Source organism: Erithacus rubecula (genome assembly GCF_903797595.1).
Source record: "Erithacus rubecula genome assembly, contig: SUPER_Z_unloc_1, whole genome shotgun sequence".
Classification (NCBI taxonomy): domain Eukaryota; kingdom Metazoa; phylum Chordata; class Aves; order Passeriformes; family Muscicapidae; genus Erithacus; species Erithacus rubecula.
In genome coordinates, this window is record NW_027635590.1 from 5,277,904 (window position 1) to 5,422,082 (window position 144,179).

Here is a 144,179-nt window from a genome sequence, read left to right on the forward strand (position 1 = left end):
TTCAAATGTTAAGGTTTTTCTTTCAAATGGAATACAATCTCCTTTCCCTTTTCTATTTTTTTTAATAATAAACAAACATCCATCACTCACCTAGTTGCACTAACACAACAGATACATGACGAGCACACAGCCAAAAATCAAATTCCCCAAAGCTGCCAGCAGAACAATGCCAGTGAACAGCAAAATTGCCAGGAACTTTGTCTGAGAAAAGTACCCACAACATACAAGCAGTCTGGGCAAGAAAAAACAGATTTTGCTGTGCAGTGAGATAAAGCAATAAAGTAAAAAAAACCCCAAAACTCCAGAGTGTACAAGTCCTGAATTGTTATCATGATTCTACTCTGCTCTGACATGACTAAGGACAAGTCAATATTCATGGTGCTGTCATGGTAATTCTCAATAGTTTTGTCAAAGAGTTGTCCAAAACTTAAGCCGAGAGTCTCAGCTGCCACACCAGGAAAATTTTATACCAGGAAGCAAATAATTGAATGAAATTGTTGAAAATTTCTAACTATGTATTGTGACCAAACACTGCTCCTAAAAATTTGAACTAAGTAATGTCCTGAATAAACAATAAATGTGATCAACTGTATTCTACACAAGAGCTATGAAAAAAATGCATTGCTATACTAAGCTTTTTTAAAATGTTATTTCATTTCATTTCATTTCGTCATAATAATTTAGTAGCTATTTCTTCAACAACTGTAATTATCACTCAGGCATATGTGATATGCTTGGGGACAAATAATTGATATTTACATATTTAATCCTATCATCAGAAACTTGCTGACATTGATTTCCATTAAAATAATAATAACAAAGCATTGGCCTTCAGCTCTAAAATTTAACACTTTAGAGACCACCTCCCTCATTTATAAAACTATGCTGCTAAATATTCCTTATCTGCTTTCAAAAGATTGTCCTATTTTCCCTACACCAAGTTCACAAAGCCTGTTTTTCCTACATGGGAAAAACTATACTGAAACAAGATTGGAGTACTTTTGCTTACATTTATTTAATCCATTCCACAGAAATACATAGCTACTTTAACAACTTATGTGACCGGGAGAGCAAAGTTTTAAGATTTGCTAAGCCAAAATCCTGAAGACCAACCATCATAGATATAAGTTCTTTTTTTAATTGGTAAATAATCACTTTTATGCTGAAAAGGTGATTTTTGAGGGCTGGATGATTTGACTCTCAGCTGCCATAAACCAGATAACCAACACAGGGGAAAACCAAGTTCTGATGCAGAGGGTGAGTGCAGGGAAGGGCTGGAGTTAAGGTGAGGTGAAAGCAATGGAGAACAGCAGCTATAACCATGCAAGGCAGCCACTGGCAACTCTGAACCTTTGAGTCAGCTCTCACATTTCCATTTGTTGGTGGTTTTAGAATGGGAACTTAGGAATGAGTGCCCCTGGAGTTTCCTGGTCACAGAGCTGTGATTTCTACAGTCTCAGCCTATTGATGTGAGCTGGTGGGTGTCCATGTACAGAGATGAAGTATCAATATATGAAAAAAGACATGATTCTTCTTTTTTTTCCCTCCCTCTGTATGGGAAAGCATGCACAATGGCAATAGTTTGAAATACTATACTTGGATAAAACTATTTTTAAAAATGCTTCTTTGTTTATCAAAAAAATTAGAACAGTGGATTGTATTGCAGCACTTGGGAAAAGCAATGGCAGTTCAATTCCACGACTTTTACATCCGTCACCTTGTTATCTCCCCTTAGTTCCAAATTTCATTCTTTTCCCCATATTGTTTTCATGTGACTACAGCTTTCAGTTTGATGCACTATATTTTGACTTCTAAAGGACTGCAAGCTTTTCAGAGCAGGCATATTGCGTGCATAATGTATCCAGCTGACCAGTGCTCCAGCTTAAATTAGAAATGTGAACACAGTGTAAGAGGTAGAGCAGGTTGTGTATTTAAGAGGGGTACACACAGCAGACCTGTGCCCCTCTTCATTGTACCACATTACCTCAGCAATTTTAATTTACATTCACTATTACTACAGTGGCAGAAACAAACTTTGGTTACTGAAGATTCAGCTTTGAAGTCTCTCTTTTAATGACTTTATCTAACATTAGCACATTAGATATCAGCTTGTCTGTAGTAGAGAGGATCACAAGTATTTCAAAATGTTAATTGTCTTTGTCAACACACAGATTTAGAATTAGTATAACAGCACCAGGAAAGGGGTCTGAAATGACCTACTATAAGCTAGCCACAAAGAAGCTGAGTGTTAAAATTTCTTTTTTTTGGTAGGGATGCAAAGGCATGGCAATTCTGCAAATTTCTGAGATGCAAATTTTATGGGTAAAGCATTTATATCAGGAATATGAATAAAAGGGCAGATCTGAAAAGTCATGTAAAATCAAATTTTTATATGCAGCCACTGCCTAAATGAGTTTAGAGTCTGGCTGTCAAAGGCCATATAGACCTAAAGAGTTTGGAGGTACTCAGTGCTTTGGAAAAATAAGGACCTATGACTTTCAAGCCAGGAAAAAACACAAGAGAAAGGACAAACAAAAAATGATAGATCAAATATGTGGGCATACTACGTATTTCACAGTTTTAAAGTGAACAAAATACTAGGTCTCTCTGATACACTGCAATGCTTGATTTCTGAAAAAGGGCATCTTTATGACCCTCTGTGAAAGAAGGAGGATGAATAAATAATGTTGGAGAAGTTTCCATAAAATTAGATTTTGGTCTTTCATAATACAATGATAACTAGAGGATATTTCCTAAGTCAGCAAAGGTTTTTTGGCATCTATTCAGCTCTGTTAAGGCAAATTGTGGGTTTGTTTTATTATTCATACTTAGCTCGTTGAGCTCTTCTTCTAAGGTGTAATGTCTGCCTTGCTATATGAGTTTGAAACAAGTGTATATTACCAGAATTGTTTTATTAGCATAATATATGGTGAGGATAGGCTTTTAATTTTAATCCCTGTTTTCCCCCAGGCCAATGATTTTATGTTAAACATATTAAAACTGTATTTTTTCAAAACTATTTTCTGTTGGTATACTTAATGTTTTATGAAGCTGTAACTAAGACAAGAGTCACACAATCATATGTAGAAAATAGTATAAAAATTCTTCTGTCTTTAATGGGTACACTTCTAAAATATAAGCATGGAAATCTGAATTGACAGACAGGTTGCTTGTCAACTCTAAATATGGCACAATGTAAATTCAGACACACTTAAATAAATACGCTTTTTAGTATCTGTTTCAGTTACCACAACCAGTTTGGATGTCAGCAACAATGTATGAGCCAAAATAAAAACAGTGGGCAGAAGAAAATTGGTGCAAACAGATTGGCATCTACCAACTTGCAGATGCTGTGGTTTGCTAACTATCTCACTATTTTGGCAGAACATGGCATGTATCCAATGAAAACTTATTTTCTTAAAAAACAAACAAGCAAACAAAATGCAGAGCATAATGAGACCAAGAAATATAAGTCCATATCTCTGCTACTGTTCAGAACTCTGTTTCTTCTATAGAGACATCAAGACATTTACATTATAGAGATATTAAAAATTCTCCTTTTTATTTGCAGAAGACCAGTAGCTTTAAAGATGCTGATGCTTGGATCATTACAGTTAATATTGAAACAATATTAAGACTGGAGAAACAGGAATTTATGAAGGCAGGATGCCTTTTGATTATTTGTAAACATAACCATAGCCTTTAATTAATCCATTTTGAGTTGTTTAGCTCAGTCCATTACAGGAAGAGCTCTGAATGGCTTTGGTAGATTAAGCAACTTCATTTAAGAGCAGTCATAAATCTACTAAAGTACACAACCAACACAGTGAATAAAGAGGGTATCCACCCTGCTCTTTAGTCCTTCTGTCCTTAACCTCACAACCTCTGGTGAATTATGATCAAATGCTCACAGAAGAATTTTCCTAGGAATTACTATCCCCAAACAAGCCAGGAAAAGCAGCAGCTGATTCATTCCTATCATTGTGTGCACCACCCATTCTGGAGCATTGAATGACAGAAGATAAGTGAACCACAGAACTGAAATCGCATCTCCACATTCGCAAGGTTGGCACATTCACAGGGATAAATCTAAATTTACACTGGGCCCTATGAATAAGGCTGAGTTAAGTTTCATTGCCCCAGGGGGAAAAGTACTAATATGCAAATTGAAACACAACAGTCGCCCACAGTGTACTTGCTCAAATATCAAGAAAAATACTGTAATTTCTTCAACTGACTAATATTATTTCATCTTCAGAATACGTAAGTGACATAAGTGATTTAAATGGGATTAATTCAAGCCAGCACAACTTTATTGGAAAGTAGATGGACTAGGATTATTGTGCTGCTTCAACCTCTATTTCAATGAAGGAAAAAGCATAAAACACATCAGATGGAACAACGGAGTGCTAAAGACAACAGAAGACAAATATTTCATGCTGTATCAATAAACAAACAAGCAAACAAAATGTTTGCTTCTTTCTCTTGATCAGCATGCTCTGACATTTCATCATCATTCTTAAAACACATGCACGTATTCCAAAGAAATAGTAAATTGGAAGGAAACTGAGTAGAATGCTGGAAGCCATCTTAAGTGTAATTATCAAGAAACCCTTCATAGTAACAAAGATCAGTCTTGAACAATGCACTCAAAACCATCACCTCAAACTCTGTGAGGATAGGTGTTCTCTTTAAATGTGTATCCTTTAAACATGAGCATGAACGGGGGCTCTGCTGAGGAACAGAGAAGGAAACTCTAAGGAAGTGACCCATTGCACAATTTGTCCTATGCCTGAGTATTCCACACTGAACAGAAACAGCAATTCTGCAATGTGCTCCTTACTCATACAGAACTCATGCATTTGGTCCTCTTCTGTTTCATAAAACTTCTAAAAGATGTGTAAATAGTGAAAAGTTTTGAATGACCTGGGGCCCCCACCACAGAGAAGCCAAGGGTGAATGACCATTGGGACATCACAGAATCCACAGGTGGGGAGTATCTTCTGCTTGATCTCTCCCTCCCTCTCTCTCCTCTGTCAATCTCCCACTCTCTCCCTCCCTCTCTCTCTCCTGTCCCCATCTCCCCCCACCCCCCCATTTCTTTCTGCCTCTATCTTACATTCCTAATTAAATAAAATCTGTATTATTGACTTTGCCATATGGTTTCAGTCATGCCTTGCTTTGGGCAGAGGCCTCTCTCACTAGTCAGATCTTATCAAGGGGGACAGCCAGCTTCACCCTGGCCTTCACCACGGGCTGCAGGGGAATCCCTGCCCCAGTGCCTGGAGCACCTCCTACCCCTCCTTCTTCACTTGTCCTTAGTGTCTGCACTCCTCCAGCTGCAATATTTTTCTGCTTCGTAAAATTATTTCTTTCTTCTCCCTACCAAAACATTGCCACACAAACCCAATGCAGGATTTTCCATACTGAAAAAGTGAAGAATGTATCATTTTCCTGTAAAAAATATATACCTTGCAGTAGTGAAATTAACTATTGTTTGATAGCTCCTGTTTTTACTTTTTTGCCTCTTCTTTCGTTTTACTTATCATTATTCCTGGAACAATATTAAAATCCTCGTATAAGGATCAATTTTTTTTCTATTTCAGCATTAGTTCTCTATTAGCTTCTTATTCAGCATTAGTTATAATTAGTCCAATTAGCATTGTCACTGCCCTGTTTGGTGTGGCATTTTGAGTAACCAGAACGTTCTAAACACACCACTCATCCTACACATTTGTATAGATGATGATATAGCAAGCACAAGGCAAACTTATTGGATACTACTATTGTAATAACTACTGTAACTGTACTACTACTTCCAGTAATAATAATTGTAATGACTGGAGAGAGAGAGGAATAAAAGCCAGGAAAGGCAACTGGTGAATACAATTGCTGATGACCAATGCCCAGCTCACTCCTGAGTAGTGAACAGCTGGTCCTAGTCAACTCCCCCATTTATATAGGTGACATGACCTTCTGGTGAGGAGCATCCCTTTGGCCAGGTCAGGTCTTTTCTCCCAGCCATGCTGCCACACAGATTCTTGTGCAGCTCCCCACTGGCAAAGCACGAGTCACTGAAGAGTTCTTGACTCAGGATAAGCAGAGCTCAGCAGCAGCCAAACCAGCAGTGTGCTGTCAACATCACTTTCACACTGAATCCAAACCACAGCACTGTCCCTGCTACTAAGTGGAAAACTTTATCAGCTGAAACCAGGACAGTGGACATACATTGGACACCTCTGAGGAAATGCTGTTTTCACTGAGACACCTGTGGACTTTACATGGACAAGGGCAGTTTGGGGAATGTGGTTATAAGAAACCTGTAGTAGCCTAAAAATCTAAATTAATTCAAATCTAAGGAGGATAGTAATGAAAACTACATTTTAATGCCTATTACAAAGCTTGGGGCTCATACTAAAATCTCACTAAAGGCCTGTGGCTTTTTAGTGAAAATCTTATTGTGCTTTGAATTCTGCAACCTTACTTATTCAGAGTGTTCATTAATTATTAAGAAACACCTGTTAGAAAAAAGAGAATTCTGGATAGAGAGAATGTCCTTATTTTAGGAATTCAAAACTATGTAGCTAGAGTGCTGAAGTATCTTTAGGTTGTTGATCTGAGGTGAAAAAAAAAAAAATTGGTCTGAAGGGAACACTTGAGTGTTTATATTAACACAAAACCACAAGTCAGAGAACGGGACTTTCCACGTGTGGCAAGCTCATTGTCCTCCAAACTAAGCCACTTTTCCAACATACTGTGAAGAGTGCTTTGTGAGTTTTGTTAAGCTTAGGAATTACATCTTAGGAAACAAATCTTGTAGTATGCAGAGAAAAAAAATTGATTTTCCCTCCTTTCTGCTTTACCTCTGAATATGATTTCTGAATTAAATATAATCACAGACTTTGGGTCTGAGGTGAGGATGGAAATGAATAGCTCCTCTTATTGATCTTTCACACTTTGTAACCACTTACTAGATGACATCGTCACTTGGCTATGAAGTCCTGTTGCATTCAGAATCTCACATTAAACCCAGCACCACCTGCAGCGTGCTGCCTTTCAGCAGCAACTCACTTTCACTCACAAACCAATCTTCTTGTGGCCTGAAATGCAAAGGGAAATCTTCGCCTTGTGACAGTCAGCCAGGATTTTGCCAACAGATTGTTAGGCTATGGGTTCATTGGCTCTTCCTGCCATCAACGCTCTTATATCAAGATGCAGTGAAACTAAAGCTGAAGGCATATTGAGCCAGATTTTCATGTGGCATATGACCAGATGCATATTTCATGCACTCTTTCTGACTACTCTAACTCCAAAACATCCTGCAAGGAAATTAACTGTGTGTGCTCATACAATCTGTTTATACACTTCACAGTTCCCTCCTCCTCAATAGCCTTGTCAATCAGTATAGAGTATGGTCAAAAGCCTGACTTCAGTGCCTTCAAAGTGCTTCTGTCAGAACAAATCACCAAATTAAGTTGCATCACTAATAAGTCATAGGACTTTTAAAATGTAATTTAAAAGTAGAGGGGTTTTTTCTGAAGAACATCAGGTGATTTTAATCCTAGTGGTAATCTTTTGTGATGCTATATCAAAGACTTCTACACAGAGCAGAACTTTATTACTAATACACATAGAAAACAAACACGTGAGATAGAAAGGTGTGCATGCATACACTTTTGCAGATATGGCCTGGCACTCACCTTTGGTAGTAACTTCTGTAACTCATTAATTAGATAAATTAACAAATGCATCAATAGTAGGCTTTGTGTATTATGTGGGGTTTTAAAAAAAATTTCCTTATTTTCTGTGCCTCTTCCTTAAACTTCTAAGTATGTCCAGCACCTATTTAAATTAGTGATGGGAGCTGGTATGGAGGCAAGAAAGAATTTATTTTTAAAATTAAGAAGATCTTCAAAGACCTGTGATTTTTTTTCCACATATTTCAAACACATATAAAATCACCAGGAGCTCTTTTTCAGATTTTCATGTTTCAATAGGAATTCTAATGATGATGGAAATAGATTTTCTTATTGATTTTTTCTTGGCTTACCCATTTACAAAATGCACGAAAAAAATGCCCTTATCTCACAAGACCAAGACAACATCAACGAAAATTAATTCTAAGATGTTTGAGTGAAAGGCACTTTGAAACTAAAAGATAGTTTTACATTAGAAACTAATTACTTGAACTGTGTAACCAAAATGAAACAAATATGCCAGTCTATTTACTTGTCTTTAAATCTTGCCTTGTCTAAAGGCAAGGTCTTGTCTTCCAAAAAGTTATCTTTCATCAAAATGCTTGTAAGTTTATCTTCTAAACGAAATAATGGAAGTCCACATTGCCCCTAAGTTTACAGGTTAATGTGAAAAATTCCTCCAGCACCAGAGTCTCATGTTGATGAGTGTACATGTAGTAATGCACATTTCTAACTGCAGTCCTCCTAATGAGCCTGCTTCCTCTCCTCTTCAGCAAACAGCCTCCAAAGTGGCTTAAGCAATTCCTGAAAGAGAAAAAGCTCTTTGCCATGCAAACAGATAGAAAGGAGTGAACCACATACAGGTATTTCTCATTATGATGAAAAGCATTCCCATAAGGTCTTTTCCTATCTAATGGATGCGGAATGGAAGGAGAGGAAAAATAAAGGCAAAGTTATTTCTCAAATACAGTAGTATTATTCATATGCTCCTTGGTAATCGTTACAGCAGATAAATAATGCAATCCTTCAAATTCATGGCAATTTGGATCAGCCACCAGCTACATGTTCTCTCATCTGTTTATTTATTTTCTGAGCGAAAATTTCTTTTGGATTTTATAGTCTTCTGACTTTTAAATTACATTTTGTGTTTTCACAATTAGTGAGGTTGTTTCCTTAATTCAAGGTGGATGGCCCTGGAGGACTGACATGGAACAGCAGCTGGAAGGACCAAACTGAAAGTTAGCACACTTCCTACTCAGGTGCTCCCAAGTTAACACAGGTACAACCTGCTGCAACAGAGTCACTGGCATTTCTTTCCCCCCTACATTTCCTTGAATGCGGACTTTGCAGGAGTGGACATTCACAACAGTAGCAGTTGCAACATCACAAAACACAGAGAAATCAAATACATCTGCTAGGAGGAGTGAGGGGAAAGATGGCTCCCCCTGACCCCCATAAGGACACGAAGCAGAGTGAATCTCACTGCATTTTAACAACTGCACTTGGTGCAAAAGGAGTGGAAACTACACATGTGGCATGTGTATCATTAGGCTGAGTAAGCATATCACAGATTCATCAGGTCATGCTGTTGCACCATCAGCTATTGTCACAAAGATACCACAATGCAATGGTTTTTTAGCTCTCTGGAGTACTGTTTGATGACACAATGTATTTTCTACTGCTAAAGGGTGAGTATCTCTGTGTTTAGAATAGGAATTTACTAATTTAAAAAAAAAATGACATCTTTTATTCTGACTCTGTTTTCCAGATGGTACCTAAGGATATCCAGGTGCCAAGGCAGAAGAGGAAATTTGAAACTGCTTACATAGGACCCCAAAATGAAAGACAGAAAGAAACCCCACAAACCCTAAAATTTAAATTAGGAAACACATATCCTTTTCTGCCACAGGTGTGCCTATAACTCAAGCAAGCAGTTCAACTGCACTGGGGATGGTAAATCAGCATCACAAATTACAAAGAGATATATAAAGCAAAAAACCTAAGTCATCTCATCCTGGCAGAAAGCCAAGACCAATTATTTATAATTTACTAATATTCACTTTCCAAACTTCAGAATGAAGACATATTTCTATCCAAATCCAGACTGAAAAATAATGCTCATCTTGATATTTATTTATTATAATTGTATTAATAAAATAAAGCACTTTATCTACGGACACAATAGATTCTTGGCAAGTTATATACATATGTAAGTTCATATAACAGTTCATATACATGAACTGATATTAAAATGTTGCCCATTTTCTTATAGAATATAATAAGAAAAACATAGCAAATGGCTTATATTCTGATGATATTTGCAGTGGCTGATTAAAATCTGAAGGCATGACATTTGCCTAGCAGCTAATGAGAAACTAATTTTTCTTTGTTTGTCATATGTTACATAAATAACATCGACCCAAAAACACAGATTGTGAGAGCACAAAATCTGTTGAAACAATGAAGACAGATATGCAAATGGGAGATGTATTTTTTTAGAAGAATTTTCACTTTGAAATATCTCATAACCAGACATTGTAATGACTCAAGCGATGAAACCTTATATCCATAGTTCTCTCAGGTTCAGCTACATGTAAACTGGTATAAAACCCAGAAAAGGAGGTGAATAAGAACAACCTCCAATAAGAAGAAAAAAAATCTCAGAAATTTAGGTAACCCATGGTAGCAAACAAGCTGCTATATTATTATTATTAATATTCTGAAAATAATTTATCCATACAACAGTAAGATAATTAAAGAGAAATCCTTACTATCTACTATACTGTTCTACATCAATTATATTTTTTTTCATTCTCCACATTTTTCAGGGATAGAAATCTTGTCAGTTTAAAGGTTTCTGTTTTTTAAAAGATGCAAACATCCTGATCTCCTCAAATTCCAGACAATATTGAGGAAATTCACTAGTTTTCCAACTGTGTTCAGTAACTTAAAAGTGGTCAAACATAGAAGCAGGACAGAAAGACACATAGGAATCTAAGAACAAACTAATGAAAACTGACTTTCAATTCAAACCCACCACAGGGTACAGTGAACTCTCCCTGGACTTCACTACCTAACAGGACATAGGAATAATGAAGTACAGTTCTTGTAAAAGCTGCAGAGAGATTTGGGATATTATGAAATACACAGAGAAGAACATGGCTTTCAAAAATTCTTGAAAAGTACTTGCTCTTGCTAGTACTGCAGGACTTTCAGATGGTCTTTTGGAGCAAACATGCCCACTATACACTTTCTAAGAAAAAAAATAAGAAGGATAGTATTGCTCAAAATAACTTTTTTTTTTATTATTTTTTTTAAACCACTTTAATAATTTCTTCCATTATGAACTGTTCTCTTCTTTACCACATTCCTGTACAAACACATAATGCTGAACACAGCTTTATGACCACCAAATGCTTAGGGACTTTGTTGAGGCCCTTGTTCCATCTAATATTTAATGGCAAGCTGACATCCCCTGTCATTTTGCCTCAAAAATGAGCCTTTGTGGAAGAACAGACCATCATTTCCACGTGCTATGGGTGGAATGAGCCTTCCTCCAAACAAACATTGACCACTCTGTCCATAGATATGGACTGCTGTAGGGACCAGCACAATGACTTACTTAGAAAACATTAGACTTGATTCTCACCTTTAAGGTTCTCTGGAAAAACTGGGGTCCAAAACCAGGAGTTCTCCACCATGGTTGCCATACAGCTTGTGCATTGGATATACCTTTATGCATGAGAATAATTATATTTTTAAAGTTTTCATTGTGTGTAAATAATTTTTAGAAAAAAGCTCTTTGGGGTTTTTTGGTATGCTGCTCTCCAGCTCAGACACAGAGAAATGCAAATAATAAAAGCAAACTGTAATTTCTTACTTTTTCATAGATTCCAGGATCTCAGCAAGGTCAATAATAGTGTACTTGTGTGCCTATCAGAGAGGGGAAAACAACAGATAGAAGACAAGCTAGTGTAAACAAAGAACTTTCAAGAATTTCAAGTCCATTTGATTTGATTTATCTAAACTCACACCATAAAGCAAAGGAGTGAAATGTGCCCTTGTGCTAGGACAGGGATTTATGACTACAGAGAAGCTCAGGTCTTCAGCTGGACAGCCCAGGAGCCTGAGGGGAAGCAGTTGACCAAAGGAGGAGGAGGAGGCAGCAGCATGAGTTCTTGATGTGATGAAGACAGAAGAGGAGACAGTATTTTCCAGCCAAAGGCCCCTACAGCCATGGGCTCCAGGGCCCCATGTAATCTGAGCTAACAGGCTGTACCAGAGGAGCTGTCAGTCTCTGGGAAGAAAAGAACAGCGTGTGGGAGTGGGGGAGTCAGAGAAGGGTGTTTTGCAGATATGGGAGTTTGTGTGCCGAGGTGCACGTTGACTCTTAATACTCCACAGCAGTGTTTGACAGTGAGAAACCTCTCTTGCCAAACGTGCACAAACAGCATCTTCCGGGAGAGATATCTTGGACCCCTCTCACAGAGCTGTTGCTGCTACACCTTCCCACCTCCAGCCACAGGAACTGGCGCGGGGGAGCAGGAGGGTGGCACAGGTTGCAGGGGCAGGGAATGCGATGCAGGAGGGTGGCACAGGTTCCAGGGGCAGGGGACGCGGTGCAGGAGGGTGGCACAGGTTCCAGGGGCAGGGGACGCGGTGCAGGACAAGGCACGTGTAGCGGTGGGACTCTGCGTGCGGGAATGAGCGTGTGCTAGGTGCGAGCTCCGGCAGCATCATCTGCGGGGCTGGCCCGCCGCCCCCACATCCCCTCCCCGCCCCTTACTCTGCATGCCAGCCGTCCTTTTCTTCCTTTTTTTTTTTTTTTTTTTTTTTTTTTGAGGCGGTTTTCCACAGCCCGATGGCAGCGCGGGTCCCTCCCCTCTCCACCCACCTCTCCCGCTGGCCCTGCGGGTCCGGAGGGGCGGCGGGGGCAGCGCTTGGTGCGGGCTGTGCTCGCCATCCTTCCGTGCGCTGATTTCCTGGTGAACTCCGCAGCGCAGGCAGCTCCCCCCATCCCCTTCCTGACCCTGGCACAAATGTTCTGAAAACGCAAAAAATACGAGCGCGCGTGTGTGTGTATCTGACTGTGGGGTTTATCTTAAGCCCGTGACAAAGCGCTGTGAGGTGAGAATGGTAAGTGTTTTGGTTCTCTGGTTTGTTTTTTGGTTTGTTTTTTTTTTTTTTTCTTGGTGCAATTTCTTCTGGAATCAGGGGTTATTTTTAAAAAATAATCCCTCCCCCAAACAAAACACCCCCCAAAAGAAAAACATTTAAAAAAAAACCAAAGCCAAGCGAGCGAGCGGTGTCCCCCCGCGGCTGGCCCGGCCCGGCCCGGCCCGGCCCGGTCCCGCCCGGCCGGAGCCGCCTGCCGCCGGCCTTGTGTGGGCGCTGCCCTTGGCGAGCGCTGCGGCGGGACGGGCGCGGCACAGAGCCCAGAGCCCCGCGCCCTGCCCCGCCAGGCGTCATTCTTACTCATTCATTCAATTATTTGATCTGCCAGATCGAGCTGGTTTTCTTAAGGGATGGATGCTTAGAGCTGCCTGAGCCATCTAAAGAAATAGCAAGTTTCCTCGCTTCATGATTGCCGTAGGTAACTTCGCTCACTGCAACATTAGCAGGGGGTGAGAATTGATGTCGCCTGGTAGGCAGTAATAGTTAACTTGTGCCGACCTCATTCTGTGGATATCAGAATAATAGAATATGGGAAGTAGCAGTAAGTATTACTTAACTTCACCATTACTTAAAGCAATACAGGTAATTTTCTGCAGTTTTAAATCTAGTCAGTATTCTGATGACACTTTTAGGCTATTGGCTGTTGTTGAACGGACCAGAATTTACATGTATCCTAAAGTGAAGAGCTCTAAAATTAGTCTAATAGAGCAGAAGAAAGGGAGAAAAAATGAAGTCTGCTCTGGCTGAGAAGACTTCAAACTATAAGCTTCCTAGCTGGAGCTATAGTTAGGGTTGATTTTTTCCTGTGATCATTTATATTTATAAACAAGGTTTGGTTTATTTTATTTTATAGTGTTGTCTATCCAAAGGCAACATTATGTTTGTATGTTTAGGTTGATATTTTCCACAAATACAGTTAGGCGAATGATGTATTGCAGAATTAGTTTGCAGTGTCTTCTGTTCAAAAATATTTTTCTTCCTCTGAAAAAGTCAATAATCTGTAAAATATATGAGTATATTCAGCTAATATTCATTAGAATTAGTAACTTCTGCACAGTTTTATCCTGCACAGGCTGCAGTTAGCTGAACCCTTCTGTGGTGATAAACCATAGCCAGAAATTTGTGTTTCTTTTCTTCCTGTCATAAAGGCTGTTTCTACTCCCACATGTATTAATATTTTCCTTTTATAGCAATGACACAGAATTTAAGTGCTGTAAGTATTTATAATTTTTATGCCTTCACTAATGCCTCACCTTTTATTTTTGTAATTTTAAGCACTAAGCAGGAGAAGAGTGGTGAGCATGGGCAGGAAAGGATGTCAAATTTGTCAGGAAACTCACCTAACTAGAAGGGAACTCACTTTTGTTGCATATATTCTCCACAAATTCCATTAAGTTCATGGGCAGGGAGTAGATAGGTTTAGGGGTGCCCTGGTTACTGTGTTTTTGTATCACATCTCACATAGATGCTCAGTGGCAGCAGCCACTGAAAATCAGAGCAGTGACTCTGAGCAAAATGTACATAGAGACTTCCTGTGTGAAATTACTAGGGGCGGGGTGGGAAGCCCATGTACACACCTTAGAGCAGACAAGTAGGAAATGAGTTTAAATTTTTCTGATATCACACTTCCTAACTTCAAAGTCCAGCCTTGGTGTGAAAAATGAGAGTTAAAATTGAAGGGCAAGAGCAAAAGTACCAGAACTACATCAAATAGGAAAGATTTTCTTGAAAATTTGTGGTAAAGGTGATTTTCTGGAGCTGCCTGGTCACCCTCTTTTCCTTCCTCAGGACTTTCAAAATAATTCTTTGGGATTATTTTCTTCCCAAACCACCTAAAATCTTTGAAAGCCCCTGTTGGTTACTAGATGCCAAGTACCAAAAATGCACAGAAGAAATTGGTATTTATTCTCTTAGGAAAATTATTCTCTTAGGATATTTATTCTCTTAGGATAATTAATCACAGCAATGGTTTCATATTTGAAACACTTAAAAAGGTAGCAAGAACCTCTTCTTTTAGTGTCTTAATATAATCAAAAAAGTAAAAGTAAGATTGGTTCTTTCTGTCAAAATATTTGTATAACTTCATGAAGTCTTGATCTGTAATATTTTGAATGTTTTTTATATAATATATATAATTTATATAATCAAAGCATGAGTTCATATTGAACTACTTGCTAGTTCAGTCACTAAATTTCACTAAGGAGTCTCCTCAGAAGAGGGTTTGAAATTTTGGGAGTCAAAGTTCTAAATGGCACTGCTTTGTCTATTTTTACAGAAGAGATAGAAAGTAATGGAAAAATAAGATTGCAGTTGTTGTGAGGTTGCACTTCAAACAGTGCGGATGTCTATTAGTCAGAGATATCAGAATAATTTAAAATTCATCTTGGCTTCAGTTGTGAAGGTACTGCAACTCCTTACATATTTTAAGCTTAGTGATTTGCGTGCTTAAGTCTACCACATTCTAAGATTTCACATACAGGAAAATAAAAAGTTAAAAAAACAAAACCAAATCACATTGCTTTGTTTAGGAAATATCTGGATCTTTTTAGACAAATATTATTAATTTTCCTTACCTAAATGTTTGGTGACTCATATAAGGAAAACTATTGACCCAAATCCTGAAAATAATTCTATATGCCTGTAAAGTAGAAAAAAAACCCAAAACAAACAAAAAAATCCAAACAACAACAACAACAACCAAACAAACAAAAAAAAAAAAAAACCCAAAAAAAAAAACAAAAAAAAAAAACAACAAAAAAAAAAAGCCCAACAAAACAAAAAACCCAACTTTAGACATGCTCTTAGAGAAATGCATATGTCTTTGATTTTCTTTAAAAGTACTGGAGGTATCACGAATATACTTCCTTCTCTATTTATAACAGGGTATTGGTGGATGCACTTGCACAGATACATGCCTCATACTTAATACAGAGAACTAAACATTTTTAATTTTGCCTAGTCCTTGAAATTAAAGCCTTTATCATCATGGAAGTGCAAAACACATTATAATATATACTTAAGAGCTTTAAGTCACCAAGTCTTTTAAAACTTCAGTGCTTGAAACTTTTGGTTTTCATCTATGAGTGGCAGGAGTGGGCATTGAGACCTGGGGAGTACAGGGTGTTATTTTTACCCAGTATTTACCAGTGAATCAAGGTTTTGGTTCTGAGCTGTATGAAGATTTTAATGCTTGTTAAGTTCACTTCATCTTTCTAGTTATGAAGTGTTCATTAAAGCTGGTTGGGATATTTAATCCAGATGATGTAATTTTTTAAAATATAACTGTCGAAATATAATATTAAAATATTTTAATATCTGAATAAATATATTAAAAAATTAAATGAAAAAAATTACAAGGCGAATATGGGAGGGGAGAGGGGGAGACAAACAAAATAAGTTCTCTGGCTAGTGTCCCACCATCAGTTATGATTTCTTTAAAAGTGAGTGACCACTGGATTTCACGTTTAACTGAATATGCTGTGATGGGATTTTACATCCCATGGCACACTATGTTGTTCAAAACATGCAGCATATGAAACAGATGGCTTGGGAAGACTGTCAAAAAAAAAACCTGCTGGGCCATCTTTGTTATTACGTTAAAGCAAAAGAGAGGATGAGTAAATGTGCTGTGATTTTTGGCTTTAACACAGCGTTCAGGAAGCTCACTTTGTGAAGGCATGGTTCCTCAATCACAGTAACACATAAACAAACAGATACCTATTTGAGGTTAATGGAACAATAAATTTTTTTGAAATTGTGGGGATGAAAGGAAGAATGGAAAATTTCAGTGGGAAAGTGGGCAGGCATTTTTTTTCAAGATGCTTATCACAGGACAGAGCAACATAGAAAAATTAATTTAATCAGGACTTTCACGTGACATTTTAAAATATGTTTGTGTACAATCTAGTCCTGCAGCCTCTAATTTAATTTTTTAAAATAATGATTTCAGAGGTCTCCTTGTGAAAGTAAGTTGTGCCTCCAAGACCTTCTTGGTTATGGTTTCAAAATCTCTAAGCATGTAGAATCTTCTAACCAAGGGTAAGCAATGTATTTTGTACTAGAGGCATGAAAATCACACCCTACTGTGTAAATCTGAGTCTGCAAGACAGTATCTTTTTAGGAGATAGTTAATGTACTGGTAGTATTATAAATAGTAAGTAATCCAAATTCCTCATATTTTTGTCCACAACAAATTTTTATAAGTAGCTGTTTTGTTTCCTTTTTTTTTTTTTAATCCCATTCCTGCAGCTGCATACTGTCTTATTTAACCTTGACTGAGAACAACTAGATCTAGTATTTCAAGTCAAAATTATTAAAGGTAATAAATATTCAGTAGTATTAAAAAAGCAATTCCATCTTGGAGTTCACAGTTTACTGAAATGAAGATTTATTTCCAGAAGCTAATTTTACTAGGTAACTGTTCAAAATGTGGACATTGCTGCAAAAGGAAAATAATTTTCTTACTCATTGCTGAATTACTGTTAACTATAAAAATGACTATCTGAAATGATCACTGAAAGCTTCACACTTAGTGTAATGTTTTGCAATGTATTTTCCTCATTTGTTGTTAGTTTCTTTTAAATATTATCACTGCTCAGTTGTCTGTAAAAGCTGAAATGTTTCACTGTCTGTCTCAGCTATATTTTTATTTCTCAGCTCTGGAAAATCATTACACATGACTTTGCAATACAGTTATATCAGAACTTTGGGAGATAAATACTGCTAAAATGGTGTTACAATGTTTAAGCTTATCTGTTGTTTTGAAAAGGCACCTTTAGCCTGTTTTTACTTACTCTCTTTCTTGGCAATGGGTTTTCATTTCCATGTTTTAGGAAAATCCTATAAATGTTTTTATGTTACTACTTCAAGAAGGGAAAGAAAGGAAAAAACATGTGAAATACTCTTGTACTCATTTTGTTTGTGATTTTGAATAGCTTTCAAATTAGAATGATTTTTCCAGATTTTTATAGGCTTGCCCAATCCAGCTGTATATTTTATATGCTAATTTAAGTTCTATTTTTGTTCCCCTTGGGATTTTGAGTGATTATAATTGTTGCTCTTCAAAAGCCAAACAGATGATGATTGCCGCTTCAGGAATATACCAAAAGAAACCAGCTTTCATTAAACCTGCTCATCCACTTCATAATTATCTCAATTTTTTTCTCACTAAGAAGCAGGAAAATGGCAACGGCAGTTCATTGAAACCAGTTCAGTTATTTAAACATCACTTTACTGAGATAACAGGTGTTAAAGCAGAAGGCTTTTCAAACACTAAGATGTAGCCAGCACTATTACAGGGCTGCCCAATGGGAAGACCAGACCCTTCATGTCAGCTTGAAATACAATGCTAGAGGCCAGAGACAGCAGAAGTTGCTGTGATCTCTGCTATGCCCGGGACAATTTCTGGAGGACAAAACAAAAGATTGACAGCAATTTTGTAAGGTATTTTCTGGTCTGTCTGCTCTGCAAGAAATGAGGAGTAAGCAGAAACATGGAAAAAGGAGGTTGGAGCAGGCACTGACACAGACAGTAAAGATAATAAAGCTTTGGTCCTAGGTTCACTCTTTGTACTGTCACCCCTAGTGACGTTTGGAACAAGCTGGGCTAGACCAGAAGGTTTCTCTAGAATTTGTTTCAGCACTAAAATTTAGTTTAATTCCTGTTTAAGAACATTCATGGAGAAGTTTTGCAATGAAGATCAATGCTGCAGAGAAATTATTCCCCATGAGCTGCAACAAGATGTATCTGTCTGTTCATGAGCACTGGCATAAATAGAGATGAAAAGATTCAGAGGTTTCTCAAGAAAAACGTAGATAGTTCTTTAGTTCACATAATTGGTTAGGAACCACACACATTTGTATTTTTGCAGGTATCTTCTGAGGTTTTCCTTCTCTTACAAATGCAGGTGGAGTTGCTGGCTTTTTTCCTACCCGGCCTCTGAAGTTTGATTCCTGCAGTTAACAGGAAGAAATCTGACCATATGTGTTGCCATTTGTCCTCTGCTGTTTTCTTTATGCAGGCAATCAGTGACAATGTCTCTGTATAAATCACAGTTTACCACTCAAGGGGGCTGATACAGGAACAGTTCCATCATCAGCTTCTTCTTCAAAGACAGACTGCAGCAGCTGTGTTAAAACAGGAGTCTTTCATCAAAGAAAGCAAGAATCTTTCACTGTTCTGGTCTCCCACAGGTCACATTTATGTAAAGGACACAACCAGAGAAAAAAGTAGAAATTCACAAAGGGATTAATTTGAATTTTTATTTCTTAAATTTAAAAACCTCTATCAGAGTGGAGGTTAAACCCAGCCAACTATCATAAAGTCGTTTTTATTGATTGTGGAAGAAAAACTTATGTCAACCCATGCCTTTCTAGTTTATGCAGAATGTTACTGAGTTTTGGCTAAAGCAGTGTAAGCTGAGAGGAAAATTGCATAGTCTACAGACTGGAAGGGGGAAAAAAAAAAAGCCTTTCAAATAGAACAGAGCTGAAACATCCACTGATTGCAGTTTTGTTGGTACAGCATGGGGAGGAGTCATGAAGCCTTGTAAACTCACAATGCTTTGTCAGCATCAGCAGCATAATCCACCTCTCCTTAGGACCAGAAGACAGAGCGTGTACTCCCGGAGCCCAGGCAGCAGGCTGCCATGAACATGGCTTTCCCTTTCAATCCCAACTTGTATTCAGTTCTGGAAGAATCATCCTGGCCCTGTTGCATGCAGACCTGGTCTGGGTTTTATAAACCTGCATATTCAAACACTGGCTGAGCAATAGCAGAGCTGTATTTCCTTTTGAAAAATGCTTTCAAATGAAAACATTATTTAGTGATCTTAAAAGCAGCTAATGTATGAGTTTATCAGAGCTATCACCTACTTCTTATTCATTATCAAGAAAGGATTCATCATGTCACCACTGCCTAAAAATCAGAGCTCAGTCCAGAACAACACACATCAGGAAATCCTGAGCTGTGAATCCTGTCTCCATGTGTTAACTTTTTTGCTTTTCTCTTTATCCTGTCTTGCTTGATATGCATTTATATTAAATCGAACTAGAAGTGTATTTAGGACTTAATCTTCTCATTGCTAGTAATTCAAATTTATATTTGCAAAATGTCTTGTACTTAATGAGGAAAGGAGCAGGAGGTTGCAGACTGTAGATTGTAGAGAATGTAGATTGTTTTTATAAAAGGTTTATTAAATAAAGCACTACATCTAGGTTCTAAATTTATTACCTTTCCTAAGGTAGCTTAATTGCATATCTACTTGCTAAACTGTTCAAGATGTGTGAGTTTGCAGTGTAACAATGTGCATTCTGCCATGTCACTCTTGGATCAAACACCAAATTCTTTGCAGACTGCATTTTCACAGTGGCAAATGGTGCTTTAGAGTCCTCTTTGCAAGCTGGCCACACTAAATACTTCTAGTAACAAAGTTCTCTTTGACTCTGCAGCTGAAGAAGTATTTAGACATCTCCTTTTAATACTTGCTTATGTTTCCTTCTTGTTACATTATCATTCAGAGAAAGGATCTTGAGCCAAATTAATGTGGAAGGTATTGAAAGTTTATGTAAAGTAAGCATTGAAAGAAAACTGTTCAAAAGCAGAATATTTAATAATTAATTGAAAACTACAATTTTGCATGTTTGGATTACCTCAATAGGATGGAAGAAACCACAATTTGTATTTGCTTTTTTTTTAAATTAGTTTTCAGGTTTTTGTTTTGTCAGTGGCAGATATTTGATCTCACCTTTACATTGTCTGCTTTTAGTGTGATTTCCTTGTTTAATTTAGAACCAAAATTTGCAGAACTACAAAACATTCTTACAGAAGCACTAAATACTAATAAATTAGCAGTGATGTTATAAAAAATTGTGAACATAATGCCTCAGTACTTAATGGCTATGAATATAAATTGACTGGGAGTGTTGAGAAGTAAGCTTTATTTTTAAAATATGGTATCTTTATTCTCAGGTCCTTTTAGCAGTGTTCTGTGGATTGAAAACAGAAAATGAAAGTCTACTCTAAATTATAACAATGAAACCGAAGAAAGAAATGAAGATGAAAAGGCAAAAGGCTTAACTAAAATATCTTGGCATAATAGGAATTAAACAATGTAAGACTAGAAGGAATTCTTTCCTGTGTAACCTAAAGGCTGCATAGTAAGAATAAGAGAGATGTTCCATGGAATATAATGTCAGAATAGTGAATGAAAACAACTGTTGCTACTTGAACAATTTTTAAACATCTCTATTACATTTTTCATTAGTGCAATTCACTTATGATTACAAAAGCACTTCCTAAAGCAACAATAATATTTTTTCTCTTATGAAACCGCAGAATTAAGAAGGTGGTACATTTGATGTACACTGCCAGTCCATTTGAGAACATCTCAAAAATTAACTCAGGCAAAATGATATTATGTATAAGATACATGTGTTAAGCAACAGAAGTTCTTTACAGTTAAATAGATGAGAATTGTTCTACATGTTTGACTTCACCTGGAATAAATATTTCCATTTATCTCAGTAAGATTACTGTAACAAGGAGAGCAAACTAAGCGTTGAAGATTCACAGTGTTACAGCTCTACGTCACTACTCCTAAGTCTTGTCCTAATGGAAATTAAAAAAGCCATTTTCCACAACAGTAGCAACACTTAAAGGCAAGGAAGAACACATTCTGTCCACTCATTTGTTGATACAAACATGTTCTGTAACTGTTTTTATGTTTTTAAAGACAAAAAAAAAAAAAATCTGTAATTAACTTTTCTTTCTGTCCAAAAGTGTTTTGACTAATCAAGACAATACTGGGTTATGGCTGAATCAGCACTTTACAATCAGAGGTGGAAGAAGCAACAATTACATAAAGACTAAGCCCAGTATTTTTTAATCTGTAATTTTTAATAACCTTGTTTCTCCTTATGTAAATCTTACCAAGAATGAGGAAAGACACAGAATTATGGAGTGAAGAGAGATGCTAGAGGTGATGTCTCCAAACAGCAGATCCTGTTCTATTATTCTTAATGTGCTGTGGAGATGCAAGAAGAGCATCCCTGTGAAAGCATTAAGTTCCCTGTGGAGTGAAAAGGATCTGTTCTGAATTAATTTGGTGTTTTTCCACCTTCTCTCCCAAGCTTAACTAGGGTTATGGTTCTTTTCTTTCAATTTGCTATGTGTCTCCTTACATGTCCAGAGTCTCTTTCTTCCTTTCTTGTGTATTAAAAAGGCAGTCTTTCCCAAGTCAAATAACTATACCCTAAAATACTTTCTTAACTAATTTTCCTAATTTTAATACCTCAGTAGAGATGAAATCGTGTGACCTCACTCTACTGTCACTTGTTTTCTGCTGACACCTTCCAGGTAGAATGCAGTGCTGCTACAACTTAGCACTCATTTATGGCAAACTAATGGTGTTGTAGAAAGGGCTCTAATGAGGAACTTTTTTATGTAGTGGAAATGGACTGTACTTTAGTAAACCATCTTCACTTGAAATATGCGATGAAATATTGATTTTCTTAAAATATGTACACACCATATGTCTTAACACATACTGTATAGAAGCTATGGTGTCTACACAGGTACAAGCAATAAATAGTTGATTCCTCTGTCTCAGTCTTCCATGAAAAATGCAGTTATTCCAAGCAGAAGAGACTGCAGAATAAGTGACTGTGTCAACATCACAATCTATCTGCGTGGCCCAAGATGCTCATTTGCATAGTTAGAGCATAATAGGCTTTTAGGACCTCAAACACCCAGTCAAAGTAGAAAAAAATACAAAAAATATATTAGCCTATTTGAGCATGCTAAAGAAATACAGGGCATCTGAATACATAAAACTAAGACTTGGAGAACTAATAAGATCCTATTTGAAGGCAAATAAATGCCACATATCTGACTGTTAGAAACGGAGAAGATGGCTGTAAGTTTCACAATTCAGTTACTTTATTCTGGCTCTGAATGCTTATTGATAGTTACAGTGATGTTTTGCAAGGATTAAGGAGGAACTATAGCTAAAAAATATTAAAATAATTGGAGTGTAACTTGATATTTAGCTTTTGTATTAGTGCAGCAGCTCGGAGCACTGATTATGTGGTAGGTAGAATAAATACATTTGGTATAAATCTTGTCAGTTTCAAGATTTGCCGTGCAGGGAAAAAGAGGAAAAAGGTTGTGGATGGAAAGGCTAAATAAGCCTTTTTACAACATTTTTAATATTTGTGGCTTAATTGCATTGGTTACATCCTCTTTCATGCACATTGGAAACGTTGATCTCATATCTTTGGGAAGAACAGTAGGTTTTCATAATCAAAAAGAAGTACCCAGTCATCCTATAAATACTAATTTTGTGTAACCACATAAAGAAAACCAACCAACCAACCACCAACCAACCAAAACAAAAAAACCACAAAAAACCCAGAAAAAAAATGGTTAAGTTTCACGTAGTTAAAGGTGAGTTGGAGGAGGCAGGCAAGTCTTAAGTCTGCAAAGCAAATTTTAGTAGCAAAAGAGAGACTTTACAGCTTCTTCACTCATGGCATAAATATTTTTAGTTTTGTGATAAATATCACATGATTTAAACCAGCTTTTAATCTCTCAATGTATCTCCCATTTCCTGTAAAGGATGAGGGAATAACATAAATATAATAAAAATGTCATGAAGATAATATTTCAAACCAGTTCCCATCGTTAGGAACTGTTTCTAGATCATGAAAATCGAATCCTGGTCCTTAATCACATATGTTTCAGTATTTTGCTATTTGAACATAAAAACCAGATTTTTCATTGTAGTTCCACATTCTGCAGTCTACAGGTGAATCTTTAGTATTTGTTGATCATGTCTGATGTCTAAAGCATAGAATTTTCTTCTTGTTCAGGACCAATTTGATGGGTGTATGTATTTATGTGCCTGATGCAGGCTTTTTGTTGCCCAAAGTTATCAGTAAGTTAATATTTCACCATTTTAAGTACTCAAGTGGGAATTATGAAAGGATGTGTGCCTTTCAGAATGCAGATTGTAGCTGGCTTGAGTCTGGATTCCCATGTCTCATGTGGACCAAATAAAAGCAAATTGAAAATCAACAGCCAGATGCTGAAAGGCATTTTAAAGTTACAAATCTGGAAGATCATAACCAAAACCAAACCAGCAATCACTCCTTTAAAAAAATGCTGGAATGCAAATAGCTTTGCTCATCAGACTTGTATTTCCTTGGTTTCAATGTTTACTGACAGGAGGAGAAGAATGTGCAGAGAGCTTGTCTAGTACTTCACAGCTTTTTTAGCCTATGACATTTATTTCTGTCTTGGCGTGGTTTTGAGTTTTTTTGGGGGTGTTTTTATGTGTTTATTTAATGTTTTGGGTATTTTATGCCAATTTGGTTAAAATCAGATATTCAACTAATTTTAAATGACAAAAAGGGGAAAACACTATCTAGAAATGTAGTAATTTTGGTGGTGGTGAATTATACAAAAATCTTATTCTCTGAGAGAAAATAAACTATATTTAACTTTGAACCTCAGCAACTTGTTTAAGTAATGTGATCCAGTAGTTTACTATTATTAAAGAATACTTTCCAGTTTCTAAACTAATTTCATGTGTTGTGAATTAATCCATGTTCTTTTTTTATAACTTACTCATTAATAATACTTTATAATAATCTGCCAATAGGTTATTTCTGAAAGCATATTTCTGTAGGAGAATAGTTTGTAAGGCTAATGCAGAAGGCAATGAACTATAGCTTTACTGATTGCTGAAGGATGAAAACAGCTGTGCCTGTCCAGTTAAAGGATGTTAAAAAAGTGTGGGTCACCTGGCCACCAGCTGGAGTGCCAGAGTCTGCTGCAGTTTGAGGTGGAAGTGACCTGTGGTTGTGCGAGGGGCAAGATAAGATTTTGTGTGAGGGACAGACAGGGCAAGGTGGGTGGGTAAGGGGTAGGTTTGGGTTTAGCTGATCATGAGGGAAATGCACAGAGAGGAGAGAAGGCATCAGAGCTGTGTGGAGCTGCCTGAGAGAAGGCACGAAAAGTTTTTCATACAGGACTGGTGATGGTGCCAGTCATGTCTGTCTTGACATAATTACTACATTTTCCTGTATTCATTGTCAAAGTCTCTGTTTCTAAACTAATTTTCTCTTAAATTTTATTCAAGTTTTCTAAAATCTTTGCTTTTAAATATTTTTTATAGGCTTTACCCAGTTTTTCTTAAAATGAGGAAAGACTGGATGCAGTGTTCTATTTTCAGCTCATCAATGTCAAATACGAAATATACTTATTTATTTCTTTTTAAATCATGCTCTTGTTTGTACATCTCAGAGTGAAATCTCTCTTCCTTGCAACAATATATTTCCATAACTCCTAGTAGTATCCTACAACCTTATGTTCAGGACTGCTGGTTTTTTATTTGCACATTTGATTATGATTTTGATTACTTTTCCAAGAATCACAGTCACTTGTCACTTACTGAGGTTTATCTTGCTGGTAAGTTTTCCTGTTCTAAAAAGATAATTTTGTGTTCTGCACTTGAACAAATGCTTATTACCATTCTGCTTGCAGAAGTCCGGAGTTTTAATTCAGTCTGTTGCATCTTCTAAAACATGGACAGAAGTACTATCTTGACCCTAAAAGTTATACTCCAGTAAGTCCTTATTTTATAGAGCCCTTCATTTGGTACTATCTCTAAGTACTGTCTTCTAAAACATGGACAGAAATACTATCTTGACCCTAAAAGTTATACTCCAGTAAGTCCTTACTTTATAGAGCCCTTCATTTGGTACTATCTCTAAGTACTGTCTAGATATAATTTTATATGCCCTTTTTACAGTAATTTAACTAACACTGTGCTTCTTTTTTATCCCATGAGAATGCAATGCAAGATGACAACAAACACTTTAAAATCAATCTATTCTACTACTCTGCCTTATGTGGCATGCTGATTGTAGAAGGAAATAGGATTTGCCCAAAATTTTGTTACTCAAAAATCTATATCTCTTAGTGCCTTAATTTGGGGTGCTTCTTTTGAACTAAGGAGCAGAAATACGACTCTCCTTTTCCTGAATCTCTGATAAAATAATAATAATTTAAAAAATTAGCATCTTTATACAAGTTCTGCAGGGCATATATTTATTACCTAAAAACCAAGTACACAGAAGAACTTTCAGGAGAGTAGATGTACCTGACATCTTCAGAATAATTTGCTGTAATTTTGTTATATATTTTGTTCCACTAAGTTGTAAGACAGTGCAGTACCTTCCTATTAGTTCAAATAACTTTTTAGGTATTTACAGCTACATGATCATTTATGATTTAGATTTGCTGATGACTTATCTTGAGCAGAATCAAAGTAATACAGAGCTATGCATAGTACTTCTTATGCAAAAACTCAGCTGCATAGACAGAAGAAACAAAACCTCCAGCATTTAAATACAAGAAAACTAGGCCAGCATCAGTGAAAGACCATTGTATCCATCACAAATGAGTCATTCTGACATAAAGAAGACTAAAAAGTTATTTAGATACTTTCAAGTTTCATAGTTAAAAGAAGGATCTTGATGATGCAAGTAAGGGAAGACCTTTTTGAAGGTGAGATTTGGTTTTCATATCTAGTAATTGCAAGAAATAACTGGCTAATTCTACATATTTTGACTATTAAGCCACTTTATAAAAACATTGTAACATGCAACATATAAATGTAAAGGAAAAGTATGAAGAACTGTGTAAAGTTATGTGGCAAGCATGGAGCGCACATAAAAAAGAAGTAACTGCCTATAGCATATTGCTATAAGAAAAAAATTTTTAATATCTCTTCTCAAGCGCGTGTAGACAGTTGTTCACTCACCGTGTTTGAGCAGTCATAGCAGGTGTGTGTTGTAAAAAGATGAACTTTATTTGTAGAAGGAAGGAGATGAACTAGTTTCATACACTTTCAGAAATCCTGTCCTCATATGTTAGTGCAGAACACAAAGTGTACTTTGCTGAATCATTATTGTCAGCTGGAGTAATTTTATCTTGAATGAAACAAAAAATTGAAGTCGATACTTAAAATTATTTGGAATATATTTAAATACTTTCTTTACAAGGTTGAAAAAATTCTGTCTTACTTATGTGGTCCGATTATCTGAAAATGATGTAATTGCACATTATACAAACACTTTGGAATTTACAAGGACTTTTTTAGTAAAATAATGGTAGCAACAGCTACTATATTGCTTCACTGTGCTGTCAGCAGGAAAAATGCTGGCATACTAAAAAAGCTATTTTGAGTAATACGTGCTTTCCACCTCAACAAATGAAAACAGACACAGGCTCTTGAAAAAAAAGTAAAATCCATCTTTTAAGTCAATATTCCTGTAGCTTTAATACCATGAGAGGATATGCTCATTACAATTACTTTATAACCATACATCTTTCTCTTGGAGAAACTTACTGTTATGGTTGAAGTTTAATCTAACTGAATTGACAGTATTTGGGATGATTCACTGGAGAACTTAAAAATAACTTGTTATTTTGGGATAAAAAGCAGCATTAAAAATATTGATTGCATTCTTGCTTTTCATTGTCTCTTTTACACAAGGTTATTTCTCCTCACATTTACACAGTGTTTTGCCGGCAAGGATATCAATCACTTCAGGTTCTGTTTGCGTATTCCCCACAAATTAGAAGGCACAAGGGCAAATTGCTACAGTTGAGTTCTCTGGCTTGTGAATTTTATCAAAACGACCTGCCTTCTTGTTAACTCTGAAATGCATCTCAGAAACCAAGTATTTTTCTGATTCAGGGTCAGCCTCTTGGCAGTAATTTGTGTGTGCTGAAACTGCAAGTGGATCTAAGTTGCTGAACAGGTTTGACATTATCCACATGTGCCTTATGCTTTCTCAGATCACACTCTGATTTTGCTCTCTGCCACATCATTAGAAAAGCCCCCAAATCTCAGGGACAAGCAAAAAAGTGTAACTAACATAAAGCGAGTGTGCCAAAGATGCTTCCCTTCTCCCCTGATTCTGCCTTTCCTCTTGGCTCTGAGAAAGCTTACTGTCTTAATATATTAAATAAATTACTCATCTTCTGGGTCCTTGTGGCTTCTTTATTGCTAGCTCCTGCTATCAGATATAGTGACAGTCTAAGGCCAAATATATGTGGTTAGATTATCAAAGGATATAAGTGGTCTCGCCTCTCTGCCCTCCATTTAACAAGTCTGAGTGGTAAATCTTCAGGTTTCTGTTCAGGTTTCTCTTGGCTTAAGTGCCTTGTCTTTCATTAAGAAATGGTTAATCTTGTCTTAATTTATTATTCAAATAAGATGGAAAGGTAGCCATAGTGGCCAAAATTAGGTAACTTAATTGCATACAAGCCTATAAAGTTACTCTGGCCCTTCAAGAACCAATCTCAAGGAATTAAGTGCATGTAGCAAACTCCTGTTTAGAAATAATGCTCTGTGATCTTAGGTTATATGCTCCGATTATATTCTTTTTAATTGTATTTTCTACAAAGCTTTTTAGAAAAATAGAGATCAAAGGTAATCCATACTCTGTCTGGAGTATTTCTGCTGGAAAAAGGTGCAGCTATAATATTTTAATCTGATGACGTTAATCAAACTAAAAACACAGCTGGAAACAGAATTTTTTTTCTCCTATAGAATATAGTAGTTTGTGTACCGTGGCTCATTTTTTTTCAAGTGAATAATTCCAAAGGTCATTACAGATTCTTTTTGCAGCAGTAATTAATTTTTGCTTAGCTTACAAACACATGCTTGTATTGTCTGCTACAGAACTGATCTTTTGTGCTTTCATGTGAGCTTGACTGTTGTGTATTAAAAATCACAGTGCAGTTCCTTCTCCTGCCGAGGAAATGGGGAATTGGAAATAAGCTGCTGCAGTTTCAAAGTGGAAGTGTTTTGTCCTTTGTAAAGAACTTGACAGCCAAATGAATGGTTTGTTCTAGGACTCAGAGATGTGTCACAACAGCAAAACAAACAAGGAATCCCCACCCCAGTTTGGTACTGTTGGGACAGCAGCTTGGGATCGACATTTTTTAAGGCATTTTTATTAAAGCAGCATGAAGTAAGAGTACTTCTCTTTGCCAAAAAGATCCTAACGACAGTTTACTTCACTGGATTATCAGCAACATGCTTGGCTGCTGTGCCACCTGAATTTCAATTTCTTAATTTACAGCACAGATAAAACAGAATAGAGCTCGATCTCTGCTGCTCTCTACACTGGGCAGGTCTTATCAAGCATGAAGTTTGGCGCATTGCAAAGCTATTCAAGTCATTATCTGTTGAGGACCTCTTGAGCCATCTCTATCTCTGCAGTGTGCTGATAAGGCAGCTGTTTCTGTAGCTGCAGTGTCTCTTTGGGCCTCGGTCTTCTTTCCATGCAAACTACAGCTTTGTCACTGTGCCCTGATGCTGTCACTTTCTCTGTTGTGCAGTAATTTGATCCAAGCACAAAAAAGGTTGATGGCAGCAACTGACTGGCAAGTGACACAATCTTATTTTACAATTAGATGTGCATTTCACACCACTGGAAATACAAATCCTCAATAAAAGAAACTACCTCAGCTGTGGTGCAGCAGCAATCTACCTTTTCCTGGTCACAGTAGGAAACAAGTAAATACATAACAGTTTAGGTAAAAAGACAACTTCTTTCAGGTATTTTTTCCAGATGAAGATTCCACAGTTGTCTGTAGAAAATCTGAGGAGTTGTGGTTACCTTTTGTAGAGATACCTTTTTAGTCTCAACTGGGGGGAAAAAAAGGTGAAACGCCCTCCTTTCCTTTCCCCGCTTAAATGTTAACCTCTCTTTGACAATAGTTTTTAGTAACATTCAAGTAATTTCTGTGTAATAGAATAGAAAATGATACAGTAGTCTCAGTTGCAAAAAAACTACTGTAGATTTTTACAATGTCTGTATCTTACGTTCGGAGAAGAAGTAGGTAAAACAATCCCGCACCCAGACTGAAGGCCATGCAAGTATGTGTTGTCTCAGGAAGCGTGTGTCTCAACACTAGGTGTGAAACCCTCATGCCTGTCACCGTTTGTTTGTGAAAATAATGGGAGCAAACCTGTTACCCCTAGGAAAAGAGCCTGAGAGTCCCGGGGTTCAGTAACACCCAAGCACAACGCACCCATGCATACGACAGCATCCCAACACCACGGGCCGTTTGTCGGCGGTGCTGGAGAGGCAGTGCCAAGCCCACTCGGTACCGGGTGGGGTGTGGAGGTGTTTCCCGGGGCTGGGAGGCGCCGCTCCGGTTCCGGAGCCGGCCCGGGCGCTGTCCGTGGTGCTGAGCCGCTCCGCGCCCGCCCCTCCCGTGGGCAGCAGGCGCGCCTCCTCCATTGCTCGTTTGCTTGTTTCTTCACTTTCACTAACAGAAGAGGAAAAAAACCAACAAAATAAATCCCCTCGGCGCTAGCTGGTAAACCTTTTTCTTCCAGCGCAATTTGCTGCTTTTACTGCCATTCCCTGACCACGCATTCCTGCCCAGAAGATCCAACAGGGTTCCGCACGCCTGAACAACAGCCAGTGCCTTTCCTCCCAGCCACAGTCTTCCACGTCCAAAGTCTGTTTAATAACCCGTACACGTTTTAGCTAAAGGCTGTGTCCAGACAGCCAGCTACCACTAATCATAAAGACTTCTTTTCTGACATACTACCTAAGCAAAGGGGAACTTCACAGGAAAGCATGTTATTCCTGCAGAACTGAAAATTTAGCTTTCTTTCTTCTGCCATAGCTGGAATCAAGGGCCTCTGAATACACATCAGAGATGAGAAAGGCCGATGACAGGGCAATTTGCTAAAACAGCTATTTTTCTGCCTAATTTCATTTTAGCACTGTGTATTGACAAACATGACAGATGTCAGTACATTATTGGTAGAGATATTAAGCCTCGAAAGAAAATTCATAAAGTTGGGATTTTTTTCTCTAAAAGCTGGTCACTAATTATAGCTGAAAGATTGTTCCTTTTGGGATGGGAGTGTTGTAGGGAGAAGACAGAATCAGGAGTCCTGAATATTAGACCTGACAGCGAAGCTGCTGAGAGCAGAGTCCTTTCATTTCCTGAAAGTTCAGAAAGACACTATTCTGATTCCCAACAGCAAAGATTTTGCATTTTGGAATCTACTTTAAACAGAGTTTCTTTAGTTCTAAAAACGGATGTGTATTCACACCATTTTAAAATTTGTTTTGCAGAGGGTGGGGGAAGGAGGGAAGTGCCTGACATGTTTGACATGAATGCATCAGACTGCTTAAGAAATCGTCTAAATATATTTTTATTGTCTACCTTTCTCTCTTTTATACATTGATGATGTTCTCCTTAGAAACACCTTTTTTTTTTTTTTTTTTTTTTTTTTTTTTGGCTTAAATACGTGAGGCAAGAAAGTAATAAGCAACTGAACCTAGCAATTCTGAAGACAAACATTGTGCACAGTTTTTATAGATGTTTTCTACTTGGTAGAACAAACAATACTTTTAATAATATTTCAAAGGTGTATAAATATATTACTTGTTGATAAATGCTCCTATAAAATATAAAACTTGAACAGATTAATTTTGGTATCATTAGGAGGCTTTCGGTAGTATTTTTGCTGTATCAAAAGATTAAATTTACTATAATTGAACAAGTTTGAGCCTCAGACATAAGCTGAAAAAGTGTAAACCTTTCTGAATACTTATGCTGCCTAAAGCACAATTTATACATACATCCACAAACTGTGTCTGAATAGACATCACTTCATGTAGGAATTCTGTATAAACAGCTTTGAGAAAGTAGCCACCCCCACCCCGTTCTTTATTCTGTCCTTGGAGCCAGTAGTTGGGTACTTGTTCCACCAGGGAGTTACCTTCTTTTACGGAATGCTGTTCATTTAAAACGCTGGTGATACATTGTTAACGATCAGATTGTGTGTTCTAGAAAAAGCATTGGATGCATTAAGCATAGAACTAATTGTGTAAAATGTAAAATCAGTGCCTGTATAACTCTCAGTTGTTGTCACAGTGGTAGGATAGGGAGATCATAAGAAACAAATGATACACAATTCATTGTATTAATAATTTATAAACAGGCAGGGACACTCTCATTGAAACGCTATGTCTCCATTTCTGCCTCTATGCTTTGCTATTGGAAATACATGACACACACTTGTGTTACAGAAGAAAAGCCACATCTAGGAAGCACTTCTGCTTCTGAAAAGAAATTATCAAGTGCAGTGAAGGTCAAAGTGTAGAAAGGCACGCTTCAGAATACCATGCATGATTGTTCCGATAACACCTTCTTCTTTGCAAACATTTGTTTGCTCTGCAAGATGGGAATTGATTACATCATGAATAAAAGCTTGCTTCTTCCTTTCCTTCCTCTCGGAATGTTTGTTAGCAGTATTTTAATATATCGTTATTTAACACACGTTCTTATATCCACTCCCAGAAGGGCAAATGGCAAGAGCAGTCCCTGGCGGATAATAACAAACTTGGCATACGTGCGGGAAAAACGGGCGGACGGGGGGCATTAAAAAAAGAAAGGAACAAAACCGAAAAAGCCGAAACAAAGCTAAATTAAAAAGGAAAAAAAAAAACAAAACAAAAAAAAACTGCTTGCGAAGGAGTGGTGGCCCCGCGAGCCGACCGCCCCGGGTGCGTGGTGCTGCACCGCCCCGCTGCCAGCGTGGCTGCGCGGCCGGCAGCGGCGCCCGTCCCGGCGGGGCGCGCTGGGAGCAGCCGCCGCTCCGCGCCGGGCCCGCCCGCCTGCGCGCGCCGAGGCGGCCCCGCGCGGCGCAGCGCACGCTGCAGCGCGGCGCCATGCGCCCTGTCGGAGTGGCGGCCCGCGCGGCCAATGGGCGGCCGCCGCCTCGCCGGGGGCGGGGCCAGTGGGCGGCGGCCGGGCCAATGTGGGCGCGCGGCGCCGCCAGCAGCCTGCGTTGCGCCGGGGTGCGGGGACGCTGCCGCGCGTGGCGCCGGGGTAGGCGTGGGGCGGCTGCCGCGCGGGGGGCGGGCGCGGACAGACGGACGCGGGACGGGACGCGACCGACTCTGGACGGACACACGCCCCCCGCCGCGCCCCCGCGGCCGCGCCGCCGGGCGCGGCACGCAGACGCGCGCGCCCCGGCGCGGCGGCGGGCAGGAGCCGGGCGGCGGGGCTGCTATAAATCTGCGGAGCGGTCCGCCTCCCTGCGAGGCACGGCGCGGCGCGGCACCGCACCGCACGGCGTCCCCCCCTACCCCCCCGCGACCCCCCGCGCACTCCGCGATGCTGCAGTTGGCTCGGGTGGCGAGCCGCTAGGAAGTGACCAGCAGGGAGGAAGGGGGGGAGAGAGAGAACGTCTTTAAAATCGCCCTTCCATCCTTCTTTTCTTTGTTCCTTCATTTCTCCCTCCCCTCTTTTTGTTCCATTGGGTTGCGAAAGGAGGGTCGTCCTGTCACTCTCTGCGTTTTGAGTTCTCCCGTTTTCATTTTTTAATTTCTTTTTTTATTTTTCCGCCCTAGTGTCGGACTGTTGGGGGTGGGGGAGGGAAAGGATTTTTTTGGTTTTGTTTTGTTTTTTGTTTGTTCCTTTTTATAACTGTCAGCAATTTAGCTCTTGTCAGTTATCTTGAGAGAATTATCCATCTGCCTCTTACTCCTTACCGGCAGAACTGCACCGTTACTTTTTTTTTTTTTTTTTTTTTTTTTTTTTTTTTTTTTTTTTTACATAAGCCGACGAGAGGAAGGTAAGTTATAGCTTGATTCTTTCCATTATTGTACGTGTGCGATCGGGTCCACGCGATCCATTCCAGAGGTGCATGCCTTGCGGAATTGTGCTGATCACCTGCGTTTGCTCCGTGTCGGCGCGGTTCGTGCCGGCGGCGCTGAGTGAGGCAGTTCGGGGCCGTGGCAGCGTGCCCGCCCAGCTGAGTTGCTGCAAGTGTTCGCAGCGTGGGGAGGGCAGCCGCTGAGACCCGGGGCCCGCACCGCGCCCACTCAGGACGGCGTGCGCATCCCTACCTGGGCTGGCCCAGCCGCAAAGTTCCCGGCGTGATCGCGCCCGTTCAGCTCCGGATACGTCTCCTTGCGGGGAGTATCCGAGGGGACGGACCCGCACTGCGCGGGTGGAGGGAGACGGTATCACTTTGAGGAGATAAAGTCGCGTTTCCAGATTAGCCGGGATAAGGCTCTCCGTGCCTAATTGCATTAGCCGCACGGCGTTCCGTGGCTCCCTGCGGGGCTGGGAGGCGACTGCGTGCCACGGTGCACAAAGACGCGGTCGGCCGTATTGTCAGCGGGTGGGGAGGGCCGACGGCGGGGTCAGGAGAGCCCCTGAGCTTTCCCGGACAGAAATCTATCACCATCGGGCGGGGTGGAGCCGTGTCTTTTCGTGGGGATGAGTAACCCGCCGCGGGAGGGGACCCGTCCCTTTGTTCGGGGTGTCGGGGCACTGCGCGGCGGTGCACGGGCAGCGTGGGCGGGGCGGCCCCGATCTCTGTCCGTGGTCCTACCGGGGCGGCGGCGGATGCGGACAGCGGTCACCGGTGTGCGCGGGGAAAGTTTGCGTCCGGCAGCCGCGGCAGACAATCTGGCGGGGCTCCGGGCAAAGGGACGGACGAGGCGTCCCATCCTCGGGCGCATCTCCCGTCTTCTCGCCCTCCGTCCCTGCGGCGGTGGGAGGGTCTGGGCAGGAGGAGGGGGCGGCGATGGTAAATGCTGGCGCTGCAGCCTGCGCTACCGCCAAATACCGACCCCGAGCACTGCCATTGTTGTTTAATTTATGCTGCCGCCAGCACGTCACACAGTACCCATCTATTTCACGTACGAAAATAATTGATGTGATATCTACATGAGCGAGGCAAATGGATAGTTCAACCTCAACTCGTTTCCGAGGACCGGCTGTGAGTCGGTGTGTTTTGATTAGTCGTTGGAGCGCTGGGAGGGCGGGGGACACACCAAACCATGCACTCCCGCGAGGACGGGACCCCGCCGCCCCTCTACCCACGACACCTCTGTGGGCGCTCGCTGGAGCGCTACCTGCGGAACGAGCCGCCCGCAAGAGCGTAGTCTCGGTGCTTGCGGGGGGCGAGGAGGGGTCCCCTCACCGTCGGACGCCTCCAGGAAACGGGACGGCGCTGTCGGAGCGGCTACTGCCCATCGCGGGGGGGGGGGGGGGGGCACGAAGCGCTCGCTATCGCTGCGCCCCTTCGGGCGGGAGGCTTGGGGGCTCGTCCGCCCCGCAGAGCCGTTTCCGGATAGTAGGCAGCGTGCAGCCTCCGGGGCTCGACACTTTGCAGGGAAAGATGGCCAGTCGGAGAGCCTTAGGGAGATGAGCAAGCACTGTGGTGCACTACCTCTGACCCCACTGGGGACAGGGAAGGCAAACTCCCGCCCCATGCTGATCAGCAGACTCCGTTGCCGCGCTCTCCCGGGCGCTCGAAGGTGCTCGGCGGCGGTCGCGCAGTAGGGCCCGCCCGGCCTTGGCTCCGCCAAGTGCCCGCATTCCCGGGGGCGCGGCCCCGCGGGCACGGGGCTTCTTGAGTGGCCGCCGGCAGCGTCACTCAGGCGGTGCCCACGGGGGCGGGCTGTGGGGGCCTTTATCTGTCCGTCACCGGACGGCTCCGGTCTATTGACGCCGGGGCCAGTGCGGGACGGTGGGGTGGCGGGAGCGGCAAGGCCATCAGGTGAGGCGGCTGCGGGGTGCTGCGCCGCTCCCTCGGGTAGCGGACACCTTTTCCCCCACCCTGCTCCTAGCCTCAGACGGCAGCAGCAGTAAGCACGCTCTGCCAATCTCGCCGCTCCTACAGGACAGCGAGCAAACGAACTGCCGGTCCCGGGCTGCTGAAAAAAAGGCGGGTCGAGGGTCTGGGAGCGGAGACGGGGCTTTCGGGGAACCATGCGGTCTTGGCAGAGGCGCGCCGGGACGGCGGGTTCGCCCCGGAGCAGGAGTGGAGGAGAGCTGGAGCCGGAGCGGGGCTGTAGCCCGCGCGGGGAGCACGGCGGGAAGGCGGGGCGGCCTGGGCGAGGGGCCGCCGGCGCATGGCCCGGGTACCCCCCACCGCAGGGTAAAGGTAAATCGAGGCGTGCGCGGAGACCTTCACCGGCCTCTACTGCTGTAAGTGACCGGTGGCTTTCCGCCGCTACCTGCTTGTTGCGGTCTTGGGTCAAAACTCTAACACAGTGGTGGTATTCGATCAAGAGGTGCTTCTTTTTTTTTTTTTTTTTTTCTGCGATCGGTTACTTCAGTCCCTTCCCACTGTCTCGTAGTAGATGAGTTTAATCACTTCTTGCTTTAATCTCTGGGTTTTTCTGACTGTTTCCTTTGCCCCGCTTCCCCCCCGCCCTTTAATTAGGCTGTTAAACACTTGTCCTCCGGACAAAGCACTGTTCAGTAAAACTCCTTGTCTAATCAGCACCGTCCCTCTGAATGACTTTCACCCCACCTATCTCCCTAGTCTGGCCCTTCCGCTCGAGCGTCGCTCCCGTTGTCCCCGCAAGCGGCGGCAGCTTTCCTTTCTTGTTGGCGTCTGACTTTGCTCTAAGCGGAGCGCTCTTGCCCAGCGCAGTGCGCCCGCCGCCCCCCGAGCGCGCCGTCCGGCCCGGCGGAGCCGCGGGGAGCGGAGGGCCGCTGCTGGAAGGCGCGGGGCGGTGGCTGCCCGCCGCACCTGCGGGGCACGCAGGGAGCCGAGCCGCGCCCGCGGGCGGGGCTGCGTGGCCGGCAGCAGCGCTCCCTCCTATGGAAAAGGTGCGGCGGCCCTGGCGGAGCACGCGGTCCTGCCTGGTGCCGGCCTTCTCCCCCCGCGCCCCGCGGCAGGCGGTGCGGAGGTCCCGCCCTGCGAGTGGGCCCTGCTGGGCTGGGGGGTTCCCGCGCTGGAAAGGACAGCCGGGGCTGGGGAGCTGGCGACGAGACGGTGCTCGGCTCAAGTGCTTAGTTTTATTTCGGGGGTTCCTTCGTGCTGGGTAGCCGAGTGTTGCGCCGACGTGGCGCGTCCGCGCTTGGTGAGGCTGAGGGGACGCCACCCCGTCATCCCTGCCTCTTTCACGGAGCGTCGCCGAGGTTCGGTGCATTACCTGCCTTTTCAGGCTGCCCTGCCGCGGAAAAGAAAAATTCCCATTCTTGCCTTGAGTGCGTGGAGGGAGTTGATTTTGCCGCAGCTGCGTAATGCTGATAGTGAGGAATCTTGGAGCAGGTAGGCAGGTCGGTACCCCTTTCACCTCGTTAGGCTCTCGGTAGCGTCTGTTGAAGTTCAGCTGTTACTTGTTAGAACTGGAAAATTGGTAGTTACTGAGAAAATCCAGAAACCACGCAAAACGCGCTAGAAAACTTGTGTATATAAAATAGTCTTTGAAGTTTGTTTAATTGAAGTCTCTGAGATTAGAAATTGTTGCCATAATTTTAAGTTTTGAAGACAGCCTCGGTTGATAAAGTTCAGTAGCCCTGTAGGACTTACGTGTCTTGTGTTCTTACAAGCGATATTGGAAAAAATTGTAACACCTAATGACTTGAGTATTTCAGGATGTGTGTATTTTCATAAAAAGTAATAGGTTTCCAATTTTTTATGCTGAAAAACTCTATGCCATTTGACTTTGATGGCAGTTTTGTTAAATAAAACTGAGGGAGCCTGGAAGGTGTTCCACTATGTGGGGTTGAGGAAGCACAATGGTATTACATCTTCCGTTTTGCTTTTTGACTTCCATGAATTCTGAGCCCTGAAGTTATACTCAGTTTTTTTTCATCTCTTTTTCTCTGATCTTTCAGAAATATTATATTAGGGATGATAGCTCTAGCAGTGGACTTTGTGCTTCATTTATAGTGATTATACAGAAATAATTTTGTTAGTGAATATAAAATTGGCAATTCTGTATACACCCTGTACAACAGAATATTGCTTAATTGGAGAGAAACGTAGATTTTAGAAGGTTTTGCCATGATATATTATTGAACATTTTTAACTACAGATACATAACAGTGACCTTGAAACTGCTAAGGAATTTTATCAGATGTCTTCAAATCTCACTAAGCACATCTTTAATGGCCCTTTCAGATGTCTTTTGGATGTACCCACTCTGATATTTCTGCGTCAGCACTAGATATATTTATTTTGTGTCTTTATTCTGGTGGAGCGGTTGATCTTTTCCATATGCAGTGAAGATTTTTTAATTGCTTTAGCCCTTGCGGGGGATGTGTCTTAAATATGTTCATATTTATATAAATATCTTCCTAATATTAGGGTAATCATGCTAGTGTAATGTTTCTGCAAGTAAATTTATTGTGACTTTACCATATTAATGTGACATTGATTTTTATTCTTTTTCCTGCATTCCTTTTAAATGATTTTTTTTTTTTATGGAAGGGAAAGATTTACTTGCATTTTCAGCAGTTGTGAACTAGCACATTTAAGGCTGAGCTACGTGATCTATGTAAAAAAAAAAACCAAAAAAACAAAAAGCAGAGAACAAAACCAAGACAAAAAAGCTTGCAGAGTATGTCCCAGGTTTCTAGATGACAATATTCAAACTACAGTGAAGGCCCAAGCTGAATTCTATTAAAGTTCTTGTAATACTGAGATAGAATTTTTGAGAGACAAACCTGAACTTGATTTAGATGGGGACTAGGTAAGAAATAGGTGACATGATTTACTGTTCTAAAAGCCCAAGGAGTAATTCAGCTTTCTCATGCATCTTTAAATAAGTCAGTGCCCCTGCAGATGTAGACTTTGCAGTTAAAAATAGTGCAAGGATGCAAGCACAAGCTTTTGTCTAGTAACAGTGATGCAGAAATGCTGCTTTATAGGTAGAACTTTGTCTTACAACGTAATGACTTTTGATTATATTTGTGGCCAATGATGTTCTTCTTAGCAATAAAACAGATTGTGAGCTAATGGATAAACAATTTGTGATGAATATACATTTCAGTATTGGTTTAATGCCATCTTCACTTCTGCTGAAATGTTTTTCTAATAGATGCTGGTGTCTGTAGAGGACAGTGAGTGTTACCAGCTGTTGCTAACATTTGAAAAGTGTAAGAGAATGTTGCTTTAGGGCACAGAGATTTTTTTCTGACAGCCTCCAAATCAATTGAAAAATCATGACACTGTCCAGCAGGATTAGCTGATGGTGTTTTGAGTTTTGACACATGTAGTTCCATTTCTGAAAGAAGCCGCTGCGTGTTTTTTTGATCTTGCCTGTGTAAAATCTGTCTACTTTTATGCACTCAGAAGGATTAGTTCTGGAGAAGCTAGCATAAGACAATTTGTAAGTTTTAGCTACTACAGCTGGTGGGCCAGATCAAGATGTTTTGTTGCCTAATCCATGCTGAAATTCGGAAAGTCATGCTGAGTCTCTGGTGGCTAAATAACATGAGTAGCTTCTTGATTCCCAATGAAACTCTGATAAACTGCCAGTACTGAGCTAGCTGCTTTTGCTCAGTAAGAATTGTTTTTTATTTGTAGGGTCTCCTTGCATCTGATGCTTACAGAACCATTAAATGCAGAGCTAAATCTGACAGAATCTGTGGTAAGAGATCTAATTGCTAGTTGTTGGTCGTCATTGTATTTGGAAGAGCATGTATTGCACGTGGACTTGCTGACATAGAGCTCCGCAGCAGGTACATATTGGAAAGATGACCTCAGTGAAACACTTGGCTTTAGTACTCAGTGTTTTTATATGGACTGCAGATTTTCAGCTTTAAAACCAAGCAAAAGAGAAACACCTCATGGCAGAAATCTTAAGTATCCTTTTTCAGAAACTTACTTAAAAATTCTAATGCCATGTTAAGTTTTTGAAGTAGCTCACAGTCTAAATTAGACTTGGCTGGTGAAATATGTGGAATTTTAAGAGCACTAATTACATAATGTGGGAAATTGTAATGGGAAGGTCTTTCATATGTTTGAAAATTGTGAATTGGAAACAAGCTGAAGTTTTCCAGATGGAGATTAAACTTCTGTCACCCTGTTTTCTGTTCTGTGTGAGCCTTGTGGTACTCCTTACTTAAGCAACAGGGGTTTTAATTTGTTTTGGTAGTCCTAGTAAGCCCCAGTATAACAAGGGTTTGAAAAAAGCTTTGGTTTCTTGATGAAAGTTGGGGTGAGAGTTAGGTGTTTAAATGTGCTGGTAGTGAGCATGCCAGCTGAAGATCAGAATGAGAAGAATTTTAAGCAGTCTTGAACTTCACGTAAAATATTGGTGATTCCTATTCTTCATTCCCTCATGCAGTCTTGATATTGCTTAAATAGTCCAGCTGCTGATCAGAAACGGCAGAGATTCTTAGACTAGATGAAGCTGTAAAGCGTTGTAAGCATGAGTAGCTTGGTTTTCTGCAGTTAGCATAAAACCTGATATATTCCTATAAACTCACAGTAGCTGCCCAAATGATGCAGAAGCTAGAAAATACTGAGGTGATGGAAACTTAAAATCGTGTTAGGGACATAAGATACTTTACTTCTTCAGGTGAGTGTGGAGTATAGGTAGAAAGAAAGCACTATACAGTGGAGAGTAACTGAATCACCATAACATGCTGTAAAATGTGTGCATGTGCAGACTTGTGAATACTTACTACCCAAGTACTGGCAAAAGAGGGAACACTTTAACATTTAAGTACCGTGCAAGACAGTCTACACAGAGGTAGAAAAGAGTACTCAGGGTGTCCTGGAATATTCACTTAATGTGTTGAGCAGCCTCTCTGTAGGTTTGTGCTAGCTGCATTTGCTCTCAGACTGCTCCATATGAGTTTGTTTAGCTAAGTCCTTGCTCAAATTTAGCTGGATAAGCTTTATGTATTTGTATGGAATGAAACTGCCATTGAATGATCACTTGAGTACTGATGTTCTTCTGTATCTTAAATCTAGACGTCAGAAAGAAGTTGGTAGGATTTGTTTTCCAGTTTTACAGGATGAACAGAATTTTTCTTGGAAATTCAAATAAGTATATATAGGAAAATGCCTTAGTCATTTTCTCTTACAAGGGTTGAGAGGAGGAGATTCAGCCATGGTAGGGGAAAGGTAATGTATATTAAACTTCTCTACCAGTAGTGTTCCTGCTGATTGTATTTTACAATACTGTTATTACATGCTTTTTAAGTAGTAGGATTATGTATTAGAATGGATGGTTGGAGTCATCTTTCCACTCTGTGGTTTTTTTAATTGTTGTTTATTATTTCTTTTGATAAAAATTTGTGTAATATTACCTGGAGGAGGGTAGAGGAGGACTCAGGTCAGAAGGCAGTTTGGATACTCTATGCCATTTTCAGCTAGGTGCATTGGCATGATAAGGTAGGGATTTCAGTTGTGTTTGTAGGTATTTAGGCTGCACCTATGTGTCATGGGCCATACACGTTTGAAATGGGCTTTTTGGGCTGGCTTTGTCTCTAATTTCTAAACGAATAGTAATTATGCATTTATGGTACCTGAGTTTTTTAGGCAAAAATGTGCTTTTTAGAGTCCTGAGCTTAGACCTGTCTCTCTATATACTAGGATTTGGACAGTCAGCCTTGGTGTCCAAGAGGCTGTTCCTGTGTTATGATATGAAAAGCTTTCTGTTAGCATACCTTAATGTAAAGAAAATTGGCTAAAGATATCGTGGTAGTGTGTGTTGTTATTAATGTAACTGTAAAGTGCCTTCAAGATAATGGTTTCCTGATTTAGACTTGATGTGGTGGATATCAAAATATGTGAGTTAATATCTGAACACTAGAAAAAGGTCAAGAGTTTGTCAGCCTACTGTTCAATCTTGGCCTTGTAAGCTTACCACTTCTAGTTTTGTGTTTGTGGCATGTGATTTTTAGTTTCAGTACCAAAGCAGAGAACTTATCCAAATCTTACTTGTGATTAACTTTTCTGAAGATATTCTTGAAGTTATGATCTTAACCCTTATATGCTATGGGAACAGCTATGCCTGGACTTGAGCAGCATCTCAAGAGAAAGTGGTGTTGCTGAATGGCAACACCACTGATAGTTCATCAAGGACAAGTGGGGCAAAAATATGCTTGTTTATCTACAGAAGTAGTTGAGGCTCCTTGCACCACTGCTCCTGGTGACCTTGTGAGAAGTGTGTGCAAAGTGGTGAGGAGGAGTAGAATTTGTTGCCATAGATCTCTGGTCTAGTAAGGTGTGTTTCCCTTTAGAGAAAGAGATAGATGCAGGAGAGAATAGGTATTGTGTCTATCTGTCTAGGCAGAGGAAAAGATTGTTAATGCAGTATTTAAGTTTCTGAAGTTGCTTTGAGTATATGCCTACATGCCCATTGCACTGAAATGGGCAATGTACTGCAGTAATGGTAGCATGCATGCTATGTTTATTTCCATTTTATTTTTGTAATAAAGTCTTTTTTTCAGTGCCACCCATTTTGTTTGTCCTCTTGAAATGCTGGAAAATGAATGCTGTGACCTCTGTATTTATCTATTAGCATTAAATTTCATATGATTAACCTAGCCTGGTTTAAAGAGCAGAGCAAGATCTTGGGATTTAGTTAAATTTTCTGTGTCTGCTGTTTATCTTGAGTCTTAATCCATCAAGCATAACTGAGGTGATCATTTACTGGCTGCATATCGTTTTAAGAAAGGCTTTTAAATATTTAAAATTGAAGTCTTAAAGTCTAGTACCTGCTATAATTGTAATCAAGAATATTATTTTTACCTCTAGTAACATGTGTAGAAATCTCATCAAACATCCTGGTGTGGTTCATTTCTACCCAAAAAAACAATTAGAAGCTGCTTTCTGTTTTCAAAAGAGGGACAACTAAAGTCATAACTCTAAAACACCATATGCTGCTTGTAACAGACTATGCCTGTATTGCATGCATGCAGTAGAGATTATTGTATTTATGAGTTTGACTTTTTAAATTTTATGCGCTTGTGCCTTGAGCTACAAGCCCAAAGTGAGGTCCTGACCTAAAACTGCTGTTGCTAATCTGGCCAGAGCACCTATTCTGAAGGGAGCTGGAAAACTGCTGACAGGGTGAATTGCATGGAGTGAAGAAGACTGTAGAAGCTGCTTTTGCATTCAGATAGTTAAACTGTGAAACTTGGCATAGCAGTAGCACTTGCCTTGGACTGGATTCATGGTTGAGATGTTGGTAGGCAAGATGAGAATTACAGCCTCATTAACCAGCTGAGTAGCTGATTTTTTTCTATAACAGTTGAGCAAACTGAAAGAAAATCAAATGGAGTCATGCTTGTCTTTTGCTAAAGGCTATTTTTACAAGAAAAGTGGTTCTTGTAATGAAAATCCTCTGAACCAGTGCAGCTGGTTCAATATAAATATAAAGCAGCCATCGTGGTGGAGATCAGTGTTGGTGGGTTTTGGTTTTTTTTTTTTTTTTTTTTTTGGTCATACCTCTGGTGATCAAGAATCTCTTCTCTGCTGAAGTGATAACCGGGCTGTTGGTTTTCTTGTTTTTGTGTGGAAGGTTTAATGTACAACTCAGATGTGGTATAACACAGGTGAAAAGCTTTGAGCAGCCTAATCTAGTGAAGATACTACTGCTGATGGCACAGGTGTTGGAACTAGGTGAATTGAAGATTACTTCCAATCCAGACCTGATAAAACCTGATTTTCTTTTGTGGATATAGGGGTTTTTTTTAATCTTTATTATTATGATGTGTTGTGTAACTAGGTTGCAGTAAGGATTAATTGTTTAGAAACATTTTTAGGTCTTCTGAAATGAGGAATGTCAATGCTTCTGAAGAAATGCTAAGTCAAATTGCCTGTCCTTGGAGTTAATTGCATAGAATGATGGAATGCATCAAGTTTCCTGCTTGAAGCAATGCATGAGAACAGAAAATGAGTTAGTAGTTTTTGTAGAAGTTTCTTTTTTTTTTAAACTTAAAATAACTGTGCTGTGTCAGATTTAGCTTACACTGCTGCATATCAATCCTGAGTAGTCTGTGTGTACTGAGTGTCCAAGATCAGGGACCTAGATTTGTGGCTGCTGGTACTAGTTGCTCAGTTGCTAAAATACAGAAAATTAATGACCATCTAATTGTAGCTATCTTCCTCCTCCTGTTTTATAAATTGGGTTGACTTGTCCTTTTACAATTTGATTTATGTATCTTATCATGATTGCTTGACCTAAGATGGCTGTGTTTTTATCTCAAAAAATCTGATTGTCAGGCTGTTAGGAAGTACCATAGACATGTGGTTATTCACATGTTCTGTCCAAATTAGGATAACTGAGTAAACTGCTATCAAATGCTGTACATGCAGGCAGGATTTCAGATTGACCTACACAAAAGGATGTGAAATGGTATGCTCAGGAACAGCATGATACTGCTTGGGCAGCTTCGAACCCTTGAGTATTAGTGGTACATGTTTGCCATTTGTGATGTGCATAGACTGCAGAGTTAATTAATCCTCCTTAGAAAAATATGGAAATGGTACAGCTGGATTAATAGCCTCAGTTTAATGAAACATGAGAAGTGTAAGAGATGGAGGTACCTTTTGTATCTCAGTGCAATACGAATAGTTTGAGTGATGCCCAGATTTTGCTTGTTACCCAAAAAATCATGAATTTGTAAAGCTAATCAGCCTCCTGGTCTGTTTAAGGTATGCTTGACTCAATGTAACTTCTAATGCTGCTTGAAAACTCAGCAGATCTGGCAGGGATGCCAGCAGGACTAGCCCTCAGAAAGCCCTGAGCCCTGGCTCAGGCATGGCAGAGTTTGAGTCTTGTCTAAAAAAAAAGAAACAAGCTCAGCTGTGATTGAACTACAAACACCAGTACAGTATGAAATGACTGCTCTTACGAGGGCATTTCAAGGTGTAATTCAGTCATTTGCACAGTTTTAATAATTCTAACACTGCTTTGGCACACTTCTAGTCCTTCAGTCTTGAGGTATTTGGGATAGTAATTGGACAAATAAAACTGTTTGCTACTATATGCTGCCCTTAAGAGTCTACTTAGTGCTGACTGATTATATGCTCTTTCTCAACAAACTTTCATTAATGGTGGTAGACCCAAATGTTTACTAATTCTTAGGGGTATGACACTGTTCTTTTGAGAGAAAATAATATATTATTAAATGATTATTAATTTAAATTAATAAATGCCTGACCTTGTTTTCCTGGTGAGGATCAGCTTAGAGGTACACATATTTTAATTTTAAAGTAATCCTAAGAGCCCTCTGGGAGCTAAAATGTACTTTTGAATGAACCACTTGAGAGCAGTGGCTGTCAGAAAGCTTTTCTGAAAATCCTTGAGGGAATTTCATCACACAGTTAGTGAGATATTAGTGATGGCCTCTCTGTATAAGAGGTGAGCTATAACAAGCAAGTTACTGGCCAACAGTGGCCCAGTCTGTGTAAAGTAGAAGATATTCAAAGTGGTTGCTTGTGTAACAGTTTAAATGTGAGGCTTGCTGCCTTTTTTGCTTTGTTTTTTTATTTTTATTTTGGTTTTTTTGAGAATATTGTTTCAGATGACAACGGGTGTTTTGGACACACCTCTGGGAGAGCACATCTGAGTTTTGGCCGTGTTTGGACTTTTCAGAGACAGGCTGTATGGTGTCCTGTGGATCAGGGTGTCTTGGTGTGGGTAATAACTGTCTTTGCTTGTTAGAAAGTTGGTAGAGTAGGAGAGGAAATGTTGCTTAAAAGGAGATGAAAAGTTGGAAGGTGTAGCTAATGAGTCAGGAGATGGAAAATGGCTGTAAAGATTGAAGTAAGCCTGTTCATTGCCAGTATCAGTCTTTATTTTATGGTGTGTTAGACTTTAATATCCCTGTTTATCCACATGTAACTTCTGCATTTCCAGCTTCCTTGTTTCTGGCCATGGTATTATGTAGTTAAATGGTAACTTAGAGGGGAGGCACAGGACTAGGTACATATATGTGCTTTTATGCAGTGGGACCTTCTGTATAACAACTAAAAACTTGGTCTTAAACTGCTTTTGACAATGATGCTTCTGTCACATAGTTCTGTGTCCAGTTATGAACTGGTCGTGTGAAAGGTGTGTGGCTTTGCCAGTGAACAGTGTGACCACAACTTGTTTGTGTGAACAGGACCTTATTTGCTATCCATTGTTTTGTTATACATTGATATATTATACTGAATGATCTCAGGAGGACTAAGGTGCAGAGATACAGTAAGGAACTCTTTACCATGAAAGGAAGTGATAGCAGAGGGTAAGGATTGCAAGTAGTTAAGGTATTGCTTCTGCTTCATGTATTTTAATAGTAGCTGACTGCCCTTTATCTGTGTTTACTCACTTTGGTTCAAAATTATTTAACTTGAAATATGATATAGACAATTGTCTTAAACTTTGGAGGTGGGAAGGAATGTGGTGGAATGTGTGCTTAAGCAGCTTATGCCAGTGTCTTCTGCAGAATAAATAGCAGTGGTTCATGAAAACCCTACCTGGAGGGTTATGGAGGGTTTGAAAACATGACTGAGCATGAAGTTGTTCTTGAACTTTGCCTTCATGTGTTCTTCCCTATCTGCTGTCCTATGAGTGAAGTAATGTGAGTGGCCTCTAAAAGCACTGAAAAATAAGGATCATAGAATGGTTGGGTTAGAAGGGGACCTTTAGGTCACATATTCCAACTCCCCTGCAAAGAGGAGGGGCATCTTCAGTTTTCTCTGAGTGCCATTTAATCTGACCCTGAGTTATTTCCAGGTATGAGGCATCTATGACCTCTGCAAGCAGCCTGCTACAATGTTCTGTCCATCCCTAGGTGTCAGCCACACTGAACAGCTTGGTATTAAAAATCTGGGCTTGCACTTCCAGTGCATTCTATCTCATGGCCATTTTTCCTGTGTTTGGACTGTCTGTGCAGATCAAATCCGCCAAAGTTACTGTCTTCTGTAGTCATGCTACATCTTAAAATGTATGTTAAGGTGAACAAGAAATTTTTTTCCTTAAATTGGAGGACTTAAGTGGATCTAAAGCTGCTTGTGGGGGACTTCTAGAAACTAGTGTTGCCTCAGAGGACTGTAATCGATGGCGCAGGTTCTAGTTAGAGGCCTGTTCCTAGTCCTGTCTCCCAAGGTCCAATACTGGGCCCAGGCATGTTTAACTTACCCATCAGTGACTTGGAGGAGGGGACAGTGACCTCCTCAGCAATTTCACTGACAACACACAGCTGGGAGCAGTGGCTGATACCCCAGAGGAATGTGCTGCCCTTCAGAAGGACCTCAACAGGCTGGAGAGAAGGGCAGGGAGGAACCTTCTGAAATCCAGCAAAGGCAAATGCAGGGTCCTGCACGTGGGGAGGAACAGCCCCAGGCACCAGCACAGGCTGGGGTGACCTGCTGGAAAGCAGCTCTGTGGAGAAGGAGCTGGGGGTCCTGGTGGACAACAAGCTCCCCATGAGCCAGCAGTGTGCCCTGGTGGCCAAGAAGGCCAGTGACATCCTGGGCTGCATTGAGGAGCAGTGCCAGCAGGTCAAGGAAGGGATCCTGCCCCTCTGCTCAGCCCTGGTGAGGCATCACCTGGAATGCTGTGTCCTGTTCTGGGCTCCTCAGTGCAAGAGAGACATGGAGCTTTGGAGCAGATCCAGTGGAGGGCAACAAAGAGGATTAAGGGAGTGGAGCATCTTTCTTATGAGGAAAGGCTGAGGGAGCTGGGCCTGTTCAGCCTCCAGAAGAGGCAGCTGAGGGGGAACCCCATCAATGTCTGTGAGTACCTGAAAGGAGGGTCAAGAGATCAGAGCCAGGTTGTGGTGCACAGCAGTAGGATGAGAGGCAAAGGGCAGAAATCAATGCACAGCACGTTCCACCTCAGTAAGATCTTCTTTACTGTGCACTGCACACTGGAACAGGCTGTACAGAGAAGTTAGAGTCTCCCTCACGGATATTCTCAAATTGTCTGGGTACAGTCCTGTGCAGTGGTGCTCTAGGATGAAGCTACTAGAGCAGGGAGGTTGGACAAAGTGACCGGCCCAGCCTCACCTGTCCTTTGATTCACATCAATTAATGTTTTGGCCCAACAGGTTAAGTGGCAAAATCTTGTTTTCTCTACATTTCTGATTCCCACTTTTCTCAGGAGAAGTCTTAGTGCTCAGGATTTAATCCTGAGAGTCATTGTGATGCATTGGAGTGACCAAACACAGATGGTGTGGCTAGCAAGTATCCAACTGTGCAGATATAATGTGGGAGTGATGAAGAAACTTGCTCTGTCTGTGCAAGCTGCTGAATCCAGTCGTGAATAAGTACAAATGAAACTTGAGAAGCCAGGATAGAGACTGATATTGTAGGCAAAGGTAAAATTCCAGTTGTGTAGTAGTCAGATGAAACTCTTGCATGTCCTTAGTTATTGCTTCTTCTGTGACTAAATGTTGAGGTTCTGGCACAGAGGCTCCTCGTTTAAATATAGGGGAGATCTTCAATCTCATCCTCTCCAAGTAACATCAAGAAGGAATTGTATAAAAGGAGTACTTAATCACCCTCTTCTAGAGAAGCTGACAAGAATTTTTAAACATCTTTTCAGTCCAGTGAGTTGTAATAACTTCACAGCTTAATTAAAAAATCCTCAAGGTCCATTTCTGTAACAAACCAGGACAGTGTCATCAGTGTGTTAAGGGGAGTGTCACTTGGCATGCTCTTCATGGCAAGCAGCTGGCAATCTCTGTCTCTTTCTCTAAAAGCATGCTTTGTGACAGTTACCTGCAGTATACTTTCCTGGAAGTACTTTGCTGTTTTTTGATAGGAAGTGCTTATGACCTACTGTACTGTATAGGTGTAGCCAGAGCACAGCCTTTCTCTGTCAATATTTTCCTGTCTTTTAAAATACTTTTTATTATGAAACTTTCTTAAGCTAAGTGTATTCTCCCTTGAAACCTGCAGTACTACTGCTGTGTAACAGTAAAATATCATTGGAAATGTAAGAACACAGACCTATGTTTTCTTCTCTTCTTTTTCCACATGACGCGTACTTGGGCACAAAATGAATTGTGTTAACATGGGTTGTTAACACAGGTGACCCTGGGATTTTGTACATTTCTCACTCTCATTTGTGAGAAGCAGGTAGCAGGTGTTTTTCAAGTTGTCTGATTTACATGTCATACTGTCTAATCTGGAGACAGAAGTGAGACCTATGAGGACTTCAGGTAGCTGTGTTTGCTGTGGGGCCTCCTACCAGTGGGAAAATTATTGATCCTGCAGTTGTAGACTCCTCAGTTAAGTAGCAGTAAGCTACTGTTGTTCATATTAAGGTATCAGTTGTCTTCATTTTTCTGTATATATCCTCTACCAAGTTAGAAGCAAGAAGTGGATTATGCAACTGTGGTGGTGCAGTCATGTGGCTGACCTGCTGTGTGGTGCTCCCAAAAGCAGAGGTGGCCTCTTGTGAATAATTGTGGCTGGTTTTGGTGTGTGTTGTTTCTCCTCCTCCAACATTTACTAAGCCAACAAGACACTGGTAAGGTTACAAATGCTAGGGACCATGGTTATGTTGCAGGACTGTTTCTACTTTGTTCTTCATGGCTCCTTGTGCACAGTGTGTTAGGTTGGAAAGCCGTATTCCATGTGAACAATAAGAGTGCATTGAAGTATCAACAGAATTAAGCTCAGTGTTTGATTTGTTCCGTTTGAATTATTTGAGTCTGTTAAACAGACATATATCTATGTTTTGTGATTTGGTATTTGGTGAATTCAGGTTCTAGATACTAAACTAGAAATAATTAGGAAGATGTCTGACTCAAGTGGTATTACTGGACTGTTATCCAGTCTTTTTCCATTTTATCATTTTGCAGCAGTGTTTTATAGTTTCTCATTGTGGCATCCATCAGGACTGAGGGTGGTGATTGAAGCAAGACTACAGTCAACAGGCAAATAGTTAGAGGTACTTGGTAGCTCCAGCACTGGAGAGGTAGCTGTAACAGGGAAGCTCCAGTGTACTCAGTCTAACAGGTGCTCCAAGCAAGAGGGGATTAAGCAGATGGGTATGATGGTGACCATGGAAGTAGTTCATATAATACAGCTGTAAAACAGTGCTTTCAGGAGATGCCTGTGGGGACTGTGATGAAGAATTACGTAGGCAAAATCTGATGCGTGCAGGGGAAAAATCCTTGAAAGCCAGAACAGTGATGATGAATTTGCACAATGGATCATGCAACAGTAGCTGTTTGAGGCAGTTTCCTTCTGCTTCGGTTCATTCCCATGTGTGTTTTTGCCCTTGTTTTTATAGCTTGCATGCAGCTGTTTCTTAGCATTGAAGAATTCAGTTCTGAAGCCTCTGTAAAGGCATGTCACATCTTGTCTGTGTGTGATTGGTAGAGAGGCTGTCATAAACAGCCTTGAGGAGGTAGACTGCAGTAGAAATGTCAGAAAATAGCTGGGAAGGTATATCAACTTGATATTCAAGGAGTTGATAAAAAATTTTGAAGCATAAAGTTTTGTTTTCCAGATTTCCGTGTTAATTGGTAATTCATTGTTTGCATTGATTTCCCTAGGAAATGAAGGTTGTGTTGGCAGGGCTCTTTAGAAAGAAATGTTGCCTTGATACAGGTGTTGTGTTTACTTACCTATTTATGCTGGTAATAGTGGCAAATGTGTAAGCTTGTGGGGAAAGTGGGACTTTTAAAGAAAAAATAGGCTCTTCTCCTGAGCATAAGTGGAGTGCTTTATGTACTCTTGAGAACACGTGTTCTGTTTTTTCTAGAGTGTATTTCATCTGATAAACTGGAGAGTGGAATTGCATGTTAAGTGCAAAACTGCAAATAGGTAGTTTTTGTGGAGTCTTGTGTTTTTAATTCTTTCTGTGTTTGTGTTCGTTAATGGTGTAACACAAGTATATCCTTTGTTTTACTGTTGGTGCTTTCTCTAAGGGTCATTTTAAAGATATCAGTCCATCCACAGGATGTATGGGTGATACATGATCTTTTTATTCCAACATTCATGTGGGTTATGTCACAATGCTATTTGGAAACTTGACTAAAGATAAACACTAAACCAAAATATTACCAACAGCACCTTGGTATGAACAATAAAGTCTTAAGTATCTCTTCCACATTTTCTCAATGCCTTATCTTGCCTGTTAAGCAGTGTTGCTGTTGACAAAATTGTGGAAGGTAAAAGTTGATGTGTAGGTGTATTATAATGTATTGTAGTGCAAATGCTCTTGAATGTTAATGAAGTACTGTATAAGTGAACACTCTTTTGTCATTACAGGTGAAATAATACGATGACATGGAAATATCTGAAAAGATCTTTCTCTAGTTGCAGGAAAACAGGACACAGATGTGGTGTATTGTTGTTTTCAGTGCTGTTCTTACTGACTGGAGTTGATGCTAGTGGTTAATAGCCCTCTGTGTAGTTTAGCTTTTTAAATATATTAAAATCTATCAAAGGTACTTGAGTTATATTAATGACTGAAAATATTTAGGTTGGCAGGCACTTCTAGAGATCCTCTAGTTCAATCCTTAGTTTAAAGCAGAGTCAGCCTAGAGCAGGCTGCCCTAATCAATGACCAGTTAGGTTTTGGTCTCCTGCTCTGCCCAGAAATCTGTGTTCTCTATGGCATTGTTCTGTGCTCATCAGTGTTAGTAGCTGTGCGAATAAGTTCTCATATGTTTAAACATATATTGTCCTGATACTGGATATCTCTAAAAAGTGTCTTAACCTTCTTTACTCCTCTCCATCTGGTATTTCTATTGGTCTTAACAGTAGAGATCAAGGCTAAAGACAGAAAACTCAGCTTCTTCCATGTGTATTGTCACCAGATTCTCTGCTGCATTTAGCAGAAGGCCCACATTTTTTGTAGTGCTTCTTCTGCCTTGCATTTTTCAGACAGCTTTCTGAAGCTGATGTGTCTTTAGCAATAAGTTGTATTAACTTCAGCTGTTTTAAAGTACAAATTGCATAATGAATCGGCTTGCTAGCAGTTTAAAAAAATGCACAGAATAGTTTTTCTTCCCTCTATATTAAGATATAGGTGTTTGATTTTGTTAGTTTATGTGATTGGCAGGTTTTAGTTCTGCTTTTCATGCTCTTAACAAAAAGTGATATAAAGTAAATATCTGTAAAGAGCTTAAAAATAAATTTCTCTGATGTACTGAAAAGTTACCATGTTTTTCATCTTATTGAAGAGTAGTTAATATCCTTGTGTTTAAAGATGCAACTTGGCTAGTAGTTTAAAATAGTGTTACACCATGAGTTTCTTCTGCAGGATGTTAGGTTATAGTTGGAGACTTAATGTGGTATGGAGTGCATGGTTTGGTACTCTTTTTTTAAATCAGTGTTTTATTTGTAATCTACTTTCCATATTGTGAGTTGTGTGACAAGGATGTAATACTTACTAGAGATCCGGGGTTTGGAAAAGCTTTGAATGTGCAGGACCAGCTAAGCTCTTGTTTTGAGGACTTCCCTAAAGAATTTTATGTCTGGTTGGTCCAGTTATTTTTGACCTTGGCAGAAAGTAGATAACCATCAAATATGTCTAGAGTTTGATTTTGATCTCAAATCTCTAGTGGAAAAACTTTGCACTATCTAACAATTGTTTAGATAGAGAAAAAAACCAAAAACTTAGCTGTTTCAGGGGAGTAGTAAAGTGTATTTGTAATCAGTAACATCCTCTAATAAAATGGTGAGGACTGGAGAATGTTGATAACTGAGTACATTTCTACTAGGCTTGCTACCTGCTAGAAGCTATCACTAAATCTCAGGGAATGTTTTTCCACAGCTGTCTCCTCATTTCTGCAGCCTATGACTGAAAATCTTTTGGCGGTAAGAGTTCTATCTCCATAAGCTTGTTAGAGAAGCTCGTTTTCACTGTGTTCAGGTTTTAATGCTAACATAGTCCTCAGAGTTATAATCTGCATGCAAGACTGCTTGAATTGTACTGGAGCCTGAAATTATATTAGGTGATTTTTACTTAGAGAGATGGCTGTTACATTTCATAAGTTTGTGTTTTAGTTAAGAGCTTGATGAAAGAAATTCTGATCTTTATTATTTCGTGGAAATTTTGTCTGCATGATGGCATTTATCTTTTCTATTTGTATTTGACATCAAGGATGCTGCATTATGGCTTTCTGTCTGTGAATGGATATACCAGTAAAAATTACAGATAATACTAAAGGTGCAAGTAATTTTCTTGTTACAGAAATAGCTAGGTGTCTTTTCTGAGTCAGTGCTCTAGTATCACTCCTCTATTTTTGACAAACTCAAGCATTTTATCATCCTAAATTAAATTAATTCTAAATAAAGGACAAAAATACTACTGATGAGACTAGAAATAAACTTCCACAAGTTTTTGAGCTCATCAAGAAGGTTTTGTAGTACTTGTCAAAGTCACCCTTATAAAAATCATAAAATGGTTTGAGTTGGAAGGTACTTTAAAGATCATGTTGATATAACCCCCTGCCATGTGCAGGAACACTTTCCACTGTGCTAGACTGTTCAGAGCTTCATCTAGCCTGGCCTTGAACACTTCCACGGGTGGGGCATTCACAATTCTGGGCAATGTATTCACCTCATAGGTGCCTCATCACCTTCACTGTAATTGTTTTCTTCCTAATATCTAAATTAAACCTACTGTCTTTCACTCTGAAACTATTTCCGCTTGTCTTGTAGTACTTGCTCTTGCAAAAAGTCCCTCTCCTTCTTTCTACTAAGCTTCTTCTTGGTACTGGTCACCCCAAAGCCTTCTCTTCTCCAGGCTGAGCAATCCCAGTTTCTCCTAGTTTTATTTTGTAAGAGAGATCTTCCCTGCATCTCTCTGGCAGACTGTGGGCCTTCATCTGAACTCAGTCTTAACAGGTCATGTCCTTCCTGAGCTGGGACCCCAGAGCTGGATGCAGTGTTCCAGGTGGGGTCTCAGCAGAGCAGAGGGGCAGAATTCCCTCCCTTCCCTGCTGCCCACACTGCTTTGGATGCAGCCCAGGACACGTTTGGTTTTCTGGGCTGGGAGTGCTCACAGCTGGTCATGTCCAGCCTTTCATCCACCAGCATCCCCCAGTCCTGCTCACAGGGCTGCTTTTGATTTGTTCATTCCCCAGCCTTTGATACACAGACTTGCTGTGACCCAGATGCATCACCTTGTATTTGTACCTTGGTCTTATTAAATCTTCTGAGATTCCCACTTTATGACCTTGCCCAGGTCCCTCTGGATAGCATCCAGCTCTATTTTGACAAGTTTAGCCATTGAGAGGTGAGAAGAAGGAAATGGTACAACATACCAAAGGCATGATGATTAGAAGTATCTTTGTCTCTGGGTAGGCTTCATAGAAAATACCATAGATTCTGGGCTGTTACTGTGTGAGAGCGTGCTGGTTTTGTCTGGGGTAGAGTTTATTTTCTTTGTGGTGGCTAGTATGGAGCCATACTTTGGTACAAAATATTTATGTACTCGTGCTGAACACAAGTACTGCCACACTGATGAGGTAGTTGGGGGTTAATGGGAGCTTGTTGGGGGAGATACCACCAGGACACTTGACCCAAACTGACCAAATGGATATTCCAGATCATATGACATTCTGCTTAGTATGTAAAGCTGGGTGAAGGGGAGGATGTTTGTATTTACAGCTTTTGTCTTCCCAGGTAACCATTACATGTGACAGTGCTCTGCTCCCCTAAAGGTGGCCAGCTTAGCTTTTAGTGATAGGAACTCCTGTGCTTTAACAGGTTTTGATTGAAATCGGTTATTGTTGAGTACAAGAAACAGCAAATGTCTGACTATTTTCATAGTAAAAAAAGGGTGATGAAAAGTAGAATATAGGTTGAAACCTGTGTTAGGGTAGTCTTTCTGAGTAAGATTAGGCTTACAGTTTGAGGAAGACAGGTCCAGTGAGCACATCCAAGCTTTCATGGCTCTTAAGCACAGAGGAGAACTGACCATCTGTTTTAGGTTGTCTGTAACTGCCAGTGCTTAAATAGCTTCATTGTGTGCCATGAATTTTGAGTCCTGTGTACCAGTTGAGCTGAGCAGATGCAGAGAATAGAAAACAGAATCAAAGCAGTTTGGCAGTCTGTACAAAAATGAAGTGTTATGAGCTAAAGAGAAGTGACTATTTTGTGTCTTATGCCCATTAACAATTCCATTAAGTTTGAATCATTCATTATGTGAGATTTCCTGGTTATGAGACAGTGTTAGCCCTGTATGACAGACTGTGCTGAGGAGGAAGGTGAGCATTTAACTCAGTGAGGCAATGGATTGAAAAGATCTATATAAACAAACTTGAAATACTCGATGCATGAAACATTCTAAAAACTGACTTAATAAAGGGATTGAATAGGGTGGTAATTTGGGAAACGTGAAGTTGAGTGTTTGACATACCCTGGCCTCGTTTTCTTTTTCTTTTTTTTTTTTTTTTTTGTGAGGTTAAGTGTCTTTTCAGACACCAGGTTGTAGGTTACACAGGGTATCTAGTGGGTTTGGATTTGCATTTCTTTTTCTCTTGAACTAAGTTGTTTCTGTGTGGAAACAATTGCTCTTAAAGTGATTTTATTTTTTTTCCCCACAGAGAATAAAGGGGAGCTTTTGGAATTCTTATGTGACAGTTTATCTGCTTAGATAAACTGGATGGGGTTGTTGGTAGTTGTATATGAAGATTAAAGGAAACCTACTTGAGCAAACAGCTTGTCTGCTGCAGCATTTCTTGTGCCAGAGGTTTATTTGAGCAGTGTCACAAACCAAATGGTTTGCCATAGACTGAGGCATAAAACTGATGCTGGTAATTATGAGTTCTTTTGATGCCTGTAGATAGCTGCTGATTATCTCTGTCAAATTTGAGGTTTTTCATATTGTGCAAACACAATACAGTTGGACTTCCAAAACTTAAGGTATAGGAAGAGTTGCCATTTTATTTTGCTTACAGTTGCAGGTGGGATGCCAGGGATTATTGGCTTGAAAAGACAAGAGAGCTGCAAGGCTGTGGGATGTTTCACCTGAGAGTGCTCTGGATAGTTAACCCATAGTTATATGGAGGGTGTTATCTTCCTGTTTTGTATCTTTTGGTGTCTGTATACTGCTCATAACAATTCAGGTGTCTTTGTCAAGTTCTGACTTAGCACAGTGCCCTAGGCACAATGGAGATCTTGTGTGGCAGCAGTGAAAGAAGGGCTTTTACAGCACTCAGACTAAGGAGAAATGAAATTGTTGGACAGATGTGTTTAGTAATGTCAAACATAACGTCCTGGGTATCTTGGATTTTACACTGCTAACAGGTGAAATCAGATATGTCTATATTCTACTCATCTTTCAGGGAAAAGTCCCTTGCAATAAGGTCATGGAGACTGCTGTTCATTTATTCTGGACTTCGTCAGACCACTGAAATGGGAAGTGTTCTAGCTGTCATGACAAGGAGGCGGTTCAAATGATTTTCACCCATAAAGGAGAGTTAGAAAATTACTTCTCACTTAAACCTGGCAGCAGTCTCCTTGATTTACTAGCTTTTCAGAAGCTGAACAAAATTGTCTGATGGTGAAGTAGTTGGGGAGTGATACTGGAGGGTTGAGTTGCATTGCATTCTTAAAATGATTTAAATTTTAGTAAAGCACTAATAGTATGGGTAATGATATAATGGAATCTCAGAACAGTTAGTTTGGAAGAGACCTCTGGTCCTGTCCAACCCCCTGCCAAGGCAGGGTCACCTAGGACAAGTAACACAAGATGGTGTCCGGGTGACTTTGGAATGTCTACGTGCTTCCCTGAGCAGCCTGTTCCAGTCTCTGCCACACTCAGTGTTAAGAAGTTCTTCCTCATGTTGAGATGAAACTCCTTGTGTTTATGGCCTTTGCTCCTCATCCTGCTGCTGGGCACCACTTGAAAAGTCCTGCACCACCCTCTTGGGGCCCACGTTTGAGACACTTATGCATTAATGAGATCCCCTCTGTGGGATCTTCTACAAACTGAGCAGGCCCAGCTCCTCCAGTCTCTCCTCATAAGAGAGATGCTCCAGGCCCCAAATCACCTTTGTGGCCTCCTCTGGACCCCTTCTGGTAGTTCCTTGCCTTGTCTTCTACTGAGGAAGCCAGAACTGAGCCCAGTCCTCCAGATAAGGCTTTCAGCTAGGGCTGAGGATCACATGGGAAGGATCACCTCCCACTTACATGGATTTAATTTCATATTCTTTGGCATACTTCCAGATCTTCTTGCTCTTTTTCAAATTCTTGAGGTAGATTTCTGTTTTGACTTTGTAGGAATGAAAAAAAGAGGTGGTGAAGTATCCCATGTCAGAGATGCTCAGAAGCTGTCTGGACATGGTCCAGGTCAGCTTGCTCTGGTTAGCCCTGCTTGAGAAAGGCAGTTGCATCCAGTGATCTTCACAGGTGACTTCCAACCCTGAATGATCGCTGTGTGAATCTGTGGTTTAGGTGGTCACATATTCTAAGAGTAGTGTATGTCATGCTTATTGTGCTGAATTTCAACTTTGGAAAAATTGTGTGAAACAGCACATGTAGTTGCTGGAGCAGGTATGGAATTTGAAATATGGCAGTTGTCTGCAAAGTCAGGCTTGCAAGTGAAAAATCTCTTCTCTGTGTTGTGTGTAGATTCTTTAATCTTCTCTAGTAATCCAAATTCAGCTAGCAACATAACAACAACAAAAATAACCCAATGCATCCAAAACAAAAAAAAAAAAAAAATCCCATCCACAAACTTGTTGAATTCTGCTTTTTGCAGGTGAATTTAATAAGCAAAGGGATCAAGTATTTATATTGTTCCTTTTTAGGATGCTAGTTTTTTCTCTTTTAATAAGAATGCAAAGTTGATGTGATAAGTTCAAAAAGTTCTCCAAAACAAACTCTCTAGGGCTAGAGAAAGTGTAATATGTAGCCAAGGTTTCCAGACAAGGTAAGTAGTCAAATCTAGGTGGTTTGACTGGCCATTCAGTAGCCACTGACAGTGTTGGGATGTAATACAGAAGCCATTTCCTCAAAGCTGTTGAGACACACCAGTTAGACCAGGCTGTAAGGGTTGATAGCTGGTAGCTTTTATATAAAACATATATGAAGCTTTCAAATATGCAAGGCTTGGAAGTAAAGATTAGGTGTAATAGAGGGCTCCCAGCAACCTTGAATTCACCTGATAAAGATTTGTTGTTTTCTTCTTGTTATTACTTCAGTTGTATTGTATTGTGCTTTAACATTTTATGTCAATTTTTACTTGGGGTATCCTCCTCTTCTTGATGCATCCTGTAAGTATTTATAATAAAATGCTAAGTGTTGAGGCTTCAGTTCCTTTATTTTCAAGCTTTCAGAGACACATGTGTTTTGCTCAAAAACTTGCCTCGTGTTCTTTCTGGTTTGTAGTCTTGTACAGCATTGGTGTTTGGGGGACACAGCTTCGTGGGGTGAAGGAGTTTGTTTCATGGAGATGGTAGCTGGAGTCCTCCATAATGTGCTCCTGAGATCCCATGCTTATGTGCTGTTCAATCATTGAATCACAAACACTTGGCTAAAAAACAGAAGGAACAAGCAGTCCCAGAAGCAGATTGCTCCCTGAGGTGATCAGAATCTGCTAGGTCAGCTTACACTGGTGCAGTTTATTCTGGATCAAGTAATCCAATTATGATAGGCTTGCAAAACAATTGATGCCACTTTTCTCCACTTGCTTTTCAAGTGCACTCTCTCTGCCAGCTGAATTATCTCTAACACTTACTGCTTTTTTAGTTCTCTTGAAAGATTCCTGCTGCTTCTTTTCTGTGCCTTGTCTCAAAGGCAGAAATTCACCTTCAGAGTCAGACATCTTCTTAATGCTTCAGAGAAGAGCCTTGCTAATAATGTGTAGCTAATCCACTTACTGTAGTAGATTCTGTGGAGAAATACAACAATCTGTATTTTGCATAAGCTAATTAGAATGTAACAGACTGGTATGACACTTATGAGACTATACCGTTTCCTGTTTTTTAAAATACTGGAAATAAGAGTACTTTTTGTGGATTTTTTTTTTTTTATTCTCTCTGCCATTTTATATTAGTTTTTGAGTTACTATTTAGGGACTGTTTCTCACTTGACACTTCTGTTTTGGGACCCTGTGGGAGGTGGTAAGGAGAGAAATAGTTGGTACCTGTGTTGTAAATCAGCTATAGGAAAGGACTCACTGAGCATTTATCTTTTTTTAAATTCTCAGTGAATTAAGTGGTTTTGGAATTGTGTGAAAATTGAAGGGGAAGAGAAATACATGAGAAATTCTAGGGGAAACATTCTTTCTAATTTTAGCCTGTAGTGCTTGGGCATACTAAGATATTTCCAGAATTCCTGTTAGTATCTCTTCCTCTGGAAGACTGTTTAAAGGTGTTGCTGCTGTGTGTTAGATCTTGATGTGTGGTTAATTTGCCTCTTTTCCTTGAGGTTTACCAGCCTTGTTTCTGAATAGTTTACTTAAGAATGTTGACTTAATTGTACATTTTCTTTGATAAATCAAGTAGAAAGTTCAACACTTTCTGTACTGTTGCACAAACGAAAAAAATGTCATTTATTAACTTCCTGGAACAAAACACTTTTTTCCTTAATCATTGTACCCCTGTGTGTTTGCAAATCTTTATATATGTTCTACATGCTTCTGAAACAGGAGTACAGCTGAGTAAATTGGTTAAGTTTCTTGTTTTCAGAGTGTCACTTTTCTGTTACCAGAATTGGTAACAGAATCTTACTATTTTTTCTTAGACAGTGGTTTTTGAAGCACCTGGTGTGAATCTGTCTTACTCAATGTTTTCAGCTTTGACTAGCTTCTGAGGCTTCTGCACCACATCCCTCACTTCCCTCTCACCCTTCTGACATACAAGGAAGAAGGTGAATTAAAAGCATTTAATTAACTTAACCTTTAATACTTCAGTTTACTCATTGTGCTTTTTTGATTTATTTATCTTGCATACTTTTCTGTTTGAGACTGAACTTGCGCATGGAAAAGTACACATGAAATTTTGGAGAAAGATATGGGTGAAGCTCCTGATGGAACCCTGGTCATAAAAAAATGAACTTAAACTTACTAGTATATCAAAAGTCAAATTCCCAGTGGGAAGAAGTGATGATAATTTAGATAATTAAGCTTGGTTTTAGTAATCTGTCACTGAGACTTCCCATGCACTTTACAGATTTGCTTATTTTAAATAAAACTTTCACATTATTCTTTGTGGGAATCCTGTATTATTTTTGTGTGAGTATGTAGTGGTAATACATGGGTCTGTTTTTAACTGATATTTAAGTAAGTTGCATTAAGTCTTTAGGTTTTTAGATCACCCATAGTCACTGGTTGTAAAGATGAGCTTGAAGACCTTGCAGGCAGCTCAGGGTGTTCTCCTGTTTTCCATGTGATAGACTGCAAACTCTTATTTCAAATTCTGTGTGTGAGTTACCATTACAAGAACTCTGTAACCCTTGTTCAGTATTTAAAGCAGGTGAGTATTTCAAGGATCAATGTATGCCGATGTTTTCTGCTAGCAGCTGACTGAACATGACTGTACATAATAGCATACCCTGCCTGATAACCTCTTGATAATACATCCTAGAAATTACAAAGGTGGGGGGAGGTGGTGTTGCCTGTTGGTTTTGTATACTTAGCTACACTACAGAGATCATTCAGTAGCTGATGCTGAGCATGGCCAACTGAAAGATGCTGAAAACTTGGAGGGTGTTCTGCTAGTGACCTCTATCACTTACTGCAGTAATAAGCTTTTCTTTGTGGTTCATTAGGTGCAGCTGCAGTGAATTAGAAACAGATTAAGTAAGCTCAGCTGATATTCTTTGAATGTTCTAGGTATTTCTGTCAAAAGTTACAAGCTTACTTTCTTTTCAGGTCCTTACTGGTAAGAATGAGTAGTTATGGAAGCTAAACAAACTAAAGCAGTCACAGTTTTTGAGTTCGAACTATGTTAATTCTAAAAAATACTCCAAATTTCTTTTTCTTTATGCAAGAGATAAAAAAGAGATGAAAACCATCTGAGGAGCTGGGAGTTTGGAGACACCCATGTGATTTCTCTAACCTCTGATACATAACAGTCTAAAAATAGTTGCCATATGGGATGTCTTTATTGTGAGGACAGCCTCTGCTGGTTGAGAACCTTTCTGTGTTTAAGCACTTTCTGTGCCTAAACATTTTTAGCTGTTATTTAAGTGAAGTTGTCATATGGCTTTAAATGAGAGCTGCTGTCGTTGTCCAAAGATGTTGAAGAAAAGAGAGTTATTTTCTCTGAATTTAATGGAGGTGGTTACAGCAGTGTTCTGTGGTCTTCTCTCTATGTGGTGTATTTTAGATCTGTTAAAAACAAATGGAATACAGAAATTGATGTTACACCAGTTGAAAAAAAAGCAAAAAATTAAGACTAATACCTGTCTATATTTGTTTCAAGTCTTTCTGTTACAGTTGTTTAACCTTCAAGCAACCTGTTGAGGTTCTGTATGTTTGGTGGAGGTTATTCAGAGACATGCATGCCAAACCTTACTTCAGCAGTATTTCCTTGTTCTGCAGGGAGTTTAGACAAGCTGGGACAAATGTCAGAGTGTTTGATACTTATGTTGAATCCATTTTTCAGTAAGCTGTTGTATACAGATAGAGTAATTCTATTTGAAGCAGTTGCTTGTCTTTTTAAGGTGTTTAGTAGAAAAAGCAAAGTCTAAACTTGTTCACACTTTGTGGCAAAGGTTATAATTAGTATATGTAGTCTCTCATATTTTTCTTCTTTGAGTTTGCAGTCAGTTTGGGAGGTAAGTTAACAGTAGTCTATTTTCTGCAAATGGGAAAGAATTACTATATTATCTCTTTTCATAGTCAGTCAGGTGATGCTTGATGGCGGGTCCTCAGTGTCATAATACTGCTCTTTTTTACTTGGATAGTATTCCAGTGTTGCCCTCCCTTTGTCCTTGTCTCTTCCAGTGTCATAGATATTAGATGGTGTGACATTGAACTTTGTGACTTGAACTTGGACTTAATCTTTTTCAGCCTTTCTATACACTGACTTCTTGTAAGTCTTTTCAACATCAGATGCCAGGGCTTTGGTATGGTTAAACAAACTTTAGCAGTCACAAGATTAAAATCAGTGTTCTTTTAATATTTTTTTTCAGAAATTCCTAGAATCATTAAGGTTGGAAAAGACTTCCAAGGTTGAGTCTTGCCTTTTGAGCAGATGTGACCTTGTCAACTAAAATGTAGCACTAGATGCCATGTCCAGATATTTTTTGAGCACTTGAAACAATTGTGAACTCTACCACCTTTCTGGGCAGCCCATTCCAATGTATAACAATCCTTTCAGTGAAGCAATTCCTCCTGATGTCCAACCTGAGCTTTCTTCTGGCCCTACTTAAGGCCATTTTCTCTTGCCCTCTCGCTGGTTGCCTGGAAGAAGATACTGACCCCCATCTGGCTACAGTCTTCTTACAGGTAGTTAAGGAGAATGATGAGGTCTCCCCTGAGCCTTCTTTTCTCCTGGCTAAACTATAATTCCTTTATCTTCTCATAAAACTTACACTCCAGACCCTTCACCCAGCTCCTTTGCACTGCTCTTGACTTGCTCCAGCATCTCTGTGTTATCTTGAAGTGAGTGGCCCAGAACTGGGCACAGGACTTGAGGTTCTGTGCCATCTCTGATACAGGCCAGGATGCCATTGGCCTTCTTGGCTGCCTGGGCACAGGTTGGGTCACATTCAGCCAGATGCCAGTCAGCAGGTACCCCCCAGGTCCTTTTCTGCTGGGCCACTTTGCAGGCAGTCTTCCCTAAGCTGCTGCACTGCATACACTGGCCTTGGCACATGGATCCGGACTGTCCATGTCCCTCTGCAAAGCCTTACTGCACTCCAGCAGATCAACTCTACCACCCACTTAGTCTCACTTGAGAACTTAACTGAGGGTGCTCTTCATCCATTCATCCAGATTATAGATAAATGTATTAAACAGGGCTGAACCCAGTACCAACCTGTGGGGAGCCCCAGTGGTGTCTAGTTGTCAAGTGGATGTGGCACCATTCACCACCACTCTCTGGCCCTGGCCATGCAGCCAGTTCTTCCCCCAGCAGAGTGCTCCTGTTCAACTTACAGGCTGCAGCTTATTCAGGAGAAATTGAAATGTACTGCAGTTAGCCTTAGGTGATTACTCCTGATGTGCTCTGTCTTCATGAAGTAAAAGAGCTGTAATTCAGCAAAATCTGGGCACTTGGATGTCTTTTATCTGAGAGAGTTTTGCAGAACTGACTTGCAGGTTACACGTGACTGTCCATTTTGTACAGTATTTATGCAGTAAGGAGAGCTTAAGTTCCTTTTTTCTTTAATGGTGCTTCTAGGAACTTACTCTTCTAATAGTTTGCCCAAAATCAAAGAATAAACTTTTGAAGATCAAAAGTTGAACATTGACTGAAAGGTGCATTGAATACATTAGTATTAAAATGTTTGCAGAGTGAATTAAATAGATGAAAACCCTATTTGACTTGTTGATTTAAAAATAGCCTAACAATCATGTCTTCTTTAATACTGTGTCTGTGTAATGGGACAAAGAAACACATTTTTGATCTTTGAGTCAGAGATGTGCAAGTCATTAGTACCAGGGCTGCTGGACTTAGAGGTGCTGTCTTTGTTTAGGAAATCAGTGGAAAGTAGTTACCTGCACTGTGAAGAAGGAAAAGTCCTGGCTTTATGGCTGTGGGACAATATAGCACTTCATATGAACTACTTCTAAATTTTGCTTATCCTAATAAGCTCACAGACCAGCTTCCAGAAGTGGGTGATTTTTATGCCTGTGCTTTTATATTCTTAGTTAAGCTGTTCTTTTTCTACCTAAATTGTAGGCAGAAAAGTTTGAATTAAGTCTGTCCAGCTGAATAGTGTGAACTAAACACTTCCTGATATGCATTGTTTTAGACCTAGAGTGCTGACATCCAATGACACAGACTTCTTCAAGCTCATCTACTTTTATTATAATATAAAGAATCTGTTCTAGGTAGTCTGGGTGGCACTTTTTTGGCAATGGCATCTAAGGAAGTTCAGCTCCTACAAACTAAACCAAATTATGTAAATACTGTAACTTTCTAACTGCTTTAAACTCCTGTATATATTTAATGGAAATATATGAGGCAGCAGAGTAACTCCTCATGCTTGATACCAGCAAAGTTTTTAATACTGAATATAGCACTTTGTTCATATTCCTCCAGAGCACTGATGGCTTCTTGTCAGCCTGTCGCTGCTTTTGATGTTTGAGTGTTTTTCCCCCTGCTATAGTAAAGCATTCTTGACTTCCCTGGTAAAATGTAGTTGTAAGTATTCTGTAGTTCAGGTGATGCAATATAAACTACTGTTATCTTTTAAAAAAGATAAAGTGGCAGGAGGGAAGAGGTATACTGTTTCTGAAACAGTCTTCATTAACTTACTGTTATCTGTGCACAAGACAGCCAGTTCTCTACCCAAACATAATGTTCAGCCCATGGAAATGAGCCTGCCTGTTTTGGAAGTCGCCTTCATTATGAAACAAAGGCTAAAACCTAGGTTTTCCCTCTGTTACAGTATAAAATCCATCTAGTTTATTTTAAGATATTCTTCAAGACTTGAGAAGTCAGCCTTTGGGTGCCATGAGAAATAAAGTGATTTGACAGGTCTCTCTCTTATAAAGGATGCTAGAGATAAACTAAGACTTAGCTTTCTGATCCCACACTTTGTTCTGGGTGAAAGAAGCCCTGCTCTGGTGTGTCAGAGTAAGTGCATTTCTGTAGTGAAATGATAGTGAAAGTATGCAGGTTTTGGAAAGCAAGCATATTCTAAGTCAGATGGCATCAGTATCACATTTTTCACCTGTTGATGTTCTGAAAGAAATTTTTTGGTTTACTGTTGTGTATGTGTCCTTTTCCAAGATCTTTCATTGTACTCTAGTGTGCATTACAGCATGCTTTTTGGTGCTTAGGCAACTTTCTAGAATTTAATATGCCTTAATAGAGGGCAGAAAATTTTAAGTTTTTTCAGAGCTGTTTGTCTGACTTTGTTTATCTTGTCATGCTATCTTTTAAGGCTTTTTGCCATCTCTTTCACAAAAAATTCTCTTGATTTTCCTTTGATACTGAAATTTGAAGATGTACACAGGGGAATATAATAAATTGTCGAAGATGTCATTTCAAGTATTTTGGAGCTCTGTTATAGTGACATACTTCTGTGGCTGTTTCTTTTGTTATTGAATTAGGCATATAATTAGTTGCACGGTAAAAAAGGTTATTCAGTCAGTTTTTTTGATACAGTGATAAATATCTAACTCAAATAATCTGTTTGAAACTAATTGGAAAGAAAATTGCCTGATCTAGGTTTTGTTGTTACAAAATTTAGATTTCGCTAATGTGTGTGTGTATATATATATATAGATAGTAAGACACAGGTAATAGAATACAGAACTCTATTCTATTCAACTACAGAATTGTATCAAATTTTAGTTTTAATAGGTTGAGTATAAGACAGCATAGAATAATATGTGAAAAAGTAAGAAATGAGAGTTAAAGTATGTAGGTTACCCTGTGTAAGGAGCAGCGGTATTTTAAGACAATTTAGTGATATATAGTTTAATGGTACTTGGACTACTGGAGGAAACTGGGAATACAACTTGCCATGAGGAAAAGGTTAGAAGGAACTAGAGCATGTGGAAGCCAAGTGGCCCCAGAAACTCTGTATTTATGGACAGAATAATAGGAAAATCTGATTACCAGTCTTAATGATGATGTATTAAATTACTGACGGCTTTAGCAAACTGACATTTTGGCTTCTTAATTCTTGAATTCATGTGTGAAAGAATTCCCATCCCCAGAGGTCAGAAACCTTAAAAGCCTGTGCAAGGTTTCTGTGGTGACTGAAAGCAAGAGAGACTATTTTAAACTAGCAAGTCTTTTAAATATTCATTGCTCTGCATGTTTAGTTACATTATAGAAATAAAGATTTCTGCACGCAATACAGCACAGCATATGAGTCAGTCATGTTGTGTCTGTGTTGCATTATTCATTACTCATGGTATACCAGGATTAAGAAATAAAAGTTCTGTTTATCTCTTATAGAAAACCTTTGTACTGCTTTCATGGAACCTACTCCAGTGACTACCTACTCCAGATGGGTGACATCATAGCTCCATTTAAGCCTGTTTTGTTTTTTTGGTTTTTTTTTTACTAAAAGATTATTAACTTGAGACCATTAAGAATGCTTCTTGGAGACTGACTAATCAGTCTTTATTGATTTTTAGAGTAAACTGGCCTTTGCCATGCATTTTTGTATTGCTTCATTAGGAATTGTTAACAAGACTGGCTTGTTGACATTTTCACTCATGTTGATTTGAAAGCAGAGCATGCTGATTGGAACTGTTCAATTTGAACAGTGTTTGTTTCTTTTTTCCAACCCTTCACACAGGCAGGTGAAGTCAGTTGTTGTCATAAATCCCTGTTCTTTGCCTTCCATTCTACTTTGAGACTCTTCCCCAAAGAGTTAAACCAAGTATTTATTATTTGAATAATACTTAACCTCTAAGATGTGATCCTAGGCCATTTAAGCAGTTTTGGGTGTCATGTCCAAGGCTGCTCAGGTAGATTGTTTACTGTCATACCTGCTGGCAGAGTACTCAGTACCCCCCCTTACCCTGTATTGCTGATTGGGCTGTTATCCTAATTAAGATCTCTTCTTCCCCGGGTTTCCTCAGTGTCAGAATTAATGTTTCCTGGGCAAAAATGACTTGATTCTATGTGAATGTAATGGTGCATGGTTCAGTTGAGTTGAATACTTTTTGTGTGGCACATAAACTTTGCTTGTCATGACTTTGGGAGCTGGAAGAAGGATGCTGTGGCATGTCAGTCTGTCAGGCCACTGATAATCTGGGCTAGTGGGGGCATCTGAGTGTGTAGGTGTTGTGTTGCTGTCCAGCCTGATACCACTTTGATGGTATGTGTAAAGATGGGTGTAGAGGAAGGGAGAAGCATAGTGATTACTGGTTTCTGTTTTTTCAGCTTCTTGCATTTTCCCCTCTTTGTATGGTGTTGAGGACGTCATTTTTTGAGTTAACTACCAGTACATATGAGAGTTTAAGGGTTAAAGATATTTAATCATGCAAATTTCGTCTTGTCTAATCTGTATTTGAGCTAAAAGTTCGCTGTAAGAGAATGAAAACCCTCCTTTTTGGAGGGAGTAAATGGGGCGTGGATTCATCCTGCAGTTTGAAGGGTAGGGCTGTGATGGAGATACCAGGTTCATGCCCTGTGGATCTGCTGAGGTGTGCCCTTTGATGGAATGCCTGTGATGGGGGTGCATTTTGGGCCTGACCATCTCTCCAGTTTATCAGTGAGCTTTGAGCAAGGAGTACTGCCATGAAAAGCCAGTATAAGAAAACTGTTCTAACCTTGTCTTCTTTATCCTGGAAGATTAATCCTGTCATCCATTGTTGGGCGCTCTGTTGCTGTGAAGACAGTGGAGTTCACGAGGGACGGAACCATGTTACCCTTCAGGAAGATGCACCAGAGAGTAAATGGAGTCATGCGTGGCCTTGAAGTTGACCCATGCTTTCTTGATAAGGAAGAGCCTATTTTTCTAACTTGTGGTTTTTGCATTTATATACTTCTTCAGTCAGACTAACTTGATGTGCTTCCTGTTTCTCTCTATTGGTAAAACATCAGCTTTTTGAAGTTGTCAGTGGGGAAGAAAGGTGCAACTGCAGTAGGAAAGAGGGGAAAGTTTTACATGGCTCAGTTGGAATACTGATCTAAATGCTGAAAAATTCAAGTAGGCATCCTAGCCAGTTCAAATGGATGTTGATTTTGAAACCCTTCAACCTCTATCAAGTTGCTGTATTTGAAGAGTCATCATATTGTCTCCTTTCACCCCACTGATTCTTCTGTTTTCTTGTGTTGGTAGGCTTGAGAGAACTGCACATATTAAGGCTGAAGGGAAGTGTCTGCAATAAGATGCAGTTACGTCTTGAAGGATACATATGCATCTTGACAGAATTGTATTGCCTTGGAGAGCTTTTGCTAGAAGGCTGGGTCAGAGAGCTAACACAGGAGGCTTGGACAGCAAACAAGAGCAATAAACCCAGTTGGCAAGATGTTGTGGCTGTTAGAGTGCAGTTGAAAAATTGTCCCTGTTAAAAATCAGTCTTATTTGAAGTATTGGTCAAGTATTGGAATTGTTCACAGCTTATTTATTAGAGATCTGAATAGCTGTTTGTGTGATCCAGTCATTGTTTGGTGAAACTTTCTGAACATCAATATTGGCTGTGTTCAAGCAGTGCCAGCTTGACATTTAGTTAAAATTTCAAATACAACTAAAGTAATCACTTTGCTTAGCTGGCTTTGAACTTCTTTTATGTGAAAGAGGGCAATGAAAAGAAAAAGTGTTATTTTGTTCTGAGTTTTGGGGTTTTTTTTCCTCTATATGATCTAATTAGTAATGCATGTTGATGCTGTCCTGCTCAGAGAACTAGTTATGTTGGTGAAAGTGGTTGTGTCTAAATGTACCTGAATTATTAGGAACATAAAAATGTTTATAGTTTATTGGAGTCTTACTTGAACTGATCCCTTGTTGTAGTGAAGGTGCTTGTTTCTTTACAGAAGACTGCTAGAGTTGATCTTTCTAATGTTTTCTAATTTGTATTAAGTGTAATTTAAGTTACCTAGCTGATAGGGTAATCAGTAATTTCTGTTACAAGAGATCCGTTGTTTGCTCTAGATTGCCAGGTAATGGGTAATGCCCTTGCCTTGTTCTACGTTCTTTTTTCTATTTTTTTCAGGACCCCTTGCAAGTGTTTGTTGGCTTCATTCCTAATGCAGAGTAGCTTTAGAATATCCTGATACTCTTAAGTATTTTGCTGGAATATTAAGAGTTTACAATAGGGCTTCATACTGAGTGAAGATGTTTTCATTTAATCTACGTATGCATTTTTAGTGTTCCTACAAATATTTAGATGCAGTAGATAATTTGTGCTTTCTTGTTTTTGGCTTTTCAATGTGGTCACCAACCCTATGGAGGTCTTTCATGCCATTACTAACTGTTGCTTCTTGTTCAACTGTCTGCAGTTTCTCAGTTGTCTTATCAGTGCTTACCTGGAATAGTAAAGTCAGCTTTGGCTACGTCTTAATTTCTGCTGAAAGCTTCTGTAGATAAACTTCTGCAGCAGCAATCACAAGGGTAAATTACAGACCTCTTCCCTAAAATTCATATGACTTTTTTTCATAACTGTCTTCAACTCATCATGACTTTAAGGCAAGATACAATGTTAAGTGAAATGTGAAGTGGAATTATTTCTTTAGTGGTTCGAAGAGTCAGTGTGAAAAGATTCCCCTTCTAAACTGCCACTTTAGAGAAGCTAGAAATTGATTTTTATTGTTGCAAAGAATTCATGCTTTCTGGTCTTAATTGCCTTTGTTTATATTAGTAATTTTTTAAGTTATTTGATGATTTGATACTACCTCATTATCAGAATTTTAAGTTTCCTGTGAAGTTACTGTCTTGAATCTATTTTGTCAAAGTTCTTCCATATAACTTTGCATAAATCAAGAAATACTCCTCTGGTTTGTTCTCCTTAGCTGCATGAGTTCTCACCAAGCAGTGCACTGATGTCCTTGACAGCTATCTTCCTTACAGGGAAACTGAAGGGAGTGAGTAGTGTTTTGTTCTGACTGGCAAGGTTTTAACTGAAGATGTACCTCTGGCCTGTGTGTGCCTTTACCCATAAAGGACTTTGGGATGTTCGAGCAAGCTATGTAGTAGTTTTTGCATATGCTAGGTTGAACAGTCTCTGTCTCTTAATTGTACAGCTATTTTAAGTATGCATAAATTAGTACTGTCCCTTTATGTATGCTTCTAAGATACCTGACCCTTTGAAAAAAAGGAGTCCTTCAATTTATCACTCCAGTAAAAATAAAAATCACTAGAGGAAGCATGAAGAATTGCATCTATTCAAAGTATCAGTAACTCTGCACTTAAAATTTTAATACTTAATTTTTTCTTTCGAGTTTTATTTTTTAAAGCAAAATTTGGCATCTGTATTGTGCCAGGTCTTACTTTTCAGTGAGCCCTCAAATAATGACGATTTTTTTTTTTTTTTAATTTAACATGTTCAACAATAGTCCCCACAGAGAAGAAATAGCTTATCCTTGTTAAAATGCATTAATTACTGTTGTAAGTCAAAGTCGATGGAATAAATCCTCTGGAAGGAGAACAGCTTCATTAAAAGCAGAGACCAAAGATCTAGTTTAGACCTTTGTGTCTGGAAGAGATAAAGAATGATGTACGCAGCCAGAGGTGGTTCTCGTTCTGCAGTTTGGTATTATGAAATTTGCTTGTCCAAATGATGTGTGTAATTGTTGCATGCTTTCATTGCACTGGGCCACAGGATGGAATGGCAAACACTAAATACTAAAGCATGCTCTGAAGGCTTCCTGGTGTGTAAGCCTTGAGGAGAATCTTTAGGAGTGCTTTTACATCTCTTAGGACTTTATCAAGGGAATTTTATCAGCTGTGACCTTTGAGGCTGAAGGTCCAGCTTGGGTTGTCTCTGAACGGTGATAATGTACTGAAGTAAGCAGATGTTTTCAGTATCTGCTCTTAAATTCATAACATGATCACCTTTATGTGACAGTAGTGTTTAGAAGTATATAATGTAATTACGGCAGGCATCTGTGCAGTGATTTTTTTTTTTTTTTTTTTTTTAGTGCAGTGTCTATGAACAGAATTAAACTATATATATAAAACCTATGTGAAATAATTTTCTGCTCAGCAGTGACCAGGATGCACAAGTATTAATTGAAACAGGTTAGACTTTAGGGAGAAGTCTGACGCATTAAATGTTTCTCCCTAGCATCTATATGCATGTGAGGTAGTAATGGTAGTTGAAGGCTTATCTGCTTTGTCACCCAGGCAAGCATGAATAGTTGAGTATGTTACACACCAAAATACTTGTCTTGAAGGGAAAGTTAGTAGCCAAGCTTCTTGATAGCTCCACTATATTTTCTAAAGCTCTCGTATAAAAAATCTACTGTTATAATTGGAACTGTTCTATGGCAACCAGAACTAATTGCATAAACCATATGGCTTTTGAACTTCTGATGTCTTTTCTCTTGAAAAACAAAAAATCCTGCTTGCTTCTCTGCTAGGCAAACCTTACTCATGACTTGGTTCAACTGCAGCTAATTAGAAACTGGCATTCAGTGAATGCCATAAACAGTGTTTAAGAGTGTTTGGGTTTAAAATCTTATCTGTGCTGGGTGAACTAAAATTAAGTTTATTGAAAGATAGAGGCTGCCATGCACTGCATGTTAAAGAGAAATACACAGTTTGCTGAACAACTGTGTCTTTAGTTCTGCTTCCTTTCAGCATTATCAAGAGAGCGGATTTGCTCAGTCCACTTGACTTTATTGTTCTCCTCTAAATCTCAGTGTGTTTTAAGACAAACATGTCCTTAGTAGGTATAAAACCCTGTTTCCTGAACATAACGTTTTTACAGGTTTTGCATGCTAAACTATTTTAGTAACCTGAAGTGTAACACTGTCTCTGAGGCTAATAGTCAAAAACTGAATTAAAATTTTTTAGTGGGTGCTGGGCATTCTTCAACAGTTTAGTATTTTAAAATTTTTCGGGGAGGGGGGAAGAAAACTCACAGCTTTAATTCTGTGTTAAAGCCAAAAACTCATTTCAGAAAGCTTTCTCTTTTTTTCTAGAATGAAATTGGCCATATTTAATACTGTTTTTAGGTCAGATAGAAATGTATGTAAAATGGTAAGAATGCCAGTTTTCCAAACTAGATGTAAGAGCCACAGCCTTTAAAGTAATAAAAACAGTAGAAGAACTAGCAGAGCAAAATATGTTTTTGGGGCATAAAGATTTTTTTAGTCAGAGAACTGACTTGCATGCTGATTGCAAGTACTGTGTAGAATGCTTCAGTGAAGATAAATGTGTTATGCAAGCTGGAAGTACTTCAACTGACAGGTGCTCTTGACTTTTTTTGAGAAGTGCTGCAGTGCTTGAGAACAGTGAAGTCTCTAGTGAGTACACTGAATACAGACAAGTAAGCTGTTCTATTGAAGTTTTCTATCCACAGCCTGTGGTTCACAGGAAACAAATAATCTGTGGGGGTCACACTGCTTTGCTGAGAGCCATAGAGATCCAAATACATCATCTTGTGCACATCACTACGGTCTCTGTAGGATGAGAGTATTGGAGACTGCTATTTTAAAGCAGTCTTCCTATTCTTAATAAGGCTTGTCTGGACTTAAATCAATTTAGACCTCCAGATTTTATTTATGTAGTAAGCAGTTCATCAAGCATACTTGCCTGTGATCAGTGGAGAGCTTGAGAAGTGGTTACTGTTAGTTTTGGGTTGAGACCTCAGAGAATGGCATGCTAACTTGCAGTTGATACCAAAGCCCCGGTATTTTGCATAAAAAGGTGATTGAAGGTCGTTATTAACCTCCTAAGTTAGAAATAAAGACCAGATATGAGGTCTGCTAAGCATAGGGACTTTGGTGACAAACTGATGTGAAAAGTAACATTTTGAAACAGAAAAAGTGTTGAAGTAATCTTTATAAACCCTGGATGAGCAGCCTTCTGAAACCTAAATCTTTTTTCTGTCAGGTTTAGACTTAAATCTGCTAACCGTGGGCAAGAAGGATCTCTTGACTAGCACCAGTCTCAAGCTGTGGCAGTGGTCAGCAGCCTATTTGTTCCTGTTGTCGTTAGATTTTACATCTGGACTACCTGTAATCATCTGCAAATGGCCTGTTAGCTTTTGTGGTATCCTCCTAGCATTGTTCAATGCAAATCTAATTTTTGGTGATGTTTTAGTTAAAACAAAGAACGATCTTCTTGGTTACTAGCATACTCCTATGAGAAACGCTTGTGTGTTTTGTTCCAGTTATTCCACTTGATAAGTCCTTCACTCTGTTGCCACTTATATGTGCAGTGGTACTTACAAACAGCTGTTGCGAGAACTTAGTGAATGCCATCTGGACAAGGTTTTAATTTACGTAATTTTCAAAACCTAAGATTTTAAGTGTGAACTGGATTCTAACATGGTGCTTTGTCATCTTTGTATATTTTTTTTCCTGTGGGCTGGGAAAGACATGTAAGGGAAACTGTCTTTCAGTAGTGCATGACCATCTTGTGTGCTGGTGGAAAATCAACTCACTCTATTTCCTTTCTTTCCTCTTCAGTCTTGAAGATTTAAAAATTTGTTTTGTGGTTTAGTTTCTTTTAGGAATGGTGTGGTACTGGAGGTCATTTCCAGGGTAGATGCAGGGACAACTAGACTGCATTATCTTTTAAATCTTCTTTAAAATAAGCATCTTATTTCACATAAGAAAAACAATTTCTCAGCTGAATTTCTAAAGATTAGATTGGAATTGCCTCAAATCCAGTTAAGCCACACTGCATGGACGTGCTGGGAATATAAATGCAATTACTGTAAATTTGTACAAACTGGTTTGTTGCATTATCTTGCTAATCTAACATACAGTACTTTTTGTGTCCATATTGCAGACGGCAACTCCAAACTAACATGGCAGTCAGACTGTGTGATGTGGCTTCTCTGCTTAGAAGTGGTTCGTGGGCAGCAGAGCCTTGGACTGGGGTCTGTGGGATTTTTCTTAAATTCTGTAGGCTACTTTTGTACATGTTAATAGTGCTGAGGCCATACCAAAGTCTTTTAACCTTCCATTTGGAATGCTAACTCACCTATGTTTTGTTATAGGCTGTAGGTTGTGTTCCTAATCTGTGAGAGCCTAGAGCACACTGGCATACCAAGACAACTTTTTCTGCAAAATGGTGATCTCCTGTAGAAATTACACTGCAGTGGCTTGCCTTTCTTCTAATGTCAATTAGATTTTAGTACTAATTGAAAATACTTGGTGGATAATTGAAGATGGTTTTGGTATGGTCTGAATACTAAATTGCAGTAACTTTGGAAACCTGTATAGTTGTGTTTTTATGATTGCTATTTTAAAATTATATTTGCCAGTCTATTCTAAGACTTTAAAAAACTGTAAATTTAGTTCTTACTATTTTTGAGTGAAAAATATTTAGTACTTTGTCTTTTATGAATAGTTCTCTTTAGTCCATTAGTGGGGTATGCATTATTTGTAAACCACATTAGTACCACTTTATTCAGAGCAGATGGTTCTATAGCTGTAATTTTCAGCACACACGGGCTACTGCAGCTGTTCACTTGAATGTTGGCTTAGGATTCCATTCTTGCCACCTGAACATGAAAATAAATGTGCAATTAAGAGAGAATTGTTTGCTGTCCTTGCTAAATCCTAGTAAGTTTGATCAATGAACACTTCAAATTTGAGAATTAAACACAAAATGGGGAAAAAGGCAATCCTGCAGTGCATCAGAGCACAGCATTTGTGGTTACTACCTCTAACAGGTATGCTAGTATTTTGTAAAATAATTTACCTTAATTGGCATAATCTACTTTATCATCTTTTTAGTGGACCTGTTTCATCAGTGCCAGGTGCAGGTTGCCCCTTGGAGTTTGTCACAAGGGAAGAAAATGTTGTTCCATTTGCAGCTCTTCAGAGAAACTAGATCACGCTTTTCTAATGAGCGCTCTTAATAGATGTATCCTTTTTTTGCATTGTGTTGAAGTAACCTCTTGGAAAATACTTTCTGTATACAGAAGGTAGAACATAGAAATGTGTTCTAGGAAAGTCTGAGTAAGACTTCTAGTAAGAAACTCAACTTACCCCCTCTTGTATTATTAGGAAATTCTGTTATGCAGTCTGTGAACACAGCTGTTTGGATATGCACTGGTTGCATATAGTGTTTTAACAGGACTGCTAGGGCAGGCTCTTCAGAGTTCTTGATGGTGCTCTCTGATTTTTACACGATGCTTTTTTATGACAAGTCCTCTTAGTTTAATTATGACACTAAATTTTAATTATTGATGGATTTCTTTAGTGAACTTCTTGTGTTGAAGTATGTATTACTGGAGAATTAACTTATATAATTTTTCTCTTGCATGTTGTCCTAAACAGTTGGTCTCAAACAGGATAGGTTGCCCAAATCTTAGATATTCAGATTAAAAATCCATTGTATTTACCAGCTGTTGTCATTCAGTCACTGACTGAAGTGGCGAGAGCCATTTGTAGATGTGGCAGCTTGTGGTCAAATGCTTGTGTACAAGCAGACTCCTAATTATTTCTGCTGCATCTTGCAGTCATACCATCAGTTACTTTGGAGTGAGAAATGGTGGAATTAGGCTGGTTTGAGTTGAAAGTTTGTCTGTCTCTTTTAATACGCTTGCCATGAGCAAGGATGCCTTCCACTAGATCAGCATGCTCAGAGCTCCATCCAACCTGACCTTCAACATTTCAAGGGCTGCCTCTCTGGGCAAGTGCCTTACCATCCTCACAGTAAAAAATTTCTTCCTCATACGTAGTCTAAACCTATTCTCTTTCAGTTTGAAGACGTTCCCCTTTGCCCTGTTCATGCTCTTCAGAAATGTCTCTTACCATCTTTCTTGTAATCCTCCTTCAAGTACTAAAAGGCCACAATTAAGCCACCCCAAAGTCATCTGTTTTTTTTTCTGAACAAACCTGATGCTGAAACAGCATTTTGTCGCACGAGACTTACTTGGTCCCTAAGTCCAGGCCCTCCTCTGGGCTCAGTCTAACAGGTCATGTCCTTCCTGAGCTGGGACCCCAGAGCTGGATGCAGTGTTCCAGGTGGGGTCTCACCAGAGCAGAGCATAGGGGAAGAATTCCCACCCTTCCCTGCTGCCCACACTGCTTTGGATGCAGCCCAGGACACGTTTGGTTTTCTGGGCTGGGAGTGCTCATGGCTGAGTCATGTCCAGCCTTTCATCCACCAGCATCCCCTAGTCTTCCAGCAGGGCTGCTTTCAATGTGTTCATTCCCCAGCCTGTGTTGATATTGGGAGTGTCCTGACCACGTGCAGCACCTTATACTTGGTCATGTTAAACCTCAGCAGATTCCCACAGGCTCAGTCCAGGTCCCTCTGGATGGCATCCTGGCCTTTGGGTGTGTCAACAGCTACACTGAGATTTGTGTCATCTGCAAACTTGCTGAGGGTGCACTTGATCCATATGTCAGTGCTATTAGTCCAGTTGTATTAGTTATTAGTGTTAGTTATTGGCACTGGTCCCAGTATGGACCCCTGAGGGATGCCACTTGTCACTCACATCTGTCGAGACTGAGCCATTGACCACCTCCTCTGGATGCAACTGTGCAATCACTTTCTTACCCATCTATTAATCCACCCATTAATATTCTCCATTTTAGAGATACAGATGTTGTAGGGGATTGTGTCAATGGCTTTGTGTAAATGTAGATAGGTAACATCTGTAGCCCTTCCGTTGCCCACTGTTGGAGTCACTTCATCACAGAAAGGCCACTTGAATGTCGGACAGGACTTGTCCTTGGTGAAGCCATGTTGACTGTCTCAGGCCGCTTCCTGCTCTCCATTGGCCTTAGCACAGGATCTGGGAGAATCTGTTCCGTGGTCTTCAGGCACAGAGTAGTTCTGGAGTGGTCTAAAGGTAAATTAAGGTCAAGATTCAAATTTAGCTGTTCTCAGAGTTCAGGCAAGAGAAAAAATAAGAATGAGGAATTGTCAATTTCGTCAGTTAAAAGCATTTAGAAACCTGGTTCCAACCAGTGGTGAATAGTGACAAAAAATTGACATGAATATTGTCAAGGAAGATGTATTTTCCCAGCACATTCTTATATCCTCTAAATATCTCTTTAAAGTATTAATTTTGTTCTGCTATTTCTCATGAGAAGTATTCTTTGGATACAATTAATGCCTACCTCTTCTTGAAAATACTCAAATGCTACTTCCTTAAAAGCTGCATTTCATATTATTTCAGTAATCAGTTGTAAGTTGGTAGAAAGGATTACTTTTGCACCAGGCCAGTTTTATTTGACAACTTCTGTAATAAAAAGGCTGTGACTCTCCTAAGTGAGGGGAAGTGCAGAGGATGGAAACTAAGCTTTGAGTGCTGATTTCATTTAGTGAGCTTGTAGAAAATAGTTTATTTGCTTGCAAGGTTTTAAAGTGTTGTGTTGACTAATAGCTTAATGCCCTTCTGTACTGGTGTTAGGGTTTTTTTCTTGCATGTAGAGGAAGTATATGGCCTTGGCAGTACCATTTCTGCATAGTGATAGGTCTTCTAGGTGCTTGTTTGGACTCTCACACCTGATACTGAAATACAGATTTTGATGGTTCTTGTTTTCTGTTTTTTCAGCAGGTAATTGCTGCCATGGAAACACAACTGTCTAATGGACCAACTTGTAATAACACAGCCCATGGTTCAGCTACCATAAACAATTGCGCATCACCAGTTGATTCTGGAAACACAGAAGACAGCAAGACCAATTTAATAGTCAACTACCTTCCACAAAACATGACACAAGAGGAACTGAAGAGTCTGTTTGGTAGCATTGGGGAGATAGAATCCTGCAAGCTTGTCAGGGACAAAATAACAGGTATGTTGGTTTTGGATTTTTCTGTGTCTTTTCATTTTTCCAAGCAGCAAACTCTGAGAAGGTATTCTGCAGTGCTCTAAAGTAATGGAATAAAGGCAGAAGGAACCAATGCTGATGGTACTGGTCAGAAGGAACGCACATTAATATCTTTTAAAATTATATACCTAAAAAATATTCATTTGTATTTGTTAGGTTAATTTTATGCTATAAATGCTATCAAGACACTTAAACCTGGACTTCAGTGTATTAGGAAAGAAGATTCATGTGTGGAAAAGTGTATATTTTTAGAGAGTTTCCTTGAATTTTGATTCAACCTCACTGAAGTTAGACTTTAGCACTTGTTGCTGCAAAGCTGCTTCTTTTCAGGGATACAGTAAAAAAGGGCAGATTATCTTACCTCATTGGTAAAGCTACTTTTGAATCAGAGCACTTGCACAGTTTCCTTAGGATGCAGTGCACACTAGAATCAGTTTCTGCTTGTTCTCTTCTTACTGAACGTTCTCTGGCTTACTTCTGTTGGCTGAATCTTGTTTGTTTCCTTATGGCTTTGAATAACCAACAGATCTTCCCACAGCAGATGACTTGTTCTTAAGACATTAGGTGGTGGAATGGGTAAATCCGTGAAGCACCCTCCTTAAGCATTATAGTCTGGGATAATGAAATCACTGCTTTTAGTTGATCTAACCTGACTAAACCTTGAAGTAGTCTTTGCTCTTCAGAGTGTGAATATTACTGAATGTTGTTGGGTATGCCAAAGAAACCAGATGGGGCTGATGCCACAGGTCTTGCTGTCTTCAGGTAAAGTCTGATTGATGAAGAAAACAAGCTTGTTTTCTCTGTAGGTAGTGACTTCAGTGCTTTGAAACAAAAGGTCCCTTCTTTAGATGTTTCCTGACCCCTTGTTCTGGGAGTGAAAAGGTGTAACTGGTACTTCATCAGTAAGTGGGATGGCTATTCAAAGACAGTTTATCTCTGTTTTGTATATCCCATTTATTTAACATTCCTTATCAAAGTTGTGTAGGAATTACTTCAGAGGCTATTGTAGGCCCACAGAAGTAACCCTCAAGATCTTCATAATCAGTGTTCAAATTGTCCATATCCTTACATGAGTCTGTTCTGTATGCCAAAAGCACACCATTGCTGCTACATAGTTTCAAAAGACTCCTTGCCTGGGAATGGAGCTGGACTTAATAGTGGACCTCTAGTTTCAAGGTGTGATGTTTTCTATATGGCATGAAGTGATACCTGAGAAGGATCCTGAATTTAAATTACATTCTCAGTAGCAGAGAACTCCAGAGTTGAAATTGTTGGAGATGTATAGTTTTTGTACTTTATCAGAGAGCAGCTCCTCAGCTTTGAGAGATACTTTCAACTGTCAGCCAAAATGCTGTATCAGTTTTGTTCCAAAAAGTTTTAGTATAGTAAGTGAGAATGAGAAATGTGGTGTCTGACCTTGTAACTGCATTGGGAGCAATACTGCTGATTTAAGTAGCCTGGAGTAAGATGACTTTGTGTTTGTAGATGCTGAGGAGAAAGCTCTCAGCTTTCAGTCCTGTTCTTACTCATTTTCAGGTTTTCTTCAGTGAGTTTTGAGAAGCAAATTTTGCTTTTTCTTCTAAATTCAGAACAGGGATTGTTACCAGGTTTTTGAAGGAAGAGATAATTACAGGAGTTTCAAACTTTTATTGGTCTAATTTCCCTGTTAAAATGTAACGGGCTTTTTTGTCCTTAAATGAACTGTCATGAGCACTAGTTTCTTGGTGAGTATCTTTAAATGATAAGCTTAGGGTAGCACAGAAGTTCAAATACACTTCTATGGTTGTGGTATCACTGAGGTCTGTAGTAGCTTGTCGCCACCACTCAGTGCCTGCTAGTTTGCAAACAGAGTGGAGTTTGGTGGCATCATCTGTGGGCCAGTCCAGTCCTATCCTTGGATTAGAGTGGTACCATCCTGCAAGCTCGATGTCAAAGACTGTTTCACTTCATAGCCACTGTCACTGGTGGGCAAGACCAGCAACAGGGAGGAAGTTACCATAGCCCACTGGCCACTGAGACAGAGATCAGCTTGTTTACCCCAGAGGGCATCCAGTGGGGCTGTGTGTGAACTGTGATCTCTGCAGCTGTGCCTACTTAGAAAGCACAGTCCTGTCTTGAGAGTCAGAGTTATTCCTGCCAGAATCACTGGGTTGCCAGGGACATGTGTTAAAATTCAGAGAGATCATGGCTAGCCACTGTCATCTTGACCCAAATACTCATTAGCAGCTGGTGGATTTAAACCAAGTTATCTCCAGCCCTGTTATTTAGTACTCACTCTGTGATCACATCTGCAATGCTGAAGTACATTTGCATTATTGTAGAATTCACAGAATGGTTTCAGTTGCATGGTACCTTAAAAAGCATCTGATTCCAACCTCCCTGCCGTGGAAATGGACACCTTCCAGTTGGGGTGAAAGTGCCCCATTTTCTTGAAGCTGTCTGCGCACTTCAGGATTGAGAGGAGTTGAACTTGAAGGTCTTCCTTGTTTTTCTTCCTATGGAAAAAACTGTTTGAGAGGAAGGAAGCACCCTAGAGTTCACTTACTAATTTCTTGTGAGCAGTTTTAAGTCCAAGTCCTGATTATTTTATTGATTTTTAGCTAGGGATATACATGTGAGAAAGGGAGAAAGCTCATCTGTGAAGGTTCCTGATGGTCATTTCCAAGCATGCATTTCATGGGCAAAACTTTGTTGAGGCAACATTAGTAGTTGAACTAGCTGCTTTCTGTATTAGTGGAAAATCTTTCCAAGTGTTATCAGTAAGAATTAAAGCAGCTGATTGCTGTATTGTTTTGCTGAAGGTAAATAAATTATATGTTGGTAGTACTGAAGGTTCTAAAGGATGCTGAACAAGAGTCTCTCTCCATGTGAGAATCCCACTGACAGCAGCATCTGATAAGTAGGTCATGAATGTCATTTTATCTTCACTCGCTAACCAGAAAATCTGTCAGGAGTGAGTCATTGTGCCTAGACATTTTAAGAGTCTGTGTTAACTCTTACATGCCTTTGACTAATGCAGATGTCAATACAAATTGCAAAATTACCACATAAGTTAATTGTGCTTGTACAATAGGTAGACCTTGGTCTCAACAAAGCAACATGAGTGAATTCCAGTCAGCCACTTTAGATAGCTGTTTCATGTAGTTTAAGTTCTTTTACATATTTAGAAGGCAGCAGAGGTAACATCATAAATTGATAGAATTTTATGTAGTCCAATTTTAAGCACATATGGTTACAAAAAATATCTAAAAATACTCTAAATCTTAGGGAAGAGAATAAAACAGTGAAATTTAATTAATAGAGTTGCATCTGGTCAAGCACTTTAAAGAGCACATGCTTTCTGCTTGCACAAGATAGATGGATTTAGCAGCTTTTGAAAAAATACAAGAAACAGCAGTAGCTAGCACTTGAAAAGGAAGAGATACCATAGTATGGTAAACATTTTATAGACCTACTTTTCTGAAACTTGACTATAGGTATTAATGTGACTGTAGTCTCCTTAAAGACAACTACATTCTTTCAACTTCCACTGTCTTTCGTACAATTGAAATTGTACATGTGAGAGATTAATGCTTAATTTTCACATCGCAGAGTAATCTCCCAGTTTTCAGTTTTGCTTGTGGTATTGCTAGCTAAACTGAAACTCATGGAATGTAGACTCCTTAATTTCAGAAAGCAACTAACTCAGATGTCTAAAATATGGGAAAATATTTGTTTTCTTGGCTTTAAAACTTCCATACTGCTCTCTTATTAGAATCAATCATATGCTCATAAAATTCACAACTTATTGTCTTTAAAAAAGAATCTGTTTGTTAATAGGTCTGGTGTTCTTGTTTCCTTAACCATGTTTGAACTACTAATAATGCTTATATCTGCGGTTTTCTTTTTATGGTTTTATTTCTTTTTTGTGATTTCTTTTGCAGTTTGGCATGCCTGCTTATTCTGTCTACAAAGTGAGGCAGGATATGCTTAGGGACCTATCCTGAGACTGTATTTCCCAATCACAGACTGGTGTGTTGTCAGTTGGGTATGAGCTATGAAGCTGTGGTAATGTTGTTACCTTCTGTACAGGGAGACAGGTGCTCTGCACTTGAAGATTTTGTCAATTCCTTTTGCCTTCTATAATCTTTACTTACAGATAGAGTAACTCCACTTTAGGACATACCTGCAGATCACTGTTACATGACATTTTTTCCAAACTTGATCCAGCTGCCTTACTGTGGCACTTAGACATATTGGTTGAAAGTCTGATCCTCATACACACCTTTTTTAAAAAAAATCTAGGTTCCTGTTTGTCTTGTGGCTGGAAACTCTGACAAATTGTGGTGATGTTTCTTTATGGTCAGCGTTATAGGTTCATGGTGTGATGTTCTTCAAATCTTACATGACACCTTTAAAAATTTCAGACTTTTGCAGTCTAGAGTACAATCCAGAGTACTGGAGTCTCGTCTACACTACATTGTGATGGATACCTCGTGTAGAGGAAAGATCACGTTTGTCTCTCATACCTCTTTCCATAAGACTAAAGCTAACAGGTTATCTTGCTTAATTTTGTAGATCTCATCTCTTCCTCTTGAAGAATCTTTGAAGTATTCTCTCATTCCTGTGTTGCACAAAGTGAAGGTGTAAAATGCAGCACACAATTAAGATGTCTAGAACTGCAATTCTAGTAAAACTGCCTGAAAGTTGAACACTTCAATAAAATTGTTGAAGCAGCTGTGTCAATATGTTTGCAGCTAAAGTTTATGCGGAGTCTTAGTTCTCATGTATGTTCTTGGTCTTCACTGAAGTACCATGGTAATAAATGCAAAGGATTCTGAGTTGGTCATAGAAATATATAGAGTTGGAAATGTCATCAGACGGACCTTGTATTGTTCAGGGGTAACACTGGTCACAGTTCAGTGTGGGCCATGTACATGCACCTAGTCAGTGCAGTGTTAGGGGGGACTCTGCTCTGCCAGATCCTTGATTGTGGAGTGCTCAGTCTCCTCTAGTGCAGAGTCAGAGAAAGCATCTGTCACAATTGCAGTCTGCCAAAATAGCTGAGGCCATGACTTGGAGAAGGATTTTCTTTTCTGAGGGGTAAGTGGCTTGTTTCAGCAGAGCATGACTGAAACATGGATCTCTGAGATGGCTCTTACACTTGCTTTGACTTGTACAGCAGTCTTTTGGTAATCAAGGGAAAACCTATTTGTATCCTCAGTGGAAGCAGTATGAATTGTGTTATCTGACTGGCTGCTTGAATCTAGAACATCAGAAACTTGTTAAGCTCTGTAGTATTCACTCCTCCTATCATAACATTGTAAATGTTAGTGTCTCACAAGGGCAGAGCTGCTGGAAACCTTATGCCTTGTCAGTGCTACTGCATATCTAAAACTCCTGACTTTGAAAGTGATCTCAATTGAGCCTGGACTGCCAGTTTCTTTCAAGTCTCTTGTCACTGTTGCTCTGAGCTATCTTAGCTTTCTCTTCAACTCTAAATCTTCCCTTATTTGAATACTTATTTTAAGGCATCTAAACTAACCTTACAGGAAGATGGTGAAAATAATGATTGTGCTTTAATTTGAGGCTACTTACTGCCTTAAAGATAAGGTAGGAGGCAAAGCAGGTGAGTCCTACAAAGCTGGTTTTCCTTTTTTTGTCCCAGAGGAAGCAGGAGAAGACAGTATGGCATATCTGTGGAGGGTCTTAGTGTTCAAAGTTACGTTTTATGGTGTAGAAAGTTTTAAGCATTCCCATGACAAAAAAAGAAATTCTTGAGCACGACAGGGCAAATGAAATCTGGAATTTCAGGTACTTGCTTGTACAGTATGAGTGCCCAATACAGAGAAGACCACATGAGTGAACAGAGCACAACGACCTGGTCATGTTTCGAGAGAGGCTTGCTATTTTTATAAAAGTCCCCAGCTCCTTTTCCTTGTTAGCCTTTACTCCCAATATGTTTGATGTTTGTAGTCTTGTATCACTCTAATGCATCAGATGTTCTTGCAAGGTTTTGTGCACTTGGCTGGTAGAGGAATTTGGCAGCTAAAGGAGGAACTTGTTGAAGCTGCCTGTTCTTTTATGGTGTGTTGATTCTGTGATACAAAGGGGTACTTGCTAGCTGTTTCTAAGTGGTGTGCTGAAATGAGGTTTTTGTCAGTCTAACAATTTCTGATTAAGGCAGGGTTGTGGATAAAAGATGCTGCCTGGAAAACTGTCTTGCCAGTAGAATGTATTGTGCAAAACTTGACTAAAATATGAAATTAAGAATAGAAACCAGATGGGATTGGAGGGGGATTACTATTTATATGAATTTATGTATAAGTTATGAATTTGTGTGGTGGCTGTTCTCTGGAGCATCTTGTGCAAGACTTGAAGCATAGATCTTCTGGAGAAAGGGAGGGTTGATCTTAAAATCACCTTCTAAATTTTCAAGTTTGCAGATGTTAAAATGTTGTTTCTGGTGTGGCCTAGGGAATCAGTGAGTTACAGTGCAAAGTTAATCAAGTGATTTTGAACTTGGTGTGCTTGCTGGAGGAAAGTGCAGCAGAAGAGCATTGACTTAGCTAGCTTGGGTGCTTGAAGTACCATCCTGCAGGCTTAATCCTGAAAGAGTTAAGTTTCAAGTAAATTTAGATGTGGATCCAGAGCACAGCTAACATTTTAAATTTTCTGAGGGCTTGTAATTAAATGATCTGTAAGGTTTCTTGCAACCCAGGCAATTCTGTGGCGTTTCACGCTTTTGATTCCTATTTAATGTTACTAAAAAGTATTTAGCAGCATTTGCTGTAACCTTTCCATAGTAAACTGCATAATTTATTGCACACGTCTTCTGGAAATGAGTCATGTATACAGGTGAGGATGAAGGAAGTTGTTTCACCTTTTGTTACTCAAGACACTTCTTAACTTTGTACTTCCATATGATTTTCACTGTTACGTAGACACAATGCTGTTTTGACCTTTCAGAAGTTCATAGGAGCTGTTTTTACAAGTAAAAGGTAGAAAAGACCTGTTTGACTGAACCTGCCAGGGATTCACTCATATTGCTAACCTCGTGGAAACAAGCTGTTTTAAAAATTATTATTAATTTATATATTAACCTGAATTAATGACTTGATCTCAATATATAGCATAAGCAAGAACTTTTTAAAAAATTTAACAATTTAACTCTTTTTATATGACCAAATATAATTAGGGACCTTGCAGATTGCTAAATCGCTCTGCTTTGCAGTAAACACAGTGCTTTTTGATGGAGATAATTACAATATACATTATCTTGCACTTCTCTGCAAACAGATTACCATTCACTTTTGTTGGTTGCCAAAACTTACAAGAAGCCTGTGAAAGCATTGTGGTTTGCAAACTGGCATTGCTCTGTAATGATGTGGACTGTCTTGTGTGCTTTTGGCTGAGGTAGTGCTCTCTGATTCCACAGTGGGAGTCGCAGCTGCCAGTTTGGTGTATCTTGCATGGTTTACTCTTTCATATGTGTATGTAGGTATATGTAGCTGTTACATCCTAGTGATCCCAGGCCTGGGAACTGTTGGAATAAATGCTGATTCTAGTGGAAGCTAGTGTGTGAGAGAGACTTCTCGTAACCTGAAGTTTTTACAGCATAACTGCTTTCCATAGTAACAAACTACCTCCCTTTGTGAGATTAGTATTTATAACAAGGAAGGTTTCAGCGATCTTTGCCTCAGTTTGGGTAGTGATGTAACTGATGCCCTGAAGCTCTTTCACTCCAAGGATGTCATGTGGATTGTAAGGACCTGAAAATCTCTACAGAAAGTAGATTCTTCCTCTCAGCCTCCACATGCTGAGTGGTATGTAGTAAGACTTCAAGCTGCAGATAGCCCTAACAGGTTCATGATTGGTCCATTATGTATTGAAGCAGCTAGTATATTGTGTTATAGAGGCAAGACCTTAAAATATATGCAAGGAACTTCCTAGCTGCGTGTGTTTATTTTCTATTAAATACACGTATTTTTATTTTCTTTTATCATGGTATTTCAACTGGCAGCTCTTACTGTGAAAATTTGCAAGACTGCCATTGTGTGTGGTTTTCTGTGTACAACTGCAGAAAAGGGCTTATTTTAGTATTCTCTATGGAATTTTTCTTCCTGGAGTATGTCAAGTCAGAGTGGAAATAGAAAACTGTGGAATGTCACAGAAGCAAACTATGCAATCCTGTGGTTTTATTGACCTAATACTTTAATCCACAGTAAAGAGAAAATAACTGAGAGGGCTCAGATCTTGTATTTCATTTTAGTATTCCTTTATTTTTTTTTTATAAATCTACTAATTACCACAGTTATCAAGAACACAGCTGTATTATCTTCAGAATTTCTGCACTGTTGACCTGTTGCAATTACTTTGTTTCTTCCTTTGCTTATTTGAGGAATTTAGCAGAATTTACTAAAACAGAAGGGGATTTGTAGTGTGAATTCTTTCCTGTCTTCTGAATTTGTGGATCTGTTGTAGATAAGGTTTTCTGTAGTCTTTCTGGTAGCTGTGGCTTTGTGCATGTTAAACCAAAGCTCTTTTTGAAATGTGCTTGGAGCCTAATAATGCTGCACGATGGTTATGAAAAATTGCATCTAACATAAGATGCATTGATTATTTCAGTTCCCCACTCTTCTGCACCACCTTCTAAACTAGAAAAGCTTACTTAGGAAAGAATTTTACTGTATTCATGTAAGAATTAATTGTTGTGGGGACGTACTTCAGTTTCAAATAATGAAAACTTAACTTTCCTCAGCATGTTTTTTTTTCTATGTTAATTTAGCAACTGCAAAGAGAAATGTTTTTTTCAGCTACTTAGTATTGCAGATTACTTGTTTGTTAATTATAGCTGTTAAAACTGAGAAAGTGTTGCCCTTGGACACTTTCAGGGACATATTTTTTGAGTTGACAGTTAAGACCTTCACTAGGGAAAGAAATTATGTTTTGAGGACAATTTATCATTCTTTACAAGTTTGCATGTATTAGTAACGACCAGAAAAAAACAGCAAAAAATAAGCATGTTTTTTTACAAGAAAGTAATATTGGAAATTAACTGTGAAAAAAATTCCTAGAGCAAGGGAATATTTTTCAAACTTAGGATCATGGCACATTGCAGGATGTCTTTCAAAACTCTGAGATTAAGTAGCAGGTAAAAACCTGGATAAAAGCCAAAGCAAATTAACCATTCCAAAGTAGCATGTATTTCTGTGAAGTTTGGGGAAAGAATTTACCGTCAGGTATGTCCTGGTTTTTGCTGGGAGAGAATTCCTTTATTCTCAGCAATAGATTCAGTGCTGTGCTTTGGAATCAGTAGGAAAATAATGTTGGTATCACACTGATGGTTTGGCTGCTGTTGAGCAGTGTTTACCCTGAGTTGAGGACTGTTGAGTGTTTTGTGCTCTACCAGTGTGCAGGTGTGGGAGTTCATGTCAGGGGGTGTGAACTGGCCAGTGATGTATTCCACACCATAGAACCTCATGCCCAAATAGTCAATAAACTGGGGAGTTACCTGAAATGGGGCTGCTTACGGTTCAGGGACAGGATTTGGTGTAAGCCACTGAAAGACAAGCAGACTTTTTTGTCTATCACTTGTTTTCCTTGGGATTATTCTCCTTTTTTTATTTCCTTTTATTAGTAGTATTATGTGTTCCTTTTTTTCAGTTACCAAACTGGTCTTCATTGGAAGGCGCTTTTTTTTTTTTTTTTTTTTTAATTCTTCTTCCTTTTTCCCCTGGAATGTGAGGGGGAGTGTTTTTAGTTGTGACTGTGTGTTCTTGGTTGCCATCTGGGTTTAAACCACAACAAAGTGCTGTGCCAGTTTTTCACTTGGGTGAGCACATTACCACAGATTTTGAAACACCCCAGAGTAGAACAAAGTGCTTTGCATCCATTTCCTTATTTAAGGTGACTAGGTGGATACAATGAGACAGAATATTGAGCACTGCTGGTTATATTCCTGACAAGGAGTAAACTATTTGCAAAAGGCAAAGCTGTGATGCCTGGCATTGTTACTGCTATTAATGGTAAAAATTAAAGGGTATAGCTAACTTTCAGAAAAGTGTTTGGTTTGGCAAATTCCATGGTATTCTTTCACCTTAGAGTGGTAAGGGTCATCCCCTTCTAATATGACAAGCTAGTTTGTAAGAGTCTGACTGTGTAGATCCATCTTTATTATTTTGAGTAGTTTGTGGCTGTTGCTGGTTATGTTTGAATCCAAGACAGTAATGGGCATAATTCTCAGTGTTCCTCCTCCTGTAGCGTCCATAAGCATTTGCTGTTTCTTTTGTTTATGCAACAGCATGTACCTTTCCATGCAGTCCCTGCTTTCAACCACACTTTCTTGTGTTAAGATTTTTTTTATTTGAATATGGTGGATGTCTTTTAATATCCTCCAGCTGATGTCTTTTCTGTATTGCTGAACATCTTTTGTCAGGTTCATATAATGCATAGCATCCATGGTACCCCCCCCACCACGAATTTTCTCATGCTGCAGGGAAGAAGCAGAGTTGCACCATCACTTTGGTATCCAGCAACAACAAGCTTGTCTTGATGAAGCGCTAGATGATGATGGTGTTCCTCACATGTGAAGAACTATAAGCTATAAGGCAGGAGGATGGCACCAAATTAATGAAGAGCTGAACCTGGCTTACTGTGTGGCAGGATATGCTGTCAAGTACTTTGATCAGTGTTTGGTCCTTTTCATTCATTCTTCAATTTGCATTATTCAGATTTAGAACGATAGCTGAGAAATGGTTTGGGAGAAAGGCACTGAAGTATCAAATACTGAAATCTAGTAGCAATCATAGTTTACAGGTGTTTTCTTACGAGCTGTCCGGCCTTGCCTCCTCATTGATGTATGAGTTGTGTGTGTTCACTAAATAGAATCCATCTGCTGGAACTATAAGCAAACAGCATTTAAATTAAGAATTGCTCAATGATTGCTAAGCTGCTTTTAAAATTCAGTTCAAGGCTTAATGCAAACCAAAATATAGTTTGGAACTTGAGCAGTAACTTACATTAATAGTAAATAGAGAGGTTGTTGTTATTCATTTAGCCCTTCTTGCCTAGGCCACAGTCATGTAGGGAGTTTCAGATACAGTGCTGCATTGAGTTGTATGTCTTGCGTGTGTGCTCCTAGCCTTATTCAGTGTCAAGAAAATACTGTGGTAGTCTCTGTGGCATTAATCACAGATGACAGTAGTGATTTTAAAAGATGAGGCAACTTTTTTGTAAAAGAGCTGGTACTGGCTAAATATCTTGCCTCACAAGTCATCTGTGGGATTGTCACTCTGCAGGATCACTCTAGCATATTATAGAGCATTCCAGTCTCTTAAGTTGCAAATCTACACAGACAAAAGGGTTGAATTTTTCTTAATTCTGTATCTGAAATGGGGTTAAATTTTTCATGCTTCTGAAGTTGGGCTGGAGTCTAGTAGTATTACCTTTTCTGTGGCCACATTGGCTTGCTTTCAGGACAACATAGACTACTACTTGCAGCTTTTAGGTTGATCTTTACATAATCCTGTGGGTTTTCTGTAGTGACACTTCTGCTTTTGTGTAGTGGTATTGGAGTACATCTTCACTCTGAAATTTTAGGAGACTTGCAGAAACTACATGAGTCCATGAGATGAATTCTAATGTGAACTTTATATGTGGTCTTCATATATTGTCATGGATGTTTCTTAACAACTTTCTTCCACCAGCATGTACAACCTTTGGAGTGATGAAAGGCAGAATAAAACCTAATGTCAAGTTTCTGTGAATTTGATTTGGTCCTGATGACAAAAACATGAAGCTGGCTTGTTCTTACAGTAGTTCAGTGGATCTGAATTAACTTGATATGCGGAGACAGAAGCTTATGGCTTTAAACACAGTTTAGTGTATTGAAAACAATGCTTGTAAAATAGCAAACAATACGTTTCTGTTTACTAGAAAAAAGACTTTTCTTTTTTCAGTCAACATCTGGATGACCTTTTTTAGAGGTGTTAAGCACTGAAGGCAGTGTATGTAGCTGAAGTTGGATCGTAAAAAGAAATAATATCTCAATCTTCTGAAATTCCTATGAGTTCTCTTTCTGTAGATTTGTACACCATGACTTTCAATTCCTAGACTTTATTAACCTCAGATTCATAAGCCTTACTGTAATATTGATGCAAATAATATGTCCCATTTGGAGTTTTTTTCCAAGGTAGATTTTTTTTTTTGGTACTATTTCTTCTTCTGTGATATTGAAGTTCTTAATGGTTATAATCCTATAACTTAGTCTTTTGCAATAAGATCTTTTTTGCAGAAGTCTGATACATCTGAAATGATGGCATGGTGAATATTGTAGAAAAATCTCATTTTTTAAATGTGTGCTTATCACTTAGCAATTTCTGTTTGTCCTGTGGAAATGTATGAATGTGACTTGCTAGTCAGACTTCAGATTTTCTACAGTATGATTAGTCTGTGCTTAGTTTTTGTATTAGACCATGAAAATTGTTTTATGCCATAGTGGTGTGTATTATTTTGAAGATGTATTATTAATGAGGTTGTAAATGTTTTAGGGTTTTTTGTTTTTCTCTGTTTGATATGCCTGTCTGGATGGTCACTTATGACAGTTTGGGGTTTTCTCTTCCACAATGTAGCATTAATAGATTCAGTTAGTTGGGCTGCTTTTCGTACATTACTTTTATCTGTTATTGAGAACTTAGAAACAACAGCCCTTCTTGCTCCTTAAAATGAACCAGTACATTGCATAGAACTCATTCAGTCTTACTTGATCAGTACATTCTGAAAAGGTTTTGAGAGCTTGATGGATTATAGAACTTGCCTTGACTGTTTTTTGTAGGAAAAAATACTACCTGATACTGTTAATTATTGATTTTGCTTGACCTTCAGACATTACAGGAATATTGAGGATTTCTAGACAGGATGCAGGATTATAAGGAGCTCTGGTAATGTATTCAACATTTGGTTCCAAAAGTTGGCTTGCTCAGCCCTTTCACTAGGTATTCCATAGCTCTAAGGGGAAACAGCAGCCAAGGACTCCCTCATGTGGTGGGTGTCCCAGACTTCCAGAACAGTGCTGCATTGTGAAAAGCTGTTTCCAGTTCATGCGAGTAGCAAGTGTGTGTTGAAATGATGCAAGTTCTTGGCTGTGGGAAGAAGTGCAGCAGTGGAAGCTCTTCTAGTGCTGAAGTTGCACTTTCAGATCCTTTCAGCACCTGTTAGTTATCTGGTAATAATGCCACTGCATACTAATGGAGCAGTGTTGCAGGGAAGAAAGGTACCATCTGTATGCTCAAGGAAAGAAGTTAGAAAGAAGTGTAAATTCTGTCGGGGAATACAAGTTTCTCGCATATGTGTATAGGAAAATTATCTTCAGCAGCAGCTCTTTGGAAAGGAAGATCATGATGCCACATGTTCAGTGCACAGCTGGACAGCAGGAGACATCAGGACCAGGCTTTGTATCAGCCAGAAATGTCTAGGGTCAAACCTGTTGAAATTTCTGCCCAAAAAACATTCAGAGAAGGCCTAGTAGAATACCAAGATGCTATAATCAGTCATGAAATAAAACTGTTTTAATCAGTGTTGTCTAATCATGGTGTTAGGCAGAAAGCTATTTCTGTTCTTCACAGGTGCTATAAAATGTTGCAGGACTACTGAAAAGGCAGCAGTAAATTCACTGTGCATTTATGTGGGGTTCTACCTCTCTTGAAAGGGCTTATTTAAATACTGTTAGATTAAAAGTATTCATCTACCTTTCAAGTCTTAATGTGTAGTGCATAGCTGTTGAACACTTTTATGCAAAATGAAATAAGATGAAATTCAGATAACTGAACTCTTAGAAACATAAAATTGTTTTGGAAGGGAACTTGAAAGATCATATAGTTCTAATCCTCCTTCCTTAAACAGGGACACCTTCCCTTAGTAGAACAGATTATTGAAAGACCCATCCAGAATCTAGCTTTGAACTTTTCTAGGGATGAGGCATCCACGGTTTCTCTGGGCAACCTGTTTTGGTATCTCACCATACTCACAGTAAAGCATTTCTTTGTTATACCTGATCTAAATCTTTCCTCTTTCAGTTTAAAGCCATTCTCCCTTGTGCTATCACTGCATGCTCTTGTAAAAATGTCACTTTCCAGCTTGCTTTTAGGCTCCTTTTAGGTACCGGAAGCTGCTGTGAGATCTCTCGGGAGGCTTCTTTTCACAGCAAACCTATTTTTTTAGCCCATCCTCACAGGAGAGATGCTGCAGAATCTCCCCCCTCCCCTGCTGCCCATGGTGCTGTGGATGCAGCTGAGGACATGTTTGGCTTTCTGGGCTGGGAGTGCTCATGGCTGGGTGATGCCTGACTCTCACCCACTGGCATCCCTCCTCCTCTTTGGTAGGGCTGTACTTACTCTGTTCTCTGCCCACCTTGTGTTTGTTGTTGCGATTGCCCCAACCCAGGTCCAGGATCTTGCACTTGGCCTTGTTGAATTTCATGAGGTCCTCACAGATGTATGCACTTTTCAAGCTCTCCAGATACCTCTGAGTGGCTTCTCTTCCCTCAAGTGTATCGATGGTACCATGCAGCTCAGTGTTGTCAGCAGACTTGCTGAGGGTGCCTTGCTCCCATTGTCCATGTTGGTGACAGAGTGAAACAGGGCCAGTCCCAGTACTGACCCCATAGAAACACTACTTGCCACTTGTCCTTGCTGTCCTCTGGGACTTTGAGTCATTGACTGCAGCTCTTTTTGAAAGACCCATCCAGAATATAGCTTTGAACTTTTCTAGGGATGAGGCATCCACGGTTTCTCTGGGCAACCTGTTTTGGTATCTCACCATACACACAGTAAAGCATTTCTTTGTTATACCTGATCTAAATCTTTCCTCTTTCAGTTTAAAGCCATTCTCCCTTGTCCTATCACTGCATGCTCTTGTAAAATGTCACCAGTGTGAACATCCAGCCGATTACTTAGCCACCACTGGATCCATGTTTCTCCAACTTACAGACAAGAATGTTATGTGGGACAGTATCAAATGATTTGCACAGCTGTGGGAAGATGACATCAGCCACTCTTCCCTCATCCACCAACACTGCAAACCTATTGCAGAAGGCCACCAAATTTGTCTGGTACAATTTACCCTTGGTGAAATCATGCTGGGCTGTTGTCACCTCTCTTTTCTTTGTGCCTTACCATTATTGGATCATCTGCTTCAGTCTCATGCCCAGAGATGAGACTGACAAGAGTGTAGTTCCCTTACTTTATTTATTTCCCTTTTTGAAAATTGAGGTTGTTTTTCCACTTTTCCAGTTAGTGGGAACTTCATCAGACTGCCACAGCTTCTTAAATGTGATGGGTAGGGGTTTAGCCATTTAATCTGCCAGCTGCCTTAGGAACCCATGGATGTATCTGACCTGATCTTATGGACTTCAGCATCTTGAGGTTCCTTAGATGGTTTTGAACCTGATGCTTTTGCATACTAAGTGGTTCTTCACTGTCCCAGTTCCTTCTTTACCTCTGTGACTTGGGCAGTGTAGCTGGACCACTTGCTGGTGAAGACTGAGGAAAGAAAAGTTGTTCAGTATCCCTCCGACTTTTCTATATCCCTGATAACCAGGTCATCTTCCTGTTCCAGAGAGGGCCCACGTTTTCCTTACCTTTTCTTTCACCAACTTTCTATCTAGATACTTTTCTTGTTTGCCTTGAAATCCCTGGCCAGATTTAATTATTTAGCTTTCAGAGAGGGTTCTATCCTTCTTCAAGGAATGTTGCTTCTACCTTTAGAAGTAAAACATTAAAAATGGATAAGTGTCACCTCTATCACATCTACTTTACATGACCCCTTTTCTCTCTGGATAGTGTCTTTGTTCAGAATATGGGACAGCAGAGGATTTTTTTGTACTTTAACAGCTGTGTGCATTATTTATAGTTTATAGGAAAAAGTTTTGAAACAACTTGGGTAGGATACAATGAGTTTATTTGTGGCTCTTCTCTGATAAGTATTGTGAATTAGCCTGTGTATTTTTGAAGCCAAAAAAGTCATCTTTCAAAGCACTGTAGTCAATGCAGGAGCACTGTTACCACAGCTATGATTTCCTTCTTACTGATTTCAACTTGAAACTTTTTTTACCTTTTGGTGATAGGTGCCTATGAAGTCTTCTTTCCCCTCCTAAATACTGAAATAGTATGTTCATTACTTGTTTTTTAATGGCACACTACTTCATTTATGCTTTTCTAGTGTACAGGTGGATGCTCAATCTGTCTCTTGAGCAGTCTGATTGGACTAATTGGAATTAAATTGTTTGACGTACCCTTTTGCCTGCCCTTCCCCTCTCAAAGTCCATTCCATATATTGACTGTAGTGCCAAAAAGCAACTTGGCATTATCTGATTAATTGCTGTTTAATTTTCATCATCATACATGTTAACCAAGTCATATTTATGAAGCTGAAAAACTTGAAATAAAAATGGAACCTTTTCCCCTATAAAGTGATTAGCATAGTATTTTCTGCACTTTTCCTTGTAGGCCACAGAGGCTGAATATTTGTCAGTCACTAATGGATATAGCATGTCTAGGTTCAAAGAGACGCCTAACTGAAAGTATTTTTTGCCACTTGTGCTTGAATTTTACTTTGTTACAAGTGTCAGTTACATAAATCATAACTTACAATTAATAATTGTAAACTTCCAATGCAAGCTTTGAAATCATAGCTTTTGTTCCAACTTCTTTGCTGTCTTACAGGATTGTGAGATACACTACTTCAACTGTGTGGCTTTTGGTTTTTCAGATTTTTTTAAGAAAAAGTCAAGTCAGACTGCTTTTCCCAGTTTGTCCTCATTCCTTCCAGATCATTTAATAATTTTTACTTTTCCTAATTCAGTGACTTACCGATCATCTGACTAACTCTTGGGATTTTCCTGCACCATGTTGTATAATATTTGTAGTGCCAAAAGCATAAAATCTCGTAGGAGTTTTGCAGAAACATCTTAACAGTTTTGCAGAGCAGCTACACAGACTGTCCAGGAGATGAAGCTCAACTGATAGTTAAATAAGAAACTCTTGACACTCCTTTATTTAGGATAATCTAAATTTAATATTACTTGTAGACCTGAGTTATGAAGTACAGAGGTAATGGCACAAGAAGTCTCTTGTCTGTTTTAAGGCTGAGTAGGCTTTAATTTTGAAGACCCTCAAAAAGCAAAACTGGTTCTTCAAAATACCTAAACATATAATATCAGACAGAGCACCAGGACAGCTAGCTTGTAGAGATATGAGTTTTTTCAGACAGCGTCATTAATCAAAAATTGGAAACAGAAAGCTAAGGTGAGAGCCTACTGGATCTGACCCTAGCTTAGTAGGAGACTAAGCAGCTCTTGGGGATACACATGTAAGTCTGAGGATTGTTTAGCTAGTACAAGATTTACCTTTTTTTCTGTCAGCTTTTTGCAGACCCAGACACAATCTTTTTTTAAGCGTGTTACTAGTCTTAGAGACAAATGTGTGTTCTGCAGGACACTGTCTTGGCAAATGGAGTTCTGTATGGAAGAGTCCAGTTCTCTCATTGCTCAGTTCAGTCCTTCAGGCAATACAGATAGTCAATACATTCATTAAATAATGAAGTTCCTCTTGAATATCCTAAGTGGTGGCTGATTCAGTGTAAGTTTAGCTTTTCCTTGTTTTGTCTGGAAAGCAATGTTTAGACATTGAGGAATGAGGAAAAACTGCACAGGAAAACTACTTTGAGTTACCTTGGCCAGTTGCCTCTAATTTTATTGGAGTAATACTTGTGCATGGTGGATGTGGTAGTGTCTCTTTATAAAATCCACAGTAAGATGAGACATCTCTTTAGCTTGTACAACTGTAGTAGTACTTGAATGACTTTGGACTGAATTATTTTCACTTAGGACTTAGAACCTCAGTTCTTCCTTGTAGCCTGTTTTGTACTTCTGCACCACATATCAGACATAGCTTGGAATGAGATCTGAGAGATGCTTCTACTGTGTTTTCTTAAATGCTTGTCTGAATTTTCTGGAACTCAGCCATCCATCTATGAGCTGACGAAGCACTTAACAAGCGGTTAATATAAGCTGGAAGATGTAAGAGTTTGAGGTTCCTAAAACACTGATTCCAGAAATCTGGGTTGATTTACAATTAATTGCATCGCTTGTTTAAAGTCAACATTTATCTTTGTGCTATGAAGGAAATTTTTGACTCTCAGTTATTGTTAATGTCTAATTATACCACTGATCTTCAGGCATAAATTTAATGCCTAAGAAGTTACACATTTTCTTAAACTTTCTAAATAAATAAGGACTTTGGAGAACACTTTTGAATTTTAGATTATAATCTAAGTAAAACAAACTGGAGTAAGTATAATCTCATTTACAGAGTCACTGAAGGTGATAACTTCTGGAGATAATCTAGTAATTTCCTGTTTCTCCAGCAGATTTTCTTTTAGCAGGTGGCTCAGGACATGTCCTTTCAGACTCTTGAGTATCTCCATGAATGGAGACTTTACAACCCCTCTGGTTGCCTGTTTCAGTGTTCTGCTTCTCTCATGGTGAAAGCTTTTCTTTAATTGTAAAATCATATAATAAAATTGAATAAATTATTTCAGACTTATTACGAATAAATTACTGGGATTTTGGTGCACCTTTCTAGGCTGTTGTACTAATATTTATCAAGTTTAACTAATAGAGTGTCTCCAGAAGAATGGTCATGAATTGAATCCTTTATAACAGCTGGGTAAGCTTTGTCTGCAGTAGTCTGGGTGTTCTTTATATGAAAAGCATAATAGAGAGGGATAGGAGAAACAATTTCTTCCCATCTTTTTCTGTTAGATCTGGAATGAACGAGTGTTGGATTGGAAATGTCCTGCATGAAATAGATTTTTCTCTTAGAGATTTTAACATCCTTTAAGGTTGTAATTTAAAAGGGCTCCTCAGGATGTTGATAACAGCTGAAATCAGCATTTATGTATTAGGAGATAAAACTGAAATGAGTCATGCACAAGAAGAGAGATTCCTCTTTTTTGGAGATACTGTTGGGAAGAGTTTCTGCAGACAGAGTGGGAGTGATGGAGGTGGCAGGTGTAGAAATTGCTCTACTGCAATCAAGATAATAAGTAAAAAGGCTTCTAGGGTTAGAAACTTAGCAATATCTAGGTAGAGCTGACAATGAATACAGCAGAAATGCTTTTGGTATTCCATGTGGTTTGTTACAGAAACATGTCAAACTGCTGAGTCTGGAGGCGTGAAGATCACTCATGGAGTCTAACCTCCGGTTCAGAGCAGGGTTCTCTAGAGCAGGTGTTCAGTCTTCTATCTTGTTGGGGTTTGGACTCTGTTAAAGCGTGTATTAACTTGTTCATGGATCCATCTAGATAATTTATGTTTGCCTGAGGCGTTTTGAGGAGGAGACTTGAGAGAAAGGCAGCAGCTTTGGGGAATGAGGTGGTGGAGTCCTCTGACCTCTGGTGCCATGATAGGCGTAATAGGTACAAAATTGTGAATACCAATGATGATGGGCTAGTTAGTAAACTTTCTCATGGTATTCACTTAAGTGAAAAATTTCCTGTTGTTTTCTTTGCATTACACACTATTAAATGCATCTGGTATCTGTATAGATACCATAACAAAAATTTGATACAGCATGAGCTCCATTATATCTTTTCTGGACTAAAAATGAATAAGCAATTTGTGCTTTATGTAATGTTGTTTATCCTTTTGTGTTATTCTGTACCCAAGCTAATCAAATCATTCTAACTAGCACTTTGTGAATTAGATATTTTGGATGCTTCCCTATGGCTTGTTGACAAATTTTATCTTGTTTTGGTGTCTTAAAAACCCCAAAAACCTCAAACCAGCAAACCACCTCAGAGTATGGGAGTGTTTCTGGAAAGATTTGTGCTAATAAGGGATAGTATTCTTGCTAAGTATATCTATTGACTATGTTAAAATCTTCCACCTCTTTGCATTCTTACCCACTAAAAGTACTTCTAAAGTAGGATGCTAGTTAGGGATAGTATACTGTAGATTTTGAATTTGTCAAAGATGATGACTGCTAAACTCAAATGTTTAATAAGTGCTTAGGAAGATTGATGCCTAGAAAGGGGCTGTTCAGAGATAAGAACTAATTTTAAAAGGCTTTATGTCCATCTGTCATCTGAATTTCCAGCACTAAAGAAACCTGGAAATAATACTGCATCTTTGGTTGATACCGAGTCCTTGATCTGGTACTTGTACCTGTTTTGAATATTGGAACAAAACAAACCTTTAATCTCCTTGTTACTGAAAGTCTCTGTGTAATGTATGAATAACATTGTAAATTTTTTTGGCTGTTAATTTGGCTCAAATTCTGACAGTGAGTGACTTTAAGTGTACTTCATTTTCAAGCAGTAGTCTAGAATTTTGCCAATATACTTCTTAGGTTCAATAAAAAAGTTTACTAGTGAGTAGTGGATTCCTGATGTCCATTTAAAGTTGGTGCTTCTGCACATCCTGTAGTATCTTAACAGTTCATAATACACTTCTGAACCTACTCTGCTTATGAATTTTTAAGTCTTGCATTAAACTGGATGTGGCAATTTCTGTGTTGAACACAAGAACAGAGGAAGCTACTTGAAATATACCAATGTTAGTAGAAAAATTAGATATTGTGACCCTTGGCAGTTTTGTTCTTTGGGTAGGATTCTTTTCTTCAATATAAGCAATGTTTGCTCAGCATGAGTCTGTAGGTTTTAAATAGTTAGCTATTCATTGCGTGACTGCAGTACTAATGGTGACTTTTGTCTTTTTAATAAGGTCAGAGCTTGGGTTATGGTTTTGTGAACTATGTTGACCCCAAGGATGCTGAAAAAGCTATCAATACCCTGAATGGATTGAGACTCCAAACTAAGACTATAAAGGTATGTAGTGTTAAAATAATTTAAAGAAACTGAACTGTTTTGGCTTCCTGGTTTGTTTATCTTTTACAAGTATAACAAGCATTCAGCTAATGTCAGTAGAATAAACTAGGATTTCATGCAGTAAATGACCCTTTGTTATATTTAGAGTTTGATTAAGTGTAGAAAGTATAGAAAATTGCATTTTCTTAATGCACTTAACACTTCAGATGTACAGTTGAATTATTTTAACTGAGAAATTGTTATATACTCTAGTTGAAGAAATACAATATTGCAAAATTATTACAATAATGTGTTGTTTAAACACCATGTGCTTCCTCATTTTCTCAAGGTAATACTTGAGAAAGGTATAACTTCCTTAGTAATACTTTGGGTTTTATGTTGCTCGTCATCTTGTTGCAAATCCTCAGAATGAAATACTGAAGGAACTATTGTTGTCTATTAATTACTCTATTTCTAGGGCTCTGGTCTTCACGTCTCTAATGTTTAGTGTTCCTGTATTTTTCTGTTATGTTACAACTCCTCATATACTTGCTTACTAAATTCAGTTTCTCAAATTTCTAGAAACAAATTTCCAGAGCTACTTTCTCATCTCTTCTTTTAATTGAATAACAGAAGACTGAAGATGCTCATTTGAACAACTGAGCTCTGAAATTCTGAGAGAGAGGAGATTAAATAAAATTATCAGGAGATGCAGGCTTTTGAACATGTTTCACAAATGTTGGTGCCTGAAGGCAGTATATAGTCCACCTAGCCCATTCTTCCTTACTAAACAGCAGGGTTTGCTAGGTAATCACTTGGATAGTGACTGCCTTCTAATTAGTAGCATGTTTGAGAGATGAAATGAAGTTCATCTCTTAAAACGTTTGTACTTAAAAAGCAGTGCAGAGCTGCTGAAAGACAACTGACAAAAAAATAAGATACCAGTAGTTTCCGCCCAATTGTCTTACCTGTTCTGTATTCATAAGATTTAATAAAGTGGATTATAATGTCTGCTTTGTAAAGTGGTAACTTGGGGCACACAAGTGCAATAGGTGAAGGACATGGGCAGCTTTGCTGCTGAAAGCTCACTGTGTTTGTCAGACTTTGGGCCCGCAGTACTCTCTCATTTTCTACTTCGGGGGAAGATTTAGCAAAGTGATTTTGTGCTCAAGGACTTTTGAAGCTATCTTCTGCATGGTGGTGAGAAAGGGAGTCTGTTAGTGTTCCAGTAGTATTATTTTACATGTAATGCCTTGGATTGAGCCAACATGGCTTGTATGTCCATAGTGGTAAACTGGAAGTTCTATCGATTATATAGGCAAGAAAAGGTGGTGGCTATAGCACATCAAGCTAGGTTTCCCAAATTAAATGTTCGCTTTGGGGCTTGTGGTAACTTACTTCATGCTGGCCATATTTGAATTTTTAATCCTCCTTCACCTTGCTAAGCTAGTAATTTAATCAATTTTCACATTAAAAAAAAAAAACCTGAAAATTAAGTAGACAGATATGAGTGATGTCAGTGATGTTTGTTCTTTCCTGCCTTCCCAGGACCAAAAGGTGTTATAGGTTAGATACTAGAAAAAGACCTTTGCACTGAGACTATAGCTTTTGTCTTTGTTTTCAGATGTTGTACATTAGATATCATCAGCTAAGCAAAGCTTTAACACTGGAGTTGTCACAAGCCAAAATGATAGCCTCTATTCCAAAATAAAGAAAATCTGTGTGTAATTAGAGAAAAGTATTTTTAAGTGCTGATTGGTAATTTTTCAAGTAAATTCTGACTCTGGCTACCCCCAGCAGCACTTTTCAGTATTCATGGATGACTTGAGTGCAAGATCTGCTTTACTTTCTTCTCCTTTGTTTACTCATCTTCCTTCTTGGATGTGGGGTTTCAGGTCAAATTTTCTGTGACTGTATTTTCCAAGATCACAGAATCATAGGATGTTAAGGAGTTGGAATAGAGCTTAAAGATCATCTAGTCTCAACCTCACCACATTTATCTGTGGAGCAGTAGAAGTGCCCAACCTGCTGTGAAGCATTTTGTAACTTTACACATTCCTCATATGAGCCAGGAGGCAGCGGTGAGCAAAGGTCAGGTTGGTGTCTGAGGTATTTTCTGCCTCTGGAGGCCACCTCTTGGGTGGAGGAAGTCTCTTAGTTGATTTCACTAACAGGCCTTTGTAGAGATGCTTCCTGTTTATAGTGTTTCTGTTTGTTCAGAGTTGATAATTCAATTACCAAACAAAAATAACAAGGAAAAAAACACCCTCCTCCCCCTGCAGAAATCAACCAACCTAAAAAAAACCCCAAAATCCTGTTTGACAAACTTAGAATCTAACCCATAAGTTTCAGCTTCAAAAAGTGTGTGACTGAGATTTTCATGTGTACCTTCATGTGAAAAATTATTGAATAGGAATGTTAGTGTATATTTAGACTTCAGATGAAAAAAATTGGATATTTGTTCTCTGTGCATTTCTGGCGATTCTGTAGGAATGCTTAGTACTTTTCTAGATTGATGGTTTGAGTTTGTTTCCCATTAGTACATAAAACTGAAGGAACTTTTCTGGTTCAGTGGCAGTGTGATGTATGCTCACATTGTGACTGAACTGAGTGTAATCCTACTCAGAGGAAATTGGCTGTCCTGCCCCTCATGTGTGATGCTTTGGACTGGGGCTGTTACAGATTCTGATCCACAGCTTCTGTACTAGCCTGCTCATCGCTGGATATATTTTTCTCATCCCTAAGGGCATGTCCCTTAGTGTTTTCTTGAAATAAAATACATTTAAAAATGTGGATTGCCAAAATATTTAAGGTTAAGGGTTGGATTTCTTTAGTATTGATAGCAATACAAGATCCTATTAACTCTTCTCTTTTTTACAATTCCTGTGGAATGCTTTATGGAATACTTCACTGAATTCTTTGCCAAGTGTCTTAGCCAACTTTCAGGCATATATCTCCAAAGCAGTAGTAGTCTTAGTCTTGTTTAACCTGGCGGTGGTTGTATTGCCTTCTGATTTAACTGAATAGTAAAATACTAGGATGAGTGTTTGTATACTCTGATGGTAAAGCCACTTACGGGTGTGTTAGATGTGTGAACTCTGCTCAGCTGGTCGCTGGTATGCCTCCATTATTATATAGTGCCCTTTGTGGCATAATTTATGGTTTATTTGCAATGTAAAGGTTTAGGAGTACTGCACATATCCTATGAAGTTTGGGCTTCATGGAATTAAGCAACTTCAGTGTGAAAATTTGCATCTTAAAAAAGATAAAATATTTTTTCTTGTAGCTTATCTTTTGGAAGATGATGCTGGTGGCAAGCTTTCTATCTCTGTTCTATTGAAGAGGTGGATTTTTTGTTCCTGGAGTGACTTCTCTGCTTACCTTGCTTGTTTGTCCATTACTTTTTTTTTTTTTTTTTTTTTAGGTTGCCTGGGAAAGATCAGTTCTTCCCAAATGTGCAAAGCTCAGAGAAACAAACAGATCTTGAGAGTCACTGATTTATACATATGGATAAGAAAATTGAGTTCATGTTTCTGTTGTTTTGACTTTTGCTTGGGAGAGGAGAAATGCTCCATTGTTTACCTTCCCCTTGGTTATGGTGTTTTTATAAGAAAACTCCTGAAAAGAAAAAAGATACTCCTATTCAGATAATCTTGCAATAAATTAGCTTGTATCTTTCAATGTGAAGTAAAAGAGCTCTGCATTAGCAAGAGAGTGTATGAAGATTCACTTTCTAAAAAGTAGTGGGCAAACAAATGGCCTCTCTTTGGACTGGCTGAGAGCTGTTCAGGTTGGTGTGTAGGAGGCAGCTTTTTACCTACACTGTTAAGGGTAGCAGGAAGACACAGGATAATATATTTGACTTGTCTTCATGGGTCCTAGATTGCCTTAATGGCCACAGTCCTTTGTGAATTGTAGCTGCCAAGGGGACATGGAAGATGACAGTAATGGTGTGCTTGTTCTTCCCTTCTGGGGCCTTGAGGTGGCAGAGACCCTGCATGCAAACCTGGCAGCTCTCTTAGCAGAGAATGCTGGTGAAACATGTATGCAAACATGTGTTGGAAATGGGGGAAATACAGTTTGTCCAGGCTAGAGGTCTTGTAGTTATCTTTTTTTAATAAGACAACATTCATAAGACAGTATTCTACTTAGCCTAGTGCTACTTAAAAGTCACATCTAATAAGGTTTTCCTTCTCTGAAGTTCTTTGCATTATGGGGATGTTTACATGGATAATTATTACATGTCAGGGGAGTAGAAATTTATGGAATATTTTATCTAAAGTATTAAATCTGTAGGTTTTCTTCCCACTCCTCTAAAACTTTGCATGTAATAAAAATTAAAACAGGTTTAATATGCAACATTCTGCCAACTTCCTTTTGGATTGGATTTGACAAATTGTCTGGCTACAAACACTATTTTGCCATTGCCACCACTTCGACTGCGCTACTGTAGAAAGTTGTGTAATGAGAAGAGCTAGTTAATACTTCTATAGGAGAGTGAATACTAAGCATTCAGCTTTACAAATGAGGGAAAAAATGATACATGATGATTTGATTTCTCAGTTCACTGCAGCAGATAAAAAAGATGAAGATTGTTCCTTTCTTCATCACCAATACTTGTAGGGAAAAATTTTGGTGGTGTCTCTTCTTTATAATAATTTTTTATTGGCATTTTTGGGTAGCAATGAGGTGTGCCAGAATTGTGTAAAAACTATATTAAAATACCAGAGGTGAGTGAGCTGTAAAGATCAGAGAAGGCCTCCTTACCTTCTGTATTTTTTTTTTTTTTTTTTTTTTGATTCCCACCCACCCTTCTACTAGTATTAAAAGAACATTGACCTAGTAAGGAGGAAATCCTGTGACAAAGTTGAATTTAAAATTAGTGAGACTTGCTGATGCTGTCAGTCGGCAAAGGCTGAGAGAGGGGCTATGATGCCAGAGCATTTAGTGGTGTTGATAGGGTAATTAAATACCTCAGGACTGTAGTCTTGAGATCAAATTGCACTGTTGTAGCAGCCCTGAAACAGAAGAAGGGTAAAGGTCGTTTTTTTCCCTTAAATTTCTGCAGGAGTTACATAAATTATAATTATGCAATCTTTTACCTGTGTTTACAGTTAAGCTTTGTCAGATTTTGATTTTAGTATTGCACACGCACATCTTTTCACCCCCAGGTAAAATTTGTTCTTCACTGAAATTCAGATCTCCTTAGACTTCGAATGTTGCTTATCCAGCTTAAGCTGGCTGCTTGTTCTTCATGTAGCTGAGTAATACTGAGAAGAGGGTTCAGTTCTTAATGCATGTTTCTGTCACTTGCTGTATCCCAGATTACGGTTTTCCATTCACACAGCGTGTCAAGGCCAAACTGTAAAATCACACTTAGCAATCACAGTTTGTTTTGTGTTTGAGCCCCAAGTGTTGTGTTGCTGCTGATCAGAGTGTCTTGCTTGAGCCCATCCCTGTTTCTGTAAAGGGATGGAGTCATTGGACCTTACCCTAAGGCTGCTGAGCAGCTTTTCAGCCAGAAGTTCTGTGGCTCAATGAGGTCCTTCCTGAGTTGCATAAGGGATTCCTGACACAGAAATGGAGATTTTAGAAGGGGCCAACAGTACTACTACTACAACAGGTTGATAGAGTCTGCAACTGTTGCTTAAACACCAAGTCTTATGCAAGTAAAAACAAAGAAGGCTACAAAACCAACAAAAAACTGCTTATTACTACTAAGATAAATGTTTCATCTTTGTACCCTGACCTCCCCATGCTACACAAAGCTCTCGGAGAAGGTTGTGGCTTTCTCTATGGATTCAAAATGCTGTAAATGTCAGGCATGGAGATCTGTTACAGTCTGTTTTAAGGGGTTTTTTTTTGTTTTTTTTTTTTGCTTAGTTGGGTTTTTTTAATAATTATTTTATTTTATTTTAAATCCATTATCTGTTTTCTTGCCAAGGAGGATTTTTATGAATGTAAAATACGGTTATACTTACTTTAGGAATTATGTCAGTCTTGAGACAAATAGACCTCTGTTAATCTGGCTGCTTTCAAGTTTTTTGTTGTATTAAATGTTGACTCTGTTGTCTTTCATCCATGCAGTAATAGTTTTTCCAGAAGGCTTGCAACATATTACAGTGAGCAGTAAATTGCAGTGGATATATTTTGTACATTTCCAGATGTGCCTGGGGAATATTGCAAGAGATTCCCGATTGTTGAGCTTGCTATAGTCTGTCAGTAATAGACACTTCTGAAGTATAACCTTAGGTTTACTCATTTCCTTCAAGAGAATAATTGAGGTCTTGTGTTTTAAGATTCTATTCCTGTTTGCATTATTCATTTGGCAAGCTTAATATTGTACTATGTACTCCCATCCTCCTTGAAAGGTAACTACTTTTTCATTACTAGTGCATCTGAAATTTGTGCCCTCACTGTTTGGGCATGAGTGGGGATCAAAATCATGAATGTGAAGTATTGAGGAGAGGTCTTTTGAGACTCTTAAGAATGTGAAAATATGAAATAGAAAATATTTGGGGACTTGATAATCTTTCCTTTCATGTATTTAATTTTTACTTAAATTCAAAGTCTTATTTTTAGCAAGACAATTATAGTTATGGACTGCAGGTTTTAAAATGCTTTTCCGTGTTGATCTTTTCAAGGGCAAAACAGAATCACTATTCTGTGATTGTAGTGCATAATTCCCATCTCATGTTTTGTGTCAGTGAACTTGATTGTAGTTTTTCTTCTATCAGACATTTATGACCCTAATTTTTAATAGGTACAGTATCCTGAGCACTTCTGGGAAAACCACTGCTTCTGTTTCCATCAGTAGCAGGATTTACAGCTGGTTTCTGCTCCTAGCACATATGTGAACTTGTTTCTGTTCATGAAGTGGTGCTTTGGGTGTCAGTTGCTTTAGACCAAATTTTCTGAAAGCCTATTTCTGTGCTACATACAGCAGCATTTTATGATATATTCCTCTCTGAGTAGTGTGCTGTCCTTAATTGGTTGTATCCTGAGGTCCTCGTCCTCTCAAATTCAAAAATACTGGTTTTAAGTCTGAATTTATCCGGTTGGTCCATTTCTGCCCTCAGCTGAGTAGCAACAGATGTGGATCCTGTGATCCACCTCAGGCTCTGGTGTGGGTTGGAGCTGTCAGAGCTGGAGCACTTTGAGGGGTGAACTAAAATACTGAAACCTCTTCCGATGGTAATGCTGGAAGAATGTTGCTTCAGGGTCTGTTTTTTCCGTGCATTCCCTATTGTACAGCAGGCTGTAAAAGCAGGAACTTTATGGGATATAATCTTATTTATCAGCTTAATCTAAACTTGTAAGTGAAACTGTGTTGAGCTTTTTTTGGTTCCACAGAGCTGGGTGTAAGTTGCCTTTGCAAAGGAATGTCTGGATTTCCAGTCTGCTCTGTCCATAGAAATGTGGTGCTGCAGGCTTCCATCATGAACTCAGCACAGCATGTACATGTTCATCAAGGTAGTCTTGTACACTGAGAAAAATGGCCCTGAAGCTTTGTTTGGAGTGAAACAATTTGAGAGGCGAGAAGAAGTAAACTTGATGAATATACAGCAATGTACTTTCCTGTTTCAGGCAACAACCTGTCACTGGCTAGTGACAGCTGAGGCCTCATCTCTGCACTGTGCTGCAGCAACTTCTTACTAGAAATCAAATCAAGAGGAGTTCTTGAATCATGGTATCTTACACAAATTAAAGTGCAAGTTAAGGACACTCACCTGGCACAATGGCCTCTGAGAACATTGCTGTAAGAAAAACAGTATGTCCTCATTTTTATTGTGCTTGCCAAGGAGGCATACTTGTTCCTAATGTATTCCCTTTCTCAGTAGAATTGTCTGCTTTTTCATCTGGACGTACCAGGTGGTAGTATTTTGTTGACTTTTTTTTTCCTACAGAAGCATGCATTTTAAAAAAACTGGACACTGCTCTTAAGGGAAAGTAGTGCTTTAAGCAGAAAGATTGCAGTTGAGGTAATGAATGTAAATACTTACTGATTTCAGCATTTAAAGATTTCATATTTAAAGACTTGGAAGCTTACGTTAGGTGTTTAGGAAGAAATTGTATTAAATTCCCACATTTTTCTGAGAATACAAATACTTTGTCCTCTACTAATAATAAGATCAAAGAGCTTGAAGCATGGTGCTGAGGTGTCTGTAGGTAGAAGATAGCAAGAAACAGAAACATTCACTTTTAGGGTCTCTGCCTCTTTTTTTTTTTTTTTTTTTTTTTTTTGTTAACTTCTTTGTTTAACCTGCTAACTTCCACAGTTTTCACTTGAAAATTGAGAATCAGTTCATCTTGATGTTATGAAATCAGATGTTAAAGCAGTGAAATACCTAGATTTGGTGGTGCAATGTTTGCATTTCTAGAAACAAGTGTCTTTCCTACTAACTGGAGTGGAAAATTTCAGTAAAACTGCTTTTAAATTGGTGTCTCCAGAGTAGTGCTGTTCAGTTTTGTACCGTGTGTGTCATCATTCAGTATTTAAAACTGCAGACTTTCAGGCTGTTTGACTTGCCTTGTATTCAGTGGTTTGACATCATGTAACTGTAATTTTTACCTGTTGAATTATCTGTGGAATTAAAATCTTGGCACAGTTGTTAATTCAGTCCATACAAAAATTGTTTAAGGAGACTAAATATAGAGCTATGAGCAACTAATTACTGAATGAGCAAAGTGACAGGATATAGGCAGGGAGTTTAGTCTGGAGAGTCTCTGCTTTACATGTGTATCACAGGTGAAATGACTGGACTTTGATGTCAGAAATGGAGAGGGATACATCACAGGAATATCACATATTCTAGGCAGGTTCTTTTCATAGCAATTAGTTTTATCAGTAATATTTTATGGTGTCCTTGTTTTTCACTAGTGGTGCTGAGTTAAATTACATCACATTTCTGAGTTATATGTTTCTTTCAGATTTCTTGCCTGACAAGTAGTTCTGGTGCTTAGTAAGATAGTTAAATATAGTGTTCAGATATAGGTGATGAACCACGAATTTTGGTTTTATGTGTGTTATTACTGTGACTGACTGTACCCAAATTCAGTGTGTTGGAGTAGTCACTTGAAGGTAATGAGTGTGAAAATGGATTTGTAAGAGTAGTGTATACTGGTTAGAATATTGCTTCCATTTATTTGCACTCCTGGAGTTATGTTCAGTGGAGGCCTTGACTGCTATGTCAAGCTATTTGAAATGTCTTTCACCAGTGAGGGCATGGGCAATACTGAACTAGCTGTCACCATGCAGGAACTCATACTCACCAGAGGAAAATGAAAGTTTTGCAGAAACTGCTTTATGCTACAGAACTGGTATCTTTCAAGATATAATGTTACCTTGTAGTAAGTTAGCAAATATATTTTACAGGTTTCTTCTGCTCTGATAGACTCTGTGAGTTTATATTTTTATATGTGGCAGCATGTGTTCAGCAGTGTGAATTCCCTCTTGAAAGACAGTGTCTGCATGGGTTTGGTAATTCATGATCTTATTCCCCAGGCAGTCTGTCTCCATTCCTTGGCCTTGAGTCTTCTTAAAGTCCTGCCAAGTGAGGCATGGAAGTTTTATTTCTTAAAGAAACTCAGGGCCAAATGGGCAAGTCGAGCAAGTTTGTGCATTCCTTAGCTATTGTTTTTTTCTGCCTGGTAGGAAAGGGTAGCTGTCGCTGTTTTTGTTGGTGCTTTGGCTGAATGTGGGCAAACTTCACTTTCTGTTTTCCTGTAACGTTGAACACAGAGCTTTTGCTCTTGTGTGACTCTCATGTGGAAAGAACAAGGCAGAAGACAGAATGACAATCAAATTCCAGTTGCCCAGTGTTGGCTAACAGTGCATGGAAGGGGGAGGGAAGGAAAGGAGATAAATCTGACTACTTCTTCAGGAGGCTTTTTAGTTCTATGTTTTCCATAGATGAAAAGCCTAGATGAAGTATTCTGTCCTGTTTAAGCAGTGCAGGTGTTCTGTCCTAGTCATTATTGTAGTAAAACCATTTCCACAAGCTTCAGTAGGAAGTAGGGAGCATGCTATTTTGTAGCATGTGTCTAAAGATCAAAGAATCTGCTTGATCATCTTAAAATATTTCAACTGCTGTGTTGAGGCAGCAGGTAAAAAACTTATGTCCAAAAAGATCTGAGAAGTTCACTGTTAAATGTCATTTGTTTTTAAGGCCCCTGTTGCAGGAATTGACAAACTGCTGAACAAGCAAAATACAGGTTGGAATCCTACTTCTGCCATTCATTTTAGACATGTGAAAGTTATGTAGCAGAGTTTATCTTGATCTCATGAATGTAGTTGTATCATTTGGTAGCAAGTTTGATAGGTACAAAAGACAGCACTTGAAAAACACTTGCAAACCTCTGAGTGCTTCAGATTCTTTCTGTGCCTTTGGCCTACTTACAGCACTGAAGTCTTTAACTCCTTTTAGGTTTTAGTGTTTTTTAATGAGAATTCATGGAACATGGGACATTCATGGAACTTGTTAAATTTATTGCTTTAATCTTACAGTCAGCTGACTGAGAGCACTTTCTCCACCAAGGTTTGCTGGAATGTGCACCTAGGTTTTTCTCATGTATTTAGAAGTAGTTTTTATATGTGAGTTTGTGTAGTCAGCTTCTCCTGTATGGTTTAAGTTGCATTCCTTCTGTGTTTTGGAAGCCAGCTCACAAAAAAAACCTCAAAACCAAAAAACAAAGAAACAAAGAAACCCACTGAACTGGCTTTGCAAAGTTCTGTCTGCTGTTGGAGATGTTGTAATGTCTCAGAAAAAATGACACTCTCCCATTTCAGCTGATTTTAAAGTATTTGTTTTCTAGGATTTTTATTTTTTTTTCCTAAGGTTTCTTACGCACGACCAAGTTCAGCTTCTATCAGAGATGCAAATTTGTATGTTAGCGGACTTCCAAAAACAATGACCCAGAAAGAACTGGAACAGCTCTTTTCCCAATATGGACGTATTATTACTTCTCGTATTCTGGTCGACCAGGTCACTGGTAAGTAGGCAGTTTTGCATGGCCTTTTATAGTCTCACAGTTTAAGGAATACTTAATCTTTCAGTAAATGGTTTTGTCTCTATAATGTATAAAAGTTGTATGTAAGCCAGAACATGTTTTTTTCTTCTGGAACTGTTCATAAATATGCGTGGACAGAAATAGACTGTGTAGTGTACTGAGCCAGCTTGTATTTCCACTCTGAAGGTGCAGGTTTGAAGCTTGCTTGATGACTTGTAATAAATTTACAGCTGCCAGAATCTTCGTTTCCAAGCTGCTGCATGAAAACAGTCTTCAAGTGCCTTACAAAATGCTAGTAAATGGGTTTTTTTTCAAAAAAGAAAATTTTATGCAGAAATGCACAACTGGTTCTCTGAGGCTAGGATTGCAGACGCCCCAAACTGGCAGTTGCTGTTAAGACTGTTTTCAAGGCTAACGCACTAAATTTGGTCACACACATGAGCTTTGTGTTCCTTAGGAGCAGATAAGTTCTGTGATTACCTCTGCCTTAAAGTACTAAGATCTGCCAGGTTATTTGCATTGTGTAGATGTGTCAATCAGGTAATGGTTGTCACTGACACTTTGTGGTTAGTCTTAAGATTCAGACAGTAATGCCTGTGGGTTTTTGCTGTCTCAAATGGCTGATCCTGAGCTTTAGAGTTTTCTGAAACACCTGCTGTGAGGTCTCTGCCAGAAGTAAGCAATTGAATGAAATGCCAAGTACATGATAGGAGTATTGAGTGTACAAAGCAACAAAGAAAGAAGCAGGGCTCTCCAAGTTCTCCCCTTCTAAAACACTAAGGGGTGGGACAGGAAGTCATTTACTCACGTAATTATTCCCTGTATAAGCTGGGTTTTATTTAGGTTTTTTTAATAGCTGTGCCTTTTCAAAACTGCATATCCTCTTGGGTGGCAAACAGCTTTCAAATGTAGAAGGTCATATGTATGTACTCCTTTGTCTTCCACTAAGTTAAATCTCAATGCTGACACCTAATAATTAGAATACACCTAAATACTTAGACACCTAAAACATTTAGAAGACCGTTTCAACGGTTTGAGTTGTTGAGAATGTAGAGAGGCCTGGAAAGGAAGGCTGAAGGCCAAATACTGACTTGTAAATGTAGCAGATTTGCGAACAGATTCTTTGTGCAATAAATTGCTGTTCACTGTAAGTTCCTGTATATTAATATACAGAATTAACAGATGGACCAGTAATCAGATATAATTGAATTTCTAATATGTGTGATAATTCTATTCATATACATAAATCCTGCTATTTGCAGTGTACTTTCTGGCATATAGAATGTTATTAAGGCTTAAGCTTTCTTGCCTCCTTTTTAGTATTTTGGAAGAAGTAGGCTCAGAATGGTATGAATGACTAATAATGTGAATGGTTGTGACACATACTGATAAAAATTGCAAAGTTGAAGCTGTGACATTTGACTCTTTCAAGCTTTCACATGTCTGTTCATTGTCACTTTTGATGGCTTAAATTATCATTGTTTATGAACAGAATAGATTTAATGTCACTAATGTCTTTCTCAAATGATAAAAAGTGTCTGATAAAAAACTCATCTGGTTATTCATGAATCAAAATATAAAGGGGCTCTTAATGACACTAGAAATATTACAACAGAATATTGATCTAACTAATGTTGCTTTTAGTAGCTTTAATGTTTATTGGTTCAAGTATCCACAGCTTAATGTGTTAATGTCTAAGACACTTGGAATTTTGATGTTTGTCTTCTACTTTTTGATTCCTTCATGTGTTACCTTTAACTTTTCTATATCAAGAAAACTTTCCTTCAAAAGTAACACCTAGTGATGTATGGTGAAGTAGAGAAACCAAATCTTTTACTTAGAGGTCACCACTGACAGTTAAAACATGGCCATAATTGCCATTATTGCAATAGAGTCTTTGCATGTCATCATCCTCTCATCATATCTGCTCCAAAGAGAAATTCAGGATATAATCCAGAAGAACAAAAACTTTTTTTTCATACTAGAGAGCAGAGAACTAAGCTATTTACAGAAATTTTGTAAGTTCAGAGTAGTGTGAGCTGACCAGAGGTTACAGTGCAGCTGTTTAGGTTCATCTCCATCCAACAAGATCGCTTTGTTTTCAAATTCCACTTTGGCTCACTATATTTCCACTGTTTTCCCTCAAACTTTGAAGCTTTTTTGCACAAATGTATTTTATCAGTTAAATAAAAAGCTAAAATCAAAATTAGAGTAGAAAATTCTTACTTTATGCAGAAGCTCAGTCCTCTCAAGCTCAAAGTTATTGTGCGTTCACAGCATTTTGACCATCAGCATGGCAATTGGTGACACAAATGAAAAGTTACCATCTAACAGTGAATTCATTACTGTGTGCTTTTTTCACCTTGTGCAGGGGTGTCACGGGGCGTGGGGTTTATCCGGTTTGACAAGCGAATTGAAGCAGAAGAAGCTATCAAGGGCTTGAATGGCCAGAAACCTCCGGGTGCTACAGAGCCCATCACTGTAAAGTTTGCTAACAATCCAAGCCAAAAAACCAATCAGGCCATTCTTTCCCAGCTGTACCATTCTCCAAACAGAAGGTATCCCACTCCCCTAGCTCAGCAGGCTCAGCGTTTTAGGTAAGTCACATAATGTGCACAACTCTGCTGTAACTTGCATGTACCCACAGGCCTGTTTGTTAACTACACTTTTGTGCTTTCCTGCTTGTCTGACTCCTATGTGGGAAGGAAACACATGAATGTTGAACTGCAGCTATGCTACCACAGTACAGCTAAAACCAAAAATGCATGCCATCCTATTGATAACATTTCAGTGTCTAATAAGCATACTTAGACCAAGGTGGCATCTTTTTTGTACTCAAGTCACTAAAATGTTTTTTCAGAGATTATTTTTCATTTCCTAGATTATTCTTGATTAATGTGCAAGTTGATTCAGTTTATATTGACGTAGGAGGTTTAGTGGGGTTTTTTTTTTTTTTTTTTCTTGGCCATATGGCAGCTTCTTCTTTACCCCATATTTTTCCTCTGCATTCTGGCTTTCAGGTTTTTTCCTGGTTAGTTGTCTATGCTGTCTGTGGAGTAGGTCTCCATGTCATACTTTCTTTCCTTGTTACAGCCTTTCAAAATGAAGATTGTTCGCATATTTTATGCATGTGGTTTTTGGGGATTTATATTCCCATCATGTTGAAACTATTGCCATACCTGTGCTATTTGAAGTGTATTGAAGAGGCCAGATGGTGAGAACAAAGTGAAAAAACACTGTATTATCTACATCCATGAGTATCTTAGATTTTTTTTTTTGTCATCGTGATTATTTCTTCCCTCCCTTTGCCCCTGAAAAACGTGACTTAATTGTATTAAATAGTAACATATTGAAATAGTATTTCTGTTTTGTTTTTCAAGAAACAAAAGCAGTTGACAGCTTGCTTCAAAGAGAAAATACAAAATTTCAAAAGCTCTGCATTGGCTGGGCTTTCTTATAAGCCAAATACTGAAGAGTTAATGGACTGCATTTCTGATTTTTTCTTTTCTTCAGCTTTTTGGCCTTATGTACTATATGTTGCAGGTGTGAGAAGTAGCTGTTCCGTTGCAGAAGAGGGGATAAGCAATTTTATTTACTTTTTTGTGGCTCTCTTTGCCATTTCTTAGATAATCAAAGGCCTACCTTACAACAGTGTTCTGAATATTGCATAAAGCGGACTTGCTGTTGTTCTATAGACAGGGTGCAGGGTCAGACATTGCAGGATGGACTGAAGTGCAGTGTATGAAATAAGATCATGGGTTATGTGCTACAAGCTTGTGTGTTACAACACTCAACATATTCTGGCAAGTCTTGGCTGCAGAATCCTTGAGTTCTTCTGACGGCCCGTATTCCAAGATACTCCTCGGTTCAGTTTCACTCAGATGCTGGCTGGGGTACCAAAAGTATTTCACTGATACTCCAGGTAGATCTATCATAATTTGTAAAAATTCTCCCAGCTGTCAGAGGGTTTTTTTGTTTTGTGGTGGGTTTTCTTTTGGTTTTTTAAGGGGTTATTTTGTTTGTTTGAGGGAGAGGTTGTGTGCATGTCTGGGGTTTTTTGGGAGTCTTGTTTTTGTATTTTTAGGTATTTTTTTATTGCTTGTTTGTTTTTTGTTTTGGGTGGAATTTTTTGTTTGTTTTGGGTGTTTTTTGGTTTGGTTTTTGTTTGGTTTGGTGGTTTTTTTGGTAGGTTGTTCTTTTGGGGAAGGTTTTGGTTCTTTTTGATAAGACTTATTTCTTTGCACTTAGTTAACTTCCTTGTCCTGCAACTTTAGGCTTTGTATCTTAAATTTTGACTGGTGGAGGTTTTATTTTTCTTTCATAAAAATGCAATTCCATTTAATGTTCATTTACATTGGGAAGTTGTTGGTTTTCTCTGAGATACATATGGGCCAAATATAAGCATAAAGTAATGCTTAAAAGCACCTTGAGAAGTTACTATGATTTGCCCCACATAAAAGTTTAATGGTAAAAAAAAAGCCTTGAGTAATACCAAATCTGTAGTAAATAGAGTAAAATCTCTCTCACTTTTATTGATGTGGAAGAAAGAAAAAGTTTAACTTAACTGGTTAAAAGGTAAACTGACAGATTTTTTTCTGTTTTTCTTTTTTTTTTTTTTTTGTGTTGATGCCTTCAGACTAATGTTACATAACTAAAAGATAGTTTTACCAAATTTTAAGTCTTTACACTGTAAAGGGAAGTCATCTTTTTTTGTGTTATTTAGGTTTTTGCCTTGCATTATTTTATCATTTCAGATCTAGTACTGACTGTGTAGTTGAGATGGCACCAGTGCTTCAGATCTTTCATGTGTTCCACATGCAAGAAATCTTAGCTGTTGACATTTCAGACAGGATTACCTGATTCAGTTGTCCCATCTCTGTCAGTAGTTGACAGCAGCCTGAAAACAGCTTAAACTTTAATGGTAAAAGCAACAGGTTCAATGTAACGCTTTCTTTTCTTATTGAGAGAAAATTTGAGCTGCACTTTCAAAAGCAACTCTATATAGTTGTTCCTCAGTTTCTCTAAGATGTGTAGCTTAAAGCATCTTTAAAAATTTTCCAGTGAATGTCTATGACAATTTTTCCAGAATATTTTCTAGTCTTCAAGATAACTGATGAAAGGTCATAAGTGGAACCATTACTGTATTAAGTCCCATGTCTCTGTGCCCTTATAACAAGGACCTGTAAGTGGTGGTACTTTAGAACTCTTCACTCTGCTCTCCATCCCTGATGTCAATGACAGTAGACTTCAGTCATCCACACTGTCTACTGATGATAGTCAAGTACTTTTTTAGTTTCTTTTTTTCTGCCCTTTTAGGGGTTCATTATTTCATTATGGAGTCTAGTTCCTGGTCCTGCACAGCACCATCCCCAAGAGTCATGCCATGTCGCTTGAGAGCATTGTCCAAACAATTCCTGAACTTTGGCAGGCTTGGTGCTATGACCACTTCCCTAGGAATTCTATTCTAGTGTCTAGCCACCCTCTGGGGGAAGAATCATTTCCTAATATCCAACCTAAACCTCCCTTGACAGAACTTCAGGGCATCCCCTCAGGTCCTGCACTGTGACCACAGAGCAGAGATCAGTGCTTGCCCCTCCTGTTCCCCTCACAAAGAAACTGTAGATTGTGAGGAAGGCAGACACCCTTTAGGCTCCCCAGGCTGAACAAGCTAGGTAACCTCAGCTGATCCTTACACAATTTCCTCTCCAGACCCTTCAGCATTTCCTTTGGACACTCTCTGACAGCTCAATGTCTTTGTGTCACCCATTTCTTCCCCCAGCACTGGAGGTGAGGCTGCCCCAGCTCAGAGCAGAGCAGGACAATCCCCTCCCTTGCCCAGCTGTGCTGCTGTGCCTGATGCTCCTCAGGACACTCTTGGTCCTGCTGGGTGCCAGGACACTGCTGGCTCATGCTCAACTTCAACCAGGACCCCCAGGGCCCTTACCATGCTTTTCAGTGTCTTATTCCCTGTTCTGTCTGTATGTGCTGGATTGCCCCATCCCAGGTGCTGAATCTTACACTTGGCCTTCTTAAATGTCATGTCATTTAAATATCCTGTGACATCGGGTGATTGCCCAATGCTCTGATTCATCAGAGTCTTTCTGCAGAGTCTCTTTGCCTCAAAGGGGAGTCAACAGATCCTCCCAATTTAGTGTCATCAGCAAACTTACTTAGTATGTGTTCTTCAAGTCCTGTATCCAAGTCATTTATGGAGATGCTAAAGAGCACTGAGCTTAAAATGAATGTGGAATTCCAGTACTGTGGAATCCCAGTAGTGACCAGGTACCAGTCAGGTGTCACCCATTCACTGTAACTCTTTGTGCCTGATCTGTGAGCCAGTTGCTCACTCATCACATTTATCCAGCTGTGAGATGGACAGTTTGTCCAGAAGGATCCTAGGAGAGGTAGTGTTAAAAAGCTTTACTGAAAACCAGAAGGATTACATCAGCTGATTTTCTTTGATCAGCTGGGTGGGTTATCCTGTAGTAAAAGGAAATTAAATTGGACAAGCAGGACTTGGCCTTCATGAAGCCATGCTGGCTGTGATTGTGTTTTTTTAATACTTACCAGAATAATTTCCATAATTTTTAGCATGCATTGAAGTGAGACTGACAGGCCTATAGTTTCCAGGATCATACTTCTTGCCCTTTTTGAAATTTGAGGTAGTGTTAGCCAACTTCTAGTCAACTCAATATTCCTAACATTGTTTAAAAAAAAATCATTGAAAGAGTCCTCACAAAGACATCAGCTAGTACTTGGAGTTTTCTTGGGTGAATCAAGTCCCATAAACTTGTAGGCATCCAGATGGAGCAGGAAATCCTGCACAAGTTCAGAGTTGTTCACTATTCTCACAGCAGGCTGTGGGGTGATCATCCTCATTCTGTAACAGGCTGATAATATTTTTGGACTGCTCTTTGAGATTGACATACTTAAAAAAAATAGGTTTTTAAATACGTCAGTTTTTTGTCCCCCATGTTTTTGGTGAGCTTCAAGTCCTGTTGAGCTTTGGCCACACAAATTTTCTCCTTCCAGTGGCAAACAATATGTCTGTATTCTTTCCAGTCGACCTGACTTTGCCTCCACTGTCCTTACACTTCCTTTTTTTGCCTTAGTCCTGCTCAGCCAAACCAGCCTTATGTCTCTCAGCATTCTAGAATTGAGGAGTAGGAATATGAAAAATTACTTTTTGGGGTTTATGTTGATACAGTTGCTAGTGGTCCAACATACTGCATGTCTTTAGTCATATCGCCAAACATGTCAGAAGCCTCGATAACATTCTCCTTCTCGGCCAAATTAATAGTGTGGGAAACTTCACCCGTGTGGTCACTGACTGTAGCTTTATGATAACAGTAAATGATTGCTGAATTTGTGGGCGTGGTGTACTTTATAAAATAAACTTCTTATAAAAGTGGTTATTACACAAGAATATCTGTTTTGTATTCACTGTGACATGTAATAAGGTGTCATGGCTCTTTCGGTGATGATACATTGCATTGCATGAGGTTCCGTACAGTGTAATGGATGTGACAGTAATATGTTAAGTTTCCTTAGTCTTAAAGGGTGGAAAAGTCTGAAGACTGAACATGTTGCTAAATGTTTTGCAGGTTGGACAATCTGCTCAACATAGCTTATGGAGTAAAGAGGTAATAAAGAATTAATTGATTCATAACAACCAAATTGTTTTGAAGTATTTTGCAAACTCTTACTTTTCAGTAAGACTTGTGTTGTACTGTTGCATGTTGAGACTTCAGCTGAAGATTGTTCATTTTGATGCATTTTGCATGAAATAGACAAGCCTTTTGTAGCAGTTCCATGGAATTCCTGTTTCAAATGACTTATTAATCCTCACTGGTTTTATAGCATGCTTTCCTTTTGATTTTCTGTTTTGTCATTTCAGACATACCTAGCACTGTTCTCCCTACTCATATATATTTTTTTACTTGGTATTTGCACAGTTAGGGGTCAAAAAATATTTTTGACCTTATCTTTCCAGTCTGAGCAACATGTTCATTCTGTGAAAATCTCTGTATCATTCTCTTTTATTTTGACATTTCTGGGTTTTGTGTGAACAGTTGTATTAGGATTCTGTTTTGATTTCCCTCATTTTTTCAGTAGGTTTCCTCCAATGACCATTGATGGAATGACCAGTTTGGCTGGAATTAACATCCCTGGACATGCAGGAACTGGGTGGTGCATTTTTGTGTACAACTTGGCCCCTGATGCTGATGAGAGTATCCTCTGGCAAATGTTTGGACCCTTCGGAGCAGTAACCAACGTGAAGGTCATCCGTGACTTTAACACCAACAAGTGCAAAGGTTTTGGATTTGTGACTATGACAAACTATGACGAGGCAGCTATGGCAATAGCCAGCCTGAATGGATACCGCCTTGGTGACAGAGTATTGCAGGTCTCCTTCAAAACAAACAAAACGCACAAAGCCTAACAAGTTACTCTCAGTGCATTAATACATGAAAACTATACAACAAAGGCAATTTACAAGAAGCTTTATGCATTAGTAAATGCCTTTGTTGTATACCAGTGTGGAAATGGGGATAAAATGAATACTTAGCATCCTAAGAATATGTGAGATTTTTTTATTGCTAATATTTGAATTAGAACTTCTTAACTATCTTTTATGTTTGAGTATTGACAAGACGTGCAGGGTTTTTGCCTGTCACAATGCATATTCTACTGCCTTCTTTGAAGAAGGTGGACCTTTTAAAAGTTTCAGCTAAGGAAAGAATTTTTTTTTTTTCTTTATACATGACTGCCTTTATGAGTAAATATCGAGGCTTTGTGTGATGCTATAATTTTTTTTTGTCATTGCTTGATTTGCTTTGTGTTTAATTTACACTGTAGTGAGTTGTTTTGCTTTATTGTTCAAAAAAAGTATCTGAAGTTTACATTTTATTTATAAAGTTATGAGCAGTATTTATTTCATCATCTTCATTTGGGTTGGGAAATGGGAACACATTATAAAAGCTTATTGTAAGAATACTGAAGAACTTTTCGTAAAGCAGTACCTTGCCAAAGAGATAAGAGCCTCTTTGATGTGGGTTTAAAAAAGCATCTATTTTTATAAAAAAAAATAAAAAATTTGGAGAAACTTTTTACTGGTCCTGGAACAAATATTTTGACTTGAATACTTTGAGAAATCTCTTCGTATGACACCTAGTGAGCTTTTAAAACTTACCAGGAAATTTGCAGTTGTTGGGAAAAAATTTAGAAAGATTTATGATGTAGAACTACTTTTGAGACCTTTGTATTAAGAAGTCAATGGAATGCACTGTTGGTTTCATTTTTTGTAATCATCAGTGCAGTCATTGATCATCCTGGTAATTAAGTGATAGGTGGCTCACTTTAATTTGTGATTTTGAAGCAAATGAAAATTTAAAAAAGAAAATATACAAGCAAGCAGAAAACTTAGAATGCTGAGATATGGGGGAAAAAAATCTGTTCTTCCTAAAGAATTCCCTTCAGATAGAGCTCATGGTGTTTAGTGATGTACTTGCTATTGTTTGAAGAATTGTTTTGTCTTAAGAAAAGACATTGTGCCTGGTTTGTGCAGTAGCAAATCAGCAGAAGTGGGTATGTTAGGAGGTATTTTGGAAGTTATGTTCAAGGCTAGCACCTGAGCTTTGTGTAATGTAAATAAGACCTTAAGTTATGAACCTTTCAGCTAATTTTGATTGTAGGGTTTTTTTTAAGTTACATGCCAAGTGATGTTCAATTTTGAATGTTTTTGTATAAGTTTTTTCTTTGTAAATGGCATTAACATTGTTACTTGAGGTCTGCTTCTTTTTTTTTTTTTTTTTTTTTTTTTTTTTTTTTTGTCCTGAGGACTTGAATTTACAGTGCATCAGATCTGTTGCTATTTTTGTCTGTAGATAGTCTAGCTTCAGCTCTTTATGGTGATGCAACTTTTTTGTTCATAAATATGTTCGTGGTAAAAAAAACCCCAAGTATAAACATACGTTTTGAGCAAATTTCCTTTCATTTTTCATATGAAAACCATAAATACCTGTATGCTATTGAAGTTTAACTTTGTATGATGCTTAAATCACTATTTGGGGAAATAGAAAAAGTCTTTACCATGTATTGAAGAAATTTAAGGAAAACAAATACAGAATATTTTCTGATTAGCATCTAGCTTATAATTAAATTTTTTTAAAAAAGCTGAGGGTTTGATGCCTTCACCAGGATGCACTGACAACTATGTAGTTACGTCCTGCTTTTTGTATAAACTGAGATGCTCATATGCTTCCCCTTAGAAAAAGCAATGTTCTATGCATAACATAGTTGTACACTATCTTTGCAGTTGTTTTTGGTTCTTCTTCTTTTAAATTGTAGTTATAAAATTTTCAGTATAGTACACTACATATACTGTGAAGCGCGTGCTAAAGTGAATAAGCAGGTTTTCATGCTGACCCACTCAATGCTATTCAAAAATCAGTTGGCTTCCTGAGTACTTCTTCATCCTTAGATGCATTTAGATTGTTAAAGCTAATCCTCTGCATTAAAAGTTGTATATAGTATAGAAATCACAAACTTTCTGATGTGGAAGAAATAGCAGCTACATGCTTCTTTCCTATACTACTGTAGCAACTAACAGCATTGATGAGAAGGCATGTAAATTGAGCTTCACTTTACAGTGTTTATCAGAGCACTTAGTAAAATATAAGGCTGGTATTTTTTTGAAGTTGTATAGTATGACTTAATTCACACTTGTTGGAATAGAGAATATATTCTGTTGGGTATTTAAGAGGTTGTACATGTTTTCTTTTGTGTTTGGATTCTTTGTACTTTTTCATGTTCAGTACATCAATAAACAAAGTTGAAGGGAAAACAGTCTCACAAGCTGGGTCTTCTACCATATTGTCCACTGCTTTAATGAGTAAGCAGTCGCAGTGAAAGGTTTTTGCAAAGCTCTCAAGCTACTTGTCATTTAGCTTAAGATCCTAGTTACCAATAAGGAGGAAAGAGTAGAGCTATGTACCAGTTCTGTTACCTTAAAATTAGTGTAGACTCTTTTCACTTCAGTTTTACATTAACTGCTCAGTACTTAGGCTGATATCATAAATGAGAGTCATTAAATGCATTCAGTAAAAGTTAATTTGCTGTCTGTCTAGCAGGCTGCTATGCAGTGTAACTAAGTGGAGGCCCTAGTGTGTCCTCCAAGTGAAGAGCTAGAAAGATTGAGAAGTATCAGGGACTCCAAGGTGGAGATAGATCAGTTGAACTGTGCCCTGGCCTTCCTGGGACAGGAGCAGAGACCAGAAAGAAGCAAATGTTGTGTAACCTCCCCCTGCCAGGCTGAAGGCAGTAGATCAGAAGGAAGGAATGAATGGAGGCAAGTCCTTGCTTGGCACGACAGGCAAAGGCACTTCTTGTCCACCTCACCCTCCCAAGTGCCTCTGTGCAATAGGTGTGAGGCTCTGGATGTGGTAGGAAAATCACTGGATACCAATAGGTGTGCCTCTCTAGGTCATGAGTTATGTGCACCCCAGGAAACTGCCTAGCCTGGTTCAGCTGTCAGACTCTCTGCTTGTTGCTGGTCCTCCATGTGCATGGTTCAAAGGCTGTCAAAAGGGACTTCAAGGCCCTGGGATGGTTGGAGAGCTAGCCAGGGGCACAGGTTATTTTTTCCTCTGCTTTTGTAGGTGCAAGTGGTGACATTTGAAAAAAAGCAGATAAGAGATCTGTTTGGTATCAGTCTTATTACCTGACTCTGCGGCTGGTGGCACACTTCCACAGTTCTGGTTTCTTTTGTATAACAGGTTGGCCTTCATGGTCCTGGACATGGTGAATTCGGATGGGATTCTTCTCTCTAAAAGGGTAAAGGGGCCCTTTGTCAAGGGCTAATGGAGCTTATTGATAGGGCATTAAACTTGATGTGATGGAAGAAGGGAATATAATCAGATTTAATGGTGATAAGGTGTGGGCTGGCATGCTCTTACAGTCAGCAAGAGGGGCCTAGAGCCTGGAGAGGGTAAGCAGCAGCAGGAGAGCACCTGAATTTGCAACATCAAGGAATTCCAGATACTTCAGCCAGAAAGCTTCATAGGGGCACAACTTATGTGCCAAAGCACATACAGCAGGGGAAATAAGCAGGGGGAATTAGATGTGTGCTGGCCTGCCAGACTACAGTCATTGGCATCATAGAAATGTGGGTTGGCTTCTGTGAGTCATGGAAATGTGTGGACTCCCTAGGAAGGTCAGGCAAGGTAGACAAGGAGGCAGTGTTGTCCTCTGTCAGTGACCAGCTGGAGATCATGGAGCTTCAGCTGGGGATGGATGAGGAGCTGTCTGAGAGCTAATGGGTCAGGATTAAAGGCAGGCAAGGGACAGGAGCCTTTATAGTGTGAGTCTGCTACAGATTGTCTGACCAGGAAGACAGAGAAGATAAGGCCCCTTATAGACAGAGAGGGGAAGCCTCTTGTGCACAAACCTTGCTCCTCATCGAACACTCAAGTGTCTGTTGAAAGGACAATGTGGAGGCATAAACCTCTTGCATGAGTAGCTTCCTGGAATTCTTTGTGGGTAACTTCCCTCTACAGGTTGGATAGACAGGCCAAGGAGGAGAGGTGGTATGGTGGGTTTTGTCCTGACAAGGAGGGGCCAGGGGGGAATGTGGAGCTTAGGGAGATTCTGGCTTACAGAGTCTGTGAAATGGTAGAGTTTGAGGTCCTTAAGGCAGCAAGGAAGGTACACAGCAAACTCGCTACCTGGAGTTCAGGAGAGCAGACTTCAGCCTTTTCTTGGTAGAGAACACAGGGATAGAGTCCTGGAGGGAGGAGCTGGATGATGTTTGAAGCTTACCTCCTGGCATGGGGAATTAGGCCAGAATGCAGGGACCCTGCCCATATAAACCAGATGCTCCTGGACAGATTTAAAACAGATTACAGAGGATGAAAGCAAGGAATGGTAGCCAGGGAGGAATACGGAGATGCATTTAAATAGCTGCTATTGCTGTTCTATCACTGTTAGCTCAGCCAAATCCAGTTTCCTCAGCTCTAGAAATCAGCCCTGCTCACCCTAATCCCCTTCTCTGCCTCAAGATGTCCCTGCAGTAGGGCTGTTTTCCCTGGCAAGTGACAGTAAACATCCTCAAGTTCCAACCCTAGTCTTTCTGTGATTTTATGAAGTAAAAGGACAGAGGAGAATTTGCTCTGTATCATTGTGTTCATTTGTTGTTTAATACTTCATTAATTTCCAGGCTTCATTAATTGGATGTAGTTTTCTGGGGTTTTTTTTCCCTTCCCAGTACTTCAAGTAAATCTTTAAAAGCTAATCAACTCAACTTTCTTCTCCCTTTTTGAGGTATGTGCGCATCCTAATTAATTTGCTTCACTCAGTTAAATGATGAACTGCCATCCATGAGAACACAATTCCAAAAGTGGTTTGTGCAGTATAGCTTTTATTTTTTTCTTTCACCTTTTTTTTCCATCTGCACTGTGAGATTTTTTTCTGCAAAACTATAACATTTGTTGTTGATTATCACACTACAGGTGTTGTGGAACTGAGATTACATGGATGGTATGATTTGTGAACAGCACACACAGCTAACAGCACCTCAAGGTATCAATCACAGTTGATAAACTGACTGTTTTGGGAAATAGTTGTGCTGATGGCTTTTTAGGTAGGTATGTGCTTGGGTGGCTGGAGTAATGAGAGGATGCAGGACACTACTTGGCAGCAAATGAGCTATACATGGAGTTTGTACTCCAGCAGGGACACATGTATGTGCAGCTTTCACAAAAGGATAGCTTTTAGTTCTCAGCTTAGACCAGTTTGAGTACAGTGTAACTAGCCATATTTTAAGTGTTTTGCTACATGAAAATGAGGACAAAATATGTTTCTGTAGATCTCTTCAGTTTAAAATCAAAAACTTCTTTAGCTGTAGAGAAGGCAGTAGTCAAAGAGCAACACTAAAAAGTAGCAGTCGTAAATACAGTTGCACAGAGGAACTATAAATGCTGAAAAATAGAAATTTGATCATATGTAGCTGACCATCTTACACATGGATAGTACTTCTCTTACTACAGTAAAGTTTTAAAAAGCTGAAGAAAAATTATGAAGCTGCCTCATGCCATTTGTGGAGGACTAGTTCCTTTTCTGTGTAAATAGTTCCAGGAATTGTGGCACTTGTGGAAGGGCTTTGTTACTGCAAAATGTGCTCGGGGTTTGTGTGGCCTCTTCTGCAACAGGTACATGCAACAAGATCAGTCGTGACAGATAACCTTCCCACCTGCACCTAGGAAAGCCTTTGGTAAGAGAATGTCTTCCCAGGATGGAAGAAGAAGATGCATTTTTAAAGTGGCTGGCTGTCCACTAGGGTTGTATGTAGTGTGCATTCTTTGTTTTCTCTAGCACCCAGAGGTGATTAATAGCTAAGAAGTCTGGGATACTCTTACCAGTACTGCTGAGAAGGCCTGAGTCATGTTAAAGACCATTTGTATTGTCACTACATGAAGGTGACTAAATGTAAAGAAGTGGTGACTTCAGTTAAGCTGTAAAAATCAGCAACTAATTTGGATTTACTATCAGAATAATTATAGACGTATTTTATTTTTAGAGATAGCATCTCTGGTTTTTATCTATAACAGTTTGAGAAATGAATGCAATTTGAGAGATGCTCCATTGTGGATAAAATAATAGCCTGGGACTGTACAATTTCGACCACACCAACACTGTTGATCCAGCTGTGCTAGGATGTATGTTACAACATTGGATTTTGTTTGCCTAGTTGTGGCATTTCAGCCTCAGCATTTCATAATGAAGCAGCTTTTTTTCACATTACACTTTCGTAATTAAACTTGACTGTAGAGGCACCTTCTGCTAAACTACTGCTGTGATGGCCGACTGTTTGGGCCAGCAGATGTGCTAGCACATCAGTGGTCATCCGGGCCAAACAGCTTAAGGCTGGGGGAGAGAATTGGGTCTTTTGGTGGGATGAGGTAGCACACTGTGATATTCTATGAAAAGCTGCTGTTGGGGTGAGGAGTTCTACTCTGAAAAACTGGAATTGTTGCCCATGATTTCATTAACTATGACAGAAATTGAGGAAGCAATGCAAACTTTCAGGTATTTTCAAAACAATATGTCAACTTCAGTGGATTAAGACTTCATGCAGTGAAGTTAGATGGGTTACTGTCTCATCTTGTAATTATTCTCTTTTTTTCTACCAACTTTCTGCTCTGAGACATAAACGGGAACAAGGAAAACATCATCTTTTTTAATATTTATAAGGTCACTCTAAAAACCAAATATAATTGCAGAGAGTTAGTAAAACTTGTTTTCTTATTTTATGTATGGTATTGTGATTGTTGTACATAAGTGAGTTTAGATCAACATTTTTAGTGATCTTGTAATACTATGAAGTCATTGCAAGTGCTGGCAGAATATTGGTTATAAACACTGCATACTTTACAAAAACATAAGAGCTGAACTTTCTTTTGAAGCAATTCTTACTAAATTATTCTCTTATATGCAGTAGGGCACTTCATTACTACAGCAATCGTATTTCTGTTGCTTTGAGTGCAAGGGTGTTCTTAGTTTCAAGTGTTTACTTGAATGTTAACAGCTTCTACAGCTGTTGAAAGCTTCTTCTATTAGAAGCCCTTATAAAAGAGTGCTATTTTCCAGCATTTAGAACATTCTCTAATAAAAAATAAATAGCCCTGAAAGATGATCCACTACTTCTTAATATCTACATGTTCCAAAAGTTTGCTACGAGCTTTTAGAAATGCAAGTTACTCAGTAACAACCTGTAATATCAAGAGGAAAGTGAAGATAGGTCAAAGTGAAACACTTCTTTCATACTTCTTGTCAGTGCTTTGTGCCATCATTCAAAATACAAGCTTGGTAAGATTTGCTGTAAACATGAAGTTGATACACCTTAGGATCTTATATGGCCATCCCTCAGAACAGCCAGGGGAAGGAGAGGAGGAAATCCCAGAAGTGTCTGGACCAAAACAGCTGTCAAAGTTGTTGAAAATTCATGTTTTGTCTGAAGTTTATGAAGACTTCTCATTTCAGGTACTGTCCTCTTTGGTCCCTGGGCTTGTTCTAATTTACTCAAGGAAAATGGGCACTTAATTTCCTCCTACCAAGATAGCCTATCCAGAAAAGCAGAAACAAAGCTAAAAAAGATACAAAACCACTATATACAAAAGCAGCAGAGGCCTGAAAAAGATCTTTTAAATTGTGATATCAAATTTCAGCAGATCTGTTAGCTGATAATGTTCTTCTTTGAAACTTGCACAAACATGGAAAGCAGAGAAAAAAGGTAAAAATTTAGATGTGAACTTCAAATAAAATTTTAATAAATTAACAGTGAAGTCTGGCTGAATTGCCACAGTAAATACGTGAAGTTTGTAAATTTCTGAAGAACTTCTTGGTGATCTTTGAGAGCCTCTGCTATAAGCTTCTATTCAAAATAAAATTCTGTAGCTATTATCTAGAAAAGGAAGTGTAAATTTACAAAAAATTCATTATCAAATGTCTTCCCTCATGATGGAATTTGAAGTAATTATTAAATGTCAAAGTATCAATAATTGATCAACTATCACTGTCAAAATACCTTACTTTATATCAGTTTCACATAGATATTTTTCCTTAGCAGTGGCTCTAGACAAGGATTTCTATAGTATCATGAAATTGTCCATGCCAGGCACTTGAAGGGAAATTCAGTTTTTCTGGAAAGTGAAAAAAAAACCCTTTGAAAATTCCTGAAGACGCTGCTGCAGAGTTTTTCTTTCACCTCTTCTCTCAAAATTAGCAGATATTTTATTCCCAGTTTCATTAAATATGCCAGCTGGGAATGTTTGTGCTTTAACTTCAATGTGCTAAAGCTGCAATCATCTTATAGCTTTGTCTCATTCTTTTTGCTTGTATAAACTTTGATCTGTAAACAAGCCTTACAGTATCTAATTCAGGCCATATGTGGTATATGATTTCAGGGAGTCTTGTCAAGGCACTACGGGACCATGTTTGCTGCTACTTGACATAATTTTCTCTGTAGATGGTTCCTAAGCATGAAAGTTCCTTCAGCATGTGGCAGCTATGTGACAGATGTCACAAATGCTCCTTCTCAAATTTTGATTTTTAGCTTTTTTCAAATACCCTGTTTAAAAAACAGCCCTCTAATCTGATGCATCTAACCCTCTGTCAAGTATTCCTACAGCAGAAGGGACTTTGATTTTGCAAGTTTACCTGTTAATTCTTCAAAGTTTTTTGTCAGAATCCAGAAGTAGTTGTGGTAACAAGTGCCAGCAGGTTTTTGGACTGGAAGCTCATTTGTGTGAGTTTGGGCAAGGCAGTCTTCTCCCAGTATTAACATGCTGGGAGAGAGGAGTGATAGGCTCTGGGAGAGACATTCCTAATATATTCTGGCTTCACTTGGTCACTAAGACAAGTGGGAAAGTGCTGATACTTTGGGTTCCAGAACATGGCTTTGAACTTCTCCAGTGTTTCTCCAAGAATTCATACACAATACAAGAGGAAGTCACCAAATTGACAGTAAAAAAAAATGGGATTGAGTGAGCAGCTGTGTACTTGAATGTGGAAGCCTATTTAACCAGAAGAGATGCACTTCAGCTTCCTAAGCAGTTCAGCCTGGCTGTGGAAGAAGGGAGACAGAGACTGTTGGAGGCATTTAAACTGATTGCAGGTACACTCAATTCCTATGTCCAATTCATCAGTGAAGATGTTAAACAGGACTGGCCCCAGCACAGACCCCTGAGGGATAGCACTAGTGACTGATCCCATCTGGATGCAGCACCATTCACCATTATCTGGGCCTGACCATCCAGCCCATTCCTAACCCAGCACAGAGTGCTCCTGTGCAAGCCATGGACAGTGTCATGGGAAACTATCAAAGCTTTTACTGAAGTCCAGGTAGACACCATCCACAGCCTTTTTCTTATCCATCAAGCAAGTCACCTGGTCTCACCGTAGGAGATCACCTTGGTCAAGCAGGATCTGCCTTTTCCTGAGCCCATGTTCCCTTGGTACTTCTGCATATGGCAAATGATGGCTCTCCAGACATTTTTTTCCACAAGTTTTCTATTCACAGAGGTGAGGCTGGCATGCCTGTAGTTCCCTGTGTCCTCCTTTCAGCCCTCCTTGTGAATAGGCATCACAGTCATCAACCTTCAGTTTTGGCAATGGTTAGCCAAAACAGAATAAATGAAGGGGAGTGGCTTTGGAAGCTCTTCCACCTATTTTCTCAGTATCATCAGGTAAATGCCATCAAGTCCCACAGACTTGTGTGTCTGCATCAGGTCACAAAGGACTTCCTCCTGGATTTCAGGGGATTTATTCTGCTCCCCATCCCTGTCTGCCAACTCTAGGTCTGGTTGCCCTGAGGACAAGTGTGTACCGGCAAAGACTGTAAAAAAGAAGGCATTAAGTACCTTATTGTCCTCATCCTTGATGGCAATATTCCCTCATGTATCCAGTAAAGGATGGAGATTTTTGGTCCTTCTTTAGTTGCTAGTGTATTTGTAAGAACATGTTTTGTTATCTTTCACAGCAGCGGCGAGATTGAGTTCTAGCTGAGCTTTTGCCTTATTTTCTCCTCTACATGACTTAATAATATCTTGTACTCTTCCTGACCTGCCTGTCCCTTCTTCCAAAGTTCATCTCTTTTTCCCCCTAAGTTCCAGTGAAGGCTCCTTGTTCATCCAGACTATTGTTGTTCAGCTCTGTCTTGTCTTTCAGCACATCGGGATAGCCCATATCTGCACCTTCAAAATTTCCTTCTTAGACTATGTCCATCCTTCCTGGACCCCTTTGTTTTTAAGGACTATTTCCCAAGGATCTGTCTGAACCAGTGTCCTGAAAGGTCAAAGCCCACCTCTGGAAGTCCAAGGTAGAAGTTTTGTTGATCCTACTTCACAAAGAATTGAAAGCTGTATTATTTCATGGTCACTTTTCCCAAGACATCCCCTGATTGCCACATCTCCCACCAGCCCTACTCTGTACACAGCAAATCTAGTGGGTCACTGTTCCCTGTAGACTGACCTCCAGCTGTGTCAGGAGGTTGTGTTGCACACACTCCAGGAATGTCCTAGACTGCCTCCTCTCCACTGCGTTGAGTTTCCTGCAGACAAGTTAAAGTCTCCCACAACAACAAGGGCTGATGATCACAAAACACCAGCCATCTTTTTATAGCATACTTCATCTACCCCTTTGTCCTGTCTAGTCTGAAACAGACTCCCCCTGGGATGTCTGCCTTGTTCTTTGCTGTGATCCTTACCCACAGGCACCCAACCCCATCATCACTATCCTTGAGCTCTGTGCAGTTTAAACCCTCTAAGTCCTTCCTAGTGAGGGAGGAATCCAGAGCCACTCCACTGGCCCTCCTTTTCATAATACCTCTTTGCCAGGCCTTAGCAGCCTTCCCTGTGGGATGGGTCCAGCCAGCATACAGTGTCCCTCAGTTCCCTTTGGAACGGAGTCACCAATTACAATTACACTTTCTTTCTTAATGTCTGTAGTTGGGATGTGCCCAGTGACTGACTTGCTCTGGGCAACTCACAGGTACATCTTCATCTCCACTATCATTTGCCTGGCCCTGGAGCTGCAGAGCTTCATATCTATTCCATAAGGGCACCTGGGAAGACCAGGGAGGGGATTCTTCTGCAACCCCAAGTAGGGATCTTTTCAATTCCCCCCATCTTTAAAGTCCTCTCCTTTTGCCTGATGGCAAGAGGGTTAGGGTTGCTTTGATCCTTGCCTAGCCTCCATCTGCTGCATTTTCCTCAGGGTTTCAAAGGGTGTGTCTGATTCCACCAGTCTATTTCATACAAACCCTGATAGTCCTCAGTCTCTACTTTTAATCTTTGATATTGCTACTTCTGCATGTTAGTTTTACAGAGGCAGAGATCCCTCATGCAGTAGGAAAATCCATCATGTTGTGTGTGAACAGCACTTAAATTCCCATGTAAGCATTTTTCATGCCACTCTTCCCCCATAGTGTATTTCAGGCATGCTTGCTCTTCTAAATAACATAGTGAATTTTTAACAGCAATAAGTTCCAAACATTCAAATTCTTCACAGCTATAGCAGATCCCTAAAAGCACACATTGGGAAATCATAAACTGTTGTACAGTGCTAAAGATATGTGGGAAAGGTGAAACAGGGCTCTTGGTCTTTGCAAGTGAGAATTAGGATTTGTGCTGGGTATCTCCCAGCACACCTGGGTGTCGGGAGGAACCATTCACCCCTTGTCCCCACCTTTTGCCAAAGACAAGGGGAAGGCAGCACACAGTGCAAGTCCAGAGGCATGGTGGGACCATAGGCATCTCCATCTGATGGTGCAGAGTTTGCTTGGGCTCTTCAGGAAAAGGACTGACTGCTTGTATGGGGTCACACTCCGCTGGAGGATACTGGAAGCCCTGGTACAGCTCCTCTCTAGCCACAGGGCTGCTGTAGCTGTGACAGCTCATCATCTGGGCAGACCCTGGCAATAAGACAGGCCTAGCCCTACATCTTTATGGACAGCTAACTACTCTGTCCAAAACCTGCTGAAGGTTTTTTTGGGAAACTGGTGTTTAAATAGATGGTAAATGTTTATATGACTTACTGGGATGCTCTTCTTGTTTGGTTGACTTTTTAGGAGCTTCTGCCCTGTGAAATTTCAGAATTTCACTGTAAAATTAGAAAATTGTGTGATATTGTTAATTTCAAAAGAGAAAAGTGACACTGAGGTAGAATTTCATTATTTTTCTGGAACTGGAAAGTATTCTAATAAGAGTCATTTTTTACTGTTTCTTAACCTTTCTTTGTGTAGCTATATATTCTCTGCTTTAAACTCAATTTGTAAATATTGACATTTTCAAAAGTTGTTGCTATTTTTCCTGAAAGTAGGAGACTTAAATGTTTAAAAAGTGCTAGAAATTATATCTGAAAGATTAAGGTTAAGTTTATGATTAATGTAGATATTAACCTCTGTGATTGTCTCATCTCTTCATGTTTGACATTTTTCTCAAAGATTACTGAAATACAGAAAACATTGTGAAACCAATAAGCTGGTTTTTGTGGGAATAAGAAAAAAATTAAAAAGTGTCTAGAAAGATCAAGATTTAACTAGTTTTTAAAGGCCTGTATCTATGAAAATACTTTCTCTCCCAAGACTGCGGATCACGGAGAGAAGCATTTGTTTTGCATTAGGTGTTTAGTAATACTAGTAATTAATTGCCCTTAATTAAGAATGGTTATCAATTGTTCTGTTTGATAGTGGTAAGAAGATTTCCTATTTCCTGTCATAGTAAAAAAAATATTTTGAACCTGCCTACTGCAGGAAAAGAAACTCTTCAAAAACAAAGCACATTTTTTTTGTCTCTGTTATGTAAATTCCACTACTAAGAATTTCTTTATTACACATTATTGCTGTGGAGAAGAAAACCTGACTTCTCACTGATTTACACTGTAGCATTAGAAGGTGAATCTATATGCAGTTTTGTTGGAATTACAAGATCTTAGGCAAAATTAGTATTCCTCTTCTATGATAGGGAAACAGTATTTTTATTCATGTTTTATGATGAGCTGGGTCATCAGCTGACACAATCAGAGCAAATATCTTGTGTACAGCCAACAGGAAGGTGAAGAAAAGAGGACATAGGATTTAAGAAAATGAAATCTTTACCCAGGTATTGTGAGAGTCCGTGTGAGCCTCTCGTCTGTTTCTGCCCAATGACCCTCGCCTGAGCCCTGCACTGCCCAGGGATGGGAGGAACGCCAAGGGACTGTTCTGCAGGTGATGCCTACCAGGACTGGTTTCTCATGACAACTAGTCACGGGGAGTTTACTCAACAAGCTCCCACAGATGGAAGAACAATGGACTGCTCAGGATGGGCTGCCCCGCATGTATTCATGACGACAAAGGTGGTCTGATGTGCCTTGAAGCGTCCTGTTTCACCTGTTCCTCAGGGTAATGAGCTCCATAAATCTTCCCACCTTTTGGCCAGAAGCCACTCGCTTTGGGAAAGGACTATAAAAGTGACTTTCTCAGAGGTGACCCCTGAGATCTCCCCAGACGGCAACAGACACGTACCAGCCGACTCCACGAGGATTCGTCTGCCCGTCTTGGTAGCTATAATCCCAACCCCCCTTTCTCTCTCTCTCTCTCCATCTCTCTCTCTCTCTCTCTCCATCTCTTTCTCTCTGTGCCACTATCACATTTTAGTTGGCACTAAATAAAGTGCATTTCTGTAGAAGTAAACTGGTTTTGTCCCCGGCTGTGTCTTTTGCGCTCTGAGATCCATAAAAGAACCAGTCATGACTCGCTCTTGAATTGGGCGGACCGTGACAGGTATATGCAACTCGAAAAAGATTTTTTTAAAATTCACTAAAAAATGGGCCTGTTGCACAAAACAGGCAAATTCATAAAAGCAGCTAGAGGCTTACATGCTACTAGAAATGATTCATGAAAACAAATGGTTTTGTTTAGACTTTTTTCTCTGAAAGCCATGTGTCTTCTTGTCCTGATCAAGACCAAGGAGACCTCCTGGCTTTGCAGTGTGGCACTCTTCACTCACAACAGGCCAGCTAAGGCCACGTCACTGAACCCAGTGGCATCCCGTGGATGTGGTCACAAATGCAAACAAGGGCTCCAGTTTATGAAGCCGTCATATAAGTACAGAACAGGATGGAGCTCCAGAAATGCTGGCGCTTGTAATCATTTCTGTCCAGAAGAACAGCTGATTTCACCTGTCCTTTATTTGTGTTAATATGTGAGATATTATTCCAACAATTCTTTGCAGTATGCTTCCTATGTGGGAGCCCAGGGCATACCCTTGGCCTTCTTGGGGGTCTCAAACCCCCCCTGGCAAGGGTCTCAAAGACTCCTGAGTGAGACCCTGGTATCTCAGGCACTGAATTCTAACCCCTGGGGAAAATTGCAAACCCAGAGGGAATGGAAACAAGCTACCAAAATTAGTAAAGTCTAAACTAGACCTTCAGAATGTAGATAAATAGATTTTTGGAATATTTATGATAAGGCACACATCCAAGATGGAGAATTTGGGGGGTGAACACCTTTTCCTCCTTCTTCTCCATGTCATCCATGTTGGGTGACACGTTGGCACTTTTAGATTGGATGGGGTCAGGTCTGGACCATTTAACATGATTGTATTGTATTGGAAAGTTGTTATAAGCATGTAGCACGTAATTTAGACTATATAAGATAAGCCCTGCCTTCACCAGGTAGATTCCACCATGGATGCCAGGCTGAGCAGACCGCTGCTGGCCAGGCAAAAAGTCCCAGAGATAAGAAATAATAAACAATCCTTGGGAAAAGAGAAAACCGTCTCCAGCAATCTCTCTTCGGCTGCTTCAGAGAAAACCAGGGTTTGAACCACCCTTCGTGTCCCTCCGGGGTGATCTCGGGGCAAAGGAGAAACCCCAGACTGGACATCCTATACCATGATGGTGGCTGGGTCCTCAGGCTATCACTTATCGTCTCCAAACACTGCTGTGAGGCACTGGAACAGATTGCCCAGAGGGGCTGTGGCCTCCCATCACCAGAGCTGCTCAAGGCCAGGCTGGCTGGTGTTCTGAGTAACCTGGTCTGGTGAAAGGCTCCCTGCCAATGGCAGGGGAGTTGGAACTAGATGACCTTCCAACGCAAACCATTCCATGATTCTATGATTAAGTATGAGTATTTGGTTCAATTTGAGTTCAAGCTGTGCTCTATTAAATATACAACATGCTTCCCTCTAGGTTGGAGAGAGATGGATTTGATGAGTGGACTGCTGGATGGATAAGAAAGTACTTGGGTGGTTGCACTCGTAGTATAGTTGTCAGTGCCTCAAAATCCTGATGAATATCACAGTTGTGGGATACTCTTCATGGCTTGTGCTGCTGAAACAGGGAGCATCTTTGATGGAAATGCCTCATCAATGACTGCTAAAGTTCAGATGAGCACTGGAGCACTAAAGCAGCTGCATTCATGTGAGATAAGGCACACCATGATGTTAAGGAAAATGTGCTCAAAAACTTATGGAATAGCAATTCCTCAGAAGTTATATTTATGATTTCACTTCAATAGGGATAAGTTATTATAAACTTTAATCACACTTATGGTGTGCCATAAAATATTTCAATGAACAGTATACATTATATATATATATATATATATATATATATATATATACACATAAGCCGAAGTCTCTGAAATAGGAAAAATATAAAGCTCTTCTCCATAAAGAAATTTGACTTTAAGTGCAGAAGATGTGCTGAAATATTTTCTAGACCATGCTAACCTTTTTTACTGATCTGTAAAAAACAGGTAGAGAAGCAGCAACTTTGAGAAGAAATTGTATCTTTGAGAAAATTTGAACCAAGATTCAGAGTACAGACCAGCTGCCTAAAAATGCGTTAATATTTCTCTGGCAGAGAGCCTTCTTCCTGTAGTGATTGTTTATCCTTTTTTTTGTTTTTTTGGTGGTAGTAATTGGCTAGAGCACAGTCACGTGCAGCTGTTTGGCACACTGAGTTCCAGCAGGGATCATCAGGGCTCTGTTTGGAAACCACTGAGTCTCCAGAATAGTTTACTTCAGAGAGTACTTTCAGCAAATAGTGGTTCTACAAAAACAAATCAGATGATAAACTTATGCTTTTAATTTCTAGTAGACAGATGGGGTCTTACTGCATAATCCAATTTGTGTATGTGAAAAAAGCCCCAACAACCAGATTGACCCATATGAATTTCCTAGGTTTTATCATCTGAACATTTGGAGAAAGCATAATTTTGACCAAAACCAAAACTAAACAAAGCTAAACAAAAAACAAACAAAACAAAAAAAAACCCCCAAAAAACCCAAAAAAAACCCCAAAAAAACCCCCCACAAAAACCAAACCAAAACAAACAAAAAAAAACCAAAAAACAAACAAAAAAAAAAACCAAAAAAAAAAAAACCAAAAAAAAAAAACAAATAAATAAACCCAACTAAATGCCCACCCTGCCAGATGAACAGTTTTTCCTCAGCATCTCCTTTTTCCCTTTGTGCACAGAAAAATATTAGCATATAAAACTGTTTTCTGGAGTGATAGATGTCACTTGTTTCTCATGTCAAATGAGACAAACATAAGCAACAATTGGTAAGTTTTTCCCTGCCTACAGAGTTGGAAAGGAGACCTAATAGAAAGCCACAGCTGAGTTCTAGTGTGCTCACCTCTGGTTTTAGTCTGTGTTCAGAAAACAGTCAAACTTTCTTACTGTTCATGGAACTAGGCTTTGTAGCAGCTAACTGCAACAAGATAGCATGTGGGAAACTGAGTTTCCCTTGCAAGTTATTCATTCAAATAACACAAAAGTTCTAGCTTGAAGTTTAATACATTCATTTAGTTATCTCTGAGGAAAATCATATATGTGCATCTATAATGAATTCTTTAGCTTTTTTAGCTATTTGGTAAAATTAATGCAGCTTCTTTCAAAAGTGACAGAACACCAAAGTCAGTAAGTCTTTGTGCTCTTTGAGTATTTGAGAAGAACTGGTGGTATTGCATCTATGATTTTTTTATTTCTGTTGTTTTTCATCTGTCTGGGAAAGGAATCTCAGGCCTTCACACTGTCACTAATGGAGTTCTCCAGGGCTCCTTTTTAAACCCAGCTCTCTTCAACTTCTGCATCAATGACGAGCACAGGACTTGAAGCTATACTAAGTAGGTTTAGTGCTTACACCAAATGGTGAGGAGCTGTCAACTCCTTCAAAGACAGGGGGGCCCTGAGGCCCTGCAGAGAAACTTCCACAGATCAGAGGTCTGGGCAATGGCTTCCATTGCCTACTTGATGCACAGTACATTCCCTCTATGGATACACTCTCTAGTAACTAACAGGTTAACAACTGACTTGTTTAGGACTGTGGGAAAAATCTACTTTTGAACACCAAAATCCAAGATTTTTTTTCATTTTTTGTCCAGTGGGCATACTTGGACAAGACACTGGTCCAAACTAAAGGTTTGCTTTGGCAGTCATCTTTTCTGTTGGCAAATAAACTATTGCTTAGAGGTCTTGATCTCATGTTCCATGAGGGTTTTTCAGGGACTATCCCTGAACTTCTAGGATGCCTGTTCCCCTATCTTGCTCAAAAAAAAAAAAAATGCTGGATAAAGGAGACTGTGGATGCTTTGTGAACCCTTTAATGAGTAATGAAAAGTCACTTTGACTTAATAACTTACATCCAAATGCTTAGTGGTTTTCTGTGATTTTCTTTTTCTTCCTCTTGGGAGGATAAATTTATCAGAATTTATATCTTATGTAATCCTCTGTCCTCAGATTAGAGCAAAACCTACAATCAGGTGTCAAGATGCCATGCCAACCACCATGTGTAGTGTTGCAGTCTCTTCTCCCTACCTGCACACTGGGCCTGCGGTGACGGCGAGGAATATTTTCAAAAGAGTTGCACCATATTCAGTTCCGTAAGAGAGTTAAGGTCCTAAATTGTTTTCTGCTGCATACAAGCCTGTCTCTTAGAGTATATCTTGACACTTAATATGTTGTGATCCCTAGTTCAAGTTTGAACTGTGGCTGCCTGCCATGAGTAGGCAAGTGAATCTGTGTTGGTTTTGGAGACAAGAAGTGATACTGCAGCAAGACAGAAAGGTGTGACTGCAGTTTGCACCTCTACTTCATTTGCCCAAAGAATCTGTATTTTCTTGGTGGGTGTTCTAGAAAAATGACAAGAGGACACCAGCCAAATGCACTGTTAACAGATGTAGCAGTGGCACTTGGAGTCAGACACAGAGCCTACCATTCATGCATAAAGCTTTTTTCCTAAACATGCATTACAGGGGACCCACAACCAGCTGAAAATATTTGCTGATTGTCAGGCAGAGGATGAGTCGTTTCACTTGTAGTGCTTTTAAATCAGGGTTGTGGAGGGAAGGGTTGCATTAAACTTTGACAGTTTTCTGTCAGACATCCTGGTTGCCAACCAGTGCACATCTAATACTAACAGGGAGATGTCACCAATCCTTGCTGAACAGTAGATCAAATTTTGCTTTTAACTCTCTAATACATCAGTCAGCTTTTGTTAGACTGACATTATAGGCTCTGTCTCTATGAGGGCCTATGTTTAATAGAGAGATTTAGGCAGGAGCAGCATTATTCATCACCACAACTTTTACTCCCATGAAGGCAATCACAATGTGAACAAGGACCACAAGCTGTGGCCAACTTGAGGAGCAGATCTGTAACCTGGGTTTGCTTTGTTCAGCTATGATGGAGCAGATGCAGACAGGGCTATTCAGGGCAGCCTTTAGTGAGAATCATTATCAGGATGCCTAACAACACAGGTATTTTGGTATTTAGATCTTTAAAAAATCCATGCTTGTATGGATATTGTCACAGACTTGCCAGCTGGACACAAATTGGGGTAATTCCTCTGCTTTTATGGCTGCCACACAGGTGATTGATTGGGCAGGGAAGCAGTTCCCATATGACATCACCCATATGGTCACAGCCCCACTTCATCAGTGCCCTACTGTGAGGAAGGAGGTTTCTGGTTTGTTTCTTAAAAGGAATCTCCAGTCTTTTATATAACTCAGGGTTACTCCTGTAAGAATTGTTTCAATTTTTTCCAGCTATAGGAATAACTTGAAATGTATGTGTCAGCTTCCTGCATTTTCTGTTGTTCTCTATGCAGATTAGATTATTTAGGCCAATGTCCAAAACATTAGATTTACTGGAACATATTTTCAAACCTTTCAAATAAATGTTGCTTTATTTCAATATTTGAAGCAGATGTACTTAAAATAATGCCGAAGCAAAAGCTTGCTTTGATTTAAGAAATTATTTTAGGCATTTTAGAAAACTTTAGAAAAAGAGTTAAGTCTGGCACCTTTGTCTTAAAATTAAATTATTAAATAATGAGTGATTTATACATTTAAAGCAACTCAGCTTAAAAATATAGCATTTATGTAGAAGCAAATGAGCTTTTCACTTACTGTGTAAAGAAAAAAGACTTCTTAGTGTTATAATGTGTTGACCTTGGCTAGACACCTGGTGCTTACAAAAGCTGCTCTATCCCTCCCCTTCTCAGCTGAACAAGGGGGAGAAAATATAACAAAGGCTTATGGGGGGACATAAGGACAGGAAGAAATCACTCACCCATTACCATCACAGGCAAAACAACCTGGGGAAAGGAATTTATTACAGTCATACAAGAGTGAGATAATGACAAATAATTGTCAAAAAACGCCTTACCCTAATTCCTTTCCTTCCTTCTTTCCAGGCTTAACTTTATTCCCTACCCTTTACCTTCTGCTCCCAACAGCACAGGAGGATGGGGTATGGGGACTGCAATCTGTTCAGCACATTTTCTGTGCTGTTAGGAAGGACTACTCTTTCCCTGCTGCCTGGTGGAGTCCCTTCCACAGGACACCAAACTCTACAGCTGCAGAAGGTTGTGAGTCCTTTCCCAGGGCTGCAGTTCTTTGTGAACTGTTCCAGTGGGAGTCCCTGTTACTGGGGCAGTCCTTCAGGAATGTAGTGCTGGCACCATCATTGATAGGTTCAGGCTTGGTTAACGACAGGTTCATCTTGGAATTATCTGGCATTGTCTTCATCAGGCATGGGGGAACCTTCTAGCAGCTTCTCACAGAAGCCACCCCTTTTGACCAAAACCTTGCCACACAAATATATTCAATCTCTTGACTGTGTTAATCACATATTTAAAAATTATAATTTAAATTTCACATTCATTGCACAATCTTCACTCCCATCAACAAAAAACCCCCAAAACTCCCACACCAAAGTCAACATATCAACACCTATTCCTTCACGCCACAAAAAACAACAGAAATTCTCCATGATCATACCACTCTCTAACATTTTTCAGTCCTGGTTTTGCCAGTTACGTCTCCCAATTATTATCCTTATCTCAGGTTCCTCATTCTCAAAGCTGGGCAGAAAATGAAACTGTGGTGAGTTGACCTTGGTTGGACACCAGCTCTCCCAAAAGCCTCTCTATGCTGTCTTCCTCAGCAGGAAAATGGGTGACAAAATAAGGGATGAAACCCTTGTGGGTCAAGACAAAGGCAATTTATTGAAACAATGGGGGCAGTTACTTGCATGCAAGCAAAAGAAAAGAAAAAACCCAGAACAATGAAACTCCACACTTGTTCCCTACTTACCATCAGCAAGTGTCATCCAGCCACTTCCAAGTCGCACTTTCCCCATGGAAACAAGGCTTCTGCAGGAGTAGTGATTGCTCTGGAAGACCTGCCTCATAAACAGCAAATGCCTTCTGTATCCTCAGCTTTTACATCTGAGTTGATGTCATATGGTATGGAATATCCCTTTGTTCAGCCATTAAGTGATTTGAAATTGAAAATACAGTAAGTTTTTAATGTAGGAAATACATTAATCTATTTAAATGAACTATAGTTTGAAGAGCAGTGCCCTCCAGATACAAGACTCTTATAAAGTTGTGAGATATCTGCTGTGTTACAATTTTCTTGCCACAGCATTTAGAGCACTTCCAGTTCTGTTCCAGGGGCTTTGTGTTTCCTTGTGCAGGCAAACAAACAAGAAATTTTTCTAACATTTTGTAGAGGCTCACCTATAGAAAGTGAGTGCCAAAAGGAAGAAAATGTCTTAGCCAAGATTGCACTTCTACTATCTTTTTCTGCTGAAAGTTCGTGATAATGTAGGAATATCTGTGATAAACTAAAAAGAGAGAAAATGAAACAAACAACAACATCCCCTGAGTCTGACTAGTTTAGGTATTGTATTTTCCACCTGAAGTGCTGGAACCCCCAGGGGCACAATCTATGAACCCAATTAGAAGATTGTAACCTGCTTATGGTCTGTGGGTCTTAAATATGTGCAGTGGCTTTCTGCTCTTTCTTTAGTGGTCCTTTGCAGATAAAACTTGTAAAACTATAGTGGCAACAGCTGGCTTCTCTTTCAGGAGTCACTCTGCTTCAGAAATAGTGAGGTAGCATGTTTAGCATGTTTTCTGCTCCTTCCCAGGAAAGGTTTTCTAGGAACCAAGAAAATGTGTCAGTGTTAATAGCACAGTGTTTTTATCAGCTGTCAACTAGGAAAAAAAAAAAATCATCATGTACCATAACTGATATCTGAAGACATTTTTTGAGGGGATGGGATGGGTGAGTTAAGGGCATGAGGGCTCTGTAGAGACCACTTCTATCCACGGAGAACTGCTGGCAGTTCAGGAGCTTCAGACACCTCTTCTTAACATTTAGTTTAGTCACCAAAATATTCTCACAGATGAAAAAAAGAAGGAAAGTGATTTTGTCCTGGAACACTTTCTGACTTTTCTAAATTAAACCATTACTGTAGCTTATTTCACACATTAGTGAAATAAACCTTTTGAAATGTTGTAAGTACTTTCCAACCTAATCAGGAAACTTGATCCATTTTGTCTTTCTACATCCCGTATCAGTCTCAGTATGGTTTGAGATGTGTCTGGACTCTTGGGTTCCTGATAACTCTCAAATATTAATTCCATGGGAGGCTAATATCCTGTGTATAGTAATGGAGGATGTGTGACACAAAATATAAATTATGTTTAGATGGGCAAAGGGAAGAAAACAGGAGATAGCATCAGCTCTTTATTCAAGTTTTTGTGAAATTACTTTTGGTCCTCTGGATCACTGTTAAAGTAGAATTCAGGACACAGAACTACAGAAAATCATTATTTTTGTCTGAAGTGCAACTTTCTGCTTTTTTGCATGTTGCTCCTGTCTTGCGAGGATGTAGGCTCTTCATTAAATTAACAGTGAGATTATCATAGTTATTGTGGACTTTTTTCCTGTGTTCAACAGGGGCTAAGCATATGAAGGAAAGTTTGGAGGCTCCTTAAGGAATATATATGCAAACTATAGTGTTAGAAACTTCTTGTCTTTTTATATATTGATAGAATTAAACATGAAGAAATTTGTTTATAGAATTTAAAACCCTTTAAACTAAAATTTATATAAAAATTCACCAAAATTTTATATATGTGGTGCATACGAAAAAAAGAAATTTAACCAGTGTTTGGACCATTAATGATACTTAGAAATAAATATCTGATCAACCTAAGCAGAACATCAAAACAACATATGTGATCAACTTTTGCCAATTTCATGATGACAAAAAAAACACTGTTTAAGGTGATGTGGGGAAACAATGCATATGGAAATATTCTTCTTCCAGTACTTTAGTCATTGGAATGGCTTGAGCACCCTGCCAGAAGAGACATCATACTAAATGTGCAATTTAAAATCATTTTGGTCTTATGTTGCTCTGTTTTCTAGACCAATTTGTTATTTCTCCACTGCAAGAATGTACATTGGGAAGAAGTTTGTAGAAAAATTCTTGACAGAGAAGTTTCAATTACCTTGTTGGTTTAAGTTTGTTGATCCTTGCTATGGAATATCTAAATGTTCCCTGTAAGTATATGAGGTAAACTGATAAAATAACAGTGCATGGTATTTTGCTTTTAATCTCCAGGAAAATGGCAATGTTCATGCTTTTTCTGTAATTTCCTTTTTTAAATGCTGATGAAGTTGCAGCTGCTGCTTCAAATATGTATGGTTGGTTGGTTGGCTGTTGGTTTTGGTTTTTTTCATAAGATGTTGTTGCAGAAAACATTTCCATGTAGATGATGGACAAGATTATATGTGTATTCATGGACTGATTAGAAGCTATACTGGAAATACAGATCAGGAAGTGAGTAATGCTTTTCATTAACAATGGTGTAGGATCAGATGCAAGGAGTCTGAAAGCTCCATTCTGTTCTGCTTCCAAATGCACTTGAAATGCTTAGTGGCTTTCACCATAAATCATTCCATCATTCCAGGTTCCATTACTGTGCTTTGTAATAGGAGAGGCAGTTCTGTTGTTAGCCATAACTATAATTATTTCTACATCAAGATATTTAAAGCTTTTTTTCCCATATCTAGAGGACAAATAAAAATATTCTCTTTAAAAGAGGGCAGACGTGGATGCACTTTATCCCAGAATAAGTAAAAAATGTTTTAATTAGTTTAATTCCATGAAATTCTTTGAAGTTCCATTTACCCAGCTTGGGAAGGATAACTGGATGTTGAAGACAGTCTTCTCACATAAGATATATTTATTCTTTATTTGAGTTGAATACTAAAAGGAGATTTTTATTCAGTGTTGGTTAAAGGATCATGAAGATACAAGGGTAAGTGATGTGGATTTTCTTTTGAGTAAAAGAAGGGAGATCATTGTAGGTTTAATTGTAGTTTAATATTTAGTCATTATTGTAGTTTAATATTTAGTCTTTTTATAATTTCCTATTACTGACATTCAAGTAATCGCTCTTGTCCTCTTGGTGCTCTTGAGATTATTTGTACGTTGTTATTGAGGAAAATATGGGATGGCATTTTGTATTGCATGAGTTATTTAAATAATATTTTTGTAACCTTGGTTGGTACTGTAGGATGTGGAAGAGGTAGCACTTGTGGTATAAAGCTGTAGTCAAAGCCCTCTATCAGGGAAAAAAGAAAAGGCAATGTTTATGTCTTGCCCTCTCTAATAAAAAAATCATCTCTTAAACAGAAGGTTTTACAAAAATGGTGCTTGTAGAGCAGAGACAGCAAGTGCTTCTTATCACATGCTGTTTGTGAAATACTAAAAATCTTATCACTATAATAGAACAGGAGACATCAAAATTATTGCCAGTGTCCTAAAATCAGTGTCATTATAAAGTATTCTGGAGTCCTTGTTTAGGTGAACTGGAGACAACTTTGTGAAGCCCTAAAGAGCATAATGCAAGAAACAGACATTGATAGACGAGTCTCAAGTTCCTATGTTTCCATGAAATGCCAGTAAAATTTGTATGTATGTATGTTTTTTACTTAGTCTGTTACAATCCATTTGAAGAGAGAATGGCAGTCAGAAGTGCTGGACAAATCACTGCTTGCAGCAGGACAATTTCATAATGCTCCATACATGACACCTCAAAGAAATGTCTAGGTTACCTCTTTTCACAAATTTGTTTGATGGCTGGGATCTGAGGTAACAATTCGTACTGTGCATACACTCTGGGTGACAAGAAGACATTTTGTCTGTGTCCTATAAAAGAGAGGGGGACCAAGTAGGTTATGGACTGCCACGTAAAACAGTGAATGTTCCCTTCTATTTGTTGCCTTAGACATGTGGCATTCAGCTTGAATTTTATTTCTTTAAACACTTACAGCTTTTTTTAATGTTTCAGCGTCTTGAGTGATATCTCTGTTTATGCCTGTATGAAAGGGAAGTACAAAATCCAGCCTCTTCTTGAACATGAAAGTTATTGCATACATCTTAAAATTAAATGTGCACAGTTGCTTTGTGTGTTTTATCTGTTTTACTGAGAAACCAAGTGTCTTTTGAAATCTTTTCTGTGTGTTTGCTAAGTGTAAACCTGGTTTTGTTTCATAAAGATCACCTTGCCTATTTCCTCCAGCTCTGGTTGTGAGGTTTCCTTATTACCACAGCACTCTAGCTTCAGATGATAGAATATTTGAAGCAGCCATTAAGAGTTTGAGGGGATAGAAATATCTGCTATAAATCAGTGGAAAACATTATATTTAATTTCTTTGTGAGACATGGAACTATAATTAATAATAATAAAAAGTAAATGCACTTAGAAATGCCACTGAAATGCAAGATTACTTAATACTCCCATGTGGTTCTGTATGGTCAAGGACTCTTCTTATACTGAGTCCAACATGTCTGTAACCAGTGAAATCTCCATGAGACTGCTTATGGCATAGAATAAAGGACACTTGCACTGTTGTCAGACTGGTAGGGTATTCTTAGGAGATGGTGGTAGCTGCTTCTCATCTTAAAACAGTTGTCAGCTATGATTACAGAAACTATCCACTCCAACTTCTCTTTGCCATCCTTCAGGAAAGTACAAGGCATAGCTGGAAAAGAACTTTGGCCAGTCTTTACTATATTGTAGAAACCTCATTCATGGCCATGAAGAAAAAAGGATCAGCATAAGTGGAGAAATATGCCAGCTGACCTAGAAAAGAGTCTAGTCCTCAAATACTAGTTTCTTTGCTACAAGGTTTTGCTTAAACAGGGCTCTCTAAATGCTGATTCCTTCTATGTGCCAGAAATTAGGAAATAGTGCCTTCTTTGTGGCAAAACAGCTCTATCAAAAGTAATTTCCTCAGCTGATCTCCCAGTCTAACAGAAACCACCTGCAAGAGTCTCCATTCTTGGCTGGCCCTGATTCGAAGAGTTTGCACAACTTAGAAACCTAAGGCTTCTATCTCGAAGACTAAAGGCTCTGTGACCTGCTGTGGATTTGTATCTTAGAAAAGAGAATCAGCGAGCTTCCCACAGCTACCTGAAAACAGAATTATGTAACAGTGCTGACTATGACACACATTAAGTATAGAGAGAAATCTTGTAAAGACAGGGCAGCAGCCTTCCAAATTAGCAGAGGGTATATGAAGCTTCAAAAGCTACGCTTCTTGATGTTTGATCTCTGCTTAAGTTACATTACGGGCAAATTTCATATTTGGTGTTGGGGGCATCTATTAAGAATGCACTTTTTTGGCCACAATATATTTAAAATTTGAGGAAAAATAGCCTTTCTGAAATGCAAAGTGTTGCGTAGTGCAGTCTTACCCACATTTTTCTCCATGGATCACCATTTTTGCCTTTTAAAGTTCCCACATGAAGCATATTCTGGCCTAAACCTGTGTTATATGCACATCAGATTAAATTACAGGATGCAGCCTGTAACACAGTAGAACAAAAGAAGCACTAAAACCTAGAGTTCAGTATCTTAGAACATACCATCTTTTAAAGACTGAGCAATTAGCATTTTTCTTATTTGCATATAAACTCTTCAACCTTCAGAATTATTCATAAGTGTTTATGGTTTACAGTATTTATACTGGGAAGTTTTTCTAACACATGTACTCTAGCTGCATATTAATGGTGAAAGCTTTTGTTCCTCTGCAGAATACTGAGCAGTTGTAAAGGGAAGGATTGTTTGTGTATAATATGTACAGCACATCTAACAATGAGAATTAATGCTGAGGCTTTTGCATTTCACCTCCCACAGGGCAGCTCTTGATCTGTTTCTCCGTGGTCGTGTGTTGGTACTGGGGGTTGCCTCGACCCAGGTGCAGCATCTTGAATTTGGTCTTGTTAAACCTCAGGAAATTCCCATGGGACCAGTCCCC

The 144,179-nt window shown here is 39.2% G+C and overlaps 1 protein-coding gene across 10 annotated transcripts; it reads left to right on the plus strand.

Annotated features, from left to right (window-relative positions):
• Positions 1 to 12,592: 12,592 nt before the first annotated feature.
• Positions 12,593 to 119,852, plus strand: ELAVL2 (ELAV like RNA binding protein 2). Of its 10 annotated transcripts, XM_079330796.1 has the most exons (8): positions 32,718 to 32,810; positions 73,144 to 73,234; positions 76,874 to 77,114; positions 97,912 to 98,015; positions 108,833 to 108,986; positions 111,376 to 111,601; positions 116,609 to 116,647; positions 117,117 to 119,852. In XM_079330796.1, the coding sequence occupies exons 2-8, from the start codon at positions 73,163 to 73,165 to the stop codon at positions 117,445 to 117,447; spliced, it is 1,167 nt and encodes a 388-aa protein (XP_079186922.1). In that variant the 5' UTR covers positions 32,718 to 32,810; positions 73,144 to 73,162; the 3' UTR covers positions 117,448 to 119,852. The 10 variants fall into 10 exon arrangements, with proteins under 10 accessions (XP_079186924.1, XP_079186930.1, XP_079186929.1 ...); XM_079330798.1 differs by lacking the exons at positions 32,718 to 32,810; positions 73,144 to 73,234 and adding an exon at positions 12,593 to 12,833; XM_079330799.1 differs by lacking the exon at positions 73,144 to 73,234 and having other exon boundaries at positions 32,727 to 32,810.
• Positions 119,853 to 144,179: the final 24,327 nt, after the last annotated feature.

Excerpts from the sequence above, each read along its gene's own strand:
- ELAVL2 (XM_079330796.1), top strand. The coding sequence starts at position 73,163 with ATGGCAGTCAGACTGTGTGATGTGGCTTCTCTGCTTAGAAGTGGTTCG. Across the intron at positions 98,016-108,832 it reads TCCAAACTAAGACTATAAAG|GTTTCTTACGCACGACCAAG; the intron begins GTATGTAGTGTT and ends TTTTTTCCTAAG. Across the intron at positions 111,602-116,608 it reads CAGCAGGCTCAGCGTTTTAG|GTTGGACAATCTGCTCAACA; the intron begins GTAAGTCACATA and ends AATGTTTTGCAG.